Raw genomic sequence first — 144,179 nt, forward strand, 5'->3', positions numbered from 1 at the left:
TTCAAATTGACTTCAAGTGACATTTTGAAAATTTTACCATGCAAAAATGTTTTCAAGATTTTTGAGCGTTGTATTTTTTTACAACACTGATTCTATTTAAGTCGTATGTGGTAGAAATATTGCTATTTTTGCATCACAGCATGCGAAACTACAACACGTGTTGTTAAAAACTTTGAAGGCCACAGATCTTGAAAATGTTTTTGCATGGCAAAATTTTCAAATTGTGCAAAAAGTGACAAAATTTCTACCACTTTTTCCCAACACCAGTGAACTTGCTCTTAAAAGCGAGTAATGGCGCCTTATACGTTTATGTGCCTAATATTGTAGAGTACAGGTTTTGATGACTTGGTAGGCTGTGCCCGAAGGTGACAGAAGTTTTATTTTTTGGAGCTGAATTTTGTTTATTAGTTAAAAAAAGAATTTGTGAAGAATTGTGAATCTTTTTCAAAAAATAAGTTAATCTTGGGACGCCCTCCACCTGACTATCAACTTTCAACTCGAAGCCGTGCTTGATATGAGAATGAACTGAGTAAATCATGCAGCTAAGTACAAATACAAAACATTATTCAGAAGGTACCAGTTCAGACTGATCATTTAGATTGTTTTTTTTTATTGTGAATAGTATTGCACATAGAAGAGATTTCTGGTTAAGTTTATTTTACTGTCTTGTTCACCATTGATTGTACCTATATAGTTAAAGCACAGACAAACAGAAAGGACACTCGGTTTTCATTTTCCGCATTTTTCTGTAACGGCGAATGAGACAATCGGGCCAAAAGTTGACTAGTATGGAGCATATCAGTTTGATTTAAAGATTTGTTAAGATCCGTAAGTTATTTTAAGACAATTGACTAATATTTTGTAGTAATGGAACTAATATTCTTAAGGCTTACGAATTTTCATTTAAGGAAATAAATAATTGGAACAACCCAAATTTGAGAGATCGTGTCAGTATTGTTTAAGGAAGCTGCCTCAACTAGGAAGATACAACATATTTTGTTCGAATGCCGAAGCAGTCAAGGGAAGAAAGTGCAGTCCTTTTGAGGAAAAACATATCTGAGTGAAGCTGTCTGCTTTCAGAAGAAAGGCCGTTGAGGATTCGTGTGAAATTTTGTGAAAAATCTTCAAAATTTAATTTTAAACAAATTACACTTACAATAATGAACTATGCATGTTTTTAGTTATTTGTATTATAAACTTTCTAATATTGTCAGTTTCATGCTCTTTAAAAATAGGGATTTTCATATTTGGTCAAAAGACATGATGTTTCTATTTGGGAATCCAGCATTTAACAAGGGACAAAATTTTCAAATTATCAAAATAGTTTTCAGGAGAAAAAACAAATATACGAGAATGAATCACTAACCAACTATAAAACTAAATGTAAGATACGGACAGGACTAGATTACATATTTAGGTTTCGGTCAAATTGCGCCAAATCAAAATTGTTCATTGATATATTATAAATTTATTTTCAATGGTACATTTATTTGAAATGACAATAAAACCATTAGAGTTAGAATCACGGTATTTTTCACGGTATTCATCCTTCAATTATGCTGGGTAGTTGTCCAATCGTTCGTTGGAAGGTTTTAAGCTGCCACTAAATGGATTCGAAGCGATCTAAGGTTCAACTCAAGATCAATTTCAGAGATATTCAGCCGATGGAAAATCACTTAACACTAAGTCACGTTTATAACCGTATGAATACCTGTTCCCCGGGAAGATTGATCTGTTTTTGTTCTCAGTTTTGCAATCCCGATCCTCGCAAATTGAGTAAAAACGATTCTTGCGCTATCCTCAAGTGAAATGTTATGAAATGTTTGTTTACACTTTAGAAATTTATGCCTCGGTTTCATGGCTACCTACTATGGTTGTATTACAATTGCGGTATTGGTAGGCAATGTCGGCAACAGATGGCAGTGTAATCGTTTTGCTAAAAATTGACCGGATTTTCTTCAGAGTGCCTTATCTGTTTGTCTGTGGTTAAAGATTCCTCCATATGATTTCATTTCATTTTTGTTTAAATACGTTCCAGTTTTTGGAGGCACTTAGGAGTTGGACTCTAAGCTCATTAAAAAATCATCAACAAGTCCATTTAATTAAAAACCCATCACTTGTATCGACTATCATAATATCGGTCGTATTGGAATTCAGGGATGCCAAATCAAAAGTCATCTAAGTCCATGTTTTATCTACTTTCATCAAGGGGCTGAAGAAAACAAAAATTCCCATGCCAAGTTTTCAGTCAAGAAACCAACAGGAAGAAGACAAATGAAACGAGTGAAACACGTATAGGGGCAACATGACGTCTTCATTGCAAAAATTTCAACCAGAGCCAATTTTTTGATAATCCTTAAAATCATTTCTGCGGCTCGGGAAAGTCAATCAAAAGAATCTTTGGTAACATTAATTAATTATAGTTTGCCACAAAATGCAGTGTTCTCAGTATCCTAATCCTTGTAAAAATTGATCCTAAATCTGCAGTATGACAACAACAGATGCGTTTGGAAATCGAAACGTTACCCGATTTTGAGTCTGTTTTGGGGTGAAGTGTTTAATTCCGGGAACCACACTGACGTGCTGGTACCAAAAATTTGGTACGGTGCGTTTGTTGGCGATTTGACAGCTGTTTCAGTCCTCTGACTTTCATAACCTGTTATTTTTTTATCACACTCCACGATTAAAATACGTTAATAAGCCTCATCAAAACCATATTATATTCTTGCATATCAATTGCTAACGTGTTATCGCATTTCCGGGTTTTTTTTTCACCCTCAAATCATAAATAAACGTGATAATCGATACCGTGTAATTGAATGGATTGGAATAATAACCATCTGGATAACACAACTTTTTTTGTTTTTATTTAAACAATTAAAATTTTTTATTTAGAAAATGTTCAAAATTAGATAAAGCTTCTTTAGACTTAAGAATAAGAAAATCAAAAATTGATGAAATCATTTCTTTTCTCATTCTCTATTGTTCTTAGTTTAGCAATGAAACAAGTCTTATGGTTGCCAAATGAAGAAAAATTTAAATACAATTAAGCTGATTTTAATTTGAAATGAAGCTTAGAAATCAATAACAAAAGTTAGTTTTCTATCTTGACTAAAGTTTAAAAAAAGTTCAATGCTTCAAGAAAAAAAAACGCCCCTTAGAGATTTTATTAAGGTAAAAGTAGGATAGTTTTCACTTCAATAACATAGCTCAGATTCATTTAAATTGATTCAGAGGCGAACAGTAGAAGAAAATTATAACATAAGATCACAACACTGTGTCTCCATGATCAAATTTTTTAACCCATATTCCCAAAAAAAATTGTTTTGCCAGGAGGCAGAGGTGACCACGGTACTAAAGGATGATTTATTTTGCCATTCCTTTACCTATTTTGAATTCTATCTATTGACTACTAGGACGTGGCCGGCACCGTTATTGATGTTGGAAGAGAGAACATCAGTTTTGGGCAATGTTAATGTGCTGTCAATTCCAGACGCCATTCTTTTGACCTTTGAACAGAATTTATGGCCTCGGTCAATCACGGAGTAGCAACCATATTGGCGATCTAGAATTCGTTCTACTTAGCCAGAGATTGATTCTATATGACTTATTTTCCTCTCTTAATTTAAATAAATTCCAACAGTCGATCAAATAAGTATGATTTTATAAAATATATATAGCATTTCGGGTTAAATGATTAATGGTGAATGTAAGTAGTCAATCATGCTAAGCTAAGCTAATATTGTAGAGTACAGGTTTTGTGGTAGAATTTTTAAGTTTTGCATTTTTGATGGAATTGTGAAACCTGATTGATGATTTTAGAATGGGAGGTTAAAAACATTGATATAGCTATCCTGAGTTTAAGATTTATAATCCAAAGTGCTTAGCTCAGAGATTCGGTTCATTTTGTAGGTTCATTAATATGTAGGATGATTTAAAAATTTAAATTTTTAAAATTTCAACAAATGTTGGGTAAAATTAATTTTCCCAATTTAAAATATTAAATTTTAAATTGAAATATGGGAAACTGCGTTTCAAATAAAAATTTAAGTAATGCAGTGAAATAAATATGTATTTCAAATGCTTAATTAAATAAGTTTGCAATGAATAAACTATACATTTATCTAAAGTTGTCTTCCCAATTAAAGTCAATCTATTCGGTCAATTAGTGTCAAATCTTTTGTATATTTCAAATAATCAAAAAGCGCGGCCCCATTCAGGCAAAATTGTACGGCCCTGCAAATCTTTTGGAAAATTTTCCAACACACCCTGCAAGTATGTGCTGGGCAGCTTCCGGTTTTGTTGATGTTTATTTCCTGTCTGCCTCATTCAGATGACGTTCGGAATCATTATTTATTTGGCGCAGCAGCACGGAACTTTGACCACTCTTTGTGAAATATGTGCACGTTGGTTCCCCGGGAGAGCCCTATCGTTTATATCTACTGTATACAATGTATAGATACGTACTGTACGTGCACACTCGCATGATGTACGAGTACCTCCCATATCTATCTACGCAGGTGAATATAGGTACCTGTTGAAATCTTTGACTTTTTTGTGTCGGACCTGGATAGCAGCGGGAAAGCCTTGTCAGTTGAACCGGTTGATGTCGGTTGAATGGACAGAGACACTATTTTTATGGTCCCCCTCCATTTAGATGTTCTCTTAGGAGAGTTAATGAAATTTGTTATGACCAAAACTGTTCCATCCACCCACGCTGCTGTTGGATGTGATTTTTTGATGTTGGCCACTACCGGTGACTAATGGGATCGTTTATATAGATTCCAGGTTTTACTGGGTGGCGAACTTCATGTATTGGGTTCTGTGCAATCCCAGCGGAACAACATATAATATGATCTGAAGCTCTCGTAAAAGTCTATACGAGATGGGATATAAAGGCCCCGAGTCAAGCACAGTATTCATAAAAAGGCAGTTGACATCAGAATGAAATCAATTTAACCTAGTTCATATGGAGGTAAGTGCTTTTTGGATTAGATTTTTTTCACTTAGTACTCCACAGGTTTTTTTTAGCGAAAGAACTAAAAAAATTGACCATCTGCAAAGTACCGCGAAAACAGTGGAATCATTTAAAGTGGATTATGAAAAAAAAATTATATTTCACGAAAACTTTTTAAAATTTAAGGTTGAAGCCTTCAGCTGAAAGTGGCAAATAGATTATTCACGAATGAAATCAAATATGGCAGAAGCTGCACCGTTCGATTCAAATTTAATTTGTGCACAAATTTGCAGCTTTGATATGGCCTAGTTTTCACAACAATCATTTGACTGTTTTTTTTCTCCAATTTTGTGTATAGGCCAATCAGCCACCCACAGCAGCATGATTTAATCTGGCGTATAACTCGAGCTGCAAAATTTCACACGATTGCTCCCATTCGTAAAAATTGGTCCAATGAATTTTCTTCGTCATCTAACTAGTAGAGGTGCTCGAAACCACTGTTATGTTTTCATTTCCAAGTTGTACGTAATTTTAATATGAAATGTGTAATTCCAATTATGTTTCACAAATATTTTCTAGTCAGCTAACCATAAATAAATTATTTGTTCTTCTCAAGAACCGAAGCGTTTGTTGATTTGCACATACCTACATGTCATTTTTACATGATGAAAAAGTTAATGACTTACCGGTTCTCCTGCCGTAAGCTCTGATCCCCTAGTAGTATCTCGGTGCCGCCCCTCGATATGTTGCTGTTTGTCTCATAAGCCTCTTCCTGTGGTTCAAGTTCGCCCTCGGACAGTGTCGCCAGCTGATAGAGAAGAAAAACAATAATGACAGAATATTTGTAAAAAACAAGTGAATCTAACCGAGGATGAATGAACCGTTCATATGTTTATGTACGAGCAATAACTTCAAGCTAAGAAAAAAGAGTGTAAGCTAAATGGATTACCTCTCGCTTGGGACCATGACCGTTTGCAATGATTGAATTGGTTAGATTACTGTAATAACTACCACAAGAACTATTACCAGCACCGGTTTTGCTAATATTGCTATTGATGTTGTTGTTGTTAATAAGACTATGGTTCACATTCGAAATGTTGTTGTTGTTGTTGATAGAGTTGTTATTGTTGTTGCTAAGCGTGGCGGTTGTTGCAGAACTTCCGCGGAAAGTAGATGACGAAGACGCTAGATTATTAGTTGGTGTCGCCAGATTAGTCAAGTTGCCGGAAGTAGGTTGTTGACGAGACGTCGAGGGCGGAGGGACATTCGAGTAAATGGTGGTATTTTGAGAGATTTGATTCGCGAGGGGCTTGGACGAGCCCACGGTGTTGGAATTGATCACATTTTGAGCATTCTTAGTCACCCCCACCGGATTGTTAGTCACAGGTGCACAGCCGCCAGGAGCACTGGTCGTTGTGGTTGTGGTGGTAGTCGTTGCATTACCTATTTGTTTGACGGTGTTATTGTTATTGGTTGCGGTGTGCTGTAAATTGGACCCAGCTGAGTAGTTTGCCTTAGTTCCAGCTGTCACGGTTGTGCTGGTATTCGTAACGGAAACGGTGTTATTCGCTAGTGACGTTACGTATATTGGCGAGGCTTCCTTGAGGAAACTTAGATCCTGCGTGGTACCTCCTTTGGCTTGACTCTGTTGATTTAGCTGTGAATGATAACAAAAATTTAAAAATTATTATTTTTTTAATCGTTGATAATCAGACCATAAATGTTAAACAAAGTCGTTGGCGAGATTTAAGAGCCAAAATTTTGATGTCCCCAACTCCAACCAGACATCAAATCATGAATTTATCAATAAATGTCATTAAATACTTGAGTGATTAGATATGTCGAGTTATTTGGGGATGGTGAATTTTAATGGCATGGGTTTTTCCCAATAACTCTATTTATAGAGTTAAATGATCTAAGAAAATATGTTCTTAAAATTTATTCAAAATATTCCGTTCATAATCATTTCTGGAAGTCGAACTGTAAAAAATTACTCAGTAAATTACAGACTTTGAATCAAGAAACAACTGCCAACATCTAATTGTACCATGTACAGAAATATAGGGTCCGGCAATTGAAGTGCTACATTGGAACTAACAAATAACTTGATCAAAACAAAAACTTTTTCTTTCAAATTTAATACGATTTACATCAAACCAGATCATATTTTTAAAATCCATAAGCGCCTTTCGGTTTTTTGTCCTTAATCTACACCACTCGCTGCAGAATCTCAAGGCACATATTCTAAAAAGCCCGCAGGGAGTTTTTGTGGTATTTTATCCCAGGATTAAACTAGATGGCGCTTCAGAGCTCCCAACCCGTCATGTTTTGTAGAGTAGACTTCGGGCTTCTGTATACCCTAGACAACCAAGTCCATAGGGTTCAGGTCCGGCGAACTCCTCGACCACTCCGTACTCGAAATTAACCCTCGAAAAAAAAATTCGCATACAAAAATTGGGACCTCTTTCCTTCGTAAGCCAATGCTGAAAGAAGTTCTGCTGAAAAACCACCAACCTAAACCAAAATTAGGTCGTGTCCACAGTTCGAGGACATGCCGTAAAACTATTTTCGATACGTAAATTGATTGAGATACACCTCTTCAGGGTGTCCGGTTGATCTTCACCAGGAAAGTACGGGCGATTCCGACCCAGACCTTTAATAAGACAGATTTCTGCTGCCTTGTGGCCTTTAATACGTTTACATAGGTTCGTGATCTTTCTGGCAACCAAAATCTGTAGTTCTGTTTTTTTCACGAACCGCTGTGCGGCGACGAATTCATCGGCAGAAAACACGATATTCTCCAAATTTTTCATGCGCGGACCGCGTAAGCTGTGCCCTCGCCCTTTCTACCCGTTCTTGCTTCTGTTCAAACGAGAGGTCTTGAAATCTTAGGATTTTGTAAGGCTGGGCCTAAAGATCATCTTCCAAGATCCGACAGCGATTTTGATCCGGTGTATTAAAATCTATCGCCTTAGTGTTAAATACTATGTACGCTAAGAAATTCTCTCAGGGTGCATCTTGATGATCTTTACCATGGTAGGTGTCGCCACTGTAACTTGACGATCCCCACCATACTATACTTGGGTACTTCTGATCTCCAGGTATACATACACTCATTGGACAACTCACGAAATCAGAGGTGAAAAGAGATCCCTTCATGTAGCATGCAGCGCACGACTTTAAGCCGATTCTTACAGCCCGACGTCAGCCACGAAAGAATCATTTTGCGAAGTTGCAAACTGATTCTTTCTCTCTTACGTACAACACGTCGAAAGTGTCTGCAAGTAAGAGTCAACCACGCGATAAAATCCTTTGACTGCACGTTCCGAAAAATTCAAACGATTCTCCGAAGTTATGATCACTTGCAAACTTGCAAGCCCGAAGATAAAATCCCTTGAGCCGAACAGAAAGGATTATTTCCGAAGATAGCTACAGTCTTGCAAGTTGCTTGCTTGCAGCGCCGTGATGCGATGTACGTTTGCAAGCTTGCAAGTTACTGAACGCTAGAATCCTCCTTGTGTGGGTCAAAATGTATGTTCCCCCAACGACTATGTTTGTTTGCAAATTTGCTTGCTACCAAATCCAAACGTTCGTCGGCTCGTTCTTGTCTGGTTTGGTTCGTTCCACCAATCTAAGCCGAGCACGCGGAGGAAGAAAGTGATACCAAAATGTCAACCATCCTTTCAGTCGTCGTTCGGTAAGGAACGCAATGAACTGCAACTTCAACCAATAGTGCAGGGGTGTCAAGTTATGCTAGTAAAAATAATAACGCGGGGTAATACCACAATAGATCAACTTTAATGGTCGCAGTGGACTCTTTCCCTAACAGGAGAAAAAAACTTCAGTCTTTCATCTGAAATTGTGTTTAAAATATTTTTATGAAAAAACTAACTCAAGTCTAACGAGCTTTGAACTCAGTTAGGGAGCTGATACGTTCTTATGCTGCGTAGGCTACTACGTCCTTCGTTGGGAAAAATCTGTGATAACAAAATTTAAAGTGAAAAATATTTTCTACAGGTCAAATCCTTTGAACCCAACACGTCGATTGATTTTCTGCGGTTTTCTAGTGATATATAGATAATGTTATTTATTTAAAGAGGAATTTAACCACGCAGGGTCATTCCCCCTCTGGAATTTTCTAGTGAGTCGAAACCATCCAGCATACACAAAGCTCGATATTCCGGAATATCTTTTTGCCAAAGTTTCTTAGGGCGTACCTTGGAAATCTTTTTTAAACTCATTCAACTCTATTCTTATGATCGTTGTAGTATGGCTGCCTTACAATACTTGGGTATTCGATAGAGGTTCGGATGAGTCCAACTGTTGTGGCCATGAAAAGCCATTGGTGGACTGTGGGTGCGGCGCTTGGCAAAACTACCACTGCTTGCCCTTTCCCCTTCTGGGATTGGGCTTTGACAACCCCTGGTGGTTGCCAAACAGTGAAGGCAGGTCCAAAGACTGTCTGTCTGGAGGCCAAGACCAATCCGATATGAGCGCTTGGGAAACTACCACTGATGGTCCGCTCCCCTCGTGGGAGGCTAGGCACAATTTTCCCGTTTGTTTGGATAACGTGCCGCTATCAAGCCTACCCCTTTTCTGATACCTGATACCTGAGGGCGTCGGAGTGAAACACCAGAAGGAAGAAGGCACTAGTTCGGTTTACATTCTATTTTATTTCTCTTCTTAACTATTTACACAATTATTTACACTACCGCCCTTCTTGACGGTTTGATTACGACTGACTCTTAAGCGCATAAAGAATGCGCCCTTAAATAGGCTGACGAGCAAGCACACAACCACGTGCTCGCGCCAGATAGAACCGCCTAGAACTTTCCATCTTGCTCTCTCGGTGCGGTGCTCTCGCGTCTATTCTCAGTCCGCTTGTCAGACTAAACATACTCCCCACCGGAAAGTGAGAAGTTGCCCGGTTGGTGATTGTCTTCGACCTTTCTGGAACTTGGCGGTCCTCGGGAATGTGCCGCTACGTGGTGACTTGTTGGAATCGCTTGTGATTGTGGGAATTGTTCGTCGATATGGCAGGAACACGGAATCTAACGGGTTTCGTGGAAGCACTACTCTTCGATGGTTTCCTCTGTTAACGATGGTGCTCTTGAAGAATATCACTCCTGGCTGGATCTTCTTCCATCTGGATTTTGTCGGTTTCTCGGTGCACTGACCTCGAGCTTGGTGTGGAATTTTAGTAGTGCCAGCTCGTTCTAGATGATTCCATATCTCGATTTGCTCGTTCTCTTCGTCTTGTCGATGCTTACTTCCTTCCCGCTTCGCTCGTCTACTTTGCTACCCGATCCACTCCACAGACACTCATGACGGAAGTATTCCGTCGGAAGGTACCGGCTTCTACATCCGGCTCGAAGGACCATTTCATGTTGTGGCCATGAAAAGCCATTGATGGACTGTGGGTGCGGCGCAAAACGCAAAACGACCACTGGTGGGACTCACTCCCCCTGCGGGAGCGAGCCTCTTCTAGACAACCTGGAGGCCAAGGCCGCGTCGATGTGAGCGCTTGGGAAAACAACCACCGATAGTCCGCTTCCCTCGTGGGATTGGACCTTAAGAGACAACCACGCATGGTTGTCCCATCAGTGGAGGCAGATCCACTTGACGCTGCCTGGCGGCCAAGGCTCGGGGGGATCTCGATCGCCTGGTTGACCGAGATCCAAAACTCTTTCAGATGGAAGGGCTCTAAAAAGAGCCGATTGTGGCAGCTGGACCCGAGAGCAGGGCGTCGGAGCGAAGCAGCGAAGAAGCACAAGACACTTTCTCTTGATTACATTCTACTTATTTCTCTCTAACTTATCACTAAAACAATTTACACTATTTACACTTCCGCCGATCTTGACAGTTTGACGGTTTAATAACAAATGACGACACACGCGCGGCAGCGCGCGTTTTTATATCATCGGCTTGTCGATTGCTGCTCGCTGATTGGCCCACGACTCTCATCTCTTCTCTCGCGCTCTCCTTCTTACTTTCAGTCCGCTCGTCGGACTGAACACCAACGTAAAGCTTGCTTCATTAAGAATTGGAATTAACTTTTGCTCATACTGTGGCGCTCCTGGTGGAAGGATTTGGAAGTTCTTGGCACCCACGTGACGGGAATTTTGTCAGCTTAACGTATGTGTTTTTGACATTCCGCAGAACTTGACTGTACTTTGTTAGCAATCAACATGGAAGCCGAAAGAAGATAAAAAATTCTAAACAGTTGTTTGGAAAATCTATTTTGGTCTGCATCTAGGCTAGCTAAAGAGCTGAAATTGCCCAGAAATACCGTATGGCGCGTTATCAAACGGGATAAGCAAACATTGATGACGATTCGGAAGCCTCAAGTCAATCGTCGGAGCGGAATGGGAATTTTCATCATGTACAGGTCAAGAGCTTTCTATTCATGTGTCGCAAGTTAAAATCTGATCATTTTGATTTTTCGGATTCCGGAACCGGCCAGATTGGCCAGTCCACATGGCAAAGTCAACACTGAACCGTTTTGACTGTCGCGACAGTCATTCTAATAACATTTCTTTGAGATTCCTATGAATGTTACGATTATATTCTGTGACATTCAAAATGTTAAATGTCGCCATAACATTTGCCAATATGAATGTCATCGAAGCAACGACCGATTTTCATCAGCTTATCGTAACATTTTTTTCCATGACTATCACAATCTCGATGCAAGTTGTGACATTCATCCCAAATGTTATTTGACATTTTTTTCGAGGGAATTTCTTAGTGATGAGATTAAAAAAATCCAAAAAGGACATGACTGCGACGGTCGTTTTCGTACTGATGAATGTCGCTCTAAGCTTCAGAAAAATGTCAAATAACATTCGGACAGTTATCATCCCTGCTCATGATTATAAAGTTGAAGGGCTGAATCTGAATCTTAATTTAAAGTATTAATTCTGATTCCGATTTCTGAACCCGAATTCAACGTTTTCATTCTGAATCTGTATCTAAATCCCAGATCAGTAGGGGAGAATGAGGATACTTGATCCCTGGGGATACTTGATTCCTTAGCTATATCTCGAAACTGGAATGTCTTACAAAGATCAAATGTTCTAGAAAAATGTGCCAAATTGAGCAAAATAACAATGCTTGTAGTTTAAAATTTTTTAACAAAATAATTGTTAGAGTAATTGAACTTTGTTTGAAAAATTTCACAAAATGTAACTTGAAGATCTTTTTTCATCATTTTAAAATGTTCCTTACATGGGAAAATTATGAAAAAAAATATATTTTCCAATGTATCAATCGTTCGAGCGTAAAATGAACTTCATAATGCCATAGTTTCAAAGCAATGGAAAACTCTCAACTTTTTTCAGAAAAAGTTTTCTAAAATGTTGATTATGGGTACAATTGATCCCCTAGAGTTGGGTACAATTGATCCCCCTTCTAAATGGCATATTCTTCTTCTAAATTGATCGTTATGATTGATGATTACGAAATTACTAATATTTATCCAAAAACTAATATTTATCAAACAATTATTTGAAGAAAAGAGCAAAAATAATTAATTTTCTCTTAATTATAAAAATAGCGCCTTTAAGTATGCAATGTTATTAGCGTTGAGACAAAGTTATAGAATTTTCTTCTTATGTCTGCTATAAGTTGTGAAATGAGAACAAACATGACCAAAATAGTCAATTAACATTCTATCTTGGGGTTTTGTTTGATTTTTATACAAGGATTAGGGCTTCCTGAATAAAAGATCAAGTCTCCTTCAATAGGGGATCAAGTCTCCCCTAACTTCAGAAAAATCGCAATTTTTTTACTCCCATGAAAATGCTTCTAGTTCATCAACGGGTTCAAGTATCGTTCTAGTTTTTGGAGCATAGAAACTTGAAGTTACAAGCTGTCAAAAAATGTCAAAGGCGGCGAGTTGCTAAATTTTTCCAAAAAGATATGGTGAAAATAAGAAAAGGGGATCAAGTATCCCCATTCTCCCCTATATAAAATTCGAGAATAAAAGTGAAATTTGTGTTAGAACTCTCAGTGTGTAATTCAAATTAAGAAGTTTTAGGTTTCAATCTCAATTTAAAATTGCAAACATTTTATTCAATCAGATTTGTAAAGCTTAATTGAAATATGAATTTCGAATGATAATTTTTAGTTTTTGATTTTAATTCTTCATTTTGAAGCTTTGTTACGTTTGAATTCTGCAGAAGAATAAAGTTTAAGAACTTCGAATCTGAATATAAAACAAAAATTTAGGATGGTTTCTAATTTTATTTATATTCGGAAAATAATTATCTAAAAATTAAAAGTGCATATGATTTTCGAAAATCATGAATCAAATATTGAATTAAATGGAAAACCGAATTTGAACATGTTTTAAATCTCTAATTTCAAAACAGCACATTATTTGTAATTTTTAATGATGATTCGAATTGAAAATTAAGAAGCCTCAACTGGATGCAGAATCCGAAATAAGAAAACGAAAAAAATCGATTATTCTTTAATATAATAACATTGAACCAGAAACTCTCATTCGAAATTTAATCTTTAGAACTAAATTTCTATCAACAAGTGAGAAAATTTTGAAAATTTTTAGCAAAATTCTGTTCCTGGGATTAGTTTATGAGGTTTTATAATCAGTTATTAATCAAGATTGTTACTCTTTAATAACTTTACTGAATGAATTAAATGTGCTTGAGAATTAAATTTTTGAGTGTAGAGTTAAAAGGCATCGCTTGCTTTTCCTCGAATCTCATTGACGATGAAACCTATGTCAAGGCTAACTTCGGGCAAATCCCATTTACAGTACCCCCACAATCATTAGTCACTTAACGTATCATTCCACCACAAAATATTCGTTTATTCTGGTGCTAGTGGACCTAACATCAAGATTTTCATGGATTTCAGTCATTAAATATTTCTCTTTGATTTCAAATATTATTTTATTTTCAATTTTGTTGAAAAACAGCATAATTTATCGAAACAATCAACGTTTTTCAAAACCACAATCATGAGTCAAATTGCTCACAATAATTAGTCACATAGGAGTCCACGGCAACACCCGAATATCAACATGACATGGAAATCATCAATATTCTGGCAAACATTCAGGGGCATTCATTCCTAGTATACGTTCAAGGGGCTTTTGTGTTGAGCTACCAAGCAATGTTTTGTTTTGCAACCAAGAAATGTTTTGTTTTGCTTGCAAAAAAGTGGCCCATAATTGTGTGGTATTTGGTGGGTGCTGTATCAATTATGGGTCACTTATGTTTTGCTAAACATGAAAGAAATTTTGCATTTAATTTGCTCAGTTTCATTTTAAAAATGTAAGCTCGTCCTTTGTGCTTATATGAGACCAATTGATTTTGTTGGAATCTTTGAAATACTCGCATAAGCTTAACGGTTTAAGATGTCAACCTTATAACATTGAAATTTCATGCGATAGTTCAACACATAACAGTTAACGTATGATAAAAACTATTCAAATAGTTGTTTTACTGCTATCAAGCGCACATATAATATTTTCAATGCGTTTTGATGCTGTTATCGATAATCTAGAAAATAATAATATGATTACATTTCATTCTGTTCAGCAGATATCAGCAGTTCAAATGTTTGGTGACTAATAGTTGTGTGTGACCCATGATTGTGGGGGGACTGCATTTATTTATTTATTTATTTAGTAACAAATCAAAGGACCACATTTTGATTCCAATGATTGAATGGATATGGATGGAAATGATTATATGTATGGAGGGACATGTCTGTACTTTTTACTAGAATTTCGTCAAAACTGAAGAGTCAAAACCTTCTGATGCCTACGCAAGGTACACTTTCCTCTGGATCACAATATTTATCTCATTTGATGGTGTTTTCCTGAACAACAAAATGTTTCATGGAACTTCTTTTTTTGTGACTCCGGTATTCTTCGGTTTGCTCTGCTTACCGATGCATTTACTTTCCTATACCATAATTCTCCAAAAATCGTTTTTGTTATGAAAAGGTCAGTGTTTTGGTTTCACGAAAATAATTTCAAACAATAAAAAAAAGCTTGGAAACAATTAATTTATGTTGAAAATTGTAGCTATAATCATTAAAAAGGAAGGAACTTTTTTCGAAAAGTTGAATGTACTGCATTTCAGCCTAAAGAACGCAACTATCGAAACAGTTAGATCTCAATCCAAAATAATGAACCACCTTAAACTAACACCAATGTTCTTAGTATACCTGCTACACAATTAGGTGCATTGCCTTATGGCTGATAACTAATGCAGCAAACTTAAAACAAAACGTGACAACGGAAACTCCCGAGAATTTTCTCTTTATTTCCTTTTTCCCTTTTTGTCAACAAATCTTCCGTGTAGATGCATCAGAGTCAAGAGCTAATAATGAACGAACATGTCTGTCGACTCTTATTATGTCTAGACAATCGAGGACCCAAGTTCATGCATACATTAAACAACGAAAGAAAGCCACACCCGCCGGATTCAGCTGATGGGTTCGAACTTGAGGCTCAGAAAGAAGACGGTGCACGTGAAATACTTGAGTTACTCCTACTTGTTTGATGTTTTCTTGCGCGAGTTATTTCAAGCAACGAATTCTTTCTCCACGCCACCTACACTATCGCTGCATAATTAAGAGATATTTTCAAGACAAACTGCACATGATTACCATTCTTTGGATATGCAGAAAACCCATTGTGCGCAAATCAGTAAAATATTAAAGATGATTGGCGTTCGTTGTACTGCGCAGAGCATGAAAATGGGATGAACGGAAAGAAAGTAAAGAAGGGCCATAATTTGGTCTCTTCGAGTTTTGCTTAAAATTGCTGAAAATGCACAATAACTGAAACAGATAATATTGACATATCTTTTGGTGAAATTTTAAATTTTTAAAATGTTTCATTTTAAACAGAAAGTCAGAACGAAATAAAATCAACAGGTTAAGAATTCACAATTAGAGTTAAGAACCAGATTTCAGCATTATAATTAAAAGATTATATAATTCAAGATTCATAACTCAGGATTAAGAATAAACATAATATATGTTACAAAATGGCAACTTAGACAAAACTGGTGAAAAATTTTACAGTCAGACTTATTTTAATCAAACTTAATATTTTCTACAATTTGCGATGTAACATTGATATATCGGCCATGAATTGGAACACATATGTATTTCGATCCCATGTAAGCGATGTTCGCCTTTTTTTCTATCGAGCTTCAAGCATCATGAATGGCTAGAAACAACCGATTGTGAGTGCTTCCCAGATAAAATATTACTTCACAACCATATCAGGCTACGACTAGCTAGACTGTTTCTTCAGCGTACACTTACCTTGATGGATAGCTGAGACATGTCAACCGGAGTGATCCGTTTGAGTGCCGAGAGACGCTGCAACCGTTCCCTTGCTTGCTGTTCAACTGCGATGACGAACGCATCTTGGACCGCATTTCCCAACTCGCCAGCTGGAAAGAAATGGCAGAAGTCGAAGAAATATGTTAAACACGAGACAAAAGAGGAAATTAACTTTCACAGTGACAGGTGCGCGCTGGGAAAAGAATCAGATTCTGCACAGCTTGCAAATTGTCAGTTGATACGCGCATGCCGCTACTCATCATCGTACCTTCATCCTACTTGTATGCGGATGCAATCTGATGACTGAAGCGGTTTTGTGCAACGACGTTAGACCGGTTCAGCTGGCTTAAGGCATTAACGAAACTAGAAGAAAGTTTTTGAGAACTATAAATTACGAAAAATAAATCCCTTAATGTGTTGAAAGTTGGTTTGGTAACTTAAATCGTAAGGAGTGTTTTGGAAGAAAGTGGACCTTTTTTATGGCAAATGACAAATTTTTGAAACAAATCATTACATCTGGTTGAAAAACCTTAAAATACTGAACATATCTACAGATAATTTCGGAGCCTTACGCCTTGTCTCTAGAGCTTGAATGATTTTTTTAAGGATAAATTTTGTAAAACTTTGCACAACTTTGATTGTGACGTTCAGTGCTTTTTCAAACTAAATTTACTCGAATTTTCCATTATGATTGCTTCTGTACAATGTTTCTCATGAAGTATATCGTGCATCGTAGTTTGAGATAATTAGGTAAATCCTGTTTTTTGCCGACAAAATTTACTTTTTTCTAGTTCAGCTGATTTACGGTATGGGCAGTAATTTGACCCCAAATCGGAACAAAGCAACCATAGATTTGTCAGTTAACAAAAATAATGTTTACTTATTTTTCTAGTTAATCTCGTTAGTTATTGTATTGATGTACAGTGATCAATGTAAAAAATGCAGCACTTCAAGCCCTGAATACAAGTTTCGTATCTCACTCAAACTTATTTTTATTAATTTTTTATCTAATGATAATCAGAACTTATAATCAGATATATTTTATATTTTAAAAAAGCTGAAAACCTGGAATGTCAACTCATGCGTATTGATTGCGTATTACTCACGTTTTTCGCTTGCCCCGAATATACAACTCTTAGAAGCATAACTCAAATATTATAAGCTTAGCTTAGCTTAGCTTAGTTGACTACTCAAAATCACCTTAAATCATTGAACTTGAAGTGCTTGGATATGATCATTCATTTGAAACTTCAGATAACATAAGTATTATAGGTATCAAACTTTGTTCAACTTACGCACTTTAAATTCCTTGATCGCTGGCGTGGCTAAACAGGACAAGTTCTACCTTGCCAATGGTTGCTACTCCGTGATCGATCGAGGCCATCAGTTTTGTGCAAGGGCCAAACGAATGGTGCTTGGGATTAGCATTTCATTCACAATGCACGAAACTCATGCTCTCCCTTTGCAAATGAACAATAACGGCGACGGCCACGTCCTGGTAGTCAATGAGCAGTGAAGGAAGGAATGTTAGTAGGATACTTTCTAGGATCAATCAACAACCTTTTGCCCCTAAATATTCCAAAGACTAATTTTGAAAAATTCAGAAACAAGGTCTATACGTCTGCAAATCTTTATTTAAATATCCAAGGATAGGATTATGTTAGTAGAGGACAGGTTTTAGACCAGGATCCATTTTGGTGAATTGTGCTATCAAGTTTTCTTACACCTCCTATGCTCCTAGATTTTTCTCAAGGAAACTCCTATTTCTATCTTTGAGGCAGTGATAAAAAGTTTAAAAGTAAAGTAAAAAATGTGTTTAAATTTTCTTTCAACTAACTTGTTTTCCTCAGTCTTGTTCCCTATACACTAATGTGTTTTCAAAAACGATCCTCAAGATTGAAGATACTTCTATAAAACTTCGGATAATATTTATAAGAATATATTTAAACTAAAGTTTTGTTAATGGATGAAGAGGTACTCCTTTTTGTTTCTTTAAATTTTTAATTTGTTATGTGGGTTGCAACTCATCAGTGCAATTCTACTCTTTGCCTCAGTTTGATTTCAGCGATTGCACGGAGAAAACAAATCAATCAAAAAAGTTGGTTGTTCAGAGTACACAAGTGAGATATTCAATATAATGTAGCGAATTAAGGTTTATTTTAAATATCAGTAACTAGTAACAATACTTGTTATTGAAAAGTTACTTATCTTATTCGACACTTTATAAAGTCTTTTCGGAGTCATTTGGGAGAATTCAAAATGAAATTGTATGAAAATTTCTTTTTTTTTATTACAAGCCGTTTAGAACCGATTTTTTAAAAATTAAACAAAAAATTTCAATAAGAGAAATGTCTCGATTTCACAAATAACTCAAAATCATATCATTAAATGTAAATTATAAATAAGTGTAAATGTTGACAACTTTTACAAATTAATTAGTAAAAATATATGGATTGATTTGTTTTGGATTTTTTTAATACGTTTTGAAGCCAACAAATACCGCCTCATTGTGTAGAAAAAAAAGAATTTGTTTATATCCAATGGAGTTGTATATAAAGCGAAAAAAAAAATAGTGTCAAATGAGTGAGTTCACGTCACAAAAAGTGTAAACTTTTTACTATCGACATTTTATAACAAAAAAAAAATTAAGATCTTTTTTGAAATGATGAGACTATTCTGAAACACTAAATTCTATGAAAATCGGTTGAAATCCTGCTGAGTTACAACAGCGCGAATGAGTGAATTTACGTCACAAAATTTGATTTTTTGTAAAATTTTAAAAAAGCTGTTTTGACCCTCCAGATGGTCGAATTTTTACAAATCGAACATAATTTAGTTTCAGTCAATGAGTTCTTTATTTAAAAAAAAATGAAATTTTTAATTAAAAAAAATCTGATTCTACAAATAAAGACTTTGAGGAACAGTAGTTATTTTAACATATGGTTCCTCAATATGTTGCTATTCAAGTTCCAGTCAAAATGAGGAAAAAGTTAGGAAAAGATACTGAAAATTTATGATTGTGCAATTCAGAATAACAAATTTGTCAATTTCCAGTAAATTGTTTACCTCTATAAAATGATAACAGTTCAGAAAAGTCCGGAAAAGCGATTTAACGTCACGGTGGAATGTGTCTGTAGTGAAAGCACGTGAAAGTATCTTGCGAGGGTGAGGATAGAAAATTTAACGCAGATCAACGGTAGCAATTTGATCATAAAAACGACATTGTGTGCCATAACTTAAATGTTATAAACTTAATAAAGACACTCTATTCTAAAAAAGTTGAACACAACACTTTTGGTGACTTCAAGAAACATTCAAAAGTTTTAGGAAATGCTAAAAAAGATGAGATACATACTCAGCAAAAAAAATGTAACGCTGAACGATGTAATTTTTGGAGATGATGTTGTATTAAAGCAAGTTCACCCGTTTTGGAAGAAAGTGGTAGAAATTTTGACACTTGTAGTACATTTTGAAAATTTTATCATGCAAAACATGATGATGTCATGCTGCCGTCAAATTTCATTACAACACTGTTTCTATTTCAGGCGTATCTGATATAAATCCAACTATTTTTGCATCACAGCATGCGAAAATAGACATAGTGTTGTAAAAAAATTGACTTCCGCAGATCTTGAAAAAAATTGACAATGTAAAATTTTCAAAATGTGCTTGAAGTGTCAAAATTTCTACCACTTTCTTCCAACACCAGTGAACTCGCTCTTAAGGATTTCTGTCATAATAATACAGTACATATAAAACGATGTACGCGAATGCGAACTTGTCGTGTAGTGTAATATAGCCTTCTTTGTGATATCGCAACAAGTAGTCAGTGTTTTCCTCAATTGACGTTTGAATTTTATTCATTCCAAAAAGAAAGAAACGGATCACAGGCCTTGCTTGTAAGTCCTACCAAAATCTTAGAAAAATGCAAGCAAAACCATAGCATCAATATAATACAAGTAGGGGAGAGTGGGGTATCGTGGGCCATGGGGAAACGTGGGCCACTTTTAATATCTCAGATGTGTGTTGAGATAAAAATCTCAAACCAACTGTCATCGTCGTCGCTTTGCGTGAGCATGTATTCCTATATGTTGTTGACTGAAATACGCATCATATGCTTCTTTTATTTATCAAGCTAAAAACAGTTAGAAAAATTTACTTACATAATTAAAAAAACACCCGCTTATTTCATCGATGGGGAACCTAAAGTGCATAACAAAAATATGCTCATACGCCTATGATCTTAGTGTTGTCATGATCTTTCACGCGGAAAAGGAATTTTTGATGAAACATCAATAAGTCACACAAACGCAACCAATTTGCAAATCATAGCTTGTGGGGAATCGTGGGCCACACATCTTGAATCACCTATATTTTTGTGTTTTTATACACATTCAGAACTTAAAATACGTGTTATCTATCTGCAAAGTTTTCTTATGCCAAATGAAGAGTTATGAAAAATATTTTTTCCATCCTATATAAGAAATTTTGCCAAAACGGGTTTTGGAATCTATGCGATCATACACAGCTCTCTATGTTATTTCATCATCTGAAATTGCTTTTAAATAACGAAATGAATTAGGAAATCACAGTTTTGGGTCAACTCATAAACTTTGCATGTTATTTGGTCAATTTGGATTTGGTGGCCCACGATTCCCCACCATTTTTCAAAATCCAAAAAATATTACTTTTTTTCAAACAGTCAGAATTTGGGGAAAATAACTTATTAAAAAATTTAAAAAAATACCGTATAATACCTTGAAAATGTAGAAAACCATACCATTTTTTATTTTCAATTTATCTTTTATAATATAGAAGTTATGGAACAACGAAAAAAAGTGGCCCATGATTCCCCACTCTCCCATACCATTTGCGACTCAAGTTATGTGCAGATATTTGATGTTATATCACAATATTTTTACGGTGGTAGAAATTCCTAAAGACGCACACACATTTTTGAGGTTTATTCTCATCAGTAATTTAATATCATCAAAATAAGGATACCATTTAATAGATCTTTCAAAAATACACTGATTTTACCATAACAAAACTCATTATTTTCCTCATTAGCCGAGTAAATTAAAAATACACATTTTTGAGGTGGCGCACTTCATGTGTTATCAAGAAAACATCGAAAACTAATGACTAAAACCAAAAACTGTTAATAAAAATGACTGATTGGAGTACCTGTTATCAAAATAGTGTCAAATATTTGGTTAAGCATTAAGTCAATTGGGTTATCAAAGATTTTTAGACTTTGTGTTCGAGCCGACTAAAAATTGTAAATCTCCAAGTTCTTACGTATCTTTCACATGTTTGCAGCCCATGGACTGATCCGAAACTTCTAAAAATTACTTTAAACACACTTTCTGCAAAAATTTGAAATAGGATTCAGAATAAGATTATCACCTGGCCACTCCGGAGAATGATTCTTTCTCTTGAAAAACCCTTCCGTTTTTTTTCTCTTGGGAACACGAATTATGGCATTCTTTAGCAGAAAGATAAAGCTAACATCCATAATATCTTCCGTAACTGTAATCAGGACACTGTTTAGCAATACTGTTTAGTTGTTTTGAATTATGATTACTTGATTTTTACTTTTTCGCTAAAATTCAATTAATGCCATACTGTCCCCTCTAAAGTTTCAGTTCTGCCCTGCCTCGGGATCTTTTCGAAGATCATGATATTTGAATTTGAGGACAAATACAAATTTAGTAGTGCTTTCCAAAATCAATACACAGATAAGCTTGACAGTGTTCTGATTAATTTTCGGAGGATGTTATGGATTTATACTTTATTTTTCTTCTAAAGAATGCCTAAAGCTAAAGAATTTACGATTTTTTAGTCGGCTAGAATACATAAAGTCTCAAAAACCCTGGGTTTTCCAATTGACTCAATGCCAAACCAAATATTTGACACTATTTTGATAACAGGTATTCCGATCAGTCATTTTTATTACCAGTTTTTGGTTAATTTCGATGATTTCTAAATGAAACATCAATTGGAATTTCCACCCCATAAATGTGTAGTTTTTTTCAATTACTTAACTAAGAAGGATTGAATTGAATTGTTCTATGGTGAACTGTGTGTAATTTTGAAAGATCTATCAAATGGTCTCATTATTTTGGCGATATTCAATTCCTTATGTGAATAAATCTCAAATATGTGAATGCGCTTATAGGGATTTCTACCACTGTATGTAGGTATTAGAGACCGTTTTCAATAAGTTGGAAAGCGAACTTTTCTCAAGATTTTTTCATGGGGTTTAAGTTGAAACTCCTTTCTATATATCATTTAATGAAGACCATCCTTTTTTATGTTTATTTTCTACGGTCAGATTTTCTTATTTTCATTACAAAGAGTTCAATCCATTAGAGTAAGGTTTTCAGATTGTCCGGTTTTTTCCGGGTTTGTCCGGATATTTAATTCAAAATTTAGGAAAAGTCCGGTCCGGTCCGGTCGGTTGCCCGGATTTCGTTGAAAAAAAAAGCCCGGATTTTTCCCGGATTTATTCACTTAATATGCCAAATCAAAAACAAAGAAAAAAACAAATTGTGTTTTAAATTTTTAATTTATGCGTCTAACGAAACTTTTTGAGCCATTTTTTTTTAAATAATTATGAATGATTTTTAGGATGCTTAAAATGCGATGTAAAATGTACTGATGAGTTTCGAACAGAAAAATGTTTATTATAAGTTGTTTTATTCTTGAAATTTGTAAAGTGATTCCTGGTATTTGACATAGTTAATTTGCCCGGATATTGCCCGTACTTTTGGTCGACAGTTTTGTAATCAAATGCCCGGATTTTGTCAGGTTTTTTGATGAAATAGCCCGGATTTATTCGACCCGGATTTGTTTTTTTTTTCTTTGAACTTCCTGAGTGCGATCATCTTTTACAAAAATAATAATCTTTTCCCAACTTTCCTTATCCTTATTCTACTCGTCACACGTTTACCAATCCTATCACAAAAAAAATTTAAATTGGAATAGTATTTTCTTTATTTAGTTACTTCTAATCAGTTTTTTCGACAACACCAGATTTTTCTATGATTGCAGATTTAAGTTGATGAATTCTGGAATTTTGAAAATTTTACTTATACTAATTTGAAACATAATCGGCCAATACATGCAATTTCATAAAATCATATACATTAACTATTAATGTCTAGAAAAACACTCACATATCCTTAACTCAGAAAATGAACCGGGTTTTATTCTAAATTTGATTAATTAAGATCAATGTTGTGAATTTGTGTAAGTGTAACCTACTGTTAAGTTAGGTTAGTTGAGATTTCGTCATACATATACATAGGTACTTATATAACGTTTTTCTAACACATGGAACGCCTGGAACGCCTGGAAGTAGGCAACAAAATTTACCTTTCAATATGATATATTATATACATGGCACACAAATGGTCGAATGAAACAATTTTTTTAGGGGCCAAAATTTAAATCCATTGTGTTGATTTTTTCAATCATAAAACCTACTTTCGATTTCTAAACTTCATCATGCTGCTGAGATTTCATACAGATTGCTAAGAACATTTTTAAAGAAAACATAAAAAAGGCTCTGATAAAAGTGTTAAATGCATGAAGGATAGAATCAGGTAAAAATAATAAAAACTTGAATAAATAAAAAGCACAAACTGGTTTTAGATAATTAATTCTGCCACACTAGCCCTATTGGAACAGCTATTAAAAATTACTCCTGTTTAATCAAATTATTGAAAAATTATAAAATAATTTGAAATGTGGAAAAATTCATTTGAATGAGAAAGACTAAGCATTTATTGACATCTTTTTTATGATGTATCAGTCTAATTCGTGGAACAACGTACCGCGATACCTATACCTACTAGCATCTACTAGGAAGAGCTCATGTTCGCCTCATTTCCCCTCTAAGCTCCATAGAATGTATGAAGCTTCCTCATAGCTTTGCTGAATGGTGTGTTTGGAAGTTGACCATCTTATTAATAAGAAATCTTCGTAGGTTTGGTTCACACGAGATAGAGAAAAAAAAAACACAAACCATCATCTGGCAGACTCAGGGTTTTTTTTTATTTCTTTTCTTATTTTGCGAATTTATTTCAACCATTCCTCGGTATGTGGACGTGTTGGTGAAGGGAAGAAACTATTAGACTGGAAAAGATAAATATGTCTTGCATGAACGGTATCTTTCATCTTTCAAATTTAATACCGAGCTCACTTTCGGCAACGCTATGTTGCAATACGATGCACTTGTGCCAAGGAGTTGTTTTGTTTTGAATTATTGTAAAATGACAACATAACTCTTCTATGAAGTGGAAAACTCAATTTTCACAAAGATATATATTCGAGACCCCTTTAAATAATTGAGCTAAATTACTATCATTTGATTTGTAGGTATGTGATAAATTCATTTAGCTGAATATTCACTAATTCAATTTTATTGCTAAATTGCTAACAATAAAAATGTACCTACTTCAATAAAAAAAACATTCCATAACACTTCTCATCTTATGTTTTGATTTTGAACTTGATAATCGTAAAAGGAAATCAAGGACTCAAAACTTACCTTTGTAGATCACTATAACTCAATAATTCAGAAATCAAATAGTATGCTTGGCTTTATAAAACGTTTTAGATTTTACAGTAAAAACATTGTACACAGCTTATGTCCGATCCATACTTGAGTACTGTAGCGTTGTGTGGTCCTCCTTTCAAATTTCTCATAAAAACAGTTTAGAATCCATTCAGAAACAATTTGTTCTATTTGCTTTACGAAATCTAGGATGGCCTCAGAGCCAATTACCAAGCTATGAATCACGCTGTTTACTAATAAATATTGAACCATTAAGTGTTTGAAGAGAATTTGCTGCAATCTCCTTTGTAAACGACATAATTAATCAGCGTGTTCAGTCTCCTTATCTACTAAATCAGTTCAACTTTTATTGTCCGAGTCGCCAGTTGAGAACCAGAAACCAGAATCTCTTTATATCCACCAAATTGCAAACACTAGCGTGTGGACAATCTTTTTTTATTCAACATTCAATGACCTAATTACCCAGTTTGTTAAGTTTCGTGAGACGTACAAAAATCCTATGTAGAAAAGTTTACCTAAACTAATTGTTTGTACACAACTCTATTTTGCATAACCTGATCTGAAATTGCATTAAAAAATGAATTATGAAATTACTGTTTTGGGAAAACTCATGAAGAAAACGGACGCGTTTAATTTTCACGCCATCAGGGAAATTTTTTAAAAATATTTTTGTAGTTAAATTGATTCAAAACTTTAAAAAACAATTAGCTATCGTACTTCCAAATGTATCAATCGTTAAAAGTGATCGCCAGGAAAGTCAGAAAACAGTCTTCCTAAGCGAAGTAAAGACTTTGAGCATCGTTTTCATTAGGCGCGGTATAGAGCGTGAATCCGTCAAGAGCTGACTTAAATGTTGAATCGATCAACGACTATCAGGGACAAAAGATCATTTGGGGATTTCGTTCCATAATAACTATTATAAGTTAATTTTAAAATGAATGTTTTCTAGAAATTTCTCATGGAAATCTCCAAATTTTCAATACTTTTGAGTATCTCAGATTTTCAAGAATAGTTAACTGAAACAAGGTTGTACGTTCTACCATTATCTGGCTCAACAATTTTGTTTCTTTCAAAACGTAGTCGCTTCAATCCATTGATTTTGAATGGTTTTATTTTTTGTGTTTTTAAAGTCTCTTGTGGCTTTTCGTTTATTTTTCTGGATTTTCCAGCAATCAAAATTGTTGGAAATTTTGCTAGAGCGCTAGTGAGATCCGCATTCAGCAAAATAGAATTTGCTGTGTATGGTACTGTTGCCTACGTTTCGTCCTCTCTGTGTTCCAGTTGTCTTTGCGTCCAGTACTGCACAGTGGGCCTTGTACACCAACGACTGATGAAAAATTTATAAAAAATTAAATACGTTCTTCACACTTAAGCCTTGTCTCAGGAAACATGAAATCGTATCAGAAATGATAACTTAAGTCGTTTACAATGATGTTGCGAATCGCAATTCCAACTGCATAGTGAAAAGATCGTATGAAATGTCGTCTGAAGTCAGTTTAAATCGGATATGACGGAAAGTTCGCCATGTTTGTAAATTTTGAAATGATTTTGCTCCCGAGCGGGTTTTAAATAAGGAAATCATCGCCTTGTTCTCTACGCAACCAGATGTATGTACGTATGTTGCTTATTCACCATGGGTGCACGGATTCACCGCAGTTTCTGCCTAAGCATGTGCTCACATGCATTCTTTAGATTATTAGGTTCGACAAATCTCCAATGCAACGCGTTCACTATACACGGACCCCATGGCTTCGTACGAACTGTTATGCATGAATGTTTTGTGTTGATGTATGTATATTTTGGAAGAACGAGTCAATCAGGTAGGCTAGTTTACTTACAGGTATTCCGGCATCCGTGTATATACCTGACCAGCTGGCAACTGATTATTTCATTTATTTACATAATATGCCGTCTCACGACATAACTTGACGAACATAATTTCTATAACTCACTCGGTCCATGGCAACCGTTCTTCAATTTCTCGGGCACCCACGTTCGCCAGATCACGTCCACTTGGTCTAACCACCTCGCTCGTTGCGCCTCCGCTCGTCTTGTTCCTACCGGATTCGTAGCGAACACCTGTTTTGCAGGACAGTCGTCCGGCATTCTCGCAAAATGTCCCGCCCAGCGTATCCTGCCAGCCTTCACCACCTTCTGGATACTGGGTTCGCCGTAGAGTCGCGCGAGCTCGTGGTTCATCCTTCGCCTCCACACTCCGTTTTCCTGTACGCCGCCAAAGATGGTGCTTAACACTCGTCGCTCGAATACTCCGAGTGTACGCAGGTCCTCCTCGAGCAATATCCATGTCTCGTGCCCGTAGAGAACAACCGGTCTAATGAGCGACATATACAGGTTACACTTTGTGCGAGGGCTAAGTCTTCTCGACCGCAGTTACTTGTGGAGTCCATAGTAGGCACGACTTCCGCTGATAATTCGCATCCGGATCTCACGGCTGGTGTCATTATCTGCGGTCACCAGTGAGCCGAGATAGACAAAGTCTTCGACTATCTCCAGCTCGTCGCCGTCGATCGTGACCTTGTTATTACTGGACAAGCGGGCTCGGTCGGTCTCGGATCCACAGGCCAGCATGTACTTCGTCTTGGACGTATTAATCATCAACCCAATCCTTCCTGCTTCGCATTTCAGTTTGCGGTAGATCTCCTCCACCTCCGCAGATGATCTGCCGACTATATCAATGTCATCAGCAAAGCAGATAAGTTGACTGGATCTGTTGAAAATTGTGCCCCGCATTTCGCCCACCGCTCGTCGAATAACACCTTCTAGCGCCACGTTGAACATCATGCAGGATAGACCATCACCTTGTCGAAGCCCCCTGCGCGATTCGAATGAACTCGACAGTTCACCCGAAATCCGCATACAGCACTGCATTCCATCCATCGTCGCCTTGATCAGTCTGATCAGCTTCCCGGAAAAGCCGTTCTCGTCCATGATTTTCCATAGCTCGTTACGGTCGATCGTGTCGTATGCGGCTTTGAAGTCGATGAATAGATGGTGCGTAGGGACTTGGTGTTCCCGGCATTTTTGGAGGATTTGCCGTAATGTGAATATCTGGTCCGTCGTTGACCGTCCCTCCATGAAGCCGGCCTGATGACTTCCCACGAATCTGTTAGCTTGTGGCGTTAGGCGGCGGAGTAGGATTCGGGACAACACTTTGTAGGCGGCATTGAGGACAGTGATCGCTCGGTAGTTCTCACAGTCCAATTTGTCGCCCTTCTTATAGATGGGGCATATTACCTCCTCCCACTCCTCCGGTAGCTGTTCTATGTCCCAGATCCGGACTATCAGCCGGTGTAGGCAATCGGCCAACTTGTCCGGGCCCATTTTGATGAGTTCAGCTGGGATGCCATCCTTCCCAACCGATTTGTTTCTATTCAGCTGGCGAATGGCTTCTTTAACTTCACTCATCGTTGGGAGTGGCTCCCCTACGTCGTTGGCTACGCCGGCGATGTACCTTCCCCCACCGTCTTGATCTCCTGCATGTGCGCAGTTCAGGTGTTCATCAAAGTGCTGCTTCCACCTTTTGATCACCTTACGATTGTCCTTCAGGATGCCTCCGTCCTTATCCCGGCACATTTCGGCTTGCGGCACGAAGCCTTTGCGGGATGCGTTGAGTTTCTGATAGAACTTTCGGTGATTTTCCACATTTCGACGGGTGCCTCTTTGCACTTCTGCCGCCCGCAACTGATTGAACATTCTTATTATATAGTCAGTTATAGAAGGAAACACATCTTACTTGTCGTCCACTAATGAGATTCGAACCCAAAAGTTTTCTTGCCTATAAGGGTATATACGGACGATAGTATTGGCGAAAAATTGGCCTCAGCCATAACCTCAAACTTTGATTTGCTGGCGGCCTCACCAGTGATGCTAGGTGCGTTACTAAAATCAGCATTTGTTTGATTTCAACTTATTATAATATTTCTGAATTGATTAAATTTTTTAAATGTCAACAGCTAAACGTTTGAATTCATTATGAGGCGTCCCAAAATGGATGAAGATAAGCCATATTTTTCTAATGAATTTTCAAGGTGAATTTAAAACATCTGAAATATGTTTTAATACACTGCTTGATAGATTCAAAATTTGTTTCTATCTTCTAAACGAATGCCAAACCATTAACTGTTACAAAAAAAGTAATTTAATGAAAGCCCGTCTATGTTGACTTTGAAAATAATCTCCTGCATGCTCTGATTATTATAAACAAATCCACATAATTCGCTACATCGTTTAAGTGTGCGATACAGGCAGTTGTTATTCCGTTCAGATAAATGTTGCAATCAATTTCTACGCATTAAATTGCATTTCATTTTTTTTCTAGAAATCTACGGGAATATTGCAAATTCTCAGTACTTATGAAAAGGTTTTTCAATAACAATGCAATTAAAAAATATAATCATTTTCCAAATATCAATGTACTTGGCAACCCTGAACGCCCAAAAAAATCAAAACACGAACACCGTGCATCGTTTTTCCACAGGGCGAATTTGTCGATATGAGTACCGGAAAAACGCGTTTATCGTGCGCCCTTCTCAAAAATCGATTCTGTTCTCCCATGGTTTGAGGTTAGAGCTGAGGCCTCCTGCTAAGGTGGTGTTCGTGTAAAACTGTCAATATATCCTAATACCGGGAATCGAACCTAGCACGCCTGGCATACCAAAACCAGACTCGCGCCAGCCTATCCGCTAGATCACATCGGCGCTGAAACCAGCAATGCATGCAGATGACTAAAAATCAGATGGGAATTGAGCAATGTTGACCAATGAGAAAAATGGAAAATATTGTCCTTGGTAAAGATTTGAAGTTTAAATTCACCAGGAGCACGAATTATAAGCAAAAGGCTTAACAGCGGTTCAGCGAGACAGAGAAACGAGCAAAAATTGCCGAATTTCTCGAGAAATGGATAAAAATGTATGTTTCTACTATACCTTATATTTCTACTATGATGAATGAATCTTAAAAGTATTAAATATAATGTTTTTGAACATTTTATGAGCAAAAGGTTACTGATTTGGCCGACGAAGCCCATTGGTTCGGTATGTTGACAGATTTGATTACTGGAGCCACTATAATAAATTTAAGTTCTTAGGCATACAAAAGGAGCAAGACGACTTCTAACGAGAAACTTTCGGATTCAAAACACGTCAAATCATGAAAAGTGCAGTATAATGGTGCGAGGTGCTTTTCTTGTTTTAGACACCCATAATAACAGCAGACTCAAAAATTTTCATTTTGAAAATTAATTGAGACTAATATTAGAAGTAGTTAAAGTCGTGCTTGGCCAATTCTTGAGGAATTTGTCAGTTATTTCTGATTTTAGACTACTGATTACTTCCTCTTTCGTGCTAAACCGCTACGGGTTTAAGCCTTTTGCTTCTCATTCGTTCTCTTGGTTCATTTTAAACGTATTTTCAAGCAATTTTGCATTAAAAAAAACCTTTCTAACACTCTTTAGCCTGAAGTTCACTAAAGTCGTGTCCTAAAACAATAAAACTCTTAGTTTTGACGGGGTTTGCAGGGAATTGAATCCTTTTTGGTTTATAAAAAGACGGAATAGTTTTCTAAGCAGATAAATTGCTATTTGTTAATGTTATTAAGATTGCGTACTTTATTATGTTCATGCGACTACAACTACGCATAGGTGTGAAGTACGAATTAATTTTCTGACATTTTTTTACCAGTTATTAGTGTATTAGAAATACTACATTTCATCAGAATATTTTGAATTGATACTCCTTATGTGAAAAAAGATTCAGTGATTTGAAAATTTTGATAGCAAGTGCGTACTTTATTTTGTCGCAAACTGTATATTTACACATTTTTTAAAGAAAATATTCCAATTTAGATATGTGGCTCAAGTTCTTCGTCATGTACCAGAAATGCTACTGTTTTGAGTTGATATATGTACCGCAAACTTCGATGTTCGAAATTCGATTGAAAATATTTGTTCAACCGCGCAACAGGAAAATTCAAACCTAACCAACAATCAACAGAACGGTTTGCTATTAGTTTTTGTTGACTGTTCCAATGGTGATTTGATTCATCTTAAATTTCCAATCGTATGTACAATGAACAGCTAAGCTGCTAGCAATGAATAAGTGGGGATCAGTACCTGGTAACCGGTTGATGAGCACACCTTGTTTGTCCGCATACACGACGGGAATCAATCAACAGCACACGACAGGCGAACAGCAACGAGAACTGAACTGCAAATACCATTCATACGATACGATTTTTATTTTTTTTTAACTCTTCACCAATCGATCGTACCCGCTTCAGTTAACTTTGGTCTCAATTGGCTCATTGCACACTACCAGCATACCTATACACTTTTTTATGCTTCTATATTGCTGCCTTCAGCATCATCATCATCATCGCTGGATGGACTTATTTATTATTTCACTTTTGCGTTTACATCGCACTCAGGTGGCACTCCGCACAGCCAGGTGCGATGACGAAGCGGTGGGTTTGGAAAGAGAGGCTCCGAGGAGGTTTTGAGGGGGTCACACACTAACACTGCACCGATTTTCAACTTACGGTGGAAATTTGTCAGAAAACAAAAACACAACACCTATATGAACGATATGGACACGCTGCAAGTAACTTTTCGGGTGGAACACATTAATTTCATAATATTTATTTCATTCAAGACCTCAGCGCAGCGACAGCTCAGTGAGTGATACCACTTTTGTTTCTTCTCATTCCTTTTGGGAGGCTTCTACTAATTTTTCGAGGCTTTAAACGCTGCAGCCGTTCGAAGGTTATGCAATGTAATTTTTATTTTTCGCTTACACTTCAGTTGACCGAATTATGCTTCCGTACCTAGATTTAAGAAATGATTTCGGAATATTATTTCACTGTGTGGTTTGAAACATTTCAGCTGTTCTAGAATGCCTCAGCCAACTACTCGGGCAACACATTTTCAAAACACATTCCTCGAACATCAACCAGTAATTGAAAGCACCAAATGATTCATGCCGCTGCCATTCGATTCAATTTGCTGTCAATCGCACTTCCCGATGGAATTCGAATTCGAAATGGGACACCGTAATTGCACTATTTTGCACCGAAAGCCAAACAACAATTTTGCAACAATTTAGCACCGAAACTTTCAGGTAAGTTTCTATATTGTGGCCCCAAAACCCGCGGTCATCCGAAGCTGCTTAGATATTAAGTGACGTCGACAGTTTTACAGAAATGACCCGTTTTCTCTCGCGCATTCAACTCACTCACTACACTATTATAGAAGATTGCTCGAGCGATGCTGGGCTGTTGCTTGCTTGCTTTGCTTCTACGGTGATGTTGATGCAAGCTCTGCAACTGGCAGTGGTTCTCAAATCCACCTTTGATCAATATAATAAGTTTTCAGAAAATAATATTTTCAAAAATGACATTTCAAATTTCTAAACGTGTTTGTTTTTTTTCTATCGATGAAGTGAAAGTTTTTGGAAAGGTACTAACTAATCGTAATAATCCAACTTTTCAACTTTTCATAAGGCTTGTTTTTATGTTGATTTTAATATTATTGTTTCAAAAAGGAAGTATATTTAAAGTTTTCCAAGAGTAAACCTGACAGGAAAATTACCAGAAATTTAAGAACCTTAAAAGTGTTTTTCTCATTAGACAGCTTGGGATTTTTTTGTATCTGATGGGCTTGTGGTGGTCTCCAGATTTTCCTAAAAATAATTAAATTTTGTTCATTTTTGACACTTTCAAATTCGTGATGTCTTGCAGATTTCTTAAAATTCTTTTTATGCAAATAAATATGTTGTTCCACCAAAAATCATAAAATAGCATGGAAATTTGATCAGCTTTTCAAAAAAATAATAAGAAAATAAGTCAAGAAGCTGAAAAAGAAATGAAAAAATTCGCATGCATCAGCGAATATTGTGCAAAAAAAATCGTAGCTCAATTCATGTTTAAATTTTCATTTTCATCTGAAGACATCAATATGGGTCATTCGCTCCTTAGAATTAAGAAACAAATAATGCCAGTAAATTTGTACTTTTGCATTGAAAACTGACAATTCTCGAATAACTGCATCCACACGTGTGGGTGAAGTGATACTTATCGCCATGAATGTAATTTTCAATACTTGAAAATTACTGAAAAATTGTTACAAAATAACATGTTAAAAGAAATTACATATTTGAATTAATATTACGTCAAGCTTCAGATTAAAGTTGCAACATGAAAAGAGCTACAAAATAGAGTTTTCGCAGAATATTTAGTGATGCAGACGCTTCTTTTAAACATTTTACAATCCTTACTCTCTATTTTCAAGCTCAGAAAATATCAATGCGTTATGACTGCTATTTTATTATTTCCGTTATGTGCATTTTAAATATGGTTTAATTTTGACCCAAAAATCTAAAGTCAAATATTCCGTGAAATAAAAAAAATGAAAACCTAAAAAAAATCATGTGCTTATAATTGCAACAATTAAATAAATTTGTAATTTTGGGGATTATCTAAAAACCTCCACCGTAATCTGGGGCATCATGCAACATTTTTCAACTTCAATGGCTTCTAACTTAATGTCCACAGATAAACATACCGCTTGTACATAAAAAGTTTCAAGGTTGATGTGACACCAAATTGACGTAGTAAGAAAAATAATTAGGAGGGCCAGTAATTTTAAAATCACAAAAACATGAGTTTTTCACCCTACTTAGAAAAAGGGGTAAGTTGCATTAAACTTCGCTTTCATCGAAAAATCAAACAGGTAGGAAACAATATGTTTCCATTGATAACACATATAGTTCGTTACAAAACATAGATACGGGAGTTCCCCAAGGGAGTAATATTGGACCATTGCTGTTCTACTTTATGTAAACGACATCCAAAAACTTCCTCTACATGGCGTTCCGAGGCTTTTTGCTGATGATACAGCACTTTTTTATCCAGGAAAATGTCCAAGACATATTGTCAAACAAATCGAAGACGATCTTAGGGTCCTTTTGAAGTATTTCAATGCGAATCTTCTCACCTTAAACTTTCCAAAGACTAAATATATGATTTTACATTCCTCTCGTAAAATCGTACCTTTTCACGATGATCCAGTAGTCGATAGATATGTAATCGAAAAAGTCTCAAATTTCAAATACCTTGGATTCTTGATAGATGACACCTTATCGTGGAAAAACCATATTACGTATTTAGAAAGTAAGGTCTCATAACTTTCACACACGGAATCCTCTGGCGAATCAAACAATTTGTACCGAGTCATATTCTATTATGATTTTCTACGCCTTCATTCATTCTATATTTAATTATCTTATTTCTTTATGGGGACGAGCATCGATTTCAAACATTGCAAAATCGTTGCTTGAAAATCATTTTTGGTCTTCCTTTACTATTTTCAACAAACCGGCTTTATTCTAATCTATCCCATGATATTCTACCACTAAATAAAATGTGTGATCTGCAAACCCTATTATTTGTTTTTGATAGTTTACATTCAGAAACGAATAGAAATATTAGCTTTACCATCGGAGAACGATTGCATAATACTCGTCAATCACGCCACCTTCAACGCAGTATTTCAACAACAACTCTAGGTCAATGTAGAATATCGTTTATTGGACCTACTAAATACAAATATTGCCAATCGACTACCGTCAACTGGGGCAACATGCAACAATTTTCAATTTCAATGGCTTCTAAAATCTTAATGCTTACAGATAATCATACCTCTTGTACATCAAAAGTTTTAAGGTAGATGGGTCACCAAACTGACGTAGTCAGAAAAATTAATGGTTTCACCAGTTATTTTTAAATTTACAAAAACATGCGATTTTCACCCTACTAAGAAAAAGGGGTAAGTTGCAACAAACTCTGTAATTTATGAAAAATCAAATGAAAACGATTGAAAATTCATAGTTTTTGATACATTTGTGGTGTCATAACGCATAAAGCACCAATTGCAGTAAATTTTGGTTTTGTTCGAATTAAATTTTTAATTTTTTCTGACAAAAATGTTTTTAAGAAAAAAGTGTTTATCTTCTGCATACATTTAGGGGTAAAAAATACTACAAAATATTCTATTCGCTCAAATCATGAAAATAAATCTAGGAACGGATGAAATTTTAATGTTAACTAACGCATAATGCATAACAATCATATCCCAGCATATGGAAACGCGATTTATGAGATTTAGTTCCGATTTGCATTTTGTTGCATTTTACCCCAGACGTGTAACTGAATTATAAAAATATTTATTTAAAAAAAATTGAGTGATTGTTCGAAAAATATTTCCACGTGATCAATGTTGGTATAGGATGAGGAAACCAGTTTAAAGTTTAAAGGTGATATTATCAAGCCAATCCGTCATACTGGGTAAAGTTTTTTACGGCATCGAAAAATGTTAAAAATTGTACATTCATTGTTCGATTTTTCAAATTTTATATGACAATCAAAAAATTAAAAAAAAACTATCTTAGGATTCAAGAAACTATGTCATCATCATTTTGTAATCATTAAAAGGTAACTTTATCTCATTACATTAAATTAAAAATTGAATCTGTGTGGTGTTATATAAATGTTGCATTCAAACCCGCTGTTGCATGATGCCCCGTTTGACGGTATATTAAACAATCGACTTGCCTTCAAATTCAAATTAATACTCTATCTCAAAGAAACTCAAGTTTGATAACCATCAACCATCATATTAGTTTTTGTTATTTTTAATTTTTTTTTGTTTTTACCTTTATCTATTTTTAAGACAGCATTTAGTTTAATTTAGTATAACCTTTTTAACTTATTTAATCTAGTAAATATTTGTTTTGTTGTGGATCTCTCAAAAGGATATTTCATCCACTGAGATTCACATGTAACGTTATTATCGTATTTATTCGCGTCCATTCTCTCGCAACTAGTTTTAAAAAAATCATTGGTTCCCAGCATGAGTAGAGTTTTGTTCGCGTTTGTTATTGTTTTTGTGCTGTCGACATGCTGGGAACAGAAGCGTCCATTTCCAGGGAACTCAAATGAGTTTTTTGGTGTGGGGGAGTGTGGCGAGCAACTTAAAGGTAATAAAAAAAATGAAAACGTTTGAAAATTTATAGTTTATGATACATGTGATGTCATAACGCACAATGCACCAATTGCAGTAATTCTTGGTTTTGTACGAATTAAATTTTACATTTTGTCTGTCAAAAATGTTTTAAAGAAAAAGCATAAGGGTGCTGCATACATTTAGGGGTAAAAAATACTACAAAAAATTCATCTAGTAAAAACATAAAAATTAATGTTTGGATAGATAAAATTTTGAAATTAACAAACGCGTGATGTAAAAAAAAATATTCCAATTGAAACGTTATTTAAAAGGTAAATCTTTGATTTGCATTTTGATGCATTTTAGCCGTCCATGAAACCCATCGAGAGTGCAAACAAAAAATCGTATGGCTACAGATTATCACAGGCATTTCTTAGCCCGTTTGTGAGATAATTTTTTTTCGTTTCAAGCAAAAATAACTTTGTGTTATGAATTCTTACTTAGTCGTTTTTTTTTATTGAAAACTTAATTCTTTCATCTAATTTGGAAAAAGGCTAGTTCTGAACAAAAATGAAGACCATTAACAAGAATAAAATTTTCGTTCTGAAGTATTGACGGAAATAAGGAAAGTTGAATAAAAATACTAGGGAACGATTTTAGATTTCTCACGATAAAGTGTGTTATTCTGTGATTCGGCCCAAAAAGTTTGTGACGATTATCGTGATGATATTTTTCAGGAATTTCATGCGAAAATCGCGACGAACATCGATCAATTGGGTAATTTTACTTGAAAATAAGCAATTACCATTACCAAAGACATAAGATTTTCAAAAACCAGCATTAGAAAGCCACTGCCAGTGGTATCTCAATTAAATTAAGAAAATCCATGAAATCAATGAAAACAAAATTGTAGAATCATGAAAGTAAACTGTAATTTTGATGAAGTTTGCTTAAAAACCTGTGAAATAAGGTATTTTTTTGTGATTTTGACAACCTTGCTACATAATGCTGTATAATTGCTTGCTGTATAATTCAATGATCTTATACGGAATATCAAATTAGAAGCAGTTTTATACCGTTTGATTTGATTAGAAAAAAAACAGGTCTTCGAGGACAAAATTTTAATTGAGATTTTTTTTTTCAATGTGCACAAAACAAAGGATTTAAAATGTTTTAACGTCAATAACGATTCAACATCCAACATATATTTTTCTCACTTTAAGCTCCTTAAAACTTTTAAATAGAAGTATTGACGAATTGTATCAACAGTTCATACTGAAAAGGGTATTTCCTAGAAAACGGTTCAAACCTTTTTACAATCTATAGAAAGACCTACAAAATGTTTTCTTTCGAATAAAAAATGGAAGCAAATTATGTTTCTTTTAGTGAGAATAAATATTCATATAAAATTAAAAAAATTAAATTATTCAAAAATGATTGAGATTTGGTGATATAGTTATTCAAATTCGACTGAACTTATTTTTAAAAAAATCCATTTTCTTTAAACTTGTTTGATTTTCTTTTTTCAGTTTTGTTTTCGTCAAAAAATTGTTGTTATGAAAATGACGTGAAGCTCTGATAACTATTAAATAATATGTATTATTTTGAGTGCGGCCCGCCAAAAACGTCTCAAATTCAAATTGGCCCGTTGCTTCAAAAAGTTGCTTACCCTGTGTTAGACAATGCCATTTTCTCAAATTCGCAAAAAAAAATTATGTCAAATAATAAGAACGGCTTCAAATTAGTGCACATTTGGACAAAACGTTTATTGAGTCGAAAAGTAATGCTTCATAAAGGTGAACATTAGTTATCAATATTTGCCAAAATTCTTGTTAAAAGAATCTGAAAATTTATCATGGTTTGCCTCTGAACTTTTCCGTTGTAGGTAAGATTTTCCCGAAATTAAGCGTGTAGAATGGAAAAGGTTTTGATAAAACAAGATTAATTCAAAATAGTTCAAACAATCCGAACAAAGTACCGTAAATCGGGTTTTCTTTGATCATCGGGGTAACTTTGATCAGCATGAAATTTCTCTACATCATCATAAAAAAACCAAGCCTTAAGTTCAAGTATCTGAAAAGTGTTTTCTACATTTGAAAGCCTATACATTTAGTTGAAATGTTAGTAGAATTTAATTTCAAAATCTCGTACTATTTATTTTTCGAAGGCCCGCAAACAAACATCTCCCAATGTAATCAAAGCATTTTGTATCAAATGGGCTTTTTTATTTGAAAATGGAACTGTTTTTTTCCTTTGAATATGTGAAGTTTCAGTGTTTTTCCATTGTCATTTGTGATAAATTATATTGAAAAAAGTAGGAACATTCCCAAAAGTAAGAATGTATAGGACAAATGGCTGGGAGCAGTATTAAATGATAAAGTTTGAATAAAAAAAAATAATGATAGTTGTAGGGCCTAAGTTTTCATTTGTTTTTGTAGCCTAAAATTGTTTAGCAATGTTTATAATTCTTGCCCCCAAATGTATGCAGCATCACCGTTCATCCTTCAATTTTTCGGGATTCGACGAGACCGTACTGAATGCCAGTTTAAAAAAAATAGATTTATCTTTTGCAGCGGATGCGAAACACAATAAACTTTTTACATATTCAATGAAATTCAGAACACTTTTCCTAGTTTTTATGATTTTATTAGAAAATTTCGATGTTGCAGGCAGTGAAAATGGCAAAAATACGTAGCGCCAAACTGAACTAAAACCCTAAGGTAGAATCGCAAATGAAAATCAAATTTTGCTTTTTTCAACGCAGTCTTTGCGCAGATGAGCAGTTTAGGCTATTTTCTACCGCATTTAAGTCATTGGCATAAGTAAATTTCCTTCACCAATTTTTTTTTTATAGCAATCTAAAACATGCTTGCAAAATACATTTTTTTAAATGGCCGGGTAAAACGGACACTGCATAGAAATGTTAGATACTTCCGGAAAAAATGCTGAATGAGTACATATTATTCTGAAAGAAACATTTAAGAATGTTTTAAACAAAAATGGAACCAACTGGTCTGAATCCAAAAGCGAAATAACGTGGTTTTAGAAATTTTGTATTTTATAGGCGATCTATATTTATTAGCATAATTTATATCACTGTAAAAGTCAGATCAGATTTCAAAATTATAGAAATAAAATGAACCATTCTCCAGAATCCGTTTTAGTGTGAGATCAGTGTGTCATTTTTCGGTAATCTACCACTAGCATTACCCAAAATGAGATCTTTTTGATAATTTTTCTAATTACTGTATAGTTATAAGTTTGCCATGCTGCAAATAGTTATTTATGCAACAAGTTGCAAAAAGTGGGTTTACAGCACGAGTCGAAAATTTATCCAGCATCGGTTGCTGAGTCGGATAATTACGTCGATTGGTGAAAAAAATCGAGTTTTGCAACGAGTTGGATACAAAATTTTATGCAAATTCGCAAATTTCCCTTGAAAATTCATTTATTAAACTAACAACTAAAAATAAAGTTGGTCGTAAAGAGTCTACTTTTAGAAACAGAATTCATTGCTGAAATGAAGCATCAGTGTGTAGCATCATGTTCAGTTTTTAAGACTGAACTGCATGAATGATATTTTGAATAAAGAAAATGCTTTTTTACATTGATTTGCATGTGATTTTCACCAGTTTCAAAAATAGAAAAATAGTATGAGTCATAAAGCGTGTCACAATGTGACACTGTCACATACTCAAATGAAACTTGACAAAGAAAAAATGCATAACAAATGACATGTTTTGAATTGAAAACCAGTTCTTCTTATATAAGTTTAAATGCAATGTCTTGTTTGATAGATACAAATCTGTCAATAATAAGAATTGTATAGAAAAGTTTAAAAGATCATTCCCAAAGAAATAAGGGATCATAGAAAAAGCAAGCATTTTATTTGTGTGATGTGCTATTTTGATAAAGCAAAATTAATCAAACGTAGGCAAACTTGTTTTTTATTTGAAAACTTAGTTTTAAAAAGCGGGACATTTCGAGTAAAAAGCGGGACGGCGGGACATTTAACCAAAAAGGCGGGACATGTTCTGCTTTTGCGGGAAGGATGGCAACCCTATCATTGAAAATAATTACTTTAAACTGCTGTTCTATGCTTTCTTTGCTGAATGGCAACAAAACAATAATTTGAGGATACATTAAACCATGCTGATCAAAGCTACCCCAAAACATGAGATTTGGTTTTATGGAAAATATTTAATTGGAGCCACTCATGTCGTTCAAATATCCTGCAATCAATGTTCATGCTTAATACTCCTTTCCCCAGTAGGTGTTTTAATAACTTTAGTTGCTTCGAAAAAGCAACTTTTTCCAAAATATTCAAGGATGAATGAAAAAAGTGACCGAAGCTCCCTCTGTTTACGGTGCATTATTGTTATTCAATAGTATTCTAAAACGACAAATGTATCAATCAATTTTCTATTATCTCGATTCACTCCTCTTGATGTGAAAAAACGGCTGTTTGGAAACTGTAAAATGTTCTGTGTGTTTGTCAAAATTCAATTGAATGAAATCTTGAGCTGACTTAGTTGAGATCGATTCAGTTATCATGAAACCATTCCGAAAACTGTCCCTGTCGCCTTGTCACGTTATGAACTGTATAATGTAAAAATCCTCAATAAATCATCAGTTAGAAAAGTTCCACCCAGATGAGTATAATTTTGTGTTCCGACAATTAATTGAAGACCTTTGGCGCCACTTCTACAACTCTTTATAGAATAACTACAAATTTAAGCAGTGATGATTGAGTATGATGAAATATGCTGTCTTTTTGTATTTCAATCTCAGAGTCCAAGTTTTTCAGATTTTTTTCAGATTTCTCATAAAATCAAAGTTCAAGGAATATATCTCATGGTTGAAGATTAGTTCTTTAAAAAAACAAACACCTTTCTCAGAGAATTGATCGCACCTTTTCGAACATGAGAACCACTACCGGGGGGACAACGTTGTATCCAAAGAGGTATGTGTGTTAACGTTTCTTGTTGGCGCTGCCACCTTCTCCTGCTGAGTCACTTTTATGTTTCTTCTTTCAGTCTTGGGGGGCCACCATAAAATTGAGCTTATGGCTTTCTTCAATCGCACCATCTCCGTTTTCCAGCTTCCCAGCCTGTTTTCTTCTGTTCCTTTTACACTCGCTTCGAGCATTTTGAACCACCACACACCCCACTACCCTTCTGGTTGGGTTTGGCAACGTGCGAGGCGAATTCAGTAGAGGACAAAAAAGCTTTTGCTTAGATCAAACTAGTTACATTCTTTCGGAAACCCTGACTTGATGCTATGCTATGCGCGATTAACCTAGAGAGTTGCTGCTCGAGAAATTCCTCACCATACGAGCTGAGCTAAGCTGTTCATCCAATCACCTATTTCGCTGCTTGCTGATGATGGTCTCAGATGAATCAACTTTTTTGTCCCCTAATCATACATACTCTTCACCGTGCTTACTCAAACAATCTCATCCTAGGCACAGTACACGTAGGTATGATTGAACAGCCCAAATTATCGTAGCCTCAGCAGCATCTCACTTAAGTCTCCCCAGATCTAATCATGCGTTGTACTGTTAAGCTTCTTTTAAATACCCGTCCATGTTTAATAGGTTTTGATCATTCACCTCGTGATCCTCTATGGATTTCAGATTCCCATTCCCAAATGCTCCGTGACAATGGGTAGGTACCTCGAAAATCTGGAAAATTGCCAAACCGCACGACGAATCCTACTTTTCGAAATGCGCGAAACGATACGGCCTCGATTAACTCGACAAACTGAATAAACTGAGCTAGCCCGAGACTTGCATGCGCCCTGAACTACTCGCCCGACTCTTGGCTGATGCAGCTGGTTAACAACTGGTCGGCACTCTCGCGCGTATCTTTTTTTTTTCGTTGAATCGAGCTTTTGGTTCGCTCATTCGACGCTTGTGCCCCACAGCGTATAGGTACGTATACCTACTTACGGACAACACGGCGGCGACCGACAACAACAACAACCACGACAACGACGACCAATGAAAGTAGCAAGATTTTTCAAGTTTGTAGGCCACACCGGACCAGGCCAAGTGGAATACAAGCCAGCAACCCTCAGCCAGTTCAACCAAACAATCAACCAACCGGCCACATTCATATCGGTAGGACTGGTTCTCTCTCAGCCTATCTCTACCTCTATCACTGCCACACTACACTGGCCTGGCTGGTTTCGGTATTGTGTTGTTGTTCGCTACGTTGTTGTTATATTTATCGATCCAAACAGATTGCAATATGAGCATGTGTGATTAGGTACTGCTGGTGATGTTGCTTGCTGTTTGGCGGTTGTTATGTTTCTTATCAGAACAAACCGTGTCGAACAAAGAGGTTATACACCTGTACCTACCTGTACCATCTGAGTTTCCGAACAGGCAGATGCACTCCACACTCCACATCGAATCGAATGAACGAACACCTTGCAGCCTGAGTTGAGTAATTGTTGATGGAAAGCAACCTAAACCACATAAATCATCGCAAATTGTATAGTGTTGCAATCGATGCACCGATTTTCTTTATCAATATGTAGATACACACAAATTTAAAATTATACATTTGTAAGGTTGTTAGAAAAGCTCAAGGTGCATTTGTAAAAAAAATAATAATTTGCTACCTTTATGTTCCAAAACATTCTTAAACAGATCGGTGTTCGAACAGCGAGATTCTTGTCGGGATGCTAAGAAATGATAAAATGTGCCTTACAAGCGAACGAGTCCTCTCCTTGGTGGAATTCCACGAACCCCGTATGATGTCATCGATTAAACTTCTGTTCAAACGAAATAAGAATCCATTAAGGGAAGATACCAGTTTGCGTAATTATTTAACCTTACAACAAATGTGACACTCAGAATGTAAATCAGAGTTCTGAACCGGGTAAAGTGGAAAGAAATTAAAAATTCAAGTTTATCGAGTGTTGAGGTGCATGTGTTATATTGCCATAGTTTATACCTACTAGGTATAAAAATATATCTTGAGATCAAATCTATGTTCTTGGTGGATTTGATCGTGGCAAAACTCATCAGTTTGATTCGTTCCCGCATCAAACAACATTTAATAAAGCTGATTTTTCATGTTTAAATATGGTTAAAGTTATGCTAATTTGCCTTATAAAAAAACTATGACCGATTATTTTTAAGTCCTAAAGTCCGGGGTAACATTGATCACCGGGGTAATTTTGATTAACATGGAATTTTTCCAGATAATGATCAATAATTAAGTAAAGTTCAAAAATCTCAAAACTCTTTTCTACGTTTAAAAACCTATAAGTTAAGTTTAAAATTGGGATTTTTTTTTGTTTTTTTTTTCGAAATTTGAAATGTAAGTATAAATGTAATTTCGAAATCTTTAAATATCTATTTTTTCGAAGGCTCGCAAGCAAAAAATCCTTCCTGATGAAATCAAAACGTTTAGAAGGTTGATTTATGTGAGAGTTCAACTTTTTTCCTCAGTAAATGAATAGTTTTGACGTAGGTTTTGTTGTGTGAGGTTGTGGCTTGAGGTACATTTTTGGATATTTAAAAAATAGGGAAATTTTCCAAGAGTAAACCAGTCTAGTAAAAAGGCTAAAAACCCCCTTCAAATGGTAAAGTTTGAAGGAAAAAATAAAAGGAGAATAGTGCGAGTGCCTAGGGAATTGAATGAAGGCAATATTTCCTTTGGTTTTGTAATTCAAATTTTATTAGTAACTAGCTGATCCCGTTATTTCGTTTCGCTAACAACTGTGATCTGATTAGATGTTATTGTTTTAATAAAATAAGAGGATCATTATTGATAACGACATAACAGTTTTTTTCGAATCCCGTTATTCAATAAGCACGTTGACCCGTTTAATTTCCTCGGCAATGTCGCAAAAATGACGGACGGTTCAAAATAATTATCCCTTTTCGTTGTACAATAATCCAATATTCAACAAATAAAATTATATTGATTTTAAACTACATCCCTGAGCATAAATTTTCAAATTGATTCTATGCTTTTGGACGCCATTTTTAGCAGACAATATGGATAACACATTTTCTGAACTTTTAACTTATACTGCAACATAAAAATAAGTCGTCCCTTTTAACCCCAGTGTGCAAATATTCACATTGTTCGACTTTATCGGAAGCAGTTTATATGGACGACCCATTTTGCCGATTTTCGATTATAAACTTGATACCTTAAATCGATTGTCTACCCCTCAAAACCCCAATGTGGAATATTACATGGTTATCAGATGCATAGTAACGTAACCATAGCAAAAACAGCGAACCTCGTAAGCCGACTCTTTACACGAAATTTGATACCTGAAAACGATTGCACGTCTCTTTAAATCCCTGTGGGTAAACTTTCATCTCATTCAAATGCATAACAACGTAAATATTTAAAAAAAAAACACAGTGAAAAAGTTATAATGGACGACACCTTTCGCCGACCTGTGACTCGAAATTTTATACTCGAAGTAAATTTCTCGTTTCTCAAAACCCCCATTTCAATCCGATGCATAGTTACGACACGACAATATCACGAAAACCATGAAAAATCAATATGGATGACCCATTTCCAACCCCAATCTAAAATTGAATGCCTTCTCTAAAAACTCCCACGTACAAAATTTCATTTCCATCTGATACATAGTTACATCTGATACATAATTACGACAATATGAACTGTGAAAAGTTGATATGGACGACCACTTTGGCCGACCTCTGATCCAAAATTTAAAACCTGACATCATATTCCCATCTCTTAATACCCCTATGCACAAATTTTCATATCAATCCCATGTATAATAACGTCAATATCGCAAAAACAGTGAACCCTTACACAAAATTTGACACTTGAAATCGATTGTTTATTTCTGAAAACTTCCATGTGCCAATTTTCATCTCATTTCGATGTATAATGACGTTTGTATAACTAAAACAGAATTTGTGTAATATGTGCGACCCCTTAAACAAATTTTTAACATAAAATCGATTGCCCTTCTTTTAAAACGCCCGTGTACAACTTTTCAACTCAATCCTATGTGTAATAACGTTTATATGGCTCAAAAAGTATTTGTGTTATATGGACGACACTTTGGTCGACGCCTGACCCTAAATTTGATACCTGGAATCGATTGCTCGTTCCTCAAAACACTCATGTGCTGATTTTCATTACAATCCGATATAGGGCTAGTTGCCCTACTTTGGACCCTTTAAACAGTGAATTGTAAATAACTATGTGTTTTTCATAAACGGACGGATCTTTCAGAAAATTTATTTATAGTTCATGATCTTATCTACAAGTTTCAATAAGAAATTTCAACATAAGTTTCGCCGTTATTGAAAGATTTACTAAGAAATGGATTATCGAAATTTCCATCATTGAACCAACTGTTCCTATTTTAGTACTGAACTGGTATCTTTCATTGGACCTAAAACTAAAACTCCTATGAAAAGTATAATTTTTCGAAATTTGATTAACAAATTCTTTAAAAATGTAAACTTCAATCAAATGTTATCATTAAAAAATATTACAGCTTTATAATGGCTAAAAATACTTACACTTCTTTAATTAATATCTCAAACACTTTCACTTCCCATCAGCTTTACCAGTGAAACAATAGCTGAAACTGATGGGTGTTAAATAAAAAATGAGAATTTTTCAATCACATATACAATTTGTTATTTTTTTTTTCATCGATTTCAGTATTTTTTATGAATAACATAATGTAATTTCTTCAAAAAAATGTCAGTGAATGTTTGAGTAAGAGCCGTGGTCTGATTTTCGACGCAACTTTGTCGCGATGCTCTCACAAGAACGTTGTACGGCACTTACGTCCATTTTCCGGATACAATTCCGGATTCTTGTAGTCAGTTGCTTCGTGTCCTTGGCCCTCCAATTGTTTTTATACACTAGGGCACTGAGTGAGCCAAAGAAATCCTCTATTGGGCGGCACTGGGGCAAGTTTGTTGGGTTACGATCTTTCGGCACGAACGGTATCTTTTTCTCCTCAAGGTACGCCAGCCAGCCAGAACGAATTACGTCCCGCGGTATTTTTTGGCCATCCATCGACACTGTGATTTAACCGTCTCAATTTGCTCCTCCGTGTACTCCGGCGACCTCGTCTTCTTCCTGCAGACGATCCTTCCATCTTGAGGGTACGATGGATCGATACGTGGGAGCAGCCATATTTCCGACCGGTGTCAGGCAGGCTGGTTGCGTCCTTGTTGTCAAACAGCTTCTTTAGCGATGTCTTCCTCTGCTTCGTCATTATCGTCACCGGACGACCACTTCCGACCTTCCGCTCTACGTTCAGGGAACCTAGGATACGATATACCGTACTGACAGGTACATTTCCTTCCTTAAAATGTGCCACCGTGAACTTTTTTCCTTGCTGGAAATGTGTTTCGTAGAACCGTACAATGCGTTCGCGGAGCACGTGCTGTTTCGACGCCTTCTTTGCTTTGACTAAATTCAAACTAGCAAAACCAAACACGTCTACTGTTTCTAGGGAGCCCAAAGAGCAATTTTCTTGAAGAAAAAAAAATTTACGCTCTTTATTTGAGTTACTGAAAGGTATTGAAAACATTCTCATTTTTTATTTAACATCCGTTACTTCTAGTTTATTTGCGTAAAGCTGGCAAAAATGTTAGAAACGTTCAATATTGGTTCTGAATTATGTCTTAATTGAAAATTCGCAACTTTGTTGATATGTTGGTATTGGAACAAAGTTTTGGTGATGTCAGGTCTAAAATGGAACATCAAAGTCTGTCAACATTTTGGACCCTTTACCAATTTTCCGGGTTTTCCATTGATTTTCTTTTATTTTAGGAAAATTAGGTAGTATGGTTCATATTCTTCCAAGTGAAAGTAATTTCCTTTTAAACTTTGGCTTGGACAGTAAAAAAACGTAATGTTTCCTTATTCACTTTAATTTCTCAAAATGCGCCCCTCTAATTGAGCTGTCTGATTTACCAATGAAGAGGAGACACATTTCCAAAAACGTAGGAAATTTTATCAGAAATACTTTTTATGGCAAAAAGCGGTATGGTAGTATTCTGGAAGAATAAGAGTTCATTGTGTGCATGGGAGTCTTTATAATATGCTATTTAAATGAATTATTTACAATTTTTGGCATTTTAGTACTAAAGTAGGTCCAAAGTAGGAGCACTCACCGTATATTAACGCCAATATCGCTAAAACAATATTTGTCTTGTATGGACGACCCCCTTCAAAAGAGGCCATCCGAAAATCCAAAAACATTTTTCTTCATTCCGGGTCCTAATGAGCTTCCATGCCTAATGTCAGCTTTCTAGCTGTTCTGTTTGCAGGGATGATTTTGGTTGAGCTAGCAACCAAGAAACAGTTTGTTTATTTTTCTAAGCACCAACCGATGTTTGTTCAATAACTGGTACATGCATTTCTTTGCGAAACGAGTACTGCAAGATTGAACGTTCAACAATTAAAATATTTTCGTTTTCTGTGATCCAATGATTGAAGATTGAATATTGAAAATAGAGATGATAAAGGCTGCCACTCTTCCAGAAATCATTGAAGAAGACTTTTTGGAAAACAGTTATAATATTACTCTAGTCAAAAACATGTCTAAATTTGAATAAATATTTAAGTTTCGTAGAATTTGCTTGGTTTTATAGTTTTTTACTATATTAAGTATCAACACATCGTTTTCCATTGTTTTCTTTTTTAATTTTCATTAATTTATTTCTTTTTTTATCTTATCTACGGTTTATTATTTTTGTTTCACTATAATCTGGCGATCTAAATAAATTGCGTTGAACACATGTGTTAACTTAGTTTAAAAAAAAAATAATTCCTTGGTTGTCCAGGATTAAAAAAGAATCAGTCAGTGTATTTCTTTTTTCATAAACATCCATTTTACATGGTTACTAATATTTGTCACTGACTGTACGCTAATGGTCATCATAATATTGATATATCGGAGAAATCTGATTACAAATACGTAAAGTAAACAGAAACTAAATACGGAATTTGAGAGCTACAAACACGTTATATGTTTCAAATGTATGAAAACAACAGTGCTCAGCGATTTCGTGGATACGGAGTCTAAATATATAATCAATTTTTGAACATTTTACAGAAAACATGAAATTATTTGATCAAAACGACGAGTAGAGCAACTGAACTTGTGCTAAGCTCAATTTTAGGTACTTTACGTAATTTTACAATTTTATTTATTTATAAATAAGTTATGTTATAAAATTTTATTTTTTCATAACTTCAAAATACTAATATTTATAGGTCAGATATGGAGTTTCTTATGTATTCATTTGTTTTACAGTTTGATGAAATCAAATCCAGAAAAATGTGAATGCAGCTCATGGCGATCTCATTCAGACAATATTCAGAAATTATTTTCTAGGTTCTATGGGAAAGCGCATAGGTCAACACACAGAGAACAGACGTACAAGCTCGAACAAAAAATCTTCCAAAAAGTGTGTAAAATTTCAAATGCTGACATTTAAAAAATACGTTAGAAATTGACTTGAAAAAGTGCCGTTCAAAAGTTACAAATCAAATTTTCGGGTGGCCAGTTTTCGAAAAGGCCCAGCCAAAAAACAAAAAAAATTGTTCAAAACTACGGTTGAAAATTTTACACAAGTTTCGTGGGCTAGCTTGTATGTCTGTTCTCTGTGGTTAACACTAGAAGATATATGTATTAGGGGCGCAATGGATGTAATGATCATTTAGTATCCGGGCAGTTACAAACGATTGTATTTTAAAAACTATTCATTTGAGCGAAAAACTTTCTATGGAGGAAATGAAGGTGTTAATATGACATTTAAAAATATAAAAAAAAATATTTATCAGTGATTTCAAGAAATAATCTTATTTTTTCATGAAATCTCTTTTTTATCTTTGCACACTTGTGTCAGGCATGTATTGTTCTATTATTTTTACCACAGAAGTAAAACCTTTGTAAAATCATGATATTTTACACATACTCACCTGGAAAAAGCAATTGGAATCTGGTTGGAACCTTTTCATTAGTAGGCATCTCGAAAAATTTGATCTCTTAAATCCGGTTTTTATATAAATTTCTTCGTCCATCAGGACACATCTGTCACATTGCGTAAAAACCGGTTGCACATGTTGCAATCTAAGGAACTGTTCAATATTAGTTATTTACTAGGTGTCTACTAGTCGGAAAACACTTTTTGACTGACGGAAATGTATTAATTGCATTATTTTAGGGGGGCTGCATTCAGTTATCCCCAATAACCATAGACTTTTTACCATATTTAAGATCAAGGGTTCCATTCCGATGCTTGATTTGAACTTCGTGTGGATTCTAGAGTGGCTCCTTATACTTCTTAACCATTCGGTCCAAAAAATAATCAGAAAAAATCAACTACGAGCTTTAATAACGTAGCTATCACCGAAATGATCATAGCCTTACTCCAAGGATTTTTAACACGTTATGCAACTTATGTGGTATGCGGTATGGGAACTTTTTTTGGAATAAATTCACATTTTACAGATGTCTTTAATGCAGTTCCGTATTACTCATTTTCTCCATCATATCCACAAAAATCAGGGAAAATCATGCTTATTTCCAAAAATTAGGGAAAAAGAAGGCATATCGGCTTATCAGGTGGGCTTCAAAAATCAGGCATATCATGAAAAATCAGGCACATTGGAAACGGGCATTCGATTTTAAAACTTTCGACCAAACTCCGATGAAACTTGGTCAAAACCCAGGAATCTATATATATAAAAAGCAATTATCTGTATGTTTGTTTGTTTGTTTGTTTGTTTGTCCTCTATAGACTCAGCCGTCTTAAGAGCTAGAGATCTGTAATTTGGCATGGATGCTCATTAGGGCCAGGAATGATGAAAAATGTTTTTAGATTTTTGGACGACCCCTTCTGAAGGGGGTCGTCCATACAAGACAAATATTGTTTTCACGTTATTGACGTTATTTTCCGTCGGATGGTGATGAAAATTTGCACATGAGTGTTTTGAGCGACGAGCAATCGATTACAGTTATCAAATTTAGGGTCAGGGGTCGGCCAAAGGGGTCGTCCATATCAACTAATTAATGTTTTTGCGATATTGGCGTTATTATACACCGGATTGTGATGAAAATTTGCACATGAGTGTTTTGAGAGACGAGCAATCGATTACAGTTATCAAATTTAGGGTCAGGGGTCGGCCAAAGGGGTCGTCCATATTCGCTGATTAATGTTTTTACGATATTGGTGTTATTATACACTGGATTGTGATGAAAATCTGCACATCAGTGTTTTGAGAGACGAGCAATCGATTACAATTATCAAATTTAGGGGTTGATGTCGGCAAAAGGGGTCGTCCATATCAACTGATTAATGTTTTTGCGATATTGGCTTTATTTTACATTGGATTGTGATGGAAATTTGCACATGAGTGTTTTGAGAGACGAGCAATCGATTTCAAGTTTAGAATTGCGGATCAGAAGTCGGCTGAAGGAGTCGTCCATACCCAACTTTAATGTTTTTGCGATTTTGACGTTATTCTACATTGGATTGAGATGAAAATTTCCGCATAGGAGTTTTGAGGGACGCTCTTTTGCTTTCAGGTTTCAAATCTTGACTCAGGGGTCGGGGGTTATTATCTGTTCACTGTTTTAACGATATTCTTTTGATTGAGCATAGAATTGTAATGAAAATTGACACATGGGAGTTTAACAGAAAAGATAATTGATTTCAGGTGTCAAGTTTTGAATCTCGGTAAAAAAAGGCCGTCCATGTCAGTTGCTCACTGTTTTCGCGATATTGTCTTGATCATGCATCGGATTGAGATGAAAATGTTCAGATGAGGGTTATAAACTATGAGCAATTGCCTCCAGGTAGCATGTTCCGTGTCAAGGGTCGGCGAAAGGGGCGTCTATATTCACTGTTCACTGTTTTCAAGTTCCTGACTTTTACATATAATTTGAAAAGAAAAAATGGCACAAGTGAGTTTTGAGGAACGTAAAATTGGTTTCAATTATCGAATTTCGGGCCATGGGACAGAAAAAGAGGGTTTCATTGAAAGTTCAGTGTATTGTGCAATAATTTTGTTGGAGGCAGTTAATTGATACCAATTTAAGTGTGAAGGTCAAGCAAAAGAGTCGTGCACATAAACAAATAGTACATGTTTCTGCCATAATGTCTAGATTTTGCAACCGATCGAGAAGAAAACACTCTCACATAAATTTTAATAAGAAGCCAATCAACCGTTTAATTCGAATTTCAAGTAATAGTAATAGTAGCGACTTTAAACACTGTTGAATTTTTTCCCCAAAACTGTCGAAAGAATGTTTCGAATTCATTTTCTAAACTCATTTTGACGTACCAATCATTTAAAGCGAAACGAAGTTCGTACGGGATCAGCTAGTAATTCAATAAAAATCAAGTAAAAAAAAGTTTTTTTCTCATCTAAGCTTATAAACAGATCTTAAATCTTATTTCAGGCTTCCATAAAACCATTCATGAAAATTATTTAAAAAAAACTTACTTCACAAAAATTTGTTATGGATGCATGAATAAATAAATAAACAACACAACTTGTTTTATTTTTTATCAATTTGGCAAATGAGGTGAACAAATACGGACACCCGGACTGGACCGGACTTTTCCCAAATTTGTTATGAAAAATCCGGGCATATCCGTTAAAAAACCGGCAATCTGACAAGCTTTGCCTTATAACTTTTCAAAAAATGAAACAGTTTGACATAGTTAATTGGATTTATTGCTAAGGAAACATCATGTTCAATATCGTTAGCTATTCTTTTATGGTTATATTTTTGATATTCTCCAAACAAAAGTTAATAGATTTTTAAAATCATGAATGGGTAAGTATTGTAGGCGCAAAACAAGGACGCATAATTAACTGACGCTGCAAAGGATCTACTCTAAGGTTGTTGGTTATTATTGGCTTAGCTTAGGGAATAATAAGTTCGTAGCCTTTTTAGATTGAGACTGTTGGCCAGCAACTCCCGGATAATTCTAGCTCAGTCGCAGAAGACCCTTTGACTAATCTCAGGATCGGCCTACGGCTGGGTAATCGGAGGGGAACGCGGACAAAAACTAAGGGAACAAACTGTGGGTTTTCTACAATCAAAAACAATCAACACTTTGGACGAGGAAATTACTTTTATTTAAAAGGAGAAAAACTACTAACTAAACTTTGGTTTTTGAATTTAACGCTTTATTAATCACGCTACTGTGTGGTGTGTTTGTGTAGGGTGTGGGTTGGACGGTGGTCGATGACCGTTGCGGTGCGTACCGGATGCTCGATGACTTCGTTGGTGAGCGCTCACAGGTTACCTTTACCGGGGTGTTGGGTTCATCAATGGCGGATTGTTGATGGCGGATCAGGAACGGGAACTTGTGTCCTGATCAATTTGCCAAAATGGTGGCAGTGCGTCTGGCGTTGACGAACGGGTAGGATACGGCGTCTTCCTTCGTTGACGTAATCAGCGGACCACGGCAAGACCGTATTGGCCACGCTGAGAATTAGAGACTTCGAGAAACTCTCGAAGTCCCGAGAGATAGGCCTCCTTTACGATTATGGTTCTTACCTGAACCAGAGGCCGAAGTCTTTTACGGTAAGACGTAGACTACCGTCAGGTAATCTAGGCCGAATCGTACGACGGGATTCCTCAACAATAAACGGGGTGGCACAAGAACAAACACTCTGGTTTCACAAATTTCTTGGCTGTTGGGGAACACCTCTGACTCGCACGAACGCCGGTAGAAAAAAAGCCCAGAGTCAAAGACCCTTTTTGGCGCGTTACTTCACTCCTTCCTCCACCTTCTCCATTCAAAATATTTTAGGCGAGTTATTGCACCTTGCATGCAACCTACATGCATTTGACCTTGCAACCAGTCTTGGTTGCAGACTTGTTGACGAAGATGCCACACGCCCAACTTAAAACTAACAATAATTGTATTTGTTAAAACCTAAACATTTATTTAGAATTTCCCTAATCCTAACTAAATTAACGAATAGAAAAACAACAGTTCGAAACAACAATTAAAACAAAATGGAAAATTTACCTAAGGACTTTGTAACGACGGTTACAAGATCATATTTGGTTTGCAACGATTGGTTCACGTTTCGGCGATGAGAAAATACGTATTTGATTACTTTTAATGGGTTCCACAAAACTATGATGACAGTTTTTTTTTATGATTGCTGGCTGATGCTTCGAATTTTAAATTGAAAATTCAAGAGGAAAGAATCTACGTTTTCGACATCTGCTAATTTTTGCATTTCATCAAAGTGTCAAAGCAGCCTGGAAAATTCCCGGCTGGTATGGAAAACATATCTAGCCAATTCCATAGCACGGAAATGGTTCGCAAAGTTAAAAATCTCGACTTTACCTATATTCGAATTTGATTATTTAAGTATTTGATAAAAGTTCTGGTTCCCTGAAGATAGAAGCAAAAAACGCTATCTATGAGTCCGGTCTCAATCATATTAGCTTGAAAGCAAAAATAATGCAAAAACAAGCTTCATGATGGTGCAGGCATCAACATTTTGCACGAAACTGAATCTCAAAATCTCCGGAATAAAAACAAACTTCAAAAGATCGAAAAATCGGATCAAAAATGAACCGATTCAATTGATTTTCCCAGTCTAAAGAATCGATCCAAAAAATCGGAAATTTGAGCTTAAAAGATCGATCTCGCAAAGCTCGAATCAAGACCGATCAATCCTAGCCCCTACACCTCATTTGATTATTATCAATAAAATTACTGTAATTCATGTTAATGATTTGGTATAAATCCCAGTTTACAACCAGCTTAAATTTTGGTAAGCGTAGTTTGACGGTTCTGTAATAAATTATTTAGGCTTGAAGTTAAAACATTCCTGACTGGTCTGAAAATATGAATTCATTAAAATAATCAGAATAATTAAATTCATGAAATGATAATATCGAACGTAAATACTGTTAATGTTAAAATAAATTGTATCAAGCCTGAACACTACAATTTTGGCTACAAAAAATTTGATATCAAGAAGTTTTCAATTGAAATTTTAAATATATTCTGATTGATTAGATTCCTATGAAGCAATTATGAATATAAAATTGATGAAGCAACAGTTTGGTTACGTATATTATAAGAGCATCTGTATTCGTGGTCCAAACAGCCGGTTTAGACCCAAATTCCGACCCGAGCAACCGCACTGGTGATCCATTATACCAGTTTCAACTCAACTTTTTTTAGAGCTGGTATAAGGATTGATCCAAAACTGATGAGATTTGGATCCAATTTGACGCAGTTCTAAACCGTTTGACAGTTAATGGAACACGAGTGCAGTTGCCAGTTTTTTCATTGGATCGGATCTAATTTCTTTGGTTCAATTCTTGTATAAATTAGACCCAAGAATAGACCACGAATACAGATGCTCTAAGCCCAACTAACTGCCAGGCTTACTCGTGTAGGTACAAGCCGGTGAGTCTGCTCTTTAGCAGCCATTCTGACTTATTGACGTGTCTGACAAACCTATATTTACAAAGCGTGTTTCTCAGTAAGCTTCGAAAGCTTCGTTGAATGAATAAGTGTAGATGAAGATCGACTGTGATTGATATACATACATATAGAGCCATCTGAATGTGAACAACGGTACTATTTCAACTCACCTAATCTCGAATCACTCCTGCGTTTGACTCGAAGTTTGATCATACACGATTGGATGCACTGCGAACAAAATAAAATAAAAACAATGAATAAGAAACATTTTTGTTTTCAGATTGTTTATCTATTTTTTCGTTTACCTCGTGTATGTGCTTGATCACCTCCGCCCGGGAGGAATCCTCCAGTTTTCTTTCGTTAACATCCAGTATTTCATCCGCGACCTCGAGGTTGTCCTTATCCGCCGGACTACCGTATAATTTGATTTTGCCATCACGAGTTTCCACTAAAATTATCACATAACCATTCAATTCTACGACTTGCTGCAATAAGAAAGAGACATAAAAAGGAGATCGTTAGTATGTTTTATGAAAATTTACATGATAATAAATATATACTTTATAGCAGTTTTTTAAGTTCGTTTTAGCTTTTGAGAATCTTCAAAATTATCTATTTAAATATATTCATCAAATCATCGGATCCATAAATACGCTCATCAAATACTAGAAGCCATCCTTACAGAAATTCATTAGTGGAAAGGTTATTCGGGAGAACATTTAGATTTATAATGACTTTTACAAAAAGACTAGTCCATTGTCTAGAGCCATATGTATGTTGAAAAAAAAAATCAAATACCTAATTGGATTCTTTTAGTTGCAAAAGCTAAGTAATTTTCCATATATAAAATTCTATTAAATGCTGTAGCTCACAATATCTGATTGAGAAAAAAGAACTACCACTTATAAGATGTTAAGGTTTATAACCAGTTTAGGTTTATTAATTTATAAAAAAAAAAGTATAAACACAAGCCTAACCCATGTGTGCGTTGCTACACACGCATTGAGAAAAACTAAAATCGAATGGTAGAGAAATTCTTTTCTTAAACCTTGTATTGTTTCCTGCAACTGTATATGAAACTTTAATTTTGCAAAATGTTTGCAATGTTTTCTTGTAATATAGACCATATTCAAATATAATAGAGACTAATATTCACCACACTTGTTTTCCTCATACAGTGAGAAGGCGACACCATCAGCATCCTCTAGCGGATAAAATGGAAGCACTAATTTGAGAAATTCGTCTAACTTGTGAATAGCGTGTATTCCGGACTCGACTCGATCAGGGATGCCAGTAATAATAATTGGAATTGTTTATTTCTTTTCTTGCACCATAAAAATTTTAGTGAATCAACTAACAAATAAAAAGGAATTGAAGAAAATATTACCATATAATACTTGTTAATAATTCTGAACAAAATATAGATCTCAGCAATTAATTTTAATTACCCTACTTATTTGATGTTAGGATTCGTGCATGACCCGCTAATGGATCACGACCAATATCTTTGTGAAAGGAAACAAATATTGATTCGAAAAATATTATATCATAACCTTTGCCTTAAATATGCACAAAAGCAGAAACAATGATAAGTTGTCATAGTAGGACCGGAAAATGGTCAAGACACTGCAGAATTTAGTGAAGTAAAACATTTCGTCAATTTCTTTATTACTTAAACATACCTGCAGTCATTTTTTCCCAGTCAAACGCAGTCATATTTTCTATCCAGCGCTCCGATTATCCCTAAATAGTAGCTCTTAAACCGCACTGTTTTTTCGTACAAATTCACATCTGACGAAATCTCACGAATTTTTATTATATGATTTTGTTGCATGCACAAGTTTTTCAGCCAGCCATCCATTATGGCTGCAGACACTATAAACTCCATCAATGATAAGGCTCGAAAAACATCAACATTAAAATCAGCAGTTTCCTCTTTGATTCACTTGGAATACCTGGGATGGATTAAGAAACAGCTTCCAAAGTAAAACTTCTGCGACATCTGTTGACCGAAGATATCGCAGTTGGTTGGCCAAAAATATGAAAAAAAAAAAAAAAAAACAGATAAGCGCTTCATGACTGATTGTATAAAAACAAGAAATCAATAAAGAACAAAAATTATTACAATTAAAACAAGATATTCCCAATCATCCACTCTCCTTGCACAATTTCTTACTAAGGTGAATATTTTTGTTATGAATTTTTTATAAATCTAGGCCCAGAGAACGAGCACTATATGCCCAGTTGGTTTCGAGGATTTAGCTGGCGGCGAGAAAGATTTTAAATTCTGACATCAAATCACATTTCTCAAATGAGCGGAATTTAATTTTTTTAAAGTGTACCTAAACTCAACAAAAAGTAATGAAAATATGTTCGGACGGCATCCTTGATCAGCATTTCGACAGCTCCAGATTAACATTTTGAAATGGCACAAAATGATATTCTGTATTTTTTTTATTTATAGAGACAAAAGTGTGCAACAGAATTGTTTTGCTATTCCTAGGGGCCGTTCACATACCACGTGGACAACTTAGGGGGAGGGGAGGGGGTATGGAATTGTCCACGCTTGTCCACGGAGAGGGGGGTAGGGGTTTGGGTCATCTCCACGTGGACATACTTACTTTCAAAATATTTTCTAAAGGTGACTAAATATTAAGATGTTTTAATCGAAATCTTAAAATGGCATACCTTTCCAGTTTGAGTTTAAACAATAAGTAGCTACCGTAATCCGGGGTAATATTGATCACTTTTTTTAAATATATTTCGAATATTTTTTCTGTTGAGGGGAATGTGGCATGTTTCATATTTTCAAAACCAGTACTGGACTCCTATGAACGTAAAACATGGTTGCAGAAATTTTTTGGACCACTTTAAATTTGATTTAAAAATCGATTTCGTCGCTGTTCAGGAATTGATGCTTTGGGGTTACATTGATCAGTCTCCATTTTGACGGTTTTAACGAGTTTTATTGATCATAAAGGATACAAAACATCTTCATAATTTTTCACAAATTCTAATTTATCAATTTTACCTTGCTTTTTATCGTTTTCGTTTTAAAACATTTACAATCGAAAAAACAATGATGCTGCATACATCTAGGGGCAAAAATTATAATAATTTCTAAATAGTTTTAGCTTCAAAATACAAATGAAATCTTACTTTCACACATTCTCCTAGGCCCTCCCACTATTTTTATGTAATTTTTTTCTTCTAAGTAAATCATTTAATAAGATTCATATCCATTTATCCAATAAGGGCTTACTCTTGGAAAATGTCCTTACTTCTTAAATATCAAAAATTTATCATTAAATGACTATAAAAATAGCACTATAACTATACATATACAAAGATTGAAACTTGTTCTTTCACATTTAACCACCCATTTGCTTCTAAATTCTTTTTGGTATCATTAGGAGAACTGTTTGCTTGCGAGCCTTAGAAAAATAGATATTTTAAGATTTAGAAAATACAATTTAACTAACAGAAAACAATTACAAATACAATCCAAATTTTGTCTATTTGATACTCAATCAATAGGCTTTCAAACGTAGAAAACAGTTTTCAAAAATTCAACCTATAGACTAAGTTATTGGTGATAATGTGGAAAAGTTTATTGATGGTCAAAGTTACCCCGGTGATCAAAGTTACCCCGTTTTACGGTACTTGAAAGCAAGTGATAAATATGTTAATTTAGAAATTCAAAATTTTTAATTTTTTTAATATCCTGAAATTCTTATTCGATTTTTCAAAATCAGCCATTCCTATAACAAAATGGCAAAAAGTGGTGATTTCTAACTGTCAAATTAAAGGTATTTAAAATAAAAACTTTTTCAAATGTGTCCACGTGGACATCCGGGGAGGGGGGTAGGGATTAGCCAAATGTCCACGCTTGTCCACGAAGGGGGAGAAGGGGGTCAAAAATCTCATTTTTCTGTCCACGTGGTATCTTAACGACTCCCTAATTTAAACCAATTATACTGAAATTAAAAAAACTCTTTCGAAATAAGATAAAATGCATCCGCTCAGCTCCGAATGGCATGTATGTTGGTTCTGAAATGAAACATTTTTGTTATTTCTTAAATCTTTACTATTACAAATAAATGATAGTCTTAAACATATGTCATTGAAAACTATTGAAATATAACTGAGAATAATTATTGATAATCTTTTTTGTAACTTCATTTTTGAATTTTCATTTTTTTATAAACTTTAAATATCTAATTTTCGTCTCTTAGCTAATTTTTTTAATGTTTATTATGCTTCCGCTTATTTATATTTGCCGTTTTGTATGACATATTCATAATTTGTGGCTTTACTTTGATCAACATATTTACGTACTTATTTGCCAATACCCTAGCACACGAAATACAAAAAATGTTGTTAAAACTGAAAATGAAGACATAGATAAAGTGAGTTTAGTGGAATTCGATTTAAAGAAACTAAAAGGAGCAAATATTTGATTATGAATATTTAGTTTGCTTGTTTACTCGTTAAGTGCTGGCGGAAATTCTCAATGCTTATGCTATGACAAAAGTCTAAAATCTGTGCTGGCAGATTTTATCGTGGATGTCGTAATGGGCGAATGTTAATCGAAAAGTTATTCTTTCTCTGCTTAAGAAAGACCCGAGATTTGTCATAGGTGCAAGGAATTTTAGCTGCATCCCACTTGCACTAATGGAAAATCATAACCCAAATTCGGCAGCGCTTATTCAATATTTTTCTTTAGATATTTATGAAGTCATAATAAATCAGTCATTTGGTCAATGCTTGACCTAAAACGTTTTTGAGTCTGATAACATTCAATTTTGATTCTTTCCTTTTTTTAAACTTTGCGCTAGATCAATTGTCATATCAAAATCACGATGTGTAAAGGTTTGGATAATGTTTTGAGAGGTGTAAGAATTTGCACTGTTAATAATTAATATTTATTCAAAAAGTAATCATTTTACTTTCCGCCTTTGCGATATGCTACGCCACACTTTTTGCGATTCTCAGTTGAAAAATCAGGACACCTGGCATCTCTGATCAAAGCTCCGAAAAAAATCACAGTGTAATACTTCCATTTCTGTCGCCAGATAGCGCTATTCGTGTCTCCCGTTTTCTCGTTAAGTGGTGTATATCGGTTTAAGTATATCTGCCATATTCCAAAAAAAGATTCGCTCTACAAAATAACTAGTAGAATTTAAATATCCGAGCTAAAGGGTGTCTGCAATGAAACTGCCACACACAAAATTTATTCGCAAAATTCGAGTTTTCATCCGATTGCCATCAAATTTTCAGGGATTGAAAAATAACTATTAAATTTAATTTTACCACTTTACTCGTATTTCATCCACAGTCCATACGCAAATGCCCGCACTTTGGCCTTAACCCCGGCCATAAGATTCTGCACAACCTGTGAATCAACCGTTTTTTGCATGTAAACCCAAACTTTCTTCAGATTCTCGTCTTTTTTTTCACTACTTTAGGTCGTTAAAGAAGGTGCTGCTTCATAATGGCCCAGTATCTACTCCTCGATGGGGCGGAGCTCCGGAGTGCTGGGAGGGTTGAACATTTTCGGCACGAAATTGACCTTATTGTCCGCATACCACTTCAACACGTTCTTGGAGTAATGGCATGAGGCCAAATCCGGCCGGAAGATTGTTGGGACGTTGTCTCTTTTATGTCCTGGGTAACGAAAGGTGCACTCCACTTCCCGCACGTGCAGTTGGCTTGCCAAACCAGGAATTTATTCACAAATTTGGACATCTTCTGAGTGCGGACATATTCCGGAACGCTGAACTTATCCTTGGCCGTAAAAAACAGGTTGCCGGGGATCTGTTTGAAGTTGGCCTTCAAATATGTTTCGTCGTCCATGATGCAGCATTCAACTTTCGTCAGCATGTTGAGGTACAACTTCCTGGCACGAGTTTTGGCGGACTTGTTCTGCTTCTCATCGCGATTAAAGGCCTTTTGTAGGTTGAACGTTCGAAGCCCAGCCTTAGTTTTGGCCTTCTAGACAAAACGTCGGCTTAGGTGCAGCTTCTTAGCCACATCCCGAACAGAGTTTTGATCAAAGGACTTTAAAACTTTCAGGATGTAAACGATGCACTATGAACTCAATCCACCCAAATTTTCATTAAATTCGACCCAACGGTTATAAAGTCAGAGCAATTTCATAGTGTGGCAATTTCATAGTGGATACTCTTTATGCTTGTTTAGCATACTTTCGACAAACGAAAAAAAACAAAAGATGTGGAAATTTAAAATCCAGTTTAAAATTCTTTTAAACAACTTTGAATAAGCTCAAATAAATTCTTTTTTTTTTATTTAGAACTTTGAAATTCATAATTGATTGTATGTTTTTGTTAATGATCTGATTTATCAATTGCTTTGAAGCTTGGTATTGAAATTCGATTCTGTATATCATTTTCAAGCTTATATATTATTTTTATTTTAGGTTAACAGGATAGGCCTGTCAAATTGGTAACAGGTAAGCTGTTGAATGTTAAAAAAACATTGTTTAATGTATCTAAAAATCATGCCTTCTTTGGTCTTTAGCATATTGTTTTTCTAGGTATTCTAGGCATCCTGATCACTTGAAAACAAATGAAATAACTTTCTGAGAAGATATGATTTGTTACAGGACATACAGGATCTCAATGAAACTTGGTGCTTCCTCGAAGAGATTCCCCTTTTCTTAACTCTAAGCGTACATCTTTCGAGGATATGATGGCTAGCGTCATACAAATGCTAAAACCACCAACCCACAGAAAGTGTACTATGTATGCCGTAACCGGGATTCGATCTCATGCCCGCTGGCTTAGGAGACTTGAAGGCTATCCTCTACGCCATGGGCTGCGGCTATAAACGGCTAAATCAATAGACGTCCCTAGAACAACTATGCAACTAGAAAGGTATCTAAAGACTGAAAAAAGTATAAGCTTGATTATGATGTTATGAATTTTTATGCAAAACACCTTTTATATGACAAATTTTTGAAAATTCAGTCATTGTCGCAAAGTTGAATGATAAGCAACTTTTTACAAGGGAGTGCTAGGAAAAATAATTTGTATTCAGCATGAAAATGTTTTTTCCATGAAAACGTAATTTTAGTTCTAGATGAAAGCATTCAGTCGATAAAATGAGACAAGAATTAAATGATTATATTTTAACTAATAACTTTTTTTTTTATATTTATCGACCTTTGGTACATACTTGATGTAAATAAGTAGCAAGTGATGATGAATATTCAAATTATCGTAGAGTTCAGTTCAATACTTTTCTTATCTGATGTGTTCATTTTGTTTAGCCTCACCGTTCTCGAGAAAGTTCATAAATACTAAGAGAAAAAATTATTGGAACAAAAAATGTATCAAAGCTCGGTTTCTGATTTGATTGTTCAAAACATTATGTCAGTAAGTTGAATGAAACAAAATGTAACCGTCGCAAAAAGACATGGAGAGTGGGACTTTTTAGATCTAAAGTAATTGATTATCAGACCTTGTCGAGATAACACCTACACAGCAAAAATTATTTCCTGTAAAATTACGCAAATGCCCTGTAACAAAAAGGAGCAGGACATTTACCGTAATTTTACAGGTCGAAAACATGATTACGTGATATTTAATTTTTAGTGTACAACTTTTTTTCAGGACATTTGCTGTAATAATAAATGAATCTTCGTTAACTTTCAAGGAAAACAATTTAAAATTACAGGTTTTGTTTATTACAGGTGATTTATTTGCAGGTTGCAGTTTTCAGTGACACGTAAGAGTCTATTTTTTTTCTGTATAGGACTAAGAGTTGAAAAGTAGGACATGTCCTACCAAAGTAGGGCGTCTGGTAAGCCTACCTTTGATTGACATTTAAGCTTAAATTAGAAATAATGAATAGATTAACGGTTTCATATAATCCCTGAGCGAAATTTCATTCTAATTTGATGCATAACAACCTACAACAATATCTCAAAAACCTTGAACAATTAATATTGACGACCCTTTTTGTCGACCTCTTGCCTTCAATTGGATATAGGAAAGATAAGGCCATAACGAACACCCAGGGCAAAGTAAGCACTTCTCTCAAAAGTACGCATTTTCTTAGATAAATTTTCATGAGGAATAGTTTCGTACTTCCTATAGTATTATTTTTCACCAAAATAGAAATCTCCTTTTCATCTTTACAGAAATATTTTAAACAAAAACAACTAGGTTCTAAAGTGACGAAAATATTATAATTTTCAAGCACCGGGAAATAAGCTTTTATGATCTTTGAATCACCTTAATCTATAATGTAGGGGAGATAAGGGCATAACGAGCACCCAGGGCATAATAATCACTTCTTTTTTTCTACAAAAGTACGTATTTTCTTAAACAAATTTGCATGAGGATTTGTTCCGTACTACATGTAGTATTAATATTTCACCAAAAAAGATATATCCTTTTCATCTTTACAGAAATATTAAATAATAACCAGCTAGGTTCTCAAGTGACGAAAATATTCTAATTTTTGAGCACCATCAAATAAGCGTTTATGACCTTTAAATCATCTTGATCTGAAATGTATGCACTGCAACATGATTTACACATTGTTTCTCAATTTTCACCATCATAAAATTTTTGAATTTTCACCTTATCAATTTAAAAACGCGTTTTTACTTAATTTTGTTGACCTGGGGCGAACAGAGCACTATTAATCAGGGCACGATGAGCGTTTTCTGCCGTATAATCTTGCAGCGATTTCGACCTCGATGAAGTCAACTGAATAATAGAGCTACAGCTTTACATGTTTCATCTGTCGATTTGGCCTACACAGCAAAAAAATCTGAATACTTAACAACACTGAAATTGAAAACCTTTATAATTGCATGACGTGGAACGCGATTTATTAATGTAAATTTACTAAATAAAAATAAGTTTAATCCTTAACAGCAATGAATTCTAATGACACAAATATTACTTGACAAGGAACGCGATTATTATATGTAAATTTACATCAAATAGGATGTAAATAAAAAGAAGCATCACATATGATGGAATTTTCAGTGAGAATTGAAGATTACACGTCTTGAATATTTTACATGCCTCATATTTTACATGTCAGTTGAAATTTACAGAGGTGTAATATTCAACTCGCACAGAAAATTCCATCATATATGATGATTTATTTTCTTTACATCATAGATGATGTAATTTTCAAATTTTTTTTGTTCACACAAGATTCTCAACAACACTGAATTAGAAATTTCTTAAAATTACACGACATGGAATGATATAAAGACATTGAATTTGAATTTATTGCAATACACTGGACGTGATAATGTCATATAAAATTATAAACTGCCAAGAACAGAACCAGACAAATGTAAACAAACTGTTAAGTGAATTCGGGCACCGAAGTATTTTGTATAAGCATTTTCCCCGCGCGCGTAAGTTTATCGGTTTTGATGGTGTGCGGAGATCTTTGAGAAGCAGGGATGCGGTTCTGCAAGCGGCTCCCCTTAATTACATTTTGGATCCGGTACTTCGCCACCTTAAGGAAAACGCTTATTTAACCATAGAGATCATCCTGCTATGGTATAGTATACAATGTTGTTGCATACAAGCTTTCGTGCGATTTATTCCAATTTATTATTCCCCCTCGTGATATTCCTATACCGAGTGACAAAAGAAGGATTTGTTCTGGCCTTATACTCTAACAATAACCATACTGGAAAAAAATATAATATTTATTTTCATGTGAGAAACATTCTCAAGTGATAAAAATGGTCTTGTATTTGTATTTATAATTGTATTTTACTTCATCTGACAATATTGTCTACATGTATTTAGGAACTAAATAGTTGCCACTCTAAGTTCTATAAAAAATGTTTCGTTATTAAAAAGTCGCAAGACTTATTCTTGTTTTAAAAACATTAGTTGAAATACCGAATTCAAACAAGTTGTAGAAACTTTTGAACACTTTATTTAAACATTGCACGCAGAGGTTCTTGTTGGCCGTAGTTGGTTCGCTGAAAATCGATTCGTAGGAATTCACTTCCTCTGAAGAGTCGCGGTCTGATGTTCATATGGACTTGCCGCAGCAACCCTGGACCATCGATGTCACCGTCGATGAGTTTTTCACGAGTTTTCTTGCGATTATGCGTCTTTAAGATAGTGTCTCCCCATCCCAATCAGCAAGCAACGATGTTTGTAATCAGGAAGCGCATCAGGATTGTTCCAAGGTAGGAATCACAGTGCATATTTGACGAACCTTGATTGAACTGCCTCAATACGTTTAGCCCAGTACGTCGACTCCAAACAACTGGAGCTGTTTCGAGCCCGAATCTTACCAAAGAATAGTACAGAGATCGTAGGCAGTATGGATCTCTAAACTCCTTAGAAATTCTAGTGATATATCCGAGATTTCTAGTAGCTTTGGATATTACACTAGAATAATGCTGCTGAAACGTGATTTTTTTCATCAAGAGTGACTCTAAGGTCCTTGAAGGAAAACACTCTTTCTAATGGTTCATCGATAATTCTTCTGCTAGCCACATTTTCTTAAATTTTTCAAACAAAGTTCATTTACTATAAAAAAAATAAAAATTTTAACATTAGTTGAGATAACAGCATTGCTGTTTTGTTCTATTCAGCACATTTTTCTAGAACAGTTGATCTTTGTAAGACATTCCAGTATTGAGATATTGCGAAGGAATCAAGTATCCTCATTCTCCCCTACAGATTGAATTACCATATTTCTAACACCTTATCAGGCTGCTATTGACAGTCTTTTTATGACTGGTGCTCTGCGACGTAGTTCCACCTCCCCGTGGTGCAGAGTGGAAACGTGTATGCAAGTCCGGCGTATTGCAGATGTACGGCCAAGAGAACTATACCAAATCCACTAGAGGCTGTCGACGGGTCTGCCAAACCCGCGCGGAAGAAGTGGTGCACCCGGGTACTTAGCTACCAGTACTAGGGTGTGTGCGTGATGGTCCAACACGCTTTCGGGGGGTTATGGCCCTGATATGCGGACGTGACCGGAGGGAGAGCGATCGCCAACTCGTTTTACGCTTCGGTGGGTATAGACCCGATTCGCAAAATGAGTAGATGCGCAAAGTGGTGGCCAATGGTAGGCCGATCACTTAGGGACGTGTTTACACGTCAGTGTCCGAGAGGCACCGTTTTTTTGCCGGAGGTGTCAGGGTTCGACACGCGTTTCGGGAATTGATGCGCCTGAACCGCGAGTGTGACCTGATGAGGGCGTTCTATAGCTCGATCTGCGCTTCGGGTGGTCATGCGCCCGACTTGAAGATCGGGTAGTTGCGCTGAGTGGTGACTTAAGTCAACACTATTTGTGAGTTCGGAGGAGTCTGAGTCCTACACGTTGATTAGGGGGCTTACCCCTCCTACCCGCGTGTTTGAACAGAGAAAGTGTCGTCGACAACTCGCTTTGTGCTTCTGGATCTTGGACTGGATTCACAACGTTAGTAGTTGCGCTGTTTGGGGACCTCATTCACACGATGAGATGTCGAGTCCTAACTCGTCAGAGGAGGGATTGCGCATCGAGTTTTGTTAGAATGAGGTATTGCTGATAGAGGATTCGTAAACGAGTATTGCCTTGGAGCGCACTAGCGCGAATTGACCTCCCATCATTGAAGTAAAGTGTGTCAAACAGTTCGAGGTGGGAACAAAGGTCAGTGGCCCCAGGTGGACTTTATGGCGTAGTCGTCCAATTGCACCCATGGACCCAGAGTAGCAAACTGGGGGGAAGCGGTGGCTCGCCGCGCCTTGGAATGCAATCCGTAAATTGGATTTACCACCTGGGTTAACAACTAATAAAAAAAAAGTCTTTTTCTGGTGTCAAAACATTATGCGTATAATGCGTTTTTGAAAAATCAGTGTTGTCCGACCATAGACAAGCCATAGACCCCTATATAAAATCTGAAAACATATATACCGTAAACTGGGGGAACTTTGATCAGCGGGGTAACTTTGATCAACATGAAATTTTTGCAGTTAATCATCATTAACAAAGTATAAAGTTAAATATCTGAAAACTGTTTACTACGTTTGACATCCTGTAAATTGAGTTACAAATAAGCAAAATTTGGTTTTTATAAGGAGATTGTTTATATTACTTAAAATATAATTTAAAAATCTTAAATTATCTGGTATTTTGAAGGCTAAAACAAACATCTCTCCTGATCAAATCTAAGCATTTAGGAGCAAATGGGTTGTTTAATTTGAAACTTCAACTTTTTTCTTGGTTTATGTTAAGCTTAAGTGTTATTTTTATGGTCATTTGATGATAAATTTTGGATATTGAAAAAAAAGGGTCATTTTCCATGAAAAAGCCCGTATAGAAAGAATGGCTAAAAATCCTATCAAATGGTTTAGTTTGAAGAAAAAAGAACATGGGAACAGTACGAGGACTTAGGGAATTGTAAATTTTTATTTGTTTTTGAGGCCAAAAAATATTGAGAAATGTTTAAAAATTTTGCCCCTAAATATATGCAGCAATATTGTCCATCTTTCGAGTATATCTGTTTTTGAAAGAAAACGTTGAAAAATTCAATTGAGTCGAAACAAAAATTACTTTTATCGATGTTTTGAGCCTTCTGTGCTAATGGGCATCAAAACAATAAATTTGAAGATGTTGAGATACGTAAAAAACCATAGTATTCAAAGTATGTTTTGTAACAAACATTTGATTATAACCACCAATGGCGTTTGAATTAACTGCAATCAATGATCATGTTTAATACTTCTTACCTCAGTAAGGGTTTAATAACTTTTAGATATTACGAAAAAGCAACCCCTTCCAAAATATTCAAAAATGAACGAAAAAAGTGTTAAAAGTTCCCCCAGTTTACGGTACCTAATCAAAATATAGAATTTTTTTCAAAATTAGAATTGACTTAATTTAAACCCGGCAGTTGAATAGTTAACGGTCAATAATCAGATTCATATCAAAATGTAAATTTGAAAACATTGAAAAAAAAAACATTGTCAAAAAACGAATACAAAAAAATTCATTAAAAAAAAATAAAAAATATTTTTTTTAAATATCTGAAAATATGTTTGAAGTTTGGACTAAAACTCAGACATGTTTCGGGAGAACTTAAAACATCTATCCTCAAAAGAGCGGGAGAAAACAACACATATTGTAGTTTCACAGTTGCAGAATGTGTTAGTGCTACTACGGGTAGGTAGGTAGTTTGAATGGATTGCTGAATACTAACCTTTCCTGAGGACGATGAGGTCTGCGGACCTGCCAGAGCTGTCCTTTGTTGCATCCTTGGCTAATAGCAAGTGGGTTATTCCGGAATACACGCCGTTTCACCTCATAGGGACAAATCTACTATTGATTTTTCCTTCCTTACATAAATACACTCCCCCAACTTTCACTTGCTTTTCACTTGATTTTAATGGCAATAATAGATACATCAATGGATCAGCTTCAGAATGGGATATCATTTAGCACTGGCCGACTAGAGAGGAACATAAATCTACCCATCAGCACAAAGGGTAGGACCAGAATCATCACACTTCCACTTAGCTCTTATTTCGAGTATCACAAAAAGTAGGATTTCAATTGCATTGCACTGGTTTCACACTTTTCCGTATCCTAAATGGAGTAAAACACCCACGACGAATTCGCGTCCCGCAGCATCCGTCAAATTCATCTTCTGATGGAGCCCATTTTCGTTTTCGCTAGGGAGTATTCCTCAAGCATGATGCGGCCGACCGACCATCACACTTTTACGCTCCTTGCTGGGATGAAAAAATTTCCTTGATGGTGAGATTTTCCCTTGAGCTGTGGGGAACCACCAGTCAACCGTGCCGTAAAATGGATTCGATAATTTTCAAGGGCTGCAAACGCACGACCGTTAGATGGCAGAAAACTCGCGACACAGATTCTCGAACCGTCGAACCGAATTTCGGTAGCGCACAGATTCCATCCGGAGCTTCAGGGAAAGATTTACTTCTAATTTACACACCGCGATTACGATTCGTTTCGTACGCAAGGAAAATTCGAGGCGATGTTTCCCAAAAGCTTTCCAGATCAATACTCAGTCAGTAGTTGCTCTCAGCTCTGCTCGACAGATGGACCAAATTCGCGTTTACATACACAGAAAGTAGGTACCTATTACACTCGCTGTGAATCAGGATGAAGGCGCGGGCACAAAGGGATACAAGGGATACCTACCTACATGAACGTATAGCGAAGGACGATATTGTGATCCTGGCCATCGCCAGCTAATACAGAAAGAGCAAACAATCACAGCTCGGCTCTTGAGATCTGACCGTAGCGCGTGAGCAATGTCATGGTGTGCGTGAATAATACGCCAACACTGTGCTGAAATGATGGGGACTTGGGGATGATACGAGAAACGAACAATGCATTCACAGTGGTTAAAATTAAATTTGTAAGGCGCCAAAATTGACCAACGACGAATCAAAACCTCCACAAACTTCTTGGTCATAGGGAATTGGCATGATTCACGTTAATATAGATCGTTCTCCAAGCTCAAATAGTAAAAGGTTCTCCACAATTAATACACGGCGTATTACAGGACACGACACTTAAAGTTCTTACAAACGGATTCGGATTCAAGGTTCTATCTTAATAATAGATATTATTATGACGTCAGACAAATCAGGACAATTGCCAACAAGGCCAATGATATTTTGGGTATATATCGATTTCGATTGAATTGAGTATTCGTGTGATGCTAATTGACTCTACACAGTAAATTTTATTTTGCTGGAAACCAGCAAAATTTTCCTGGGGGATTTTCCCGCTGCACAATGGGGAAAAACCGCGAAGAAAATCAATGTCTTCCATCCTACATGAACCAAATCTATTAAAATATAATTTTCTTTAGTGAAAATGTCCGAAAAATCGATTGGACATAGTTTAAGATGCCTCACCAGCTTACGAACGGAGATAAAGTGCTTTTTGAACCCCTGACTATATTTTGTAAACAATCCAGATTTCCAGTGATTTTCCCAGAAAAATCATGTTCGGATTTGTATATTATTTAACGAAATGAGCCTTATCTCATTTGGTTTTTTTTCCAAGGAATCAAAAAAAGGCTGTTTAAGCTAGGGACACCATACGTACTCTTTTAAAAGTACATGTACTCTTTTTCGATCTAGAAATTGGCGTACTCATGTTTTTGTGAAATTTTACCAAATGTACTGTTTTTTTTTTTATTGAAATTCATTTAATAAACGTATTTCTTTCATTTTATGAAGTTGTTTCACATGTTATGCGAAAACTACGAAAGGAATACAGCTTACAACAAACAACTTTAACATCTTGTTTTCATTAGCATGCATTTTAATCGTAATAAAGTGAGCGCCTTTGAGTATGTAAACAGTAATCAAAATGTACACAATGTAGGTAATATTTATGCTTAAATGCGCACTAATATCAAAAAATGATTGTAAAGGGAATGTAAACAGAAAAAAACTCTTATTAAAATGGATTGCTTTATAATGTTTTTTTTTGTGGTTTGTCAGCATAACATCTAAACACTTCTATCTCATTGAATAATCCAACATTTTCATATAAAATTGGCCTTTCGAGGTAGAAGGGGTCTTCTCGGATAATACGAAATATGTACAATGTACATCCTTTTCCTTCTGTTTTGCATACAATCCGTGCGCAAAACTCGATAGTTATCTTGTATCAAACTGAAGGCTGGGATAAGGCGGGAGCTCAGAAACCGGAGTTCGGATAAGCGGGGTTCTACTGTATATCGTTTCTCATGACTTTTTGGGTACTTACTTACTTAATGATCCCGCGCCGATCCTCCGGTGCATAGGGCCGTAGTAAAAGACCTCCACTGTTGACGATCCGGAGCCAGCGTCTTCACCTGGTCCCAGTCAAGATTCTCGTCGACAGTTCGGATTTCAGCGGCTAGGCTTCGCCGCCATGAGTTTCTGGGTCTGCCTCTTCTTCGATGTCCTTCTGGATTCCAATCTAGCGCCTCTCTGCAAATTTCGTTTTCATCTTTCCGCAGCGTGTGCCCAATCCATCTCCACTTACGTTCCCGAATCTCGATTTCTAGCGCCCTTTGATGACACCGGCGATGTAGTTCCTCATTTGAGATCCAGTTGCCAGGCCACCAAGCGCGGATGATATTCCGCAGGCAGCGGTTTACAAATACTTGCAGTTTTCGCGTCGTTACCGCATATGTGCACCAAGTTTCGCACCCGTACAGCAATACGGATTTGACGTTTGAGTTGAAGATTCGGATTTTTGTTCGTAGAGAGATCTGGCGTGACCGCCAGATGTTTCGGAGACTCGCAAACGCAAATCGGGCCTTTCTGATCCGTGTTTCGATGTCTTTTCTGGTACCACCATCAGGCGTAATCTGGCTACCAAGATACTGGAAGCACTCCACTTTCTCAACTTGTTGCCCAGCTACCATGAAACTGGAGGGATTTCCTGTGTTGATCTCCATCGACTTGGTCTTTCCGACATTGACTTTGAGACCTGCTGCCTTGGAACATTCGGTGAGGTCGTCGAGTTTGCTCTGCATATCTGGTTGTGTTTGGGCGAGCAAAACAATATCGTCAGCCAGGTCAAGGTCGTTCAGTTGCTCCATTGTTGAAGGATTCCACGGCAATCCTCGGTTCGGTGCACAGTCAATCGATCCAATCAGAATCTCATCCATTACGATTAGAAAAAGTAGCGGTGATAGAATACATCCTTGTCTCACTCCAGCAGTTACCGGGATTGGTTCGGACAAGACACCGTCGTGCAAGACCTTGCACGAAAATGCCTCGTATTGTGCTTCGATGAGATGGACTAGTTTCTCTGGGACCCCTCGTCGCCTTAGAGCCGCCCAGATGTTTTCATGGTTAAGTCGGTCGAATGCTTTTTCGAAATCAACGAACACCAGCAGAAGAGAGTCCTGAAATTCGTTGATTTGTTCCAGTATTATTCGTAGCGTTGTGATGTGGTCCACACATGATCGTCCGGATCGGAATCCAGCTTGTTGCCGTCGGAGTGTAGCGTCGATTTTCTCCTGGATCCTGTTCAGGATCACTTTGCAGAGTACTTTGAGGGTTGTACAGATCAACGTTATGCCTCGCCAGTTACCGCACTCTGTCAGGTCTCCTTTCTTCGGGACCTTTACGAGGATACCCTGCATCCAGTCGGCCGGGAATGTTGCAGTATCCCAGATGTCAGCGAAAAGACGGTGCAACATTTGTGCTGACAGGGCAGGGTCGGCTTTCAGCATTTCAGCAGGGATACAATCGATCCCAGGTGCTTTGTTGGATTTCATGTTTTTGATTGCCGCTTCTATTTCAGCCAGCGAAGGCGCTTCCGAGTTGACGCCATTTATGCGACTTATTGTTGGCGCTTCGAGCTGTAGATTCTGTTGGCCATCGCTATTCGTGACTCGGAAGAGTTGTTCGAAGTGCTCAGTCCATCGTTTGAGCTGATCTGTTCGATCGGTCAATAACTGACCTGCTCGGTCTTTTAGCGGCATTCTTGCATTAGTTCTTGCACCACTAAGGCGGCGAGAAATGTCATAAAGTAATCGGATATCTCCATTGGCGGCGGCTCTTTCTCCCTCTTCGGCTAGGGAGTTTGTCCAGGCTCTCTTATCTCGTCTACAAGCTCGTTTAACTGCCTTTTCCAGCTCCGCATATCGTAAGCGGGCGGCTGCTTTGGCTGACCCGGTACATGCCTGCTCAATTCCGACTTTCGCCTTTCTCCGATCATCGACCATCCTCCAAGTTTCATCCGACATCCATTCACTCCTTCTTCCACAAACTTTACCGAGAGTACCATGGCTCGTCGTGATAAAGGCATTCTTGATTCCACACCACTGTTCTTCGACTGTTCCGTCTGTCGGCAGCTCCAAGGCTCGGGATTCTAGCTGTTCAACGTATGCCCTTTTCACCTCTGGATTCTCCAACCGGCGGACGTCGTATCGACACCCGACCTTCTCCTCGCGCCGTTGGACACGTGCAACTCTCAGTCGTATCTCGCCAAGGACGAGGTGATGGTCAGATGCAATGTCTGCGCTTCGCTTGTTGCGGACATCAAGAAGGCTCCTTCTCCATTTTCGGCTGATGCAGATGTGGTCAATTTGATTTTCTGTTCGGCCATCTCGGGATACCCAAGTGACCTTATGTGCTGGTCGATGGGGGAAGAGCGATCCACCGATCACCATGTTGTTGTTGCCACAAAATTCTACAAACAGCTCTCCGTTTTCGCTCATCTGTCCTAGGCCATGGCGCCCCATGATGCGCTCAAGGTCCTGATTGTCGGAGCCAATCTTTGCGTTGAAGTCGCCCAAATGGATTTGAATGTCACCCTTCGGAATTCTCTCAACCACGCTGTTCAGTTGACTGTAAAACTGCTCTTTCTCCTGCAAGTCGGCAACGTCAGTTGGCGCATAACACTGGACCATTGTAAGGTTTCTAACCCGTGTTCTAAATCTGGCTACTATTATTCTTTCTTTTATCGGTTCCCATCTAATGAGGGCCGCGTAGGCCTGCGGGCTTAACAGGAAACCAACTCCTCGTTCCCGAGTAGCATGTTCTCCTCGTATGCCAGAGTAAAGCAGGACTTGCCCGGATTGTGTCTTGTGTTCTCCAGTATTAAGCCAACGGACTTCGCTCAGTCCTAGAATTTCAAGCTTGAGGCGGCTAGCCTCTCTAGCAAGTTGTTCCAGTTTGCCTTGTTGGGCAAGGGTTAAAACATTCCAAGTTCCAATTCGTGTCCGTGTTTTCATGCTAAAAGTCGTCGCCAAAGTTCCAGGTCGGTCATTTCTTTCGGATTCCGTAACAATTTCAAATCGGGAGCAGTAGGTTGTTAGCCTAAAGTCCCTATCCCGCGATGGGGCTGCCATCTTGGACTTAGCTGGCGGGAGCCGCATTTCATAAATTCAGCCGCTTGCTGCAAGACAGACGCTGTTTGAGCCGCCCCTGACCTGGAGAACAGACGCTCGGTTGTTGTTGCACGCCGCCCCTGACCTGGGGAACAGACGCGTGCGGCCACCTTCTCAGTCTGCATGCGACCAAAGCATCCACCGGGGTTGGGTACCCGATCTCCGCTTAGGTTACTCGCACCCCAGCCGGCACCGCGGGGAGGTAGAGATAGGAGTTGTGAATAAGAGGTGATATGACCACTATGGGGTCTCGTGTTGCACATTATCCACCGTTTACCAGCCACTTTTTGGGTAATTGATCTCAATGCAAATGTACTCTTTTTGGTGTTGCGGGAGATGGTAACCCTAGTTTAAGCCACCGCACGCAACGTAAAATGACGTTATGGCTGGTTTTACCCTCAATTCCCTCTCAATTAAGTGAGAAAAAGCATATTCGGACTTGAATATTTTGAATCAAATGAAGCCTATCTTGTGTGGTTATTTTTATTTTCAACAAGTCGAATGAAGGCTGTTTGAGTCATCGCCTCAAATTCTCTACATTTATAATATGGTTCAGAAAGGCTTGTTCGGACTGGAAGATTTTTTAGCAAACGAGACCTATCTTGTTTGTTGTTTGCTTAAGAATCGAATGAAAAATGGGACTTATCTTGTGAGATTTTTCCAAGGAATCAAGTGAAGGCTATTTCAGCCAACGTATAATGGAGTTATGGTTGATTTTACCCTCCATTCCACTTATATTTATCAATAAACTTAATCAATAAACGGACTTGTTCCGGGGTAAGTTTTACAAACAGACCTTTGGCCTCAGCATGGGGAGCAAACTTTCCTCCCTTCTGGCAGAAGTATTCATGACCGATTTTGAGACCGATTTGGAGAAAAGGGAAAAACTCTTCCTCCGTGTCTGGTGGCGCTACGTGGATGACATTTTCGCTTCTGTAAAAGAACGCTACCTCCCACAGACACTAGAATTATTAAATAATCAGCATAGATCGATTAAATTTACGGTTGAGAAAGAAGTTGAGGGAAAACTGCCCTTCCTTGATCTGCTGATCTCAAGGAAAGAGGACAACACAATAAAGTTTGGAATCTACCGGAAACCAACCTCAACTGACAGGTATATTACGGTCGACTCAAATCACTTTGGTGCTTAAAAACAAGCCGCCTTCCACTCTATGGCACATCGGCTGTACCATATTCTAAAGGAAAAGCCTGAGTTTGAAGACGAGAAGCAAAAAATTTTTGATGCAGGAATTGTGAATGGATACGGCAATGATTTCGTTCGTAAAATTCTTCACAAGCACGCCCGAAAAAAGCACCGAAGTGATGCAACAACACTAACACCGGAAAAAGAAGAATCGCAAAAAGTTAGTCTACCGTTTTATCCAAAATTGACTAACGGAATCAGCCAGATTCTTCTGCAGCATGGTCTAAAAACTGCATACAAGAGTGGAAACACCCTCAAGGATCGTCTAGTCTCGCTTAAAGACAAGATTCCTGAGAAGGATAGATCCGGAATTTACGAAATTCCATGCAGCTTATATTGGTCAAACTCGCCGTAACTTCAAAGTCCGTCTCAAAGAACACAAAAATGCCGTTGAGAATGGGAGAGTTAATGAATCGAGTGTTGCCGCCCACACAACAGAGTTTGACCATTCCGTTGATTGGAAAAAGGTCAAATTTAGGAAGTTTGTACGGAAAACACCACATCTGAATGCTTGGGAGTCGATGTTCATCAGCACCGCCGAAAAACCGTTGATGAATGAAGACGAGCCGCCGATCATTTCACCTCTCTTCAACCTGATCAAACAAAAAGATGTAGATGGGCAACATCGAGCCCGAAACCTTTCAACAAAAAGGTAACTTTATATCCTTTTTCCGTTAAGGGGGGGGTAGGGTCTAACACTTTCAAAAAATCGATTTTTTTATTTTTTGATTTTCTTATTGTAAAACATTTCAAGAATGTTGTGTCAAATTTTCAAGTCAATTGAAGCAAAACTGAAGAAGTTATAGGCCTTTATCTCCTCCTATCTAATACTGCAAGAAAGCGAGAGCAGAAACTTCAAACGCGTTTTTCTCGAAAGCACATTTTTAAAGTCCGTGGACATCGTCATTTGAGAACTACTTATCCGATTCTTTTCAAATTTGGAACATATTTTCTACATATAAAATACCAGACCCCAACGTTTTTCTTTTTTGATTTTTTTACTTTGGGGAGATTTTACAGGTGAAAAATGGCGGATTTTTAAGTGAAAAATCGTAGTTTTTACTTCAAACAGCCACAAAAATTTCATACAAATATTTTTTAGTTAAATAAAAACGTTGGGGTCCAGAAAAACATCTATTAAAAATATTTTGCTCTGATTTTTTGACTTCAGATGATTCTGTGCTGAGATACAGTGTCCACCGCAAATCCTGTTTTCTAAACGGCATCCTCGAAAATGCTCCATCACCGGCTCATTTTTCAATATTTTTCTACGAAAAAATTACTAAATGTTCTTTTAACAATGCTTTGTATAATGCAAAAAATTTGAATACATTTCTTTGAACGATAGCTCTAGGAAAAAATCGTGAAAATGGTGTTTTTTTATACCCGTTAGACCCTACCCCCCCCTTAAGTAAGAACGTTAGGTGTCGTGTCCTGTAATACGTCGTGTGTTATGTGTATATTTTCCAATTAATTCAGAAAAAAAAGTTCTGATTTAAAAATTCTGAACCAAATTAGACTTATCTTATCAATTAATTAAGAAAAAGCTCTATTTAACGATGCGTGAGGTGGCTCAAACAGCCTTCTTTTGATTCCTCGTTAAAATCACACAAGATAGGTTTTTTTTGTTAAAATTTTTTAGTCCAAATCAGTGTTTTTCTGGATTGTTTACAAAATACAGTGGAATTAGGGGCTAAAAGGCACTTTATCTCCGTTCGTAAGCTCGTGCGGCGGCGTCTGAAACTATATCCAATAGATTCACCGGACATTTTCACTAATGGAAAGTATTTTTTTCAGAGATTTGGTTAATGTAGGGCGGAAGATATTGAATTTCTTCGCGGTTTATACATTTTTTTCCTCATCATGAGCTAGCTTTTCAGCAATTTTGACTACTGGAAAATCCAGCGAACTCAATTGCTGGAAATCACATTGTCTTTTTCAAAATCAACTGGAAATTTTTAAATCCAAAATTTGATTTTTTTTTTTAATGTGTTTATTTGAAACGGCTCATACCGAAGGTTTTAAAGAGCCAAACCCTTGTTTTTGTGTTTACAATTCATACATTGTATAGATGAAGAAAAAAGAATAAAGAAAAAGGGAAAACGAATTTATACACGAAGATCAATAGATTTAAAGAAAAGGTATAATTCGAACATGTAATCTAGGTCCACCGCAGCCAACACATCCCTCACTGGAACGTTAGGTGGTTTTCCTCGGGCCCGAAGGGAATCTATTAAGTTTGCTCTGGCAATAAGGTGGTCCTCACAAGACCAAACAAGATGCTCGACATCATGGTAACCCTGGCCACAACCACATAAATTGCTGCTAGCGAGATTTACACGAAAGAGTAACGCGTTCAAGGAACAATGATTGGACATGAGACGGGAAATTGTTTTAATTGAATCCCGACTCAGGTCCAATCTATTGAACCAGGGTTTAAGGCTTACCTTTGGGATAACAAAATTTGATTGAAAATTTAAATTTAAAATTTAAATCCAAAATTTGATTGAAAATTTAAATTTTAATATCAAACTCCCATGATAGTCATATTTATACAAATATTTATTTTCATTTTTCTTGAGCGATATTCATTTAAATTTTTGAAACAAAATTAATCATATTTATAAGCAGTGTATTCGAAAAAATGCAACACATTGTTTCGTGAACAACTTTTCAATGCATAGATAGAAACTGATAAAATTTACCAGGTACCACTACCAGGTAACTTCGCTAAAAATTTCATCAATTTTCATCCATGCATCCATTCTCGAAAACACTCCAGTGCACATTGGTCCAGAAATGAAATTTAGCGGGAAACAATTATTTGCGTCTTTCTTTTAAGTTTGATGCATTTAATGTTTTAGACAAACTTTTACAACCACTAAAGGCGGGGGTGGTATACATATATGTAATAAAAAATCACGTATTCTTGATTTATTTCTCGATGAAAATTATCCTGAATGATTTCTGACAAATTTTGTTTCATGATTTCTTTATATTCACGCAGAGAAAACTAGTGTCATTGAAACAAAAGAAATACGTTTTTCAATCAAGGTTGTAGTGTTCTTTGAACGTAAATCTTATTTTTTTATTTATTTTTTTTTCTATCAAAAGGAAAAAAAAATATTTCAAGTTCATGTACACAGATTTTGAATAAATGTACTGTACTGAAATCAAAAGACAATAAATTCGTGCCAAAAACAATGAAAAACTTCTTTGATTTTGATGCTATTTTCTTCGAAACCAACAACGATGAAAAAAAATATTGGCGGAAAATTCTCATTACCGTGAAAGATTTTTTGTAAGTTTTTTTTTTAATTTATTTGAAGTAAATTCTTAAAGTTTTAAATAAGTTGTAGGTCAACTGTTCAGCCGGCGACGATTGGATCTAAGGCTATAAGTATCGAATTGGAAGCTGCGGAATTTCAAGTTGTCCGATAAGGTACAGATTAACGCTAGCATGTTTCAAAGTGAGTACCTTCCATATTATTTATTGTTACACTACGCTTGCTGGTGCGTAATTACCTTCCTTACATTTCATACAATGTTTTAAGGGAAAGTATTATTGTCATTCATTTGTATCTTGTTATCGTAAATGTTTTCTATTTTCCTCTCTTCTTTACAAGAAGACTTCAGGTAAGTTGGTCCAGGATGTAGAACGAAGTGGCAAAACTTAAGATAAATAAATGATTGGAAAAATGAAATTTATTATTAGTTTTCGAAAAAAGACCTTTGTGGTATTATTTTTGTAAAAACGAAATTTTATTGCAACTAATGAAAATGCTATAGATTTAAGAATTTGAGCTTTTGAATCAAAGTACATTTTTTGATTCAAAGGAAACAATTTCTTCGATGCTAAGAAAATGAATTTGAATCAATGTGATTTTTATTTATCTCAAAATCAAAGGAAAAAAATCCTTTGTTTTGCGGCACTTTTCTTTAAAATAAAAAATCTTTTCGCTGCGTGTTGAATGGGGATCCTCCTTCTTTGATGGGAGGGGCTTTCGTGTACAATGAATTATCCTTAAATGCAAATGTTTACATTTTCACAAAACCTGATGGAAACCACTTGTCAATTGATTGAATTAAAATGAATTTTATCTTTTTTTTTCGATTATTATGCAAAGGAACCCCCCCCCCCCCTTTTCTAGATAGGAGGGACTCCAAACTCGAAAGTACACGAAAGTACAATTGATTAATCATTTTTACCGACAACTAGGATGGACTAACTAGCTCTAACTAGCTATGAATGTTGTGCCGATGCTCCGTCGATTAGAAAAAAATTCACCAAAGCATCACTGTCCTAGCAGACAAAAAGATAAGGGTGAGAATCTTGGCCAATCGTTATTGATACAACACAATTTTTCATCGCATTTTCCATCGAAAGCTCTCCACGCTTTTCCGACACTCTCAGTCAGTGTCATCGCCGGATGTTCTCCCATTCATACAGTTTGCATGATGTTTATCCCAGCCATTGGGTAGGACCGATCTCACATCGCATCGCAAACAACACACGCAGCTGAAGAAGTGAGAGAAGTGGGGGCATCGGGAAAACAACACAACTCCTCCAGTCAAGTCAAATCTCTGTGATGATGCTCTGGAAACTTCATAAGCACAAACATTAGGTAGGTGGAGAATATTTTCTTCTCTCTCACTAAGGAGATTGATGCTTCTCCAGCACATATGATATGATGCTGTGCCCGGAGCAGGAAAGGAAAATACCTACAATGGTATTCGTGACGGAAGAGACGTTTCCACGTTTTCCACGTTTTGGGAGAAACATCGTGGTGACATTCAATTTGGATGTAATGACGATAAGGGTTATCTTTCAGAAACAGCCATGTTTGGTATTTTCATGAATTTTTAAAGACAAGAAAATATGAAACAAAACTGTTTAATAATCAAAAGTTCTAAAACATAATTATTCTTAGTAATATACACAGAGTACTTGTCAAACGGGCAACAACTTAATGAAAAAAACCACATAGTATCCGTTCAGTTGAGTTTTGAGCTTTTTCTCAAAATCTAAACAGAAACTTATTTCGATGTTCATGTTCTTAAACATTACCCAGCAAACCATTAAGCACTGAATCAAGCCGCATATGGGGAGTTAAACAGCATTTCAGTGCCAATTGACCGTATAGAATTATTACAAATGCCAAAAAGCCAAGTGACATTCAAAACCGAATAAGCCCTGTATAAGCTAAGTCAAGAAGATGTAATGCCTTTAACTGGCTTTGTTGTGTCAACTTCAATGAAAAATAAACAACAGGTGGGTAAAACTTCAAAGTAACAACAATCTCCAGCCCAGCTGCATTTTTGTCGAGCGGAAACTGATTTACAGTCACAGATAGCAAAAAATGTGGAAAATTGAACTAAGGACAACAACCAGCTCTATCTTCCGCTGGCCAAAAAGCTGGAATCGCCGGACATGAAATGGAATACCGAGCTATTGGATCTGCACCCGAAAAAAAACAACGAAAACCCGCAACGCGCTTACGGACCTGCCCCGAAGGAAATCATCTGATCCACCACGAAGGAGCATATTGTATTCTGCTGCTGGCGAATAAAAATTGTTCCTTTAAATTTGGTGAAAAAATGTAGAAAAATAAGTGAAGTGGAAAATGATTGTGCCGAAAACTATTCAAACTTTTAGAAATAAAAAGTTTTCAAAAGTCAGCTGATTTATGTAATTTCCGTTCTATTACTATCACAAAAAGATCCTTTTATCTCTATGAAACGTTGTGGTTATATAAAAATAATATTAGTTTGGGGCATTGGATGTAAATCTTTGGTTTAAATACGCCAAATTATGCTGGACTGGATGCATGGATGAGATGGTCGACTAAGCTGAGGCACTGAAAAATGCTAAGTCATATCAATTCAAGACCCGCCAAGAGTTCGATTCTTCAGGTGTGTTCAACGAAACCCAATCGAAATCAATTGAAATGGATTGACAGTTGATCAGCTGTTTTTCCAATTGACTTCGATCGATTTCTATTAGGCTGTTGATTGAACAGCCATTCACAAATACTAACGCATAGGCGCAGTGTTTTCAGATGTCATTTATTTATCAGCTTCGTTCAAAATTCGAAAAGGCGGTTTACTCTGGCAGGATTAAATCTAGGTGGAAATAGAAAGCTCAGAGGAATAACAATGGGAATATCGTCTCTTCCGTGTCAACAACACCATACTCCATGGGAATATCGTGAAAAAAATACATTTCTTCTATTGTTTAAAATATGTAACATTTATTTATTATTTTAAACTTATTTCATAAAATTTCACATTTGCTTCGGTGCAGCACTGAAAGATGCTACTGACACCACATCACTGACATAGCACCTCTGGCACAGCACCGCCAATGCCACATCGACCGACACCACTTTAAATAGCACCTGTGCAGTCCAGCCAGACACCATTCCAAAACTCCACTCTGCACGATTGGCACAACACCACTGACGCAGCACGACAGGCACAGCTCCACCGACTCAGCACGACTGCAACAGCACCACCGACTCAGCACAAATGACACAGCATCACCGACTCAGCACCCGACAGAGAACACCGCACCGAATGACACCGAATTCAAATAATTTTTCACAACACACCGAATCAGCTGTTTTTTGACAGTAAACAACTGCATTTGTGTTAGTGCGATAGAAACCGATAGAAACGAATCCTGCTCTCAGGCTTGATCGATTTCGATTGGTTTCGATCGATTCCGATTGGCTTCATTGAACGTCAATTGGATTAGTTTCGACCAAACCATTGGCTGAGTGAACAACGATTCACCAATCGAAATCGATTGAAACCAATTTCAATTGGCTATTGAACGGGCCTTTCATTCCATTCGGCAAAAAAGGGGGTAATGGAGATAGGAAACAAAACAGCTCTGGGGAGAATAAGACAAAACACATAAACAATTTTTTTCTTTATTTATTTTTTCTCATCCAGTGGGTTGCACCCACTGGAAATTTTTTTGACAGCTTTCCGTAAGCCGTATAGAAGCCGAATTGCAGGCCAAAACCTGCTTTTAATCAGCATTTAATTGGCATTCAAAGCCATTAGGCGTTGTGAGGCATTTTCTATATTCCACTATAATGCCAGTTAATGGCCTTTTTTACGGCTTAATGGTTACTTGGGTAGTTATATTATTTCATTAAAAAAAATGATAAGGTTTATGGGCTCCTATACCGATTTCGTAACATTGTTGGTTCGAAATGGGAAATTACCATCATTTTGCTTATGTGCCTTATGAAATGAACGGTACTGACTGATACTATTTACGTCCCTCATGACTACCATGTAGTTATTTTTTGGAAAAGTGAATTAACAAATGTGTTAGACCCATTTTAATTTTTATAATAAGAATTTCATAGAACAAAAAAAAAGTAACCGTATAAGGGAAAAAAGATAAATTAATCAAAATTCAGAAGTAAAATAAGTCAAAACATATTATCTGTCCTAAAAAAAAGCAACAACTATCCACAAGCATCGACTATGACCATTTTTGGTGTTCTCAATTGCATGTGAGCGTTGCGACGCCTATAAATTAAGGTTTCTGAACACCGTAGATAAGGTACACTCTCAGATCTCCTTAACAGCTGTTTTCCAGTTCTCCATGTTTTCGGAAATTATTTCATTTTTTCGGAGGATTCTTAACCTGACTGTGAAAATGCACAATGGAGTTGGAATTTCACGATTTGGAGGTATTTTGAGACGTTTAATTATGATTTACAGTATTTACTAAAGTACAAAATGAGCGATTTTCTCGGCTTCAATACCATATTGGCAGGAGTAACTACAAGGAAAAAACAATTTCTGCACGCAAAGTTGCATGCAGGTCATGTTATAGAATAGTCGAACAATCCATTTGAAACATCGTTGAGTTGGAAAATTTCATGTTAAAATACTTAAAACCCTTTCATGTGCTTATTACATTTTACGTTTCCCCAAAAAAAAAAAATGTTAAAAATAAATCAAAGCGGCCACTAGGGCCCGTGTTAATGTTAGGCCAATGAACTTCGCTCAGTCTCAATATCTCTAGCTTGAGGCGGCTAGCTTCTCTAGCGAGTTGAGCCAGCTTACCTAGCATGGGCAAGGGTCAACACATTCCAAGTTCCAATTCTAGTCCGTGTTTTCATGTTAAAAGTCGTTGCCAAAGTTTTTTTTTTGTAAATTCTTTATTTGAAACGGCTCATACCTTTAGGCTTTAAGGAGCCAAACACGTTTTGTTTGATTACAATTGTGTGCTTATAACTAGTTCACTTTTAAAGAAAAGAGAAGATAGATAGGGAAATATGAAAATTAAAAGAATCCACTGTTCTAGTAAAATGTGCCTAATAGAACAAAACAACAATGTTGTTATCTCAAAAAAAAAAAAAATAAATCAAAAAAATATTTTTCGAGTGATTAAACTCTGTTTGAAAAATTAAACAAAATGTGATTTGAAGATCTTTTCTATCACTTTAAAATGTTTCTGACATGAGAAAATTTTTATAAAAATACTTATTCCAACATTTTAATCGTTAGAATATAATAGGAACTTCACAATGCCATATTTTCAAAGCAATAGTCAACTCTCAATTCTATTGAGAAGAAGTTTCTTAAAATGTATGTTATAGGTATAATTGATCCCTAGAGCCCAAAATGATATATTTTTCTTCAGAATGGATCGTGATCATTGGTTATCATGAATTTGATAATATATGTTCTAGAAATAATGCTTATCCAGTAATTATCTGTTTAAAGGACTACAAATACTGTATTTATCTAAAAACTAAAAAAATGCGCCTTAAAGTATGCAATGATGCCAGGATAGAAGAGAAACTTTCAGAATTATCTTTACCTGATACTCATAAACTGTGAAATGAGAACTAATATTGCAGAAAATGGTTACCGGACCTTTAACCTTTGGATAATACTAGTGATGGCCTAGAGTCAGGGCACCCTGAATTAAGGATCAAGTTTCCTTTAGTAAAGCATCAAATCTCCTGTAACTTAAAAATATCACAATTTTTTTAGTCTCACGAAAATGCTTTTAGTTCATATACGGCTTCATGAATCGTTCCAACTTTTGGAAATTATAAACTTAAAATTACACGCTATCAAAAATGCAAAAGACGGCGAGTTGCTAAATTTTCCCAAAAAGATATGATGAAAACAAGAAAAGGGGATCAAATATCCCCATTCCCCCCTACGTATGATATCCCTACTTTAGCCGAGAATATCGCTCATTTTGTACGTCAGTAAATCCTGTATAACATCCCTAAACGCCCCATAATATTTCCAAATCGTCAAACTTCAAATCAATTGAGTATTTTTTAAAGCATATTAAGAATCCTCCGAAAAACAACATGTACTTATATGCAGTCGAGATCATCTAAAAACTAGAAAATTGCGCCTTAAAGTATGCTAGTCATTGGGGTCATTAGGGTAGTAGACACATTTATAGAATTGTTTTTGTCTGATGTTTACAATTTGTGAAATGAGAACTAATACGGCAAAAAAAAGTCGAATGACCTTATTTAAAATCACACGTTGTCAGAAAATGCAAAAGACGACGAGTTGCTAAACTTTTCCAAACAGAACTGATGAAAATAAAAAATGGAATGGGATGAAAATCTCTGATAAAAAAATCATCACATTTTCAACTGTACGGGAGGATTGCTAACTTCTGTGAAAAAGTCTGTAAGAAATTTGTTTCATTTTTACTATTTTCATGGTTTTTACTATTCAGCAGTAGTTTTGAAATGTACGCTAATATCAAGTTCAAGTTAGTGATTGAGAGGAAGCTTCAAACAGGAAAGTGGCTACGGGGCAAATGGAAATCTACAAACTTTTTTTTGTTTGAAATAGGTTGTACACATTTTTTGAAGGGTTATCGGCGAAGGAATTAAATTAGGATTTAAAAAATATTTTCGGTTTGATGTTTCTGTTTCAACAATCGACGTAATGAAAGCTCACGCGAAATATAGTTTTTCACGTAGCCGCTACGTGCAGATTATTTTGCGTGCGTCTTACTGATTCAGCAATGACACCAACCTTGAATGGTATGGGATTTTCTTGAAAGCATTGTAGTTTTTGTTCATTTGCTTGATTGCTTATCGTCACCGAAGCGTCACCAGATCGTGCTGCCAACCGAACAAAACAAAAACAAAGTTGTCAGCAAATCAGAAAGATGCCAAACAATTCAATCAGGCATCTGTTTACGTTTTTCGGCTTTATGGAACAGCTCAAGTCGTTCATTACTTTATTCGGAATTGCAGGCTTTTGAGCTGAATTATTTTTTTGTCTATCTATAATTGTGTAACAGGCATTTTTTTTAAACAAACTTCTATGATTTATCACCAGGTCATAAACTTTTTTTAATTATCTATATTTTGAACTGATGTAATATTTGGCACCCCTGCTGTCAAGTGTAGATGGGTGAAAACAAGAAAAAAAATTGCAAATGATGTAGTTTTTGTTAAAAAATGAGTGCTAATTTCTGCTTGTTTCGACTGTAAAATTTGTGTAACAGCTTTGAAGAGTGCGAAGGTCGGCAAAAAGTGAAATCGCCACCAACGGATTGGCAAATCGGTGTGCTGAAAGTACATTTGCGGGGCGATGTTTATGTTGTGAGATTGTTTTTTTTCCTTACGTAGGATCCGTGTCGCATCAGAAGAAAGGAACAAGAGGGACCAAATTTCGCCAAATGAATGTTTTCGGAAGTGGGCCATCGGGAATTGTTGGCAGACGGAAGCAGCCCGTGCCTGCCGCCCCTGAAATGTCTCCTTTGTGGACAGCTCGGTATGATTACCAAGCCCAGGGCGATGATGAACTTTCCCTCCGGGTTGGCCAGATAGTCTATGTCCTTTCGGTGGACAGCAGCATATCCGGGGATGAGGGTTGGTGGACGGGAAAAATTGGGGACCGAGTTGGAATCTTTCCATCTAACTTTGTCACGAATGAAGATCCTACCGTGCTCAATGTTCAACCGGTTGAGATAAAGTTTGGTCAACTAGATTTGAAGGAAGTGATTGGGGTTGGAGGATTCAGTAAAGTTCATCGTGCCTTTCTTAAGGGTGAAGAAGTTGCCGTCAAGGCCTCCCGTCAGGATGAGGACATCAACGTTACCCGAGAGAATGTCCTGCAAGAGGCCAAACTGTTCTGGTCTTTACACCATCGGAACATCGTAGCGCTGAGGGGGGTTTGTTTAGAACCACCCAATTTCTGTCTAGTGATGGAGTACGCTCGAGGAGGATCGTTGAACAAGATTTTAGCTGGCCGTAAGATTCCACCGGATGTTTTGGTCGATTGGGCAGTTCAAATTGCTCGTGGAATGAAGTATCTTCATTGCGATGCACCTATATCGGTCATTCATAGGGATTTGAAAAGCTCAAATGGTAAGTCATTTTTTTTAAAATAAAACAATGATTAATCAAGTCCACATTTCGAGATATACTTAATTATTTATTGATCGCGAAAGCTGACTTAAAAAATTACAAGACCGTTTATGACGAGCATCCAGGGCATAATAAGCACTCCTTTTTCCTACAAAAGTACGTATTTTCTTAAACAAACTTTCATGAGGATTTGTTTCGTACTACCTATAGTATTAATTTTTCAACAAAAAAGAAATATCCTTTTCATCTTTACAGAAATATAAAATAATAACCAGCTAGGTTCTCAAGTGACGAAAATATAATAATTTTTGAGCACCACCAAATTGTAATTTTGTAATTGTAATTTTATTGAGTAACGATAGCCTTCTTTGGTAATACATAAGGTTAAGGAGAGCTTTTATGCTCCTTAAATTATCTTGATCTGAAATGTACGCACTGCAACATGATTTACACATTTTTTCTCAATTTTCATCACCATAAATTTTTTGATTTTTCACTTTAATCCATTTTAAAACGCGTTTTTACTTAAATTTGTTGACCTGGGGCGAACAGAGCACTTTTAATCAGGGCAAGATGAGCGTTTTCTGCCGTACATATATTCTAGCAGCGAGTTCAACTCAGGTTCAATGTCAGCACCTCATCGTACGGAAGATTCCACAGAACCAGGCCCAGTATCGACAATTGCGGTTCTCCAGCTGTGACATCCATTTCCTGTAATCCTTCACTCTGCCATGTATTGTAGCTTATAGTTCTGGAAATAGATTTCCACCAGTTTGTTCAGATAGGTCGATATCTTCATTTTTATGAGCAACGATGCAATCGCTGCTCGGCTGACACCTCTGCAGGCGTTGCGCACGTCCAGTGTTACAATCGCACAAAAGCGATCCCCTCTACTCTTCTTGAGTCTGGCTTTATCAGTTATTTCAACGACAGTTCGAAGGGCGTCGACTTTGCATCGTCCTTTGCGGAAGCCGAACAGATTGTTGGACAGTCCGCCTTCGCCCTCGGTGTATCACTGGAAACGATTCAAGATCACTTTTTCCAGAATTTTTCAACCGTATCCAGTACGCATATTTGTCCGTATGCCGATGGGTTTCTTGGTTTGGGCAGCAGAACCAGTTTCTACCGTTTCCACATCTCTGTAAACATCGTTCTTCAATCCAAATTTTCAGTAACGATCGGAACAACTCCGATGGGGTAAAAAGTAACCGAAGACATATTTTCGAGAGTATGTAGGTCTGTCCAAATTCCAATACGGAGGCTCAACCAGGAGTGTTCTAGAGAGATATAGCGCGATAGATTCAGGTTACGCATCGCTAATAGCTGATAGCGCTGCTAGTTCCCTGTGGCTACGAGTGTCATCGCGGACCCATGACACCCATAGATATAGACATAGGCAAATAGACGTATCGAATAACGCATGAGAGACGCAAAACGTTACACCGTAGCTTACAGATTGGACCTTTTTTTAAGTTGGAAATTTGACTTCAAACCATAACAGCTGGATGTTTCCCGCCATGAGTGGGTTCGTCCCACTTAAACCACCTTTCTTTCTTCTGGGGCATAAAAAATAGCATGTTCTGCCGATTCCTCCGTATCTACGTATTCCGGGGAATAAGGGAATAAGCTGATAAGCTTAAACCGATGAAGGTGACCATCAAGGAACAGCGAAAGGTAGAAAATGACCCCTCCATACTTCCGCTTTACCCTGTCTTGACGCACTCCTCTAACATCTCTTGATTCGTAACACTCCATATCCTCCGCTAGAGTTATGTCGATGGGAATCATGCCCGCGATGACAAAAGTTGCATCTGCTGGTATGGTTCTTATTGCACAGGAAACTCGCATGGATATCAGCCGATGTGTGCTCCGTAATTGGGATCTGTTGCAACTTAGCTCCATAGCGAAGCTCCAGGCCGCTCCTCCGTATCGTAGTTTCGACAGTGCGACGTTCGCAAGGAGACGTCTCTTGCTACCCTTTGGACCATGTCAGTTCAACAGAATCCAGGCCAATGAATCGATGACTTTCGATGCACTTTCACAACAGTAGTTGACAAGTGCACCAAAACTTAAGCCGATGTCGACCATTAAATACTCCAAGGTATTTCAGCTGCTGTTTCGAAGATGTCGTGTGGCCTCTAACAGTAACATCTATGTACGGCTCAACTCTTGTGTTGGTCACGAGCAGAACTTCGTTTTAATGGTTGGCTATCTGAAGTTTAAAACCCTCCATCCAGATGCCAACCCCGGACACCGTTGCAAGGTCTTCTACCTCCTCGATTGTTTCGCCTGTGATCATGAGCATAACATTGTCAGCAAATCCGACTATCTGCGCGCCGCTGCTGGTAGTTTCAGCGTGAACACCTTATTATACATGGCATTCCATGTAGCGATAGCCATAAGTTCCTCGTTCGTTACTGGCTCGATGTCGTGGGCTCCCGCGTCTACGACGTTAGTGGCCACTGCGTTGGGCCATGCTGCGGCAATAGATGTGCAACGATCTCTTTCATTTTTTTTCAGACACTTTTCGGTCGTTAACCTTGGGCCACCGAATCTCGCAAGTGCAACTCTATAGGCTCGGCCCCATTAGTTATCATCTACGCTCTGGAATAACGCTCTGTAACAGTTCTCTTTGCTTGTTTTAATAGCTCGCTGAGGTGCCTCCTTAATTGCTCGATAAACGGCACCTTTCGTTTCTCTAACGGCTTCGACTCTCGCCCGTTGAGCTTGTTTTCTGGTTTTTAGGCAGCTAGGGTAAATGTACCCAATCTTGGCCCCTAAGGCATGGTTGACTAGATTTCCCATGATTGTAGTCTTCCTGTAATGTGTACCATCAAAAGTTCTTCGACAAATATGATTGCTTACTAGCGTGAAAGGCAGTGAAAATATGTCCTTGCTTGAAAGCGGTTGATAATTTGAGATAAACCTGATCAAACTATTGATTGAAATGCTCCTTATTTTAGCCCCCGCGCCGAATTTTGGCCCTTTATGAGTTCCTTAAATTGGCCGTCTCTAGAAGAAACATGCCTCACATACAATACATTTCATTTTTAGGCGTATGTTTGACATGAAAATCACCAAAATGCATTTTGGCATGCCAAGATAAGGAGCATGCCAAGTTAAGGCTCACTTACCCTAGTACAGATTGAGTTAATCGGAAATATGGAGAGGTCAGTTAGCACCCCAAGCAGTGATGCACAAGCTTATCAGATCGTTTGACACTTCCACTAAGGTGATCTAAGAAACGGTCGTGTTAGATAGATTCCAAAAACTTAAAAGGACATGAAAGCTACGATCGATGAATGTTGCTCTAGGATAAGGAGAAACATGATATAGTTCAACAATAGAGCTACAGCTTGACTTGTTTCATCTGCCGATTTGGCCTATTGGTAAGGTGTCGAAGAAGTTTTTTTCACATACCATTCATGGTTTTTTTTTTGATTGTTACATTATACGGCTTTGTAGCATCATCAGTCAAACAAAACACCAGACACATGGTGTATGAGCATGTATTAATTCTTTGGATTCTACAGTGACTGGTTTTCAGCTTTCGGAAAATTTTCGGTAATTTTAAAGTGCATTTTTAAAGTTTTTATCTACTTTTTCAAGTTTCATCCAATTAGGTAATACACTATTTGAGTGTCTGAACACGAAACAACGATGTAATTCTCATATTATAGCTGCTCTCTATGGTTAAATAAGCGTTTTCCTAAAGGTGGCCATTATGCCCTTATATCCCATATTTTTTTTAAATCTCCTTGACATCTCTTATGTACAGGGCCGGACTAAGCCATCGGGAGGGCCCTGGGCAATGTTTCTTGGAGGGCCCCTATGCATCTATTATTTTCACATGTCATACATTTTTAAACAAAAAGCTTAGTTATGGTATCTTCAAATAATTATTGTCAATACAACACTGCCAAAGAATATATCCAAATGAAAAACTCAGAGTTATAATTTTTTCATTTCGATTTATTTAATAATTCTATCACCAACTAAAATTCTAAAACCAACTGTTAAAAAAAAATCAAAGATAAATATAATAGTGTTTTTGATTAGTTATCGAATTAGTTTAAAAATTGTAAGGAGTCTGAAACCATCAGAACAAACATGTCTTGTAGGGGGAAGTCGTCTATGACCGGACACCTCCTATGGCCGGACAACATTGATTTTTCGAAAACGATATATCCTTATAATGTTTTAACACCATGAAAATAAAGTAAATAGTAGCCTGATATGGTGTTAGAAATATGGTAATCCAATCTGATAAGGTGAACAAATTATAGGCATCGAAAGCTTTCGCCAAGTAGTTCGACGAGGATCGCCTAAACTTTACATTTATATTGTGATCAGTTTTTACGGCTTGTCAAATGTGAATTGCTCATAAACGTCATCGTTGGTTGGTTATCTTTCGACTTCAGTAGATGTAAGATAACAAAACGGAAGTTCAAACAAAATATTAGGAAAATAAAAAAAGTGCGATTTCTCTATGACCGGACACCATATTGTTCCCTATGACCGGACAAGAAAATATTCAAAATTATAAATGATTTCAACTTGAAACTTTCATTTTTTCATTTCTATAGCACCCTCAATTGATTAGCTGAAGATACGGATTCAATAATTAAACTATTTTGGTCCTCTGATAATATTTAAATTTTGCTGTCCGGTCATAGACAATTTTACTCTAGTTTTTTCGAAAGAAATGTTACATTCTGGTTTGTCAAAAAAACTTTTATAAATGGCTTCATAGAATGTTCAGTATTGGAAAGTACTTACTCACAAGACCTAAGCAAGTGATTTCAGTCATTTTGCTACGTTTTTGTGCCATTGGTGACAACTTTGGTGATGAAATTCGTAGTGTCCGGCCATAGACAACACTTTTGGAAATGAGTGAAAACTAACATAAAATGATTTCTCTTACCACATGAATATGTTGTAAATTTTTTTTCTAATCCTGTTTAGTGATCATAATATTGATACTCTTCAAATCAGTAGAGGAACCAATATTTACAAAAACTTATTTATGAAGTTATTGCTTAAAAACCTTAAGTGTCCGGTAGTAGACAACTTCCCCCTATTCAAATACAATCCCATGCCATATACGGTTAAACTCTCGATAAGTTCTCGAGTTACTCGAAAAATGGGTGACCCTCTTTCCACTTCATATGTCCCCTCTGGCGGTAGTAGGGGGTCTCAAACCATCAAAGAAACATTTCCTGTACACAAATATGCTCCCACGTAAAATTTTGTTCCATTTTCTTGAGTAGTTTTCCAGTTATGCTGAAAATGTTAAAGGAGCCCCCTTTTCACGTTCTATTTCTTCACTGGAAGGAGAGAGGGGTACCAAATATCAATAGAACCATTTTTCGTACTCAAATATCCTTCCAATCAAAAATTGGTTCTATTTTCAAGAATAGTTTTAAAATTATGCAATAAAAAAGGTATGGAAGCCGCCGCCCTCCCTTCCTATATTCTCACTGGAAGAAAAAAATAGTCTGAAGTACTCATTGAAACATTCTCGTATACCAATACGTTCGCTTGCCAAATTTGATTCCATTAGCTCAATAAGTTCTCAAGTTATGTATAGAATTGTAAGTTAGCATCCCTCCTCTCATCCTATCTTCCAACTGGAAGAAGGGAGGGGTTTCAAATATTCATGGAAACTAGAGTGCCCCAAATGACCTGACATTTGAAAAAGTTATGCGCTGCAAGCTTAAATTGATCCTAGGCCTAGTACAAGGTCCCATGCCAAATTTGGGCCAGATCGGATCACGGGGAGGGGTACGGTGGGTGGTGATTTGGGCAGAAAGCCAAGCCGAGAGCCGAAATAATGATGCGTGTCGTGACTAGCAAACGCGAACTACAATCAATAGACCACTTTTTGAACTTTGTGTGACCCTTTCATGAAAAAAAATTTAAAAATATTTCTTGGCTTCATGATGTAGACATTAACTTCAGCTTTCATATGCATAAAGCAAATATGTTTTGGACGTGTGATATATGAACTGCAGCTGTTTTCCTGAGGCATCTTTTTTCGGATTTTTTTTTCTATCATGCTGAATATTGAGAAAACTAGTAGCTTAAGGTATATATATATAATGTTCTGAACATATTTTACTGACGTTACAAGGTTTCTATTGATATAAGTTTTGTTTAGATCGGCTGAACATGCCAAAAGTTATAACGATTTGAGCTTGTAGTGTCAAATTGACACTCCTAGTGCTGATAAAGGTATCGAAATCTGATGCGGATGAGGGTTGAATGATTTCTTAAATTTTTATGTCACTTTTATCGAACACTTGAACTTTTGGTTCCTGTAGATCAATCCTGTATGAGTGCAATCGACAGCAACAATCGAGCGAATTCGGTTGAAATGACTAAATTACAGCATAAAAACTAAAATCATGTGCGTAGCTGTGCAACGATTGGCAAATCACTCTAAATGTTCTTATAATACTGTTATAAATAAAAATCAAAGATTCACCTTTTAAATCTCTTTTGCATATTCTGGAATATGATTGTTTTGCATCACTCGTTTGTTCGTTTCCAATTTTCATCCATCAAAAAATTAATTTTCATGATTCCGGCTAGTAATATCCTATACCACCCTTGCGCTTTTCTTTAAATTCATTTGTGACAGAAAAATGTAAAATTATTGCTACTGGTGCTTTATGCGTTCTGACGTCACAAATATATAAAAAAATTATAAATTGTCAAACGTTCGCATTTGATTCTTCATTAAAAATAAAGTTTTTTTGCAACTTACCCCTTTTTCTTAGTACAGAGAAAATTGCATGTTTTTGTAAATTCAAAAATAACTGGTGAAACCAATAATTTTTCTGACTACGTCAATTTGATGTCCCATCAACCTCAAAACTTTTGAAGTACAAGCGGTATGACTATCTGTAAACATTAGGTTTTTAAAAGCTACTGAAGTTCAAAAGTGTTGCATGACTGTATGCTTGTTGACGGTATGCAATACAAAACAGAGTTGATTATTTTACTGTGCTTGTTGTTTAGGTTTCGTACCATAAATCTGGTCAACATATAATTTTTCACCATGCGAACTTTTATCTTGTCTAAATAAGAATTACCTAGTGCCAAAAGGTGTTAAACATATTTTTGAAATATGGGGGGGGGGGGGGGTTCTCTTACAAATGTATTGTAAAATGTTACAATACTCGAACGATTTTCAAACGATTATTTTTTTTTTTTTTTGATGGTGATGGCCTTAGGTGATGGCCCTTAGGCCCATTTGGGTCCTTCCTCCACCCCATACGCTTCTTTAGAAGTGGGAGGGACATTTTATCCTTTGGATATTTAAATTTTGCATTTATTTTCTTATTCTGTACGACTTTTTCGTCTTACTCCCGCGTATGTCCATCACCGTACAATTTCATATCTGATTTTTTGCCAGATCTCTATCACTTTCGTATGATCCTTTTTAGAATTAGTCTGTTTATCAAAGAGTCTGTGCTGTATTGTCAGTTTTTTAAAGGTGCTTATATTCACACTGTGTTTGACGCTCGGCGGTAAGTTGTTGAACATTTTCAATCCGTTGTAGAAAAGAGAGCGTTTGCTAATCTCTTTTTTAGTACTGGGCAGTCTGAATTCTTGTGCTCTTCTTGTATCGTATCTGTGTATGTCGATTCCGCACTGTAGGCCTTCCATCAAGTAAGATGGTAACATTCCATTTTTCATTCTGTATATAAACATTAAGCTGTTGTATGCAATCCTCTGTTTTACTGACAACCATTGCAGAATATCCAGCATTAGAACACTCGGAGTGTATCGATTGCAACGTATCACTACTCGCATTATTCTATTTTGTAATCTTTGCAGTCGATTTGTTTGTGTATCAGAAGCATTGAGCTGTGTTGTTACCCTCTAGCTCTCGGGATAGGGAAAAACAAATTAATGTTGCATGGGAGGTGGGTGGTATCTCAAAGGGTCGCTTATACAATGTAAGATCTGTCAACTGCTGAGTTACCGGCAACCAAGGAACAGGGGGAATTGGGAACACAAAACAGTCGCGAACCGATTCGCCTATCGGTCCGTAGAATCGTCTGGGTTCTTACAACCTGGTCGAAACCACCGACAGTGGTGTTTAACCACTTGTCTATAAACAAATTGAAATTGTACAGGCAATCTACTATCTTGCTGTGGAAATGAAATGCAAATAAATATTGGAAATGGAAATTGATATCAAATCAACAGGGACGAATTGTGGGAAACTTTCTCACCTCCAGAGCTACACCTTCAGACTAATTACCACCTTATTTACAAACATTTTAGGATATATTATAGCGTTTTAACATTACATGTAAGTGACGTCACACGTGTACTTGCGCATTCTTCATGATTTCTTCGGCAGAACGTCGGTCGATGATTGATGCAGATTCAGGTCACGTTGATAGGCTGCTTCACGGAGGCGATGGCCCTTTGTAGCTTGATTCAATAGCTTTAAAAGTGTGACTTGACACATATGTGGTCACACAAAATGGCATTTTAAAGCTGATTTGGCGAACCTTCGGAATTTGACGAGAGTTCCGAAAAGCCTTTCGTTGTCTTGGGAATGGCCACGGTCCACCGAAAAGGTTTCTTCCTGTCCGCTAGGTCGAGTCAGGTAGAGGTTAGGACTGCCACTGGTTGATAGCAACAATTGCCAATTTTTCTCACGGCCACACGTGCTTTTTATTGGAGAATCTGGATTTTTAGAATATAAAGCAAAAAAGGCCCTATTTGGACCTACCCAACGCGTTAATTCTTGGTCAGGCACAGGTTTCCTATAAACGTCCACTCCGTCCATTACAAAATCGTTATAATAAAGTTTTGATTCACGCAAGTAAATCTTTTTCATCATAATTTTAGCAAGTACATTTTGTATAAGGTGGGCTTTATGTTACATGTAATAATTATTATAAATTACCTTTTTTTAGCTGCTAAACTTCTTATCCATATAATTTTAACTTTTTCACGTGTATATGACGAAGTCCTATTTTGGTGTATATCAACTATGTTTAGGTTATGTAATAACGTGTAATTTCACTTTTTATCATTTTCAATTCACCTTTTTAGTTAAACGTACTTTTTGTGTGTACGTTAACTTTTAACTGCTTATATCCTCCACTTAGACCTAGAATGTAACACTAAAAATGAAGAAAATTCCCAACAATCACTTGACAAATAATTATTACTTTTACGGCACTAAACCGGCACACAAAACTTGCTTCGATGAAAGCTGCGGACAGAAAGACAGCAGATTGCCCGGATGTTGTTTGCGAAGTTAGAGTGGTGTAAGAGCGAACAAGCAAAACGCGGGAATTGACATTTACATTCTACCCATCAGAATTCGTCTCCATGAGACCGACTCAGCTAGCGACCGCAAGATGGCTTAATGTAGGATGTTCATACCTGACCACCAGTTACATCCACCTTGAATCAGTCTGTCAAAAGTATAAGCGACCGACGCCCTTGGATGCATAACTGTTATACGCCCCAAGAGTGTCTGGGATATAGGGATTAGAATGGTTCAAGGAAATTGAGAACGAGGAGATAAACAAAACAATTCTTGTGGCGAAGTTACAAGTAAGTTTGAAACAGATGGTTACAGTGTTGTATCGCAATAGTCGAAGTGTGGCACTATAACAGATTTAACATAAATTATTTTTGACCAGGAAGTCATGTATCGGCTAATTCGGCAGAGTATACCATATTTCACGGCGATTTTCTTAATTGTATAATCGATATGGGCTATAAAATTAAGCTTTTCATCGACTTGTATTCCCAAATATTTGACTTGGGGCACTCTGTCGATGGTACATCCATCAATGAGCAAATCCGGACAAACTCCAATTTTTCGATTACCAATAACCATCCAGTTGGTTTTGTTTATGTTTAGACACAATTTCCTACGTTTCAGAAATTCTGCTATATTTTCTAAATCGGCATTTGACTCTTGAATGACGAGCTCTAAGTCCTTACCACTCCAGTAGGAGACGGAATCATCAGCAAACAGTTCAAGACGACCATATCGTAGGCAGTTTTTCATATCATTTATATACAATATGAATAACAAGGGACCCAGAACACTTCCTTGTGGGACACCTAGATTATTTTCTCGAAATCGCGAATAGGATGAACCATATTTTGTTCTTTGCATTCCGTTATTTAAGTAGTCCTTAAACCAGTTAAGAGCCGTACCGGTGATACCTATTCTTTCCAATAGTTCTACCAGCTTTAGCCGATCAATTGTTTCGAAAGCTCTTTTGAAGTCCAGAAATACTGCAACTGTGTAACTACCGTTTTCCATATTGATCTTCCAGTTTCGAAGTATCAAATTTACTGCAGACTCCGTTGAGTGTTGCTTTCTAAATCCAGATTGCTCATCGATCAATATTCCTTCTGACTCAACAAAAAGTAGAAATTGCTTTTTAACTGCCAGTTCAAGCACCTTTTCTTGTATTTCCAACATGTTTATCGGACGATTTAACCTAGCATCTCTCGCATTTTTCTCTTTCTGAATAGGAATAACAGTCGAACACTTCCACTTATAAGATATTTTCCCTAATTGTAGACTGGTGTTTATAATATGTCTCAACTAAGGTGGTCGGATTTACCGGTTTTTTTCAAATCCGGTATTTCGGTATTTGTAATTTCCAAAACCGATAAAACCGGTAAAACCGGTATTTTTTTAAAGCATATCGAATTCATGAAAAAGTTTCGTCTAATTGCAGTAGTAATGGTATAAAATCCTCAGAATTTATAACGCAATTGATTTAGCAACATTTTCGATTGAAAAATATGGTATTGTGTCTTTAAATTATCCCTTTGCCATAAATCTATCATCATCCTCAAAATAATCATCATCGTCATTTCATTTTATTATAATTTTGCTGTGAGGTTGCAGAAACTATAGAAGTTTTATATAATTTTCAACGAATTTTTGTTTTGCACTTTGTAATGCATTCAGATTTAAGAACAGATTTTACAAATTTAGTAAAAGTTGTACAAAATATATATATTTTGATATACAAAAAGATTCTAAGGTAAAAAAATTACTTAATTTCATAAGGCAAAACACAAAACTCTGTGACGAAGTTTCTGGTTGACTCATAGAATTACAAATTTTAGTTGTCCAAAATACGAATGTTTTCCCCGAAACCTAGGTCGTGAACACATTCAGTTTGCCTTTTTAACATTAAAACGAACAAATAGCAATAAAAATCTATTCAAAATCCAGTCAAAATTCAGCAATAAATATAGTTGTTTGGATCTGATCCGTACGTTTTTTATTCAAATACTGTTACAAATTTATAAAAACTTTGTTACTGCTTTGTCTGGAAAAAGAAAATGCTTCAACAGCGTTAAAATAAAAACACAGTTCCATCAATTACCTTGAAAATATTGATAGATAAATTTCTTACAAACATTTATTATGTATTTCACTGCTGACTCTGTTGAAACATTTAATGTTTTAAAACAAAGTAGGAAGTTTCTAACCAGTTTTTAACAATTTTGGTTTTAAATTTTCAATTTGTGAATGCCCGGCACCGCTTAGAACGATTTTGATCAACTTGGCCTGTTTTTAGTTAAATAATTTTTGCATCTTTTGACCAATTCCAGTTTTTCAATGAAAAATACAGTGATTATTGTGAAGCAATCTTAACTTTCTGGTAGCTGTATCTTTTCTTCAGTCGTTGAACATTTGAACAGTCTTTAGATGTTTAGTTCGATAGCCGAACTGAAATTTGTAAAGTTTCCTGAAAACACACCTTCTAAGAGAGAGATGCCAGCTTGTTTATACTCTTTTGAACTCCACTAAAGCTTTAATCCAAAAGTTACATCGACAAGTTTTAGCAATAATCAAATCTCACAAAAACGTTTCAGTAAGGTTTATTGAGCTTAGATTTTGAAGCTGATTGAACAAAATTTGACTATTTGTACTCATACCTATTTGGTGAAAAAAATTTAGCTGTGTCAATTTTTTTTTCAATGTCAAAAAGTAATGTAAAATTTACCGGAAATACCGGTTTTTTACCGTCTCAATAGTCGGTATTTCCGGTATTGGAAAATGGACGGTTTTACCGGTTTTACCGGTTTCGGTAAAACCGGTTAGACCTCCCTAAGTCTCAACTGATTTGCTATTACCGGTAGAGAATCTTTAAAAACATTCAAAGAATGAATATGTGATGAAATTTTGCTCAAAATGTAGTTTTCGGTGTCATGATCTATTAACAAATCGTTTTTATTCAGAGGGTGTATTAAAGGGTGATACGGTCAAAATTTGGTCAATATCAACTTGACGTATTTCTTTCAATTTTGCATTTAAAAAACCTGAACACCCCTAATTTTGAAGGTGTGTGTGTGTAGAATGTTGCTCCTATTTTGATTTTGGAATTCACTCATCAGTTGTCAAAATGCCGTCCAAGGAAGAAGAGCAGCGTATCAAAATTTTGCTGCGCATCGCGGAAATCCGAGCTACTCGCACGCAAAGCTGGCAAAATCGCTAAAAGTTGCCAAATCAACCGTTACAAATGTAATTTAAGTGTTTGGGGAACGTTTGTCGACAGCCAGGAAGTTTGGATCGGGGGGAAATCGAAACGCTGAGACGACAAAGAGTGACTCCAAATCGCGATGATAAACAAAATACGACGGCCAAAGCGCGATCCCGGAGGCTGTACACGATGATGCTGACGAAGTTTGATTGCGTGGTAATGGACGACGAAACCTACGTCAAAGTCGACTACAAGCAGCTTCCGGGCCAGGAGTTTTATACAGCAAAAGGAAGGGGAAAGGTAGCAGATATTTTCGAGCACATGACACTGTCAAAGTTCGCGAAGAAATATCTGGTTTGGCAAGCCATCTGTACCTGTGGCTTGAAAAGCAGCATTTTCATAGCTTCCGGGACTGTCAACCAAGAAATTTACGTGAAAGAGTGTTTGAATGAACGTCTGCTGCCTTTCCTGAAGAAACGCGGTTGTTCCGTACTGTTTTGGCCGGATTTGGCATCTTGCCATCACGGTAAAAAGGCCACGGAGTGGTACGCCGCCAACAACGTGCAGGTGGTTCCCAAGGACAAGAACCCTCCCAACACGCCAGAGCTCCGCCCAACTGAGAAATACTGGACTATTGTCAAGCGGAACCTAAAGAAGACCAAAAAACTGCTAAGGACGAGCAGCAGTTCATGGCAAACTGGCTTTCTGCGGCGAAGAAGGTGGACAAGGTGGCTGTACAAAATCGAATGGCAGGAGTTAAGCGTAAGGCCCGGCAATTCGGATTTGGAAAAGCGGAAGCCTAACTGAATATTTTTCCTGAATTTTATACTAATTAAACTTGAAAAAGAAATTTAATTTAATTTATTCAATAAACGATTTCACCGATTTACACGCGTTTTCCCTTGACCAAATTTTGATAGTATCACCCTTTATCTAATCGGTTTTTTTTTCAGGGAGGCTCCTATACAAAATAAATTGAAATATGATTAATTCGAATAATTTGTCATAAAATTTTTTTATAAAAATGACAAACAAAAGCGTTTAGTTTTCATGAGATGATTTATTGATATGGCAAACAGCTCAAGTTTTACTGAAATTAAATAATACGTTGTATTAGGATATATTGACAGTTCTACACGAACACCACCTTAGCAGGAGGCCTCAGCCCTAACCTCAAACCATGGGAGAACAGAATCGATTTTTGAAAAGGGCGCACGATAAACGCGATTTTCCGGTACTTATATCAACAAATTCGCCCTGTGGAAAAGCGATACACAGATGTTTTGATTTTTTCGGGTGTTCAGGGGTGCCAAGTGCATTGATATTTGGAAAAAGATTATATTTTTTAAATGCATTGTTATTGAAAATCCTTTTAAAGAGTACTGAGAATTTGCAACTTTCCGGTTGATTTCTATTCGAATGTGAGATTAAACGCATCATTTATCTGAACGAAATAATAACTTACTCTATTGCACACTTAAACGATGTAGCGAATTATGTGGATATTTTTAAATAAATCAGAGCTGGTAGGCGATTATTTTCAAAGTCGACATAGGCGGGGCATTCTTTAATGAACTAGTTTGTAACAGTGAATGATTTTGCATTCGTTTAGAAGTTAGAAACTACTCATTTTTAATCTACCATGAAAGTACATGAAAATATATTGCAGGTGTTTTGAATTCACGTTGAAAATTTGGCAAAAGATTGCTTATCTTCATCCTTTTAGGAACACCCCGTTATGAATTCAAACGTTTTGCTGTTGATAGTTAAAAAATTTAATCAATTCCGAAATATTACAATTAGTTTGAAACAAACAAAAACTGATTTTAGTAAAGCACCTAGCATCACTGGTGAGGCCGCCAGCAAATACAAATTTGAGGTTATGGCTGAGGCCAATTTTTCGCCAATACCCGTCCGTATATACCCTTATTGAAAGACTCTTCTGATTTCAATTAATGAGAGCTCTCATATTATATAAATGTCATACATGTTATGAACAAAAACAAATTTGTTTATGTTTTTTTTTCTTTTTTTTCTTAGTGGCACTACTACTTTATTGAAAGACTCCTTTGAATTTCAAACATGGTTAAGCTTCTTTTTCATTTCATCAGATAATCTATTGCATTATTGTAATAAACATTTTATTTTAAAAATGTTTTTTTTTTAAACGAACACAAACACATACAGGATCTCAATTTAACTTGAATTTCTTCTAAAGATATAATGGCTAGCATCATAAAACAAATGCTAAAGTGTACAATGCAATGTATGTCGTGACCGGGATTCAATCTCATGACCGTTGGCTTAGAAAACTAGAAGGCTCTCCTATTCGCCTTGGGCTGCGACAGATTCCTGCCATTTTTTTTGTGAGAGTGGCTACCAGTTGGTAGTATCATTAAAAATTACACTAATCGAAACATATCTGAGTGATATTCATCATTGATATATTGATATTGATATTGATATTGATATTGATATTGATATATTGATATTGATCATTCATAATACGAGTTTTTACATAGTTGGATGATTTGTTGTTTTGAAAAACCTTTAAAATTATTGTAAAAGGGCTCGCATCTCAAACAATTAACCTGCACATGACATAGGAGGGTTTTTGGGTACGATAAATATTTCTTTATTATTACCCTCGCTCATTCTAGAAGGAGATAGAAGAAGGGAACTGATGCTCTCATACATTGTTAAGCCAAACTTGAGAACTTATCGAGCATATAAACCAGATTTGGAATGGTACTTGATAACGTGAAATGATTCAATGTATGTTTGTTAACACCCCTCCCCCTTTTCATTCTTCCATAGGGGAAATAGAAAGGGGGAGGGGGGCTCTCATATAATTTTTTACATAACTCAAGAGCTGATCTAGCAAATGGAACCAAAGTTGGAATGGAAGGGTATCTGAGTAGGGAAAATATTAGTATAATGATTTGGATTATTTATTTGAAATAAATTTGGCATGGGAGGATTATTGTTTGAGACCCCTCATTCCTTATAGTGGGAAGATGAGAAAGGGGGAGAGAGGCTCCAATCCTTTTTATTAAGATATCTATACCCTATTAAAAATAAGGTAAATTTTCCATGGGAGGATAGGGTACGAGAAATATTTCTACTATGATTTGAGACCCTACATATATAGAGGGGAGATAGAAAGGAGAAAAAAGGCTGTCATACACTTTCTCTCATATTCATACCAGAAATCTATCCCTTCTTTCAGAGGGGAGACGAGAGAAATAGTGAGGCTTTTCAACATATTCTTTGCGGAACTTGAAATCTAATGAAGCAAATAATCCAAAATTATGCATGTGATGATGTATTTACAAAAAAAAATCTATGTTAATTTGAAATTTCTATATTTAACGGGGAAGAGGAGGGGAATTCCATACACGTGAAAGATACATTTTTGCATAATTTAAGTGCTGTTGAAGCAAATAAAGGCAGAGTAGTAATTTGAAGATTTGAACAATGATTGAAAAAAAAAACATAGTTTAGGAAAGCTTTTTACAACATAAAAAAATAATTCACGAAAATTAAAATTAATCTTCTTAGTATTGCAGTTCGAAGCTGAAATTGCAGCTTCCATTTTAAAGAACAATCTTAAAATTTTAATTTGAGGTACTTACTGGTAATAATTTCACTTTTTTCAAAAGGTGTTGCAAAGCACACCGGGTGAGCTAGTTGTTTGTATTTATGCGAATTAGTTTTTACACTGGTGCTAATGTACATTGCAATTAGAAGGGATTTCTTCAACAAATTAGAATAATTTAACGCCATTATCTATCTATTTATTAAATTCATTGGATTTATTGCATCTCCCTATTTCAGTTCTTATCAGTGAAGCAATATCGAGTGAAAACATCAAAGGTAAAACGCTAAAGATTACGGACTTTGGATTGGCACGCGAGGCCTACAAGACAACCAGAATGTCGACCGTTGGAACCTTCGCTTGGATGCCTCCGGAGGTGATCAAATCGGGAACGTTCTCCAAGTAAGTTGTCTGAATAACTTTGGTTGGTAACACGTTGGTGTTTTACACAAATAAACAAATAAATTGATTCACATTTTTTCCGTCACATGTAGAGCTTCGGATGTTTGGAGTTACGGCGTGCTGCTATGGGAATTGCTAACCGGTGAAACCCCATATAAAGGATTTGATTCACTTTCTGTCGCGTACGGTGTAGCCGTTAATACGTTAGCCCTGCCAATACCTAAAACGTGTCCCGAGTCTTGGGGAAAACTCATGAAATGTAAGTATCTCATTCAGTTTGTAACTTTTTCTCCCAAGTGTTGGACAAAGCTTTTTCCTCCCTACTTCCATTTAAACTCCTCGCAAATCCTGTACTCATGATCGATTTCTTTATACTTTTCCTTTCAATGTGTGTTTCATAATTAGCCTGCTGGGAATTGGATCCGCATCGACGACCGCCGTTTAGGGATATCGAGAAGGATTTAGATATTATCGCACGTTCAGGATTTGCCCAAACGCCTCACGAGTCATTCCACACGATGCAAGACGGATGGAAGAAGGAAATAGCCGAAGTCCTCCAGGAGCTGCGAAAAAAAGAGAAGGTGGGTGTTTTTTTCCGCATTATTTTACTGTTGGGAAAGTTTTTCTCGTTAATCGATTGTTGTGATAGATAAATGGTACGTAGATTGTTTCTATTTCCGGTCATCTTATGCATTCGTACCTGTTAATTTTTGCATAGCCGAGGGAAACAATCAGGATAAACCGGGTTGATTGATTCTTGCATAACTCTGCTCAATTACTTTTCTTTCTACTGTTCGTGTTAATTTATATTTGGTTTAATTTTCATTCTCCTCATCTAAAAATCTTGTTTGGCTGCCTTGCTCCTCAATTTAGGCATTTAAATCTATTGAAGAGGTAAGATCTTAATTTAAGCCAAGGCGTTATGCAAATAGTAGTGTGAAGTGTTTTTTCCTGTCTTATTGCATTGTGTGCTTCAAACTAGGATTGTTCGATCTTCAAGATCGATCCTGATGAATGGCCATTGGATTGATCCACCTAAAAATCGAAGCTTGAGGATCGATCTCTGAAAGATTGATCTTTCCCTCCATTTCTAACAAGGGGAAGATAACCTCCTGCCTATGGATAAAACTGTTCCAAACATACTCATTAGAGCGGAAATGAATGTATGGGAACAATTTAATGGTCGAATTTTAAGAACCGACCATAAACATTTTACAGAATGGCCCAAAAAACTCACCTGTGCAAAATTTCAACTTAATCGGACTTAATTTAGGGGTTCCTCAAAGCGTTTTTTACCTCAAAAATCACCCAAAGGGGGGATCAAAGGAAATCGGAAAATCGAAATTTCAATTTTGATGCCAATTAACTTGAGAATGCATGAAACGTCAAGATCTAGTGTTATCTCGAAAAAAAAATTTGTTTGCCAAAAATCGACTTTCTGCGACTTAATCGGGTTTCCGAAAAACGGCAGGTTTTCAGAAAAACGGTAAAGTCTCAATTTTTTTTTTAGATGTTACACCAGATCTCGACGTTTCATTTTTTTCATTTTTAAGTCATTTGGCATCGAAATTTCGATATCCCCGACTTCCTTTGGTGTCCCCTTATTTTGTTTTTCTGAAATTTTTTTTTTATATAACTCCAGGTGTTAAGTTGAATTTCATATTTTCCGATTTTTTTTCGTCTCTCCTTTCGTGATTTTTGAGGGTATAAAAAAAAACAAAACTTTAAGCGCTTTGAGGCACCCTTAAATCAAGTTCGATTGAGCTAAAATTTAGCATAGGTCAGTTTTTTGGGTCAATCTACTAAATGTATCTGGTCGGTTTGCGAAATTCGACATGACTCATTTGGCTACCACTCTAATTCTCATGCATCGAAATCTGACGACAAAAATTCCTCCTATTGGTACTCAAAATTGGATCTGAATTACTACAGCTCATCGAAGAAAAAAATATTATTAAAATATCGAAAGATTGAATCAAAATAATACAGATCTAATCAATCTTTTCCTAACTGAAGAAAACATCCAAAAAATCTTTGTTTAAAATGATCGATCTTCTAAAGATCTATCCAAGATCGAACAATCCTATTTCAAACCACAAACAGAGCATTCGAAAAAAAAAAAAATGTCGGGTTTAAATTTTCTTGTTTTTTTGGCTTGATCCGGAAATTATAGAAGCACGTTGAATGTTTTTCTATTCACTCACAGAAATATTATGCTTTTTTTTTTTTTTTTTTTTATGTTTTAAATAACAATTGTACATTTTTTCATGTTTTACCTGTGTTAGAGGTTCTCAGATCCAAATGGGGTATATGAACATCAAAGCTGTTTTTTTCGAAAAAATGTTTTCATTTTGCTTGTTTTCGTAAGATAAAATTTTGAAGATTAAGTTGAAAAACTCTGAAGTTTACACCAGATAATGATTGTGTTGTAACCTAAGAATCTTTGTAATAAATTCATCAGAAACTGGCTTGAATGGATAAATCATTATTATTCTATTTGCTTGGTTGGTTTACAACTTACTCTCTCTATTCTCATAGATTGCTTAGTTTAATCTAAAATATTTTCCAAATACAATTCTACCACAGATTGAAATATGAAAAATCTATGTTGACTATGAATATTCCTATGGCTTTCAACGCCTCATATTCTGAAGTCAACGCCTCATCTGAAGTCAGTATAATTTTACGTGGTCTAAGAGATAAAAAGATAACTATACGTGGTTTAAGCAGCTTTAAAAAAAATGGAGTACCGGCACTAATTCTGCGCAGTTATAGATTTTTGAAATTTTTTAAGTTATAAAAAAAATATTGCAATGAATTTGCACAAAATTTCGTTTACAATTGGGTCAACTACAGAACTCAATAGAAAAGAAAGCGAATAGAAAGAAAGCTCAATTTTGCAGCAAAAATGTGGAAAAATTGCAACATTTGAAAAAAAAATCATGTGGCCCTTATTCTGTGCACCATTTCCTGTTTGTTCCTTATTCTGCGCATATGTCCCATATTCTGCACACATAAGTAAAACCAATTTAATATCCCGTATTGGTAAGACAACATTTTAACAGGTGTAAAAAATCATGTGTTAAGTCCAGTAGAATGTTGCAAATCGTGAAAAGGGACCACTTGAAATTTAAGCCACAGATCTATGAATATTTTGTGGTAATTTCTTTCAGTTTCAGTTCAGTCTTGGTGTTATTTCACTTGCCGATGATGCTTTCCTGCAGCTCTCTTGCCAAAAATTGGATAAGTGATGAAGTTCATCGCCGGATCTTGTCAAAACTAACCTGTTTCGTTGGTGTGCAGACTAGTCCGACGTACGGATGCAGTTTCTGCGGGCCACAGAACAGCCCCAGCTGGGGGAACTACGCGTTGCGTCGGACTAACCTGCACAGTAGGGCTTTAAATTTTGTATTAAAGAGACACGTTAAGGAACGCAAATCAAGATTTTTTTTAAACGACGATAAAACATATATACTGGCGCTATTCGCAAGACTGTCCCATATGCATTTTCGTCTTTTTCAGTTTATCTCAAAAATCGTTCAAATACAGTTAGTTCTTCAATTTAGACTAAAAACTTTCATAACTTTGTTCTCAACATATATGAAAAAAATACCAAGTCATGTCTGTCCCATATGAAATATACCCGCAAAGCTGTCCCATATGTCTATTTTTACAGAACGCTTTAAAATTGCTCCTCTAATTTACGTTAATTTTACAAATATTCGTACAATGTGTGCAACAAAATAAGCATTCATTGAAATTGCGAAAGTTAGACTAGATAAAACAGTACAGAAAAGTTAAAAATAACAATCTCCATAAATTTTACAAGCTAAGTTTAGCCTAATGGGTAAATTCCATCAAACTGTTTTTTTTTCTAAATTTCGCACGAAGCTTATTGAATTGTTCTTTGTAAAACATGGAAAATAGTCAGTTACAAAGCCGTATTTTTTAGGTTTTTGTCATGCTGTTACTTGCTGCTTGGACTTTTATAAAATCTATGAAAAAAATACGCGTACCTGGTAGCACACGCTTAAGTCATATTGAATTGATTTTTCTCATCAAATATTTGCAGCCAAGATACTTTGCTGTTTCTGATTCAGCATTAATTTAATTTGAAGGTATTTATAGTCTTCCTAAAAAGATAATCGACCGAAAAACTTCCCAAAATATGATGGTACAGGTTGTTTTATTCATGGAAAGTTGTTATTCATTTTATTTTAGACCCACTCAATTCTTACGATAAACTTTCTTTATCTTTGACTATCTAAACCTGTCATAAACATCATTTCAAACTTATTTTTATCAGTAAACAACCAGTAAAGTGAAAAATACAGCGCAGATAGAGGGAATCAAATGATCAACTGACAAAAGAAAAGCCAAATATGGGACAGCTTTGCGGGTATATTTAATCCGCATGCGAAATATACTCGCAAGGCTGTCTCATCATTATTTTCTCTTCCGCATCAACAACTTCCAAATCAAAATCACATTGGACGAAAATCTACAACAATTTTCTTAATATCTGTGAAGAAAGAAGTAGAAAAGGTAAAGTTTCAACCGAGAAATCCACGAAAGTTTAAAAAAATCTTTAAAGCCGTTTTTCTCGGTTCGTTGTTTTTGCATATGGGACAGACTTGCCGGCAGCGGCAGTATAGGTTCTATGGGATTCCCAACAACTTTACTAATACCCAAGCTTCCCAAAATATATTAAAAAGCTATGATTAAGAAATCTTTTGATTCTCTACATCCGATTTCTTGCATCTTAGCTTCCGTTCTCTTCCATGCTTTTCTTTCTGCGCATTATAGACATAAGTATTCAAATTGTGTCGATGTTTTTATTTGAAAACCACTTTTTTTTTCTTAAAAATTGTTAGAGGGCATGTTAAAAATGACCAAATTTGCCACGTAAAGGCATTTCCAATGAGAAAATAATGTGTTACACTATTTAACTTGCCATTTTTGTTTTCAAAACACTTTAGCTGTACTGCTAACGGTGGCCATTTTTCAACGTTTGCTTCCAATATTTATCTTGCCTTTTTTTTTAATTTCTTGCGAACAATACATCCAATTTCAAAATAAATTGAACCAAATCGAAGATATACAGTAACTAGTAAGAAATTCTGTTTATTTTATAGATATTTTATTCTTTCAATCTTAAAATATTTCAGTTTAAATATGAAAATGCGCATAGTTAAGGACCAAAGGAAATGCATATAACGTCGGGATCTGGTGTTATTTTGACCAAACAAAAATAGCTCAACAATTTACTTTTTTAAACACTCTTATTCAAGAATTGGCTAGAAACATGAATAAAAAATCGCTCCAAACCTCATGAAAACCATTTTTAATGTTTTTAAGGCATCAAGACATAATTTTTAACTGGGATGCACTATGAAAAACTAAACTAGAAGTTTGTTTTAATTGTTTTGATTACTGTAATTTTGTCAGTTTTGTTCAAAACTTGACTTAATTTGTAAATTTAAATTTAATATAAAACCGTTAGACATTCTTTTTTACATTTTTTTTCCGCTGCATGATCAAAAAGATGTTTTTTTAAGATTCCGTAATGATGACAGCTATTTGACATGCACGTGGAATTCGCAATACCTGCAAGTGGAATTAGCAATAGAGAAGCTTTTAAATATGTAATGTAACAAAAATGCTGGATTGATTTTTTGAAGAAAAAAAAATACATAAACAACTGAATTTGGCTAAAAATTACGAAATATAAAACCTGCCTTTAAATGCAGGGTGGCCACCCATTCGGGAAAAACGGGAAAAGCGGGAAAAAGACGGGAATTGAAATCCAACGGGAAAAAAGCGGGAAAAAGCCGGGAATTTTCTCGAAAAGTCGGGAATTTTTAGCTCAGTGAAAGTCTGTCCAATGAAGTTTAGCCGAGATAGGTCGAAACAAGTGGAAATGGATTGACAGTTGATCACCAGTCTTTTTCCAATTGACTTCGACCGATTTCTACCAGGTCGAAACGAATCCTCTTGCCGAGCTGGATCGGTTTCGATTGGTTCGAACTTGCTTCATTGAACAACAAAAGGATGTTCCCGGACAACCAGATTGCTAATCGAATAGGAATGGGAAGAACAAAAATAAGCTATTTGATTTCACACGGCGTTGCTCCCTATTTTTTGAATTAGGTTTTCAATTCACTACAGAATTGCAGCGAGTTCGTATTAAGATTTGACGAAATAAGATTGTGCAGAAGCAACAAATGGATATTGGTGTGCGCTTCTGGAATCAAATCACAAACCTAGTTGAATCAAGGTATATTGGTTCTACATTCTTATCGTCGACCCGCTCGAATGACCTTCTGAATGGCGTGAAAATATGTTTTTCGAAAAATCCTGATCTACTGAAACGAGTGATCCAGTGTTCCATGGATGGTCCAGCAGTAAATTGGAAAATGCTCAAAGAATTAACTAGGTTCAAGAACTTGTTTCGAATCCAGCGTACGAGATTCTCACCATTGGGAGCTTTGGACTTCACACTGTACATAACTCGTTCATGGAGGGACTAAGGAAAAGTGAATGGAATTTGAATGAATTTTTGAGGGCGTTGTATAGCCTGTTCAAAAACATACCACTTAAAAGGGCAGATTATACTGAAGTAACGGGTTCAACTACATTTCCGTTAAAATTTTGTGACGTTCGCTGGGTGGAAAATGAACGCGTTGCAGAACGTGCTGCCAGAATGCTACCGTATCTCAAACGGTTTGTCGACGAGCTAAAAAAAACAAGAGGAGAAAAAGATTAAGGAAAACCATCCAAATTTTAAGCGGAGTTTTCTATCGATTTCCCAGTCGAAGGTATTCGACATTGTTGCTAAAGCTGTAGATGATAACTCGCTGGAACCAAAATTGAGTTTTATTTTTGTTACGGCCGCTTCAACTGTTGAGTCCTTTTAACGCGAGTATCAGACAGAAGCACCGATGGTCCGTTTCTCTTCGATGATTTAACCGGTCTTTTAAGAGCATTGACGGAGGAAGTTGTAACACCTGAACGACTAAACGTAAAATCAAAATCACTTATTAGAATTGAAGGCTAGTGAACACGAAAGTTCTATCAGAAACTCAACGCATCCCGCAAAGGCTTCGTGCCGCAAGCCGAAATGTGCCGGGATAAGGACGGGGGTATCCTGACGGACAATCGTGAGGTGATCAAAAGGTGGAAGCAGCACTTCGATGAACACCTGAACGGCGCACATGCAGGAGATCAAGACGGTGGGGGAAGGTACATCGCCGGCGTAGCCAACGACGAAGAGGAGCCACTCCCAACGATGAGTGAAGTTAAGGAAGCCATTCGCCAGCTGAATAGAAACAAGTCGGCTGGGAAGGATGGCATCGCAGCTGAACTCATCAAAATGGGCCCGGACAGGTTGGCCGATTGCCTACATCGGTTGATAATCCGGATCTGGGACATAGAACAGCTACCGTGGGGGTAATATGCCCCATCTACAAGAAGGGCGACAAATTGGACAGTGAGAACTACCGAGCGATCACTGTCCTCAATGCCGCCTACAAAGTGTTGTCCCGAATCCTACTCCGCCGCCTAACGCCACAAGCAAACAGATTCGTGGGAAGTCATCAGGCCGGCTTCATGGAGGGACGGTCTACGACGGACCAGATATTCACATTGCGGCAAATCCTCCAAAAATGCCGTGAACACCAAGTCCCTACGCATCATCTATTCATCGACTTCAAAGCCGCATACGACACGATCGACCGTAACGAGCTATGGAAAATCATGGACGAGAACGGCTTTTCCGGGAAGCTGATCAGACTGATCAAGGCGACGATGGATGGAACGCAGTGCTGTGTGCGGATTCCGGGTGAATTGTCGAGTTCATTCGAATCGCGCAGGGGGCTTCGACAAGGTGATGGTCTATCCTGCATGATGTTCAACGTGGCGCTAGAAGGTGTTATTCGACGAGCGGTGGGAGAAATGCGGGGTACGATTTTCAACAGATCCAGTCAACTTATCTGCTTTGCCGATGACATTGATATAGTCGGCAGATCATCTGCGGCGGTGGAGGAGATCTACCGCAAACTGAAACGCGAAGCAGGAAGGATTGGGTTGATGATTAATACGTCCAAGACGAAGTACATGCTGGCCTGCGGATCCGAGACCGACCGAACCCGCTTGTCCAGTAATAACAAGGTCACGATCGACGGCGACGAGCTAGAGATAGTCGAAGACTTTGTCTATCTCGGCTCACTGGTGACCGCAGACAATGACACCAGCCGTGAGGTCCGGAGGCGAATTATCAGCGGAAGTCGTGCCTACTATGGACTCCACAAGCAACTGCGGTCGAGAAGACTTAGCCCTCGCACGAAGTGTAACCTGTATACGACGCTCATTAGACCGGTTGTTCTCTACGGGCACGAGACATGGATATTGCTCGAGGAGTACCTGCGTACACTCGGAGTATTTGAGCGACGAGTGTTAAGAACCATCTTTGGCGGCGTACAGGAGAACGGAGTGTGGAGGCGAAGGATGAACCACGAGCTCGCGCGCCTCTACGGCGAACCCAGTATCCAGAAGGTGGTGAAGGCTGGCCGGATACGCTGGGCGGGACATGTTGCGAGAATGCCGGACGACTGTCCTGCAAAACAGGTGTTCGCTACGAATCCGGTAGGAACAAGACGAGCGGGGGCGCAACGAGCGAGGTGGTTAGACCAAGTGGAGCGTGATCTGGCGAACGTGGGGTGCCCGAGAAATTAGAGAACGGTTGCCATGGACCGAGTGAATTTTAGGAATTATGTTCGTCAAGTTATGTCGTGAGACGGAATACTATGTAAATAAAAATAAATAATTATTAGAATTGAACTCTCAGAAATAAATCTTCTATCTCATGGAAGCGTACAAATTGGATTCTCAACTAAATCGGCAATCAAGAAAGCAAAAGAGTTTGGTCATGTTTCCGACAAGGATATCTTTGTATTTAGAAATACCTGTCGTTCGTGTTACTATAGATTTTTAAATAAAATGGCTATACGATCTCCCTTGTCTTATCCCATCACTCGGTATTCATCGTGCGTTAATCCCGATGTGATCTATCCAAATTTTGCCAAAAAACGTTTAGACCTGTGTCTAGACGTACTTGTTGACAAGCAACACTTAAGTAGAGCTTGCGCCGATAAAATGAAGGACGAATTTGAACAATTATGTGCAATACCTTCAATAAAAACATAATTTCGGGATATCGAAGAAAAACACAAAGATTGGACATTTTTTGGATGGAACATATTGGCGAATCGAACAAGGAGTTCTTCAATTTGACGACCTTATTGAAGAAAATTCTAATTTGGTATCATGGCAACGGGAAAGAGGCGTTAACGCGAAATGCCTAGTTGAAAACCAAACCGAGGAGAGTCTGACAGCCCAACTTATCGTATACGACGGAATCAACATGTCAGGGAGAGTTACAGCTATAACGGTAACGAAATCGTGAATCCAGTATACCCGCAATTCTCACTCGAGATGTGTCGAGTCCTTAAAAGCAAAAAAATGGAGGAAAATCTGAAAAAACTAACGAGAGGCAGAAAAGGAGGCTAAGGAACTGAAAGCGAAAAAATTTAAGGTGCTTTCCGACACTCAGGGAGAGGCAAGCCTATGGACGAAAAAATTAAAATACTTTCAAATTAAATTACTTGGTTTCAAAAATGAAAATTCGGAATTTCGTTTGGTTTTCTGTTGTATAAAACCGGGAATTTCGTGAGACGATGCGGGAAAAAAACGGGAAAAATGCGGGAAATCAAAAATTGATTTTGAGTGGCCACCCTGTAAATGTTTTATTTGATAAAACAAATATTTTCTATTAATATTAGGACAAAATTTGTTCGAAATCACAAAAGACAATTTCTGTGAATTTTTCAGTGGAAAATATAGAACTTTAAACATTTAAATAGGTTTCGTCCGTCGGTTTCTCGGAAAAGGACCTAAATATCGATTTTGAAATTTTTTCAACACACTAGATTCCGACGTTTTAGGCATTCTTAAGTTATTGAAAATAAAATTATAATTTCTTCGATTTCTTTTGGTCTCCCTCTAGCTGATTTTGAGAAACCTCTGAATAAAGTCCGATTGAGCTGAAATTTGGAACAGGCTTGTATTTTAGGCCAATTTACAAAATGTTTATGGTCGGTTTTTGGAATCCGATGTTTAAATTTTTCCCATAAATCAATAGCCATTTTTATACACGTATTAAGGAGGTAATTTTTTAACATTTCCAACAATTCAGCATCCAAGGATAAAAATGTTTCAGAATTCATTATAAAAAAAAACTTAACTCTTCCAGCCACGTATGCGTTGCACGAAATGAAATTATGTTTCTTCTTAATAAAACTTCAATTATCGCGTGTGTGTTTTATCTCCCTAGATTTTGCTTGATGATCGTGTGATTTTTACTTCCTGAGCTAACCTAGCAGCTTGTTTGGCGGAACTGAAATTGACCTTTCAACATGTACCAACAAAAAATCATTAATTACTTTTTCGCGATACGTTCTCGATCCCAGGAATTGCGCAGCAAGGAGGAGGAGCTCGGTCGGGTGCAAAGGGAACAGCGCTGCAAAGAGGAAGATTTGGCCAAGCGTGAACAAGAGCTCGATGCACGTGAAATCGAACTTTTGGGACGTGAGCTGAACATTATCATCACCCAGAATACCCCCACGCCAAAGAAACGGAAAGGGAAGTTCAGCAAGAGCAAACTGCGGGTAAGCACACTCGAAAAGAGCCGAGGAAAAATATCATTAATTCTGTCGACGCCATTTAATAGTCGATTTTATTATTTTTATGTTTTTTCTTATGTGCTTTTTATTATTTTCCAGTTTCTCAAACGAGAGCCAGGCCAAATTTCCTTACCCCTCGATTTCCGCCATACAATAACGGTGCAGCACACTCCCATTCGAGATGAATCTCGGCAACGTACGGACACACCACCCGGTTCTCCTGCCACCAGACTGAGGGCCATCGCACGTGAGTACTGTTTTAATTATTGCCGTATTTTTTCTCCTCACAGTTCTTACGCGTTTTATTCAAAGTATTCCACCACCAACACTTAGCCTAGGTTTTTCAAGTTTTTAAACCAATTATTGAGACTTTGAAGCAGTTACGTAAATAGTGAGAAGTTTTTTTTTCTAAGTCACACTTGCTATACGAAGCAAATTTATCAATAGTATCCACGCAAAAATCATATGATTCATTCACCAATGATTCTGATTCGATTTGAATCAACGAGTCATTTATATTAGATATCAGATGCATGCTTTAAAATCAAGAGATTATATTTTCTGTTTGTGAGCTGGTACTGTATAGTTTTTCTTTTGTAGTGTGATTTTATTTTATTATGTCATATCAGTTCCTTATATTTTAATTACAATTGAAAGTAGGAGAAATATAATCACATGTGATCTATGAAGTTAAATGTTCCAAAAGTTTACAACGAATCTGTAGTTTAAGTTTGTTTTTGACATCCCTAAAATGTATAGGTTTTTTAAATTTATTGATGTAACGTAATATTTGCTTCGCTCTTGAAGAAAAAATTCTAGAGTTTTGGATTTATTCAGGTACTGCTGTTGTCAATTTTTTCGAATGTAGTATTAAGTGCTAATTTGTTCGTGGCACATAACTACATGCGATTAACTTAATGAATAACTTCCGATAGCTTCAATTGACAACTCTGGAAAAAATTGTCAAACTATTTTAGTCTAAACGGGATTCAAGAAGTTTTATTTTTATTTTTTTATACGGGATTTTTATCCTCAGGGATGATTCATCCCTAAAAGCGGCATATAAAAGCGCTTTGCGTATAACTGCATCTAAAAAAATATATTTTGTTTAAGTATTGGAAGTTTGAATACTCAGTTTTGCAATAGAGTAAAAAGGTAATGAAATCATTCAGCTCAATATCACCTAACTAACACCCATCATCTGCCACTCAACATCAACTAAAATATTTGAAAATATATTATCATTACACACAATGAATAAACACCTGTTTAAACCAATCAATACAGTTCCGGCCGATGGTATGAAAGGTAAAACCTGGGGACCATCGACTCTACACCAGCGTGAGCGAGGTCATTTGCCAGCACTGCGAACAACGGTCCGGACACCCCATTTCAGTAAAAGTGCCCCAAATCTGGACAAGTCCCGCATGGCCATCTCGGCCAGTTCATCGCGTAACGAAATCCTAGGTAAAAGTCATGATGGCCTAAACACCATCAATAACAGTAAACACTATCAGCAAACCACTTCCTGTACTCTTAATCTTAAAAGTTACGTTAGTAGCAATAGTACCAATTCCTCAGTCTCTAGCCGTATAAGCGATAGGCGAATAAACCGTAGTCTAGATAGCAATAATCAAGGTACCAGCAACGTTCCAGGTGAAACCAATCAGGATGATGTCCCGTACGATCGAGTTTTTTATCGCACAATCCAGAAAAGTTTGGACGATATTTTTTCACGGGAGAGTGAGCTCGATGAGCCCATCTCTTGTATCAGTAGCTCAAAGTCCAGTGACAACCTGACGATGTATAACAGTAGCCGGTCAGATTCGACCGTTGTAGAAGATTCAGACTATAAATTCCATCGATTCGGATCAGCCGAATCTAAATTTAAGCGGGAATGTTTCTTTGTATCTCAGTCCAAATCGGTCAGTATAGACGATAGCCATAATAGTAATAGTACGGACATGCAAAGTGATTTGCCGGAAAGCTTTTCTAATATGGAACTAAGCGAGTCGAGCAATGAGGTGGGTTCATCGCGCAAAAGTTCCGTCACATTCCGGACAGAGGTGGACATTCAATCTGACTACGACCACGTGTGTCCACAAACACCGCTATTTCGTCCATCTGAAATCTACAGTGATTATAGCGCTGTGATGCAAGAATATGAATCAAAATACAACCCTTCCAGTCGAGCAAACTCCTTGCGAAGTAAACTGGACCGCACAAAACGCAAACTGAAGCTGAATAAATTGTTTGGTTCGAAGAAAGAGAAGGAAAAAATGAAAACTCGCAAATTAGTCCAACACACTAATAGTATTTATTTGAAACGAAACGCCGGAAGTCAGCACGAGCAAGAACATTTGCTGCTGTCCGAAGGCGAGAATAATGTGATCGAGAACGAATCGCCATACGGAGAAATTCGAAGGACGAAGAATTATCTAATTGTAAAAAATAACGATGCATTCGAGTCTTAACTGACTGCAAAGATCCATCCGTAGACGGAATGGATAATGATGTACTCATGCTTGCAATCAAGTTTTGTTTTTTGCTTGTAAAGTTTGTTTCAAAGAATTTCCTTTGAATATATTTTTATGGCCTGAAGCGATTTTCCATCTGTTACGAATGTTGGTAAAGTTTTGCAGTTGTTTAACGTTTACTCAAGATGGATATACTATTTCGAATTACTCTTGGCCCTTTCCAGCATGAGTGAGGATGTTCGGGTTTCCCCAAATTTGAAAAAAAAAAACTGATAAGCAGATACACATATTTTAATGTTTTGACGAATTTGTTTTATTTGTAAAGCGATTTAATGAGTGCAATTTAACAAATTGATTCTTAGAAAGAATTTTTGTTTGGGCTCGAATTATACCTACATTAGACTAAATACTGTCCTGAAATAAAAGATCTTTAAACTTAGTTGAAAAATGTTAAAATCATTATTCACAGATGCTTTTCTCTTCACAGTACAAACTGATGCGTGGTTCTAGTTTTATGTCACATTAAAGGGTGTTCGAATTAAGTAGTTGTCAAACTGCATTGCGTGTAAATCGATTATTTGTTCATTAAAAAAAACCAAATCTTTCTTTTTGAAGTTTGATATGTATAAAAAATACTCAGTCAAAATTTCGGCCGACCTAGTCCAAATTGGCGACCCTTTTGTTTAACGTCTCCCATCAGATGTTATACAGTCACCTTATCCACTTTCTTCGTCGCAGAACGCCAGTTTGCTTTGAACTGCTTTTCGCTGCTAACAGGTTTTCGGGTCTTCTTTAGGTTCTATATTTTTCGATTTTTCCATTATGGAATTATGCCAAATCTGGCCAAAACAGCACAGACAAGTCATGTTTCTTCAGGAAAGTCAGCAAACGCTTTTAAAGACATTCTTACGTGAATTTCCTGGTTGACGGTCCCGGTTGCAACGTAAATGTCGCTTTTCAAGCCACAGGTACAGCTACCACCTTTCCCCTTCCGGTTGATCTATAATACTCTTGTCCAGGAAGTTGTCTTAAGTCTGCCTTGGTGTAGGTTTCGTCGTCCATTACCACGAGATAAGACTTGCTTCGTTCAATCGTTAGTAAAAATCGGTTTCAACTGGTTTCTGTCAACTGGTAGATGTTCAACGAGCCAATGTTTTGGTCGAAACTAGTCAGGTCGTTATACAATGGAGCTAGTTGAAACTAGTCGAAACCGATCCAGCTCGGCAGCAGGATTCGTTTTGACCTGGTAGAAATCGGTCGAGGTCAATTGCAAAGAGACAGGTGATCAACTGTCAATTCATTTCTGCTTGTTTCGACCCGTTTCGACTAAAATTCATTGAACAGACATAATGTCGTGTACAGCTTCCGAGATCTTGTTTTTGTCGTATGGTTTTGCTTATCGTTGCAATTTGGAGTCATTGTCTTCTTATAAGTCGATAGTCTGGATCGTTTTTAGTTTCATGCACAGTTGTAGACGATACTTGTTTCCAATTTACTTGCGACATCTGGAACGGAGAGGTTGAAAGAGCTAGCCATTCTTCTGTTCGTCACTGCGTCTCTCGGCGTTCGATTTCCCCCAGATTCAGGCTTCCTAGTTGTCGACAAACGATTCCCGAACACTTTTATTACTTTGGTGACGGTTGATTTCGCCTCATTCAACGATTTAGCAAATTCTTCTTGGACACCATTTTGATGAATATCTAAAATGTCAAAATCCAAAATGAAGCATCGTCCTACATACACACACCTACAAAATGAGGTGTGTTGAAGTTTTTTACATGAGGGATATGAAAAAATACGGTGAATTCCAGTTGACCACTTCTTGACTCGAACATCCTTTCATAACGAATAGAGATAAGAACTCACTCAATTTTCAATGTGTGAATAGTGGAAAATTGTTTACATTCTGAGTTTAACTTTGATATATAAAAATGGAAATCATAACTCCAACACCAAAAAAAAATAAGTATACTCTGTGTAATTTGTAACCCTTAAAAATATTTTTGAAAGTATATTCATCAAATTTTGAGCACCGTACGTTGTCGTACAGTGCATAATTAAACCCTTTTTTCGCTTCAATGTTTCAGTATTGTAAATTGAGCAATTTGTGTAAGATCTAAACAAGTAAATTCAAAATCATGGTTACCGTCATATATGATGCTTCCAAAAGAGTCAAGAACCTGCTTGATTTGAAGGGGTGACATGAAAGTAATGGTATTTTTTTCCTTTCAAAATAAGTACATACCTATCTATCGAAACTTCTGTACACCGTCGAGTTGTGTCTAAAAATACTGTATCGTCACACCTACTTTCCAATCTCAGTGTTACTGTGAATGAGAAATGTAAAACCTTGAAACGTTGCCGCGCTCTAATTATTGAACTATCTATGAACAACGTTATTCTTGTAACGCTTTATCCAACATGGAATGAAAACTTTTTTTAATTGACGTAGAGATGTCATAAGAGCTAAACACCCCGAGCTAATATATTGATTAAACCGCTAATTAATCAAACAAAATGAAATACTTTCTTTTTCAAAATTGGTTTGGAACGTTTTTGGAAAATCATTGGAAATCATAAATTTATAAAAAAAAATGTAAATAACCAACCGGTTCGAGAAAGTTTTAACCCGTGGTCACTGCAATGATTTTTAAGAAACAGAAGCGGAAATAAAACAAAAACCTATTAATCTGGTGATGGATGGAAGGAACATCAAACTCTGCAATTATCAAAACCGTACTCAGTGCCTCCAATTACCACGTGTAGTCCGCGATATTCAAAATTACCACCAGAAACATATTTCGGAAAATCTGATACGTTGATCGCAACTGTGTTTCCATCTGATGAATTCCGTACCATTCGTGTGTCAAACTAGAGAGATGTTTAGTCTATTTTTTCTGTTAAAAATACGATTGAAAACACACAACAGTGCACAACATTGATGGAATAGATTGTTTGGAACTTTTTAATTTATTTGATTTTCTTTAATGTTGGAAATCGAATGTAGTGGATGTCCTTCAGTTTTAGCTATCGCTAGGTTCTATTTAAAAAGGAAATACAACCGTTATTTGTAAGAATGATTTTATTCAGTTTTGTATGTATGCTTTAAACGTAGGTATTTTTGTTTTTTTGGAAATCGTAAAAAGTTTAGCTTCACAAAATTATAATTATTTTGATTTCAATAAAAAAAAATATTCAAAAATGAAAACATGTTATTTTTATTTACTGCATTGAAATTATAGTTTGTTTGTTTTTCTGTTTGAATCAATTTTCCTCGGTTTGATTATTTGTAGTGTTTGCTTTTGCTGAACTTATTTAGCTGTTCTATGGTGGAAGAAGCTTTGTGTTGTTTTATTCCGTAGGTGATATAGCAAGTAAGTGCTTTTTTGTGTGGTATACTAACCTTTCTGATGACATAGTAAATTATTAAATTCATGTTCCAATAAAAATCTGTAATGTAATTGTTTCAAATTTCTCTAGTTTATGTAAATGCGGAGTAATGAGATCGATGATCAAAGCGACTTTAATTCACGCCAGCTGTCACATTTTGTTACCTTTGCTACTACAATAGACTGAGTCGATTTGGGGTCATTTATGGATTTCTTAAACTATGTGGTCTTAACAACTTCGTTCAGCGGAAAATTTTCTTTAAAGAATTCTTAAATTAGCACAAAAACCATCAAAAGGTCAGTTCCACAGATGTTGATTTTTAAAAACAAAAACTAAACTATTCCCATACAAACATCAAATTAAAATTTTACTCATTTAAACGTTAGTTAAATATTCTGCCAAAAATAATAGATGAGTTTTTAACCAAAACAAAACTTTTAAGACCTCAGGGTTTGAGAAATTCAAAAATAACCCCAAATAGACTCACTACTACAGATCCCCCCTCAAGTCACAGTCCACAGTCCTGCATCTTGAAAAATGAAAAACTTGCTTTCCTTATTTTTCTTTCCAACACAGTATCTCATACATACATGAACATGTATTACAGATACAACCAATACAACTACGGCCGGGCCAATGAGTATTAAACTCGAAAAAACGCAACACTTTTTCAAAGACAAAATCATACTAATCACTGTGAAACGCTTGTCTTACTTATAGCGTTAATCCAACTCAATATGTGAATAACATGATCTAATAGAAAATTTCTATGGCTACAACTTTGTAGAAAAAATCCAAATGATGCAAATTGAGAGAAATGAGTTGGAATGTGACAAACAGAGTGATTATTATGTCTTTTGAAAACTCTAATAAAACTTCTCATCACTGATTGTGCCAAGACCAGAAATAGTATTCCACCAACTTAGTTATTGATTGTAGAGTGTTTAAATGTTCAGGATGTTTTTTTATATTAAAATATCAATCTTGTACATAGATTTGATCAGGATCACTCTATTTGTCACATTCCAACTCTTTTCTATTAGATCATGTTTATTTATTGGGTATATATCAACGAATCACGTATTGATCCTAATGATTAGACTTAAAAGTAACATAAATATAAATTAACAAAAAAGTATAAACTACAGGCTACACAGTTCTTAGCATCGCTAGAATTCTTCTTTTAGACATATTCCTGGAGGTATCAAAGTCGAAGAGCTCTGAAAAACGGTTGAATGTCCTTGTAATACTAATCAGGGCACTGTTGGCTCCGTAGTTGTTCTGGCGAAGAGGAATGTGAAGCTGAAGGTTCCGATTTCTTAGTCCTGGAGGTCGTACGCACAGGTTGATAGTTTCCAGCAGCATGGGGCAGTGTATATTCGAAGCCAGAAGATCGGAGACAAATAATGCTCGCCGGGCTTGGAGCGTGTCCAAGGATATGAGGTCGTTGCTGCGATTCTCGTATCGAGGAAGACGAAACGGATCTTGCCAATTCAAGTGTCTCAAAGCGTAACGTATAAAGCGTCTTTGGATGGCCTCGATTCGATCAGCACCATTCTGATAATAGGGACTCCATACAGCAAATGCATACTCCATCGTTGAGCGGACAAGACTACAATAGAGACTTTTCAGGCAGTAAATGTCTTGGAAGTCTTTAGTCACGCGAAAGATAAATCACAAACTTCTCGATGCTTTGTCAACTACATAGTTTGTGTGCGACTTAAAGTCCAACTGTTGGTCAAGAATTACACCTTGTTGTAGATCTCAGAAGTCGAATAGCATGACATAAAAGACGCAAATTACTAATAACAACGTTTATTCTAAGATCGACGTAAAAACTAGAGTAGTAGGTAGTAGCTTGGCGCGCAATACAATCAGTAATCCAATACCGGATATCCAGGCGGGATTTATAATAAGCCTAAGCGTCACAACTTCGCAGGGTTGTGCACTTTATAGCAGTTCCAAGGGGTCCAACACCTCCCCCTTAATTGTAGAAGTACGGGTTGTACCTCTCCGGCATCCGGCGGATACGAGTTGACCGCCGAAGAATGCTTGATGGCCTCGTTCGTTGTCGGCGTTGTGGTGGAATCGTAGCCGATGGTGCTGTTTGTTGAACCTCAGGTGTTGCTGGATCTTCGCCGAGATCGAAGTCTTGGAGCAGGATGTGCAGAGGCAGCTTGACCTCCGATGCAGCTTCTTCCGGGTAGGCCTCGACTTTTGAGTCCCCACGAGCACGGAGTTGGTTTGCATGTGACTTGATGAGCCGCTTCTTTTCTCCCAGCCAGACGTTGTAGTTAACAGTACCGATGCGTTCAATAATGGTGCCAATCAGCCAGACGAGCTTTCCTTGAATCAAAATGCTGGCGTAGACAGGGTCTCCTTTCTCGAACTGTCGCTTTTGTGCCCCGTGCCTTCGGTTGAACTGCTCTTCTTGGAGTTGGTTTCGCTCAAGTGGTGTTGTTCGCTCTGAACCTGGCTTGAGCAAGTCCAGAGTTGTACGGTGTTTTCTCCCCATCAAAATTTCAGCAGGCGACAGACCATTAGGTGCTGACTTGTTGGGAGTAGCACGATAGGCAGCCAAAAATATTTGCAGTGATCGTGTGATGGAGTTGTGTGTTTCAGGCATAATCTTCCTCAGGCTCCGCTTAAGTGTGTCCACAAACCGTTCAGCTTGGCCGTTTGATTGTGGATGATACGGCGCAGTTCGAATGTGCAAAATGCCCAGGGAGTCGCACAGTTCTTTGAAAAGGCTACTAGAAAACTGCGTCCCGTTGTCGCTTACGATGGTTTCTGGTAGGCCATAGCGTGCGAATGTTTCCACAAGCAACTCGGTAGTCACTTTGGCGGAGATCGATGAAGTTCGAAGGATTTCAGGCCATTTGCTGTAGGAGTCGATGATCACCAAAAAGTAATTACCTTCAACTGGTCCCGCGTAATCTATGTGGAGCCGTTGCCAAGGACGACTTGATTTGGGCCAGGATGACAGCAAAGTTTTAGTAGGAGCCTTCGCGACAGCGGCACAAGCTCGGCAGGATCGTACGAAGTCCTCGACATCTTGGTCTACTCCAGGCCAGTAGACGTGGCTACGCATCACTGCTTTCATTCTATCTTGTCCCGGATGACCATGGTGGAGAGCCTTGAGAATCTGTTGCTGATAAATATGCGGAACAACAACTCGATCTGCTTGCATGAGGCACTCGCGAACCACAGATAGTGCATCTTTGCGAGCGTAGAACGGACGAATCGAATCTTCAACCTGCTTCACCGACTTGGGCCACGATGACTGGACGAATTTGATGACTGTTTGAAGAGTTTTGTCCTTGATTGTAGCCGCTTGTAGATGCTTGAAGTTGATTGGTAAAACGTTTATTGCCGCATCGATCGTAGCAGTAATTTCTCCCTCTAGATGAACGGAAGCAATCACGAAATCCTCTTCCGGTTTGATTTTGGTATCAATGAGCCGGGAAAGCACGTCAGCATAGCCGAAGTCATCAGTTGAAATGTGCTTTATTTCGAAGTCGTACGACAGAAGAATGAGCGCCCACCGTTGTAGGCGATTGGTGGTGTGCACAGGAATTCCTTTTTTTGAACCGAAAACGGCGAGCAGAGGCTTGTGGTCGGTGTGCAGGGTGAATTTTCTACCGTAAATGAAGCGGTGGAATTTGGTGACTCCGAATATTAGCGCCAACGCCTCCTTTTCCACTTGGCCGTACCCTTGCTCGGCCTTGGTGAGTGATCGAGATGCATGACACACGACTTTCACTGACCCATCGTCGTATTTATGCATTAAGCAAGCGCCTACGCCGTAGATGGATGCATCTGCAGCAACAATGGTCTCCACAGCAGGATCGTAATGAGCAAGCAGTAAATCAGAACGTAGAAGGATCTTGAACTGCTCGAAAGAATTCTGACATTTGTCGTCCCAGTGCCATTTGGTGTCTTTGCGCAGAAGGGCATCGAGTGGATGGCGAAGATCGTGCATGTTGCGAACGAATTTCCCATAAAAATTGATGGCACCAAGGAAAGAACGCAAACTGCTGACGTCATGCGGGGGTGGCATGCTACAAATTGCTGCAGTCTTTTCCGGATCAGGCTTGATTCCTCGCTTGTTGATGATGAAGCCAAGGTAGTGTATCTCCGACATGAAAAAGGAGCATTTCTCGATCCGCAGGGTAAATCCCCACTCCTGAATGCGCTCCAGAGCCTTGAGAAGGTGAGAACGATGTTCTTCCGGTGTCCGGCCGTGGACAAGCACATCGTCGAGGTAAGTCTCAACCCCCTCGAGTCCTGCAACCATTGCGTCGACGATATTCTGGAAGGTCCCAGGAGCTGACTTCACACCCGGTGGCAAACGATTAAATTCAAAAAGGCCACGATGTGTGTTGATGGTGAGAAATTTTCGCGATTCCTTCTCCACAGGTACCTGCAGGTAGGCGTCCGACAGGTCAATGTGCGAAAAAATATTGCTCCCCGAAAGCTTGGCGAAAATCTCTTCAGGAAGTGGCAGCGGATGATGGTTGGGCTGAATGGCACTGTTCAGGCCGGTGGAATAGTCTGCACACACACGTATTTTGCACGGCTCACCATTGACCGACTTCTTCTTAACTGCAACTATAGGTGCAGCCCAATCCGTAAACTCCACAGGCGAGATGATGCCCAACGACTCTAGGCGATTTAGCTCGAGCTCGATCGATTGCAATGCGGCAAACGGCACAGGTCTTTTGGCTCGAAAAACTGGCTGAACGTCTGGCATGAGATACAGCTTTGCTTCTGTTTTATTACAGCAACCCAACGAATCGGTGAACAGATTCGGAAACGATACACGCAAACTCTGCACGTCTTCCTGCGATGAACTTATGCGGTGGCAAACCATGCTCAGGGGGACGTCCCACAAGTTGAAGAGTTCGATGAAGTCGAGGCCTAAAAGATCGAGACCGTGAATATTGGTAACAAACAATTTACCTGAGCGTTGAACTCCTCTGAGCGAAACGTCGCAATCGATTTCTGCCACTAAGTCCAGGGGATGCCCCGAAGCTGTACGAGCATGCTGCGATGGTGGATTCTTGGTAGGACGTCCTATGCGATTCCAGCTAGCCTCCGAGATGACGGTGATGTCGGAAGCGCAGTCTAACTGGAGCTCCAGTGGGACGTTATTGATGACCACTGATACATACTTCCTTCGATGATGAACAGCAACATGCTTGACGGAGTAGATGCCTTTGGTTTGCACTGGGGGCTGTCTCAACCTCCTTTTCTTACCAGGATTGGACGACACACACTGGCAGTACCCCTCCTTGTGACCGACCCGTTGGCAGTCCTTGCAGCGATGATCTTGGTACGAACACTCACGGACAAAATGCATTTGTCCGCATTTCCAGCACGGTGTCCTGGGCTTATCACAACTGTTTTTGAATGGTTGTTTGTTTTGGTTGTGATGATGGGGCGATGGGGCTTTCGATGAGTGCTTGAAGGTGTTCATTTTCTTGGAGCTGTCAGCCTTGTGAGTGATTGCGTTCACCGAAGCACTCTCGCTCGGGGACAACTTGGTGGGGTTTTCCAGGATCGAGGTGTCTCTCCGGAGACTGAGAATCCGATGGCACTCGGCAGTAAGGTCAGACAACGTCATCTTTTTACTACCTTCCAGTTTAGCCAGCAGTGATGTTCGTATTTCGGCGTCTTGCTTAGCGTGGAGGCCACAAACAAATATGAGGCACTTGAAGTCATCAATCGAACAAGCCGCTACACCGAAATCTTCACAGAAGCGATTAACTTTACCTGAATAGGCTAGGAAGTCATCAGATGCACTTTTGCTGAGCGTGAGACAGCGATATCGATTGCAAAAAGTTGATGTATGTGCGCCGAATAACTCCATAAGTTTTTTCACTGTGTCGTCGAAATTACACTCCCGTGGTAGCTTGGGCAAGATGTGATTTGTATACTCCGTGTGGGTTTTGTCGCTCAGTTTACGGAGCAACAAACGAACTTTAGCTGCATCGTCCAAGCTTGCTGCATCGACCCGAAATGCATCCTCATGACGGCTAAACCAATTATCGAAAGTGAGGTTAGACTCCGGATCAAAGTGGAATTCTGTGATGGATTTTGCCAAAGATTCCATCCTGGCATCGGTGGTCACAGGTCCTCCGACAGGAGTGATTGTTGCTGCTGAAGCCGTCGCATTCCGCGACAATGCCAGCTCGGTGAGGAGTTTTTGCTGGGTGTCCATCAGGGTGACGAACATTTTCTTGAATTCCTCATCCTCATTGTTTAGCACGGAATGTTATTATTGGTGAATTATCACTGAACGGAGGATTCAATTCACACTCCTCGTCGCCAAAATGTTGTAGATCTCAGAAGTCGAATAGCATGACATAAAAGACGCAAATTACTAATAACAACGTTTATTCTAAGATCGACGTAAAAACTAGAGTAGTAGGTAGTAGCTTGGCGCGCAATACAATCAGTAATCCAATACCGGATATCCAGGCGGGATTTATAATAAGCCTAAGCGTCACAACTTCGCAGGGTTGTGCACTTTATAGCAGTTCCAAGGGGTCCAACACACCTAAATCATTTACTTGCTTTGCTCGAGCAATTATCTGGTTTCCAAGAAAATAATCAGCAGTTACAGGAAGCCGTTTACGGGAAAAGGTGATGACCGAGCATTTTTTGCGGTTTGATAGCAGGCAGTTGTCGTCGCACCATTTGGCAAAATTGTCAAACTGTCACTGTAAAAGTACATTATCTCCAGAACATTTTATAGTGTAGAAAAGCTGCAGATCATCTGCGTAGGCGAGTTTTGGACCGTCAAGTAGTAAAAGCACGTCATTGAAGTAAATCAGGAACACTACTGGGCCTAGGTGGCTGCCTTGAGGCACGCCTGATGTGGCCGAGAATTGTTTGGAACTTGAGTTATCAGATCTTACAGAGAATTTGCTTCCAATGAGGTAACTGCGAAATCAATCTAATAAGGACCCGCAAATTCCCAGCTTCGCAATAGCTTTTTCGTGGTTCACCTTGTCAAAAGTAGCCGACAAATCGGTGTAAATTGCATCGACTTGAAAACCGGCAGCAAAACTGTCTTGCGCAAATGATGTGAATGTCAATAAATTCGTAGTCGTAGAGCGCTTGGGCCGCCATGTTGATCATTACAAATATATTGCTTGCAAAACGAAAAAATTGGGTCGAAGATAACGAGTTCGAACAATTTAGCTACTGCACACAAAGCCGATATTCCTCTGTAGTTATTGATATCCCTTCTTTCGCCTTTTTTGTAAACCGGGAACATAAAAGCATTCTTCCACAACGACGGTGAAAAGCTTTGTCAAGCGATGCGTCAAATATGCGTTTGATAGGAATTACTAAATGAGGCATGAAGCATTTCAAATCAGTAGCTGGTATGCCATCGGGGCCCGGGAAAACAGAATTTTTCAGTTTAACAGTCGCCTTTAGAATATTTTCTTCACCAAAAGAGATGTTGTTTAAAAGAGTATTCAAAGATGGAACGTTAATTTGTTCTGAGGAAATAGATCCGGAAGTGAAGACGCTAGAAAACTGTTTAGCAAAAAGATTGCATATATCGTGGTCCGACGAGGCCGTCTCGTCATCCAGAAACAGGTTAGTTGGTAATCCCGACTCTTTCCGCTGGTTTTTGACGTGTTTCCAAAAAGACTTAGGGTTTTGTTTAAAATTCCGTTGCAATCAAGATAAGTAATTCTGTTACGCTTGATTCAGCTTCCTTTGAGGAGGGTGATTTGACCCTGTTGTAGTTTCGAAAAGCTTTGCGCTTCATAGTTTTCATGCGTTTCAAATCTTTGGTAATCCAAAGCGCTCGAGCATTTTCGGCACATGTAGATCGATGATGTGATTTATGATGTGTGTAAATTTTTCTGCTGCAGCGTTGGGATCGGATCGATCAAGCTCAGCTTCCCAATCAAGTCAAGCTTGTGAGAAATAGCCTGGAAATCAGCGTTTTTTAAATCATCGAAGAAAGATGTCGATTTCTCTGATCGGGAATTAAAAACGGAAATCTGTATTGAGATCAGCAGCGCAGGGTGGTGACGAACACACTTCACTAGAGGTGCAGGCGCTGGTTCAATCGTTATTGTCTGGAGCCCATCGTTAGCGAAACATAAATCAAGCATTCGACCGTTTTCATTAACAACGCTATTGATCTGGCGAAGAGTTGCGGTGCTTAAAGCGTCGATAATAATGTTTGAAGAAGTTAAGAATGAAGAGCATGTAGGGTCAAGATACAGAAAGCCTCCCTGCGATGGGCACCACTTTATGCCCGGAAAATTAAAATCGCCGATGGCCAAGAGGTCGTCTTCAGGGCAAGTTAAAGACAGTATTTTTACAAGGCTCTGAGAAAAACATTCAGCTAAATTCATATCTCGCACGCAATCAGGGGGCAGATATACAACACAAACGTACAGTTTTCGGTTACCTAAGTGTATGCAGGTCCACACAATTTCCAAGCACTCAAATGATTGATCGTTGATAAGCACGACAGAGAGGGTTGATTTAATGGCTAGTAAAACACCGCCTCCTGTTGACTTCCGGCTGTTACGTGGACCCCTATCGCATGTTATTGACATATTGATTTGGATTAACGCAGAAGATAAGACAAGCGTTTTCACAAGAATTAGTATGATTTTGACTTAAAAACAAACATTAAAAAGGCTAAAAATCTTCAAAAAAAAAAATTGTCCTAGACCCCCGATGGATTAATTCCAATTTGGGCTCAAACGCAAGGTGGAAGTCCCAGCTTTGGAATGGTGCAAAAAATAGCGATGCTAGTTTTCTCTTAGAGACACCGTGTTTGAATGTATGCATGTCAATTTATAAAAAAAAAATCAGTAAAAATCAGTGTATTTACAACACAAACTTTCATGCCATGTTTGCCTTGTACTAATACACTGGTATACAATGTTGAATTGCCTTGTACTAAATCTATTACGCATTTGTTTCAAACATGCACAATACTTGAAAAGATTGGGTACATCCATGAGATTCGAACCTCGACCTTCAAAAGGTTGAAAAGTGCGCACACTACCACAGAACCATGCCATGGAATGCCACAATTATTGGAATGAGAGCTCAAATAGAGAATCAAAGCGCCAACTAACTAAGATAATGATATCACTTTGTGATAAGTTTGATCAATAGTTTTGATATGCTCTCCTGATCGAGTTGTGTTGGAAAAGAGGTTAAGAAAGTTTCCGTGTTTTTGTCCAGAAAATGGTCAAATAGACTGAAATTTGTGACAACAAAATAAAAAAAAATTGCTATTCCATCAAATACCAATAGAATTCGGTAGTCAAACCGTGCGCAAAAAAGTTGTACCACAAGTTAGGAAAAATGCAAAAAAAAAAATCTTAATGGTCTGCGAAACGTCCTTTCAGTGTGCCTTTTTTTCTTGTATGGGCGAGCCCAGTGTAACCAGTTGTTGATCTAGTGTGGTAATTACATTCTATCAGGCTCACTTGCACTATGGACCCCTGGCAGACCATTAGCTAGACTTTTTTGTTGTTTTCAAGTCCAGCCTGAAAATTTTTAATATATAGCTCTTAGCCCATTCGAAACCAAGCCTAAAATATGAAAATACTACTTCTTCATACCGGCTGCATGAGTTCCGTACTGCTTTTTGACCTTAACAAAAAGCAAAAATTGACTTTGATTTTTGCCTCCTGAATTTTATATTTTCAAACCCTAAAAAATAAAAAAAAGCTTAATTGCAGATGATATTTTTGTAATAATCTAAAACTTGTTAAAAACACATCGTTAGATAGAACTCCAAAATTAGTGGATAACACGCACCATATCGAAAGGGTGGTTTGAAATAGATCAATTATTATATGGAGCATTATTCTGAAAACGTCAAATGTTCAATAACATGTTTATCGTATTATTGTATACAACAATACTTTTCCAAAAACCTTATTTGTTAACTATGAGAAATTACAAGTAACACACAGATTCGATTAATTGTTCTGTTTCTAAGAATTAATACATTTTGTTGAACTTTTCATCTAAGAAATGATAGAATGAGAGAGAATAGAAGCATCAATCGAAGCCATAGGTCAGCGAATTTTTCAGAAATAATGGTATGGGTCATCTTACCTCCCCTACTTATAGATAGTACACTTACTGTTGTGTCGAGAAATATCTTATTAACGTCTGCAATGGAAAAAGTCTCGCTAATAATGTTGAAAAATTTTTATTTTAAGTTACAATTCAGGCCTTGCAGGTTTTGAAAAAAATCTTCTAACATCAACATACTCTGTCGACACACCTCAGCTTTGTTCCAACTAATTGAATTCAGAAATACGTATGGCACAGAAAATTTATACTATTATTAATTTCAATTTTGCTGGTGCAGAAAATCTACGCAATAATAATTTGCATTAATGAACCTGTCCTTACGGTAAATGCTAGAGGTTTATCATTCCGAAACGGTCCAGGAGAAGGTACGCATACGAGTGTTTTCCCCCTTCAAATGAACCGAGCCACCATCACAGGATCATCAATTATATACTAGAGAAATCTTGCCTCGGTTACATTGCCGCCCGGAATGTGCGAACATATTTTTCTTCTTCCTTCTCTTTGTCTCTAATGCTAATGATAATGGCACTAATAATTAACACAATCACAGCATGTTAACGCCACAATTAGTTGCTCTCAGTTTTCAAAAGACTTTTCTTCTTCTGTCTTTGGTTTTGCCATTGGAAGTGTAGCAATTTGGTTGTTCCGCATGAGTAGAACTAGACATTGAACTGATTTGCCAAGCTATTAATCGTCGATTCCCGATATGGACTTCGTGGTTCAAGATAGTGACATTTAATTTCGTTACTTGTGTGCTTTCTAAACCCTTAATCTTTCGCTAACCAACCTTCCTAAACTGTTGCAAAAGCAATTAGCTAGTAATTAATTGAGATGTTTGTAATTTGTGGTAACGCGTGCGATTCAGAATACGACACGGATGAATGGTTCCCGTCTAATCTAAGTGTTGTCGGTGATACGTCGTTGAGCACGTCGCTCTGCAATAGATTGACCCGTTTCGGAGGCATTCCCAGCACTGTTCCGATGCCAACGCTTTATGCTTCCGAGGGCCAGCGCAAACCAAAGTTATCAATCATAGAGTTAGTATTGTACAATATCGCCTCGATGCTGGCCGGAGTCGCGTCTGGGTATGATGTGCGGATATCGAACGTAACGCCGCTGCATCCAAGACTTCATCCGGTGCCTCCGTTTGGGGAAATTTATCAGTCACAGTCTAGTCCCTATCGCAATCTACCACAACACATGCAGATGCAGCCCCAATTAACCATACCACCACTTATAGACAGTCACTTAGAGGAAGAATATGCCAACATGCGTAGCGAAAAGGCGTATATTCACAATACGTATCACGCGCCCGGGAAGCATAACAGGTGAGTACCGTGGGTTTACGTGCATAATATCTATATTTTTGTTTAAATTTCTGCAAGCACTTTTGTTTGAAATTCCTTTTCAATTTTACCGTTAAAATATCTGGAGATAATCCAGCATGCTCTATGAGGTTTAAATTTTTTTGTTTTTCAATTCTTCTTAAATACCTACCAGAGAAAACAATATAAAAGATCTTATTATCACCGACATTTTTAAGCTGAATCAATGATTTGATGTTAACAAAAAACCCCTGCCCAGGTTATCCTTTTAATAAGAAAAGACCAAACATAGATTTTTGTATGTCTCAAATTTAGTTTTTTATTTATTCATAATTTTGATGTCGTAATGCTTTTAAGTTAAACAAAAATTGGTTATCAGAATCCCCATTAAATCATTACCCAAGACAACAAAATTCAAATTTATGCGAAGCGCAACGAATTAAAGAGCTGATTTTGAATAATTTAGGGACTGTTGACTTCTAAGAAAGTAGTTATACATGTTAAAAAATTCAGGAGATTTAACAAAATTCTCAAGACCAGTGATGGAAATGAAATGAATATGATGCGATAAAGGTTTTATCCTGAACTGTACACTTCGCGATCTGTACAAGTAGCGAACAAACTTGGTTCCTCTCAATCCATAACAAAATGTTGGTACGGTTGTCACTCGGAGATAACGAATACATTGTTAGACAGCATATAGCTCTGACAAGTGAGTAACTTTCTTTGCTCGATGTGTACTCAAATCGCAAGCTGAAATGCTGCACGGAGAATGAGTGTCGATAACATTTTTGACTTGTGACAGTCGAAGATTCTGTTGGTCCTCTGACTATCGGAATGACATTTTTGAATTTTTGATTCCGTGACTGTCATGAAAAATTTTTAAAAAAAAAGTCATGATGCGACACATGAATAGAAAGCTCTTGACCTGTACATGATGGGAATTGATGGGAAAAGTGGTTCGGGGCCATCTGGTCCTGGCCACGGCCAATCTGGCCGGTCCCGGAATCCGAAAAATAAAAATGATCAGATTTCAACTTGCGACACATCAATAGAAAGCTCTTGACCTGTACATGATGGGAATTGATAGCGGAAGTGGTTCGGGACCATCTGGTCCTGGCCACGGCCAATCTGGCCGGCCCCGGAATCCGAAAAATAAAAATGATCTGATTTCAACTTGCGACACATCAATAGAAAGCTCTTAACCTGTACATGATGGGAATTGATAGCGAAAGTGGTTCGGGGCCATCTGGGCCTGGCCACGGTCAATCTGGCCGGTCCCGGAATTCGAAAAATCAAAATAATCAGATTTTAACTTGCGACACATCAATTGAAAGCTCTTGAACTACGATGGGAATTGATAGAAAAAGTGGTTCGGGGCCATCTGGTCCTGGCCACGGCCAATCTGGCCAGTTCCGGAATCCGAAAAATCAAAATGATCAGATTTTAACTTGCGACACATGAATAGAAATGGAACAATGATTATATGGAAAGTTAAAATTGAAACATCAAATGTTTCATAACATGTTCATTGTGTTTTAATAAACTTTATATATTTTGGAAAATAATCATTTACTATTGCAAAACTTATCGAAAATTTCGCTTTTCAAATACACTTTTTTATATCCTTTTAGGTAAAACGTTTTCACGTAGGCAACGAAATTCAATTTCTTGAATTTTCGAATCAATGGTTGGTGCACATTTTAAACTTGGAAAAGGACGAAATTCGATATAATTATACATTCTTATTAATTTGGGAACCAGAAACTTTTTTCAAAGGGTAACAGCATTCTAAATTTGAGCGAAAAACACGTGGTCTGGCAGGCATTCTGCCTCAATTTTAATTTTAGTTAAAATTTGTGGGAAGTTAATAAAATACATTGAAACATTTATAGTCTTCCGAAAGTGCATACGAGTGTAAAAACGCTAAGCTGTAGTTTCATCAGACTTCGCAGGCAGGTTTAGCATATATTACCATGTATATATTAACCATGCAAAACTCAAGAGCTTTCTATTCATGTGTCGCAAGTTAAAATCTGGTCGTGGCCAGGACCAGATGGCCCCGAATAACTTTTCCTATCAATTCCCATCATGTACAGGTTAAGAGCTTTCTATTGATGTGTCGCAAGTTTAAATCATTTTGATTTTTCGGATTCAGGAACCGGCCAGATTGGCCGTGGCCAGGCCCAGATGGCCTCGAACCACTTTTCCTATCAATTCCCATCATGTACAGGTCAAGAGCTTTCAATTCGTGTGTCGCAAGTTCAAATCTGATCATTTGATTTTTCGGAATCCGGAACCGACCAGATTGGCCGTGGCCAGGACCAGATGGCTTCGAACCACTTTTCCTATCAATTCCCATCATTTGCAGGGCAAAAGCTTTCAATTGATGTGTCGCAAGTTAAAATCTGATCGTTCTGATTTTTCGGATTCCGGAACCGGCCAGATTGGCCGTGGCCAGGACCAGATGGCCCCGAACCACTTTTCCTATCAATTCCCATTATGTACAGGTCAAAAGCTTTCTAATCATGTGTCGCAAGTTTAAATCTGATCGTTCTGATTTTTCGGAATCCGGAACCGACCAGATTGGCCGTGGCCAGGACCAGATGGCTTCGAACCACTTTTCCTATCAATTCCCATCATTTGCAGGGCAAAAGCTTTCAATTGATGTGTCGCAAGTTAAAATCTGATCGTTCTGATTTTTCGGATTCCGGAACCGGCCAGATTGGCCGTGGCCAGGACCAGATGGCTCCGAACCACTTTTCCCATAAATTCCCATCATGTACAGAGCTTTCTATTGATGTGTCGCAAGTTAAAATCTGACCATTTTGACAGTCGGTTTCGTACTGATGAATGTCGCTCTAGGCATCCCTGCTTATTAGTAAGAAAATCATCATCTTTGACGAAATGATTATGATAGGATCGCTTCTGTTCGTCAGATGTACATTTTCCGATAAACTCTTTATACCCAGTTGTGCACTTTGAGATCCACATCTTGTGGTCAGCGCACACTACAAGAGAAATATGGTAAGAAGGAGAGCGTAAAGTCTGAACCAACACGGATAGTATTTAGATGGTGCTATTTTGAGATACTCGTAACTCGTTTCTCACAGAGGTCTGTTTGCAATTGTGAGAGGAGTATGTGAGTGTCGTCGACAGGCAACGATGTCAATGCATCGTAGACGAGGTTTGTATGTATTCAATTATCGCTAGAAGCGATTTTTTTCCATCGCTGCTCAAGACTTTAATCCAGAATTATTTTTTTATAAAGCACGTTTTGAAGTCTTCAACGAAGTTGTAAAAAAATTAAAATCTTAAAAACAAAAATAAACTTGAAAACGTCATTTGGGATTTTTTTTATTGTTCAAAAGTTTTAGTAGTTTCCTTGTACATGAAAAATCGTAAATTAGGTTTTAAAATTGTTTAAAAGTAACAACTACATCAACATATATTCAGCAGAAAATACCATTTTGTAGCCTTGTTTATTTTGCAACTTTCATTTGAAGACGCCAAACAAGGACATTCTTCACTTTAAGAGTAATGAAAGAAATAATGACATTATTTTATTTTGCACTGCAAACTAACAATTCTCGAACAACTACACTCACATATTTAGAAATCGTGTGTTAATAGCGTCAGAGCAAATTTACTTTTCGAGGCAGATGAAATTCATGCATATTTGACTTGAATTTGGACTGTGTATGTATGTATATTTTATGTTAAAAACTTTAGTTGAAACATTTCACGAAGTTCATATGAACATACAAACAAACAAATTTTTTTTCAATTTCTTTTATTTTTCTGTTTATAATTCAACGAAAACACATCGTAATCATTTTTAAAATATTGTTTATTATGTTCTTTTTATTTTTTGTTAATGTGGCGCTGGTAAAAAATGAAAGTTTTTCTGATAGGAAAAAAACAGGTAACATTCCAAAAAAAAACAGGGGCACAATAAAGTGTCCAGATCAGTACAGCTTCAAATAAGTCAAACTGAAGGCACACAAGATCGATTTAATAATGGGTATGGCCTCCTTCAGCCTTCAACACCTCCTGCAAGCGCTTCAGCATACTTTCAACAAGGTTGTGCAAGTGTTGTGGGTCGAGTTTTTCCCACGCATGCTCCAGGGCATCAAAATAAGTATTTTTATTAGTCACGCCAGTCTTATCAATCAGAGCATCGAGGATGGCCCACAGATTTTCGATGGGGTTCAGATTAGAACATTCAAAGGGGTTTGATGCGGCAGGAACGGAAAATGACTTCGTCAGATTGGCCGTATGCTTCGGATCGTTATCCTGCTGTAAAACGAAGCGCTCTTCGAGGCCCGTCTTGATGAGGGATACCTCGAGGTTTTCCCGCAGGATATTGCAATATGACTCAGCTGTCATGATTTCTTCAATTTTTACCAAATTGCCCACCCCACCCCAAGAAAAGCACCCCCACACCAACACGTTACCTCCTCCGTGCTTGACTGTTCCTTTGATATGGCGGTCTTGGAGCTCCTCACCCGACTTGCGCCACATATGATCCCGCTTCTTCCGGTTGAATAGCTCGAATTTGGAATCGTCGGCCCACAACAATGTTTTCCAGTACTCGAGCTGTTTATCATCGTGTTCCTATCTTGAACTTGAGCCGCTTAGCCTTGTTCACCTGGCTGATGAAAGGCCTTCTCACTGCGATCTTGCTATGGTACTTCTTTGCATGGATGCGGCGACGGACAGTACGACGCAATACCGAAAATTGGAGCTCTTCCTGTATCTGCCGGATCGTTATTATTGCGTTTTTCTTCACTTCAAGAATGATTTTCTTGTCCGTTCTGGCATCTGTCTTGGGCTTCAGTCCTCTTCCTGGGCGATCCATCTCCGATCCGAACGTTTTCATCTTCTTCATGATTTTTGATACCGCTGTCTTGCTGATTTCGTAGTGCTTGGCCACTTCCCGGTGCGTTTGATCGTTATTCACATCACGAACAACCAGTTTTCGGATAGACAACAGAATGGAACCAGAAATTTATGCGTTCTCTAAATTTTACAACTTATTCGAATGTAGACACCTGTTTGAATACTCCAGAGCCAAGCCAGTTGTTTATGAAACGTCAAAATACACAAAACAAACAAATTCGCAACATGCAACTTATCGAAATTATATTGATTTTTGATTGGACACTTTATTTTGCCCTTTTTTGGAATATTAACAGTTTTTTTCCTATCAGAAAAGCTTTCTCTTTTACCAGCGCAACATGAACAAAAAAAATGAAAAGAACATAATAAACAATATTTGAAAAATGATTATCTAGGATGTGTTTTCGTTGAATTTTAACCAGAAAAATAAAAGAAATGATAAAACAAATAATTTGGACACTTTATTTTGCCCCTCACTGTATGTACAGTTGCGTTATTATAATCGCCCAGAGCAGCACACAAACTTCCAACTTTAACTTTGACAGAACGCTATTTCTCTTACAGTTTATATTTTCTCATGTAACTTTCACACAAGCTAGATAAACATATAAACTCTTCATTCAATGAGTTTCGGACATGTTGAGGGCACTAGGAAGAGAAATTCAGCTGTTATAATAAAAGTAAGGAAAATTGAAATGGCCTCAAAAAATTAGCTGTTACTTTGTCAAATTTAACGTTTTCATCTCAAAATGATATTGTAAAAAAGTACATTCTAGAATGTGACCAACTTTGTTCTAAATCGATCACCGCGATCAAAAATCAAAGCGGATCGAATATGAGGTTGACCTCGGAGTAACAGGCGATTTCTTTTTTTTATGGTTGATGGAATCAATGTTTTGCGTTCTCTTCTTCGCAGTTGGAATTTTTTCATTCTCAAAATGCTTTCATGGGAATTTTAATTTGCAGATGATATTGATAGTTCGACTTGGCAAGTTTCTCCTATAGATTGTATCTATGGATGTAGGGAACCAGGGTTGTCAACATTTCCCGAAATTCAGGAAACCGTGACCAAATAAATCAGGCTTTATAAAATAGCCGAATTGAAAGTTATCGATCAATATGATATAATGAATTATGAGTTCTACACCTCTTTTTCTTGGTATTCATAATTCCGCTCAAGGATTCACTAAGCTGTAATTGCCTTTGTGCGTGCGTGTGTATTTGTTAGCTAACGTTTTTAAAGCTCAACTGGGCTTAACAATTTTTATTGACAGTGCAATCATTCATCATTTTGTGAATTTTTCCTCTAAACAACTTGATATAATATTAAATTAATTAAAATTAATTATTTCTTATAAATAACGGCTCTAGTTATGGCTCTAAAATAGGTGATTAAAACGAATCAGAAATGGGATTCAAACTCCAAATTTAATATTAAAGTTCATATTTTGCAAAACATTTATACTGAAACTGAAATGCATTTTAAATGTTCGATCAGATCTGAAATTAGAAACATAAAAATAAAATTAAGAATACAAATTAAGTTGATATTTTTACATAGAGTTGGCAACTTGTAATCTCGATAAAAACAGCTGATTTTATTGCACTTATGTTTTCAAAATAAAGTGAACAGTAAATTTAGGTGTTAGAGTAATCAGAAAAAACTTATATTAAAAAATAGTTAAAAAAACAGCTACCTTTAAAAATTCATCAAAAAGTATGTGTATCGTATTTTCTAGTGATGCCAAAATGTATAAAATTACGTCAATTTTTTAGCGCAAAACCAAAAACTGCTCTGCAGTGACTGAAAAAATTTCGGCGGTTAATGGATTGAAATGTACGGTTTTTGCAATTTTTGTGGCCATAATCTTAAAAAAAGACATCCTTATGTCCAACATAAAGCTTTTAAGCATCTTTCAACAATGTTTATCTTTGACCTTGAATATCACAAAAAAACAGTGACTGTAGCTGAACATTGTCTGAGTATCATATTTGAGTTACGCTACCAGGTTTAAAAAATTATAAATTTTGTACAAATTGTAAAATTATTCAGTTTGTACGATTGAGGAACAAAAGTGTTAAATTAACACTCTAGATTAAGCTTTCCAGATTGCCCGGTTTTATCCGGGTTTGCCCGGATATTTAAAACAAAATTTTGGAAAAGTCCGATTCAATAATACGAGTTTTTTTGCAAACAAATTTTAATATGCGTCAAAAACGAAATTTTTTGAAAATGTTTATGAAAATATTCATGAAAGGTTTTTCGGAAGCCTCAAATACGATTAAAAAACTGATGATTAGTTTGAAAAAAATATTCAGGTTTTTTTCTTGATTTTTGTTATAATTTTCCGTGAAAATTAAGAAGTCAAGCAAAATCAGGCTTATTTCCAAAAATCAGGAAAATATGGAGGTTTATCAGGTTATCAGGATGGACCTCGAAAAATCAGGCAAATCCTGAAAATCAGGCATGTTGGCAACCCTGTATGGAATCATACATCCATCCATAGGAATGAAATCGCATGTCACCTCGAAACCAACCTCATTATTCAAACCGCTTCAACTTTTGATCGCGTTGATCGATTGTGGCCAAATTTGGTTACATACTAGAATGTAGGTACTTTTTTTACATAATCTTACAAAATTTTGGGATGAAAACGGAAAATTTTACAAAGTTACAGCAATTTTGTGAGGCAATCACAATGTTCCCTACTTTTTCTATAACAACTGAATTTTTCTTCCTAGTGCCCGCAAAATGTTCGAAACTCATTGAATTGGGAGTTTATAAGTTTATCTAGCTTGTGTGAAAGTTTCGTGAAAAAGTATCAACTATGAGAGGAATGGCATACTTTCAAAGTTGGAGGTTTGTGCGCTACTCTGCGCGATTTCATTCATTCATTCATTTATGTTTTATTTCTGAAATTTATAATAGCATAACATAGATATGGTGACTACACACATCTTGCATTGGTTGAATCACTAGGAACAACTGATTATCAAAACCAGCAAAAGATGCCAACATAAAAATCGGGATTTATTCCTCATTTGAAATGTTGATTTTGAAGATTAGTTTTTGTAGGAAAGATCTGATACAGTAAAATAACTCTTTAGGTGCAGAGAACTCATACAACTCATAAAAATGTTTCAGAAGGAATGGAGAGGGAATCTTATTTGGCAAATATGATTGATAACAGGCATAATTAATGAAACATCAAACAATCTAGCCAAAGTCCCTCGTTGGCCAAGAGTGTTGAAGATGACGACACACACGCGATTTCTCCTCCTTTGCGGTGCGTTCTTTTCACATTTTTTCAATCGGAGCCCAATTCTTTCTCATGGTAGATTGATTCAACGTAACTTGGGAGACAATATATTCATAAAGCAATTTTTTGATGTTGGGTGACACATTAGCTAAGCTGCTCAAATCTTTTCACAAAAACTCCACAGGATAAGGTCACTTATCTATATCACTTTCACAAGAACAACGCCATCAATTCATAACGATTCACTCAAAATATCAAAATAATTAGCAAAGCGAAAAAAAATGCGTGCGATCTTCTTTAAATCTTGGAACTATTAATGCGTAACTTTTTTATGATTGGCTATCTATTTCACTTATAGTCAAATAAAGGGTGACAATAAAGTAGGTATGATCCTGTGAGTTTCATAGGCTAGTATTTTCTTAACCCTGAAGTTCCAAAAGCGAAAAAAAAAGTATTTTAAAAATGACAATGGTTGATTTTGCAGAATTGGCCAAGCTTCAAGCCTACTGAAGCTGTGAATCCATCTGCTGATCCTCCTTGACCAATTGGTGGTAGGGAAGTGGCTTGATTGTGAAAATCTTGGCATTGGTGGAAAAACCCTGTGAGGAGTTTCAGTAGCGAGCATCGTCAAAGACATGTTATTCTTAGTGAAAAATGTATGGAGGTCTACCGGACGTATTTTGAGCAATTCTTGTATTTTTTCGGTTCAACCTGATAGCCAAGATTGCACAGAATGTTACTATTGTTTGGTTGATTCAATTTGATTGGTTATAAAAAAGTTCTAATTTATTGAAGTATTCATAAAACGTAAGGGAACTCTATTGTTGCTCTGTGGCCGACTACCTAGGTACTACTAATTTAACATTAGTACCAATTAAAAATATTATCCTTGGATGAGCATAGATTTCAAAGAATAGATATCTAACGGAATTTTAAAATCACTTTGTTTGTTTGCTCTTCAACTTATTCCTAATAATAAATAAAATGAAAATGACTAATAATATTTAATTTTTTTTACTAAACTTATTTCCCTGAATTCAGACTTTTTTTTTAAATTGTTAAAAATTGTGTGGAATTGTGAGTTACCAAATCCCAACTGTCGTTGAGCTCTGTGCCGATGCTATTTTCGGACGATTGAAAAAAATCATCACAATTATTTTGACATGATAAAAGCAGTACCGTCAAACGGGGCATTATGCAAAAGCAGGGTTAGATGCAACATTTGTATACCACAACACTCATTCAATTTTTATTTCAATACGTTGTAATAAAGTTATCATTGAATGATAACAAATTATTGATGACATAGTTTTTAACATCGTGAAAGTGTATTTTTAAGTTTTGGATTCGCATATAAAATTAAAAAAATCGAGCAATACAGGTATAAATTTTTACATTTTTCGATGACGTAAAAAACTTTACCTAGTATGACGGATTGGCTTAATGATCAATAATCATCTACAAACTTTATGTTGTTTTCATTACCCTACACCAACACTGTTGGTGTATTAATTTTTATCGGACAATCACCAATTTTTTTTTTTAATAAATATTTTTATAATTCAGTAAGCTGTCTGGGGCAAAATGCTTCAAAATGCAAACCAGAACTAAATCTCATAAATCGCGTGTCCATATGCTGGGATATGATTGTTTTGCATTATGCGTTTTTTTACATTAAAATTTCATCCATCAAAGGATTTATTTTCATGGTTTAAGCTAATAAAATATTTTGTAGTGTTTTTTACTCCTAAATGTATGCAGCAATTTTTTCTCAAAAACATTTTTGTCAGAATAAATGTAAAATTTAATTTAAACCAGGGCCGTAGGAAGAACCGACTTCTGGGGGGGGGGGGGGGGGAGGGGGATGGGCGGGGGTTTTGGTGACTTATTTTTACCTATGATTTTTGGCCCAACAATGCACCAATACAAAAAAAAAATTAAAACAAATTACAGGGTGGCCACCCATCCGGGAAAAACGGGAAAAGCGGGAAAAAGACGGGATTTGAAATCCAACGGGAAAAAAGCGGGAAAAAGCCGGGAATTTTTTCGAAAAGTCGGGAATTTTTAGCTCAGAGGAAATCTGTTCAATGATGTTTAGTCGAAATAGGTCAAAACAAGTGGAAATAGATTGACAGTTGATCACCAGTCGCTTTCCAATTGATTTCGACCGATTTCTACCAGGTCGAAACGAATCCTCCTGCCGAACTGGATCGGTTTCGATTAGTTTGAACTTGCTTCATTGAACAACAAAATGATGTTCCCGAAGAGCTAGATTGCTAATCGAACAGAAATGGGAAAAAAGCTATTTGATTCCACACGGTATTGCTCTATATTTTTTGAATGAAGTTTTCAATTTACTACAGAATTGCAGCGAGTTCGTATTAGGATTTGACGAAACGTTAAATAAGATTGTGCATAAGCAAAAAATGGATATTAGTGTGCGCTTCTGGAATCAAAACACAAACCTAGTTGAAGCATGGTATATTTTACATTCTTATCGTCGACGCACTCGAATGACCTTCTCAATGGCGTGAAACTTTGTTTTTCGAAAAATCCTGATCTACTGAAACGAGTGATCCAGTATTCTATGGATGGTCCAGCAATTAATTGGAAAATGCTCAAGGAACTCTAGCGAGGTTCACGAACTTGTTTCGAATCCGGCGTACAAGATTCTTACCATTGTGAGCTGTGAAATTCACACTGTTCATAAAGCGTTCAAGAAGGGACTGAGGAAATGGAATGTAGATGAATTTTTGAGGACGTTCAAAAACGAAAGGACGTTCAAAAACATTCCACTAGGAAGGGCAGGTTATACTGCAGTAACGGGTTCAACTATATTACCGTTAAAATTTTGTGACGTTCGCTGAGATGAAAATGAACGCGTTGCAGAACGTGCTGCCAAAATGCTACCGTATCTCAAACAGTTTGTCGACGAGGTAAAAAAAAATCAAGAGAAGAAAAAGATTAAGGAAAACCATTCAAATTTTAAGCGAACTTTTCAATTGATTTCCCGGTCGAAGGTATTCGACATTGTTACTAAAGCTGTAGATGATAATTTGCTGGGACCAAAAACGAGTTTTTTTTTGTTACGGCCACTTCGACTGTTGAGTTCTTTTTACGCGAGTATCAGACAGCAGCACCGATGGTTCCGTTTCTCTTAGATGATTCTACCGGGCTTGTAAGAGATTGATGGAGAAAGTTGTAAAGCCTGAACGACTAAAATTAAAATCAAAAACACTTATTGGAATTGAACTCTATACTCTGACAGCTATAACGATAACAAAATAGTTAATCCAATATGCCCGCAATTCTCATTCGAGATATGTCGAGTCCTTAAAAACAAAAAAAAAATGGAGGAAAATCTGAAAAAAACTAGAGCTAAACGAAAGCGAGAGGCAGAAAAGGAGGATAAGGAACTGGAAGCAAAAAAATTGAAGGTGCTTTCCGACGCTCATAGAGAGACAAGCTTAATGGACAAAAAATTAAAACACTTAAAAATATATGAGATACAAATGAATTTGAAAAATGATAATCAAGCATATTTTAATTGATAAACTCTTTTTCGAATCGAGTTATATAGTTTTAAAAATTGAAAAAAATCCTGCTTATCAATCTAATGATTTTTAAGTTAATTGGTAAAAATGTCTGAAATAAAAACCATTTAAAGATCATTTACCACTAAATCCTTAATCGATTTTCGTTTATATGGTTTCAAAAATGAATATTCGGATTTTTGTTTGCTTTTCTGTTGTATAAAACCGGGAATTTCGTGAGACCATGCGGGGAAAAAACGGGAAAAATGCGGGAAATCAAAATTAGATTTTGAGTGGCCACCCTGAAATTATGTTTCTTACTATATGATTATTTATTTTCAAGTACTTTGACATTCAAAGTTTTCGTATTAAATCGTCCTAAAACTAAGAGGTGAGCAAAATTCGTTTCATCGATGTCTAAAATCTTTGAATTTGTTGAAAAGTCTGGTAGATCAAACTTAGTTGATTTGAGCATAAAACAAGCTTTTTTTTAGGAAAGTCTTCCATTTCTAAAAAAAACTTATTCTATACTCAAATCAAACAAGTTCAAACTAGACTTCAAATTCAAAGAATTTAACCTTTGATGATAATAAATCAAATTTTCAAAAATTTTAAAAGATAAAAATCATCAGATTTCGGGTCAAATTTTCTTGATGCAATCTTGAACCAAATTAATGATATTTGTATAAAGTTTGGTTTTAAAAAACTGCAATAGTATCACATTGCGAACCAAATACGAGATATCTCGTGTTTCCGCTAGCCGCTAGTATGCTCCATTAAAAAGCATAATTCATATGAGATAAATCTAATAATGAAACCTCATTTTACAAAATGGAATACAACACTTCCCGTTACTCAAAAATCTATATTAAATTAGCAGAATTTTGTCTATTGGCTTCTGAAACATAAAATGCCAAATTTTGGTGCCCTTAATGTGTGAAAAATGTCAAGCAATACAATAGGAAAATATAGAAATTTGTGCAGGATTTTCAGGTGATGATTTTTCTTTACCAGTAAATATTTCTTATAAAGAATCAATTCCATTCCTGTGGATAATTTTTCTGAATAAAAAATGTCTTGCGGATAAAATATAAAAAACACAAATTTTACCTTTTATTTGTGATTTTTAGCTAAATTATGTTTACAAACTAATTTTGTTTATAAAATTGAAATCTGGAAGTTGAATTGACAAGCAATCTTAACACATTAAGAATTGCCAAAAATCTATGACGAGAAACACCGAAATTCGGCATTCTATATCTCAGAAACCCCTGGATAGCATACTCAAAAATTGCGCTTTGAATTGGTATCCAAATTTCTATACGATATCTGAAGTGTTAAAAAAAACGATTATCGAATCTGATTCCAGATCAGAATTTCATGAGCCATTTTATAGAGCCCTCATTCATGAATCTATTATTAAAACTCTGTAGTTCAGGTTTAATTTAAATTCACTATTTAAATTACTTATTTTTTTTATCTTTATTGTGAATAAGATAAAAATATAAATTTACAAAGATCTGAATCTTACTTTCAAATTTTGGATTTCGAAGCTTTATTTTTTTGAATTTTGTGTAAGAATAAAGTTCAAGAACTTCGAATTTGAATATAAAAAAAACTATCTCTTTTTATATTCACAAAACTATTATAAAAATATTGAAAAAAAATTGATCTCGAAACACATGATTCAAATTGGATATGAAATGCCAAACCAAATTTGAACCAGTATTTCAAAGCAGCTTTTCATAACTAATTTCTTATGAATATTTGAACTGAAAATCAAGAATCTTGAACAGAATAAAGAATCCGAAATACGAAAATAGGAATACAATTTTGGTTATGGGAATTAGAAATCAGAACCTCCGAAATGGGTTTAATTTGACTCGAAATTTAATATTCAGACCTGAATTTCGATGACCATGTGAGAAATTTTTTTGAAAAACTGCAGCAGAATTTTGGTCTTGGGATGGGTTTTTGAGGTTTTGGCATTAGTTTTTAGTCTGGATTGTTACTCTTGATTAACCTTACTCCATTATCATAATTTGGTTCTGAATTCAAAATGTTGAGTTTAGAGTAGAATATCTTGCTTGCTGTTTTGAATCTTCATGAGGGGGTTTAACCCCTAA

The 144,179-nt window shown here is 36.8% G+C and overlaps 2 protein-coding genes across 4 annotated transcripts in view; one reads left to right on the plus strand and one right to left on the minus strand.

Annotated features, from left to right (window-relative positions):
• Positions 1-5,639: 5,639 nt before the first annotated feature.
• Positions 5,640-68,389, minus strand: LOC129752935 (type-2 histone deacetylase 1-like). Its single transcript, XM_055748725.1, has 6 exons — positions 67,554-68,389; positions 54,655-54,834; positions 54,520-54,577; positions 16,268-16,398; positions 5,907-6,614; positions 5,640-5,765 (listed from the first exon to the last, which is right to left on the minus strand). The coding sequence occupies exons 1-6, from the start codon at positions 67,605-67,607 to the stop codon at positions 5,640-5,642; spliced, it is 1,257 nt and encodes a 418-aa protein (XP_055604700.1). The 5' UTR covers positions 67,608-68,389.
• A 16,478-nt stretch (positions 68,390-84,867) lies between these two features.
• Positions 84,868-144,179, plus strand: part of LOC129758751 (mitogen-activated protein kinase kinase kinase 11-like) — a 68,736-nt gene continuing 9,424 nt past the window's right edge. Inside the window, exons 1-9 of one of the 3 annotated variants that reach the window (XM_055756354.1) lie at positions 84,868-85,826; positions 102,164-102,326; positions 102,419-102,585; positions 102,732-102,907; positions 103,200-103,220; positions 112,853-113,050; positions 113,165-113,312; positions 114,353-114,532; positions 129,899-130,361. In XM_055756354.1, the coding sequence (XP_055612329.1) occupies positions 85,136-85,826; positions 102,164-102,326; positions 102,419-102,585; positions 102,732-102,907; positions 103,200-103,220; positions 112,853-113,050; positions 113,165-113,312; positions 114,353-114,532; positions 129,899-130,361 (2,207 nt within the window). In that variant the 5' untranslated portion in view covers positions 84,868-85,135. The remainder of the gene's footprint in view (positions 85,827-102,163; positions 102,327-102,418; positions 102,586-102,731; positions 102,908-103,199; positions 103,221-112,852; positions 113,051-113,164; positions 113,313-114,352; positions 114,533-129,898; positions 130,362-144,179) is intronic. The other 2 variants (XM_055756356.1, XM_055756355.1) reach the window with 2 other exon arrangements.

The sequence above is a fragment of the Uranotaenia lowii genome, chromosome 3, assembly GCF_029784155.1.
Source record: "Uranotaenia lowii strain MFRU-FL chromosome 3, ASM2978415v1, whole genome shotgun sequence".
Lineage (NCBI taxonomy): Eukaryota > Metazoa > Arthropoda > Insecta > Diptera > Culicidae > Uranotaenia > Uranotaenia lowii.

Coding starts and splice junctions, on each gene's coding strand:
- LOC129752935 (XM_055748725.1), bottom strand. CDS start 67,607: ATGCAACAAAGGACAGCTCTGGCAGGTCCGCAGACCTCATCGTCCTCA. Junction 54,835..67,553: donor CCTCATCGTCCTCAGGAAAG/GTTAGTATTCAG, acceptor TTCTTATTGCAG/CAAGTCGTAGAATTGAATGG. Junction 16,399..54,519: donor CAGGAGTGATTCGAGATTAG/GTGAGTTGAAAT, acceptor ATTTCTTTCCAG/CTGGCGAGTTGGGAAATGCG.